At 40.9% G+C, this 144,179-nt stretch overlaps 2 protein-coding genes across 4 annotated transcripts; one reads left to right on the top strand and one right to left on the bottom strand.

Moving 5' to 3' along the window:
• Window positions 1-35,095: 35,095 nt before the first annotated feature.
• Window positions 35,096-111,991, top strand: USP7 (ubiquitin specific peptidase 7). Of its 3 annotated transcripts, none has more exons than XM_080618936.1 (31): window positions 35,096-35,969; window positions 68,736-68,840; window positions 74,575-74,773; window positions 76,657-76,795; window positions 77,491-77,579; window positions 78,306-78,414; window positions 84,344-84,474; window positions 87,231-87,285; window positions 87,787-87,867; window positions 87,965-88,055; window positions 88,804-88,886; window positions 89,843-89,952; window positions 90,826-90,982; window positions 92,080-92,224; window positions 92,824-92,954; window positions 94,045-94,179; window positions 94,371-94,472; window positions 95,149-95,254; window positions 95,532-95,624; window positions 96,296-96,363; window positions 97,600-97,700; window positions 99,114-99,267; window positions 99,639-99,706; window positions 100,795-100,903; window positions 101,000-101,077; window positions 101,446-101,546; window positions 102,161-102,260; window positions 103,108-103,227; window positions 104,590-104,661; window positions 105,564-105,654; window positions 111,503-111,991. In XM_080618936.1, exons 1-31 carry the CDS (start codon window positions 35,888-35,890, stop codon window positions 111,508-111,510), a joined length of 3,213 nt encoding a protein of 1,070 aa, XP_080475062.1. In that variant the 5' UTR covers window positions 35,096-35,887; the 3' UTR covers window positions 111,511-111,991. The 3 variants fall into 3 exon arrangements, with proteins under 3 accessions (XP_080475062.1, XP_080475063.1, XP_080475061.1); XM_080618935.1 differs by having other exon boundaries at window positions 35,099-35,969; window positions 108,455-111,991; XM_080618937.1 differs by lacking the exon at window positions 103,108-103,227 and having other exon boundaries at window positions 108,455-111,991.
• Window positions 111,992-115,024: 3,033 nt separating this feature from the next.
• On the bottom strand, window positions 115,025-119,245 carry LOC308221187 (lipopolysaccharide-induced tumor necrosis factor-alpha factor homolog; the record flags this gene model as incomplete). Its single annotated transcript, XM_080618149.1, has 4 exons — window positions 115,025-115,133; window positions 115,568-115,727; window positions 116,871-116,936; window positions 119,140-119,245. 4 exons carry the CDS (start codon window positions 119,243-119,245, stop codon window positions 115,025-115,027), a joined length of 441 nt encoding a protein of 146 aa, XP_080474275.1.
• Between the last annotated feature and the right edge of the window lie 24,934 nt (window positions 119,246-144,179).

Raw genomic sequence — 144,179 nt, 5'->3', positions numbered from 1 at the left:
CTTGACTGGAGCAGGCTGAATGTCTTGGTTCACAATGAGCCACAGCTAGCAGCCCTAGGGATGTTGGGAATGAGGATGCTGGAGGAGAAGATACACATGTACATGTCCCAGTACACAGATACTGAAATACTGGGGGGAGAAAGCTAGTTAACCTGTTCTAAATAGTAATATATTCCTCTAAATATAGCCTAGAAGCATCACATAGAGTTGAGAAGGGAAGACATGTACTCCTGGTGTTCATTTTGAGGGCTTAATATTGCACGTAGGATTTTTTTCATGAATTCATGACAGTTAGATTATCCCTTGGCTTTATTGCAGTGCATAATACTTTTAATATTCAGAGAATCGTAGTTCAGCGACTGTAATCAAATAATTACAGATGCCATTAGCTGAGTTATTGCACCAATCTGGGCATATTTCAATAGGTAATAAATTAATAAAATTAGCACTTAACTTCTGGAGTCTTCCACACAGAAACGAAAATGAAATGAAAGTGCTACTCAGAACTTCCTTCATTAAGAAACTGTGGCCTTGATTAATAGGATCTGAAAATCCAAACATTTAGAATTCATTTTCCTAAATTTCTACCCCCAATGGCATTCACAAGAGGACATCTCATTAAAAATAGAACAGAAACCCCACATTTACACAAACCATGTGTAGGAGGGGAGATGGGAGCAGCGATGCCACCTCCTCTGGCTGCACTCCTGGAGCAGGGAACATGCTGAGCAGTTATCTGTGTCAGACGTTTGGATAGCAGGCATGGTTGTACAAGTAGGAGGTAAAAGGAGTAAGGTCTCTGTAAGGAGTTTCTCTCCACCCTTAAAGCTTGTTTGTGAAAGAGGTGGCTCATGAGAAGTGTCAGGAAGACAGGGTGTCAAAAACGTTGGGAAAGAACCACAAAGGGAAAGAAGGAAATGGATGCCCTAGTGCCTGCTAGTGTTCCCCTCCTGTGTCTCAAACACTGAGACAGAAGACTTGATGATGGTTACCCCTCATGATGACCTTTGTTCTTTAAGATCCAGTGTCTTTGCTTCCCATGGTGTAAATCATACAGTTTACAATGAATGACTCCTTAATGTGTAGTCACTGACAGTGGGAATTTGTGCTGCACTGTATTTCAACCAGCTTTAAACTCATATTTCTCAAATAGATTTGAGAACAATGGTATAATGGGAACCTGGTCTAGTGGAAGGTGTTCCTGCCTGTGGCAGGGGGTTGGAACTGGATGAGCTTTAAGGTCCTTTCCAACCCAAACCACTTTATAAACTCAATGCAAGCCCCTCAGCTGCAGAGCAGCGGAATCTCTTTTAAGTGCTCCCACCAGAAACTGCTGAGGCAGCCTGAGATGTTGTGTCTCATCTTATCTCAGTGTATCCTTCGTCCGTACACACCATAAAGAGGCAGAGTGTGGCATCCACAGGGATCATGAGCTGGGACATGACCGTGGTGCTGGCACAGATCAGGATCATCTTCTCCATCCATTCCTGCAATGCTGCTGCGGGGCTGCCGTTCTCTGCCTAGAGCCTGCTGCAGCCATTCCGGCAGGGAATGTTTGCACATGAGAAAAAACACACCTGAGCACTCAAAGGAGGCTGAAACAGCAAAGAATCTCACTCTCGTGAATACAAGAGAACCGAAATAAAAGAGTTAAAGTAACTAGGGGATTCACTGGCAGCACTGCAGTGGTCTGAATGCTTTTGGCTGAGGAATTCCCTAAGTTCCCACTACAAAGCCTGCATGAGTAGGGCAAAGGAGGCTGATAGCTGTCTCAAGCAGCGAGGCGAGTACTGAGTACGTCTTCCCTGATGCACACACACAGAGCAGTGGCTTATGGACTTCCTGAGTCCAAGGTTTCATCCATTTCCAGTAATAACTGTCTGTCAATTAATACTGTCCCTTTATAAATAAAACCAAAGCTCTTGGGAAATTACATACTGTGGGATCATTTTCAGCAAACCAGACTGTAAATAGCATTTTAACTTCTGTGTGGCCCAGGAATGGGGGGCTCTGGCTATCCAGAAGGTTACTGTGGTACTGAGGCATAAGTTGCAGTACACTCGACACTCCCCAGTATAAAACTTTGCAGCTGAAATTCTCTGCCCTGTGAGAAGCAGAAAATAAGGCAGATTTTCATAATAGCATTTCAAGTAAGCAGGGGAAAATAAATTGGAATTCTAGATAAAGGCTTTTGTTGAAGCACTACCCTATTTCTGGGTTTAAACCCTTTCTCATTCTTGGCCCCATCCTTGGATACGGTTCCTCACTTTCTATGCTGTGTATTCTGTGTGCTATTAAGGGAATGTTATGTTCCACTTGAGAGGTGGTAAAATGAAAATCATATAAATACTCAGGGAAGAGCTCCTTGAGATGCTTCAAGACTTAAAGGGCTATGAATTTGCAAGCTCTACTAGCGTGATCTCCTTTTATGGCATACACTTGTATCAAAATATGGTATTCTCACACTCAGATTTGACACATGGCTTCCTTCCAACAGGAATAGAGAGATGCCATCAGTCATCTGTATTTAAAATCCAAACAGAGGAAGTTGCATACAGCAACTGACATTAGGTGATGAGAGCGAAGATGCCAGTGATCCCTGTTGATATCCTCAAAGTGTGACCCTGAGTGAGTCCCTGAACCTTTCTGTGCCTCAGCCTGTGATGCTGAGACCCAATTAGCATGTGGACTTTATCAGCAAGGATGTTGTGCAAGTTATTTAATGAATGCTTGCAAAATTATTTGTGGCACTTGAATGAAAGAAAGCAGCCAAGCGCTGCTGCATTGTATAACTGTATATGTTGCGGGAAGTATATGGCAAACCACTTGCTGAATAGCCCATGAACAAATGATCTTTTTAGCCTGTTACAATGAAGCCTAAGTATGGATCCTCTGCTTTTCTGAGCTTCCTTGTGCAAAACTTGGTAGAAGTCCGCTACTGGGTGCGAAGGAGATTTCCATAGTGGTGTCTTCTGACTTGGAATTATTATTTAGAAGCAGAGAAAAATCTGTCAAAGTCAGTAACTTCCATCTCAACAGCAGGGAGAAAATACCATGCTTCAAGCATGTTTCCATCAGGATTGAGACCTTGCCACTGAAGGTATCTTTGTCCCAGAGAAGGAGTGCAATCCTTGCATGTATATGGTCAGTCCCCTGTGCTGCTCACATGTACGCTGGGAGGTCAGACCTGTGGATGTCTCTTATCACACAGTACTGAGCCCTTCTGAATGAACATGTATGACAGTGATGAGACTGGGTGCTGGATCTCACTCATCCCATATCACTTGCCTCTCTCTGCCACCTCTGACTTCAGGGCTGATGCCGTCCCTGATTTCCTGACCCCTGACATACACCGCACACAGCTCCAGCCAGTGCTTTGTCCAGAGAAGCTGTGGCTGCCCCATGCCTGGCAGTGTTCAAGGCCAGGTTGGACAGGGCTTGGAGCAACCAAGGTTTCCAGGCAAGGTGTCCCTGCCTGTGGCAGGGGGTTGGAACGGGATGAGCCTTAAGGTCCCTTCCAACCCAAACCAATCTGGGATTCTGTGATAATCTATAGATAGTTACTATTTGTACCACTGCAGTTTAAAACAACCGTGACTCCAGCATGACTGTTTTGAGCTGTGTGTTAGAGAATATGCTGTCAAAAATCAAGTCTTTGACTTTTTGTGTGAGTAAATGTGTGTCTTGGGCAGTTTGCAGTCCACTTAGTGGGCTCAGAAGCAGGTCCCAGGGAAGTGCCAAACAATTTGATGTGCTTTGCAGGTGATGGAGCTGAGACCTGGAGGAAAACTTGGCAAACATGAGAAGACTCAGGACTACACAAGGACTAACCTGAGAACAAGGAGTAACCTGAGCCGTGGCTCTTCCAGACACAAGGGCAGCAGTTCCCTGCTTGTGATCCAGCACTGGGGTTTCAACACATGCTCCGGAATGACCCAGCCAAAAAACTGCTTTGTGTGCAGTAAGGCATGTGCACGGGCTCTGCAGGACAAGAGCTACTTGTGAACAAGAAGCCCTGGACCAAGATGTGAAAGCCCTGAGGTGTGAGTATCCCAATTGGCACGGGGTCCAGTATCACCACATTGTACTGTGTGAGACAAACCCAAAGTTACTAAAGACCAGAAAGCTAGTTAGCTGGGAAAAATCATCCACTTAAATGGGCTAAATTTTTGATATCTTCCAAGAGGAAAGCTATCTGGGAAAGCATTTCAGATTCCTTCCTTTTGAATACACATCTCATTTTTCAGGCCAACTGAACAAAATGTCTGTCTGGAGAGCAACAGAAAGAGGAACAAAACTATAAATATTCAGCTCTTGACTTCAGGTTTTAATAAATGATGAGCTCTGGGAGAAGCATTTTTTCTTGCAAATATCAAATGACTTGATTCATTTTATAATTTGGTTATATAGTGCTTGTCACTTTCTCTCTGGATACAATACAGCAGTCTCTGGCAATGCTTTAAGATGACACATCCCAAAGGAAATTGGGTCCAAGGGTCTAATGAGGAACAACCAGCTGAAGTTTGTATCTTTGTATCTGTGTCTACATCTATAAATAAAATCTCCTGCACTGGAAGATCTGATACAAGACATGATGTTCAAAGATTATTGACCTAAATATATATCTAAGTGACTGAGCCCCCAGGGCAGGGTGATGGGTAGAGGCTAACTCTGCTGCTGCTTGCCCACAGACCTAAGCTCTGCTTGCAGCGCTGGCACTGAGCAGGGCTCTGCCTCTCAGATCTGTGCCTCTCAGATCTCTGCCAGCCAGCTTTGCATGGACAGAAACCCGCCGTCCGTGTTTCCAAAGCACATCTGGCACACCTGGATGCTCATGCTTCTTGAAGATGGGTCCTGCGGCCCATCCAGTATCACCGTTTTTTATTGAAAACCTTGACATGTAGATGCCTTCTGCTCTAAGGGACGTTATTTTGAAGCCAAAGCAGACTAAGGCCCATGTAAATTGTTAACGTTATACTTGCTTATATGCTATACGTATTGCTGTTTACCAAGAAGTACACATGGCTGCTCACTGCAGTGTATTGGCACCACCTGGGCATGCCTGATTTCAGTAGTGACAAAATAGGTATGGTGTGTTGCTGGCTGCTTCCATCCGCTGCTGTCCACTGCTTCTGCCCACTACTGCCCACTGCTGCCCACTGCTGCCTGCTTCTGCCCCCTGCTGCCTGCTTCTGCCCACTGCTGCCACTACTGCCCACTGCTGCCTGCTTCTGCCCCCTGCTGCCCACTACTGTCCACTGCTGCCCACTGCTGCCTGCTTCTGCCCACTGCTGCCTGCTTCTGCCTCCTGCTGCCCACTACTGTCCACTGCTGCCCACTGCTGCCTGCTTCTGCCCACTGCTGCCTTCTTCTGCCCACTACTGCCTGCTGCTCCCTGCTGCTGCCCGCTGCTGCCCACTACTTCCCACTGCTGCCCACTGCTACCAGCCTCTGCACTGTACTGCCCACTGCCCAGTGCTGCTGCCCACTACTGCCCACTGCTGCCCACTGCTCCGTGCTGCTGCCCACTACTGCCCACTGCTGCCTACTGCTGTCTGTTTCTGCCTCCTGCTGTTTGCTTCTGTCCACTCCTGCCCACTGCTGCGTGCTTCTGTCCGCTGCTGCCCACTACTGCCCATGCTGCCCCCTGCTGCGTGCTTCTGCCCACTGCTGCCCACTGCCCAGTGCTGCTGCCCACTACTGCCCACTGCTGCTCACTGCTCTGTGCTGCTGCCCATTGCTCCGTGTTGCTGCCCACTACTGCCCACTGCTGCCCACTGCTGCCTGCTTCTGCCCACTGCTGCCTTCTTCTGCCCACTACTGCCTGCTACTCCCTGCTGCTGCCCACTGCTGCCCACTACTTCCCACTGCTGCCCACTGCTACCAGCCTCTGCATTGTACTGCCCACTGCTGCCTACTGCTGCCCACTGCTGCCTGCTTCTGTCCACTGCTGCCTGCTCCCTCTCCCTGCTGCCTGCTCCCGCTCCCTGCTGCCTGCTCCTGCTCCCTGCTGCTCGCTGCTGCCCCCGCCTCAGTGTCTAAATCAGGCACCAGCGCCGGGAATCCTGGGCTTCCCCAGTTTACACAAAGCATTTGCAGATGGTGTGTATCCCTTGAGTCAAGCGCTGTGTGTGACGAGTATCCCTCTGGTGATCTTGAAACGATTTCTTGTAACTTGAGGCTAAGAGAGATTTTCTCGTTAGTTTAATGCCCACCTCTAGGGAAGGAGAAGTGTGGCCACCCTTCCCCTCGGGCTGTCAGGCACTGACCTTCCAGGGATTTTTATGATTATTTTAAAATCGACACAACAATATATTTAGGAAGTTCAAGGAATAACTTTTCCTCCCAAAGAAATCCTGCCCCGCACTGCGTGGGCTACCACACATCACGACAGCCACTTCAAAGTAAGAAAATGAATAATTAACCCTAAGTGGGATTGCACTGCACACACAGCAAAACTTCAGAGGGAGCATCTTTCAACAGTAGAAACCACCGGTTTAAATTCTACCTGCTGTTTTAAGCGGGAAATTTCAATTTACCCTAAGAGATTGCTAAACACTAACGCAACCCTGACTTTGGGAATCTGTTTAAAAGTGTTTGCTTCCATGAACAAAAAGCCTTTGGGAAATGAAAATAGCATGAGTTATGTAAGGAGTGACTTAGAGAGCCATACTACAGAGAGAAAGCCTGAATTACGGATGAGTGTCGGCAGGGCTGCTCCAGGCTCCTCCAAAAGCTGCCTGGCCACTGGCACACAAGCTCAGTTCCCCATCCCCTCAGAGGCCAAGCACCTGCAGTCAGCTCACCTCGCGTGCAATGGGTGAGGAGGGTACACGTCTGCCCAAACACACCTCTGGGGAGAGGCTGGTGAAGGGAACGCAAAGATCCGGAGAATTAGGGAGAGGTTTGTTACTGGACTGAACCTTCTGGTTGGCTGCCCCTGTGCAAAGTGGCTGCTGTGCTTGAAAAGAGAGACATGCAGTGTATGGGAACCTCTGGACGAGCAGGTCTGTCCCTGAAGTTCCCCTGGGATGCTGCATCCCTGCAGCCAGAGTGGTCCTTACCGGCTCAGCCTCTCCACCACATCACCTCTGCAAGGGGAGCAGTGTATTTATTTTCCTCTTCCTGCTTTCAAACACTGTATGGCGCTGTGTGTGTCCACTTCACCCCTCAGCCTCCCAGGGAGGGAACCAGTTTTTGGGGAAGCTGCTCATTGTGCTGGTGGGTCTCATCCTGAGAGCAATTCCCCAGCTCAGCCCGAGATGAGAAGGAGTGCTTTTGCCCAAGCACTGCCTCTAAAATCACAAAGCTTCACTTTCCCCTCCTCTGAAAGAGCAAGTTGTGGGTTAGGAAAAAAAAAATCATGTGAAATCTGGGCTGAAATTCTCACATATTGACAAGATTCGGGCATGTGGAGCTATAAAAAAATCAAATCCCCCAAACACACCAAATACTGTGAAATGCCTCCTATAGTAATTAGGAATTGGCGGCGCTGCAGGAGCTTGTACACCTGAAAGGCCTTTCTGGCCTGGCAGCCTGCTTCAGGTACAAATGGTTGGCTGTTGTTACCCTCAAGATCTCAAGATAAGGGCAGAGCCCAGGAATGTGGGATGTTAATGAGGCATCTCCCACCCTCTGACACAAGGGTCTGGGCGGCAGCTGCCCTCCCCCCGGCTGGTCGTCACCTTGTCAGCACAAGAGCTCCCCTTCCCACTTCCAAGCTTTTCTTTACTGCCTTCGCTCTGCAAATCCCAACGTGCACTATTTTTAGCTTCCGCAAAGACGGACCATGGTTTACTTTGTTCTTGAGATTGATGTCCTTGTGCAGCATCCTCCTGCCTTCTGCTCTGACTGGCAGCATTCACTCACTTGGCATAAAGTCTCATTTTTTTGGCTAGAATCCTTATGTAGCAAAGGGGACTTGCATACACTATGTGGTATGGGCTCCTTGCAGGCTCACTCTCTGTCAGTAACTCTTATTAAGGCAAGACTGCAAAGGTTTAAACACAACCTCCTGTTCCCGCTGAGCACTCAGATGCGTTTAAATCCCTCTTGGTGACTCCTGAAGTATGAATGTGCTAAGATACAGAGTATTTGTCATTGTGCGCACTAAATGTTTGAACCTGTGCCATCGCCCGTGGCCAAAACAATGAAACTTCTTTTATCCAGAAGTGGAGCAGAGATGGCCCTTGCAAAGCTTGGCTCTGTCTAACATCAAAGTGGGTTTCACAAATCGAAGATGAATTCAGCAGCTGTGAGTAGGTCCCCCTTCCTGGCCTCACCTTAGGAAACCTCTGTGAGGAGCTGAAGCCTTTCAGACAGGGATTCAGGTAGGGGGGACTCGGGGAGCTTGGCCTGGCAGCCAAGAGTCTGGGGAGAGGCTGTGCCTGGTGCTTGGCAGCTCAGCACTAGCACCCTTTGCTTTGGGGGAAGGAGGGAGCTGGTCCTCTCGCAAACATGTCAAATGAAGGGGAAAAGAGCAGCAGACTGTCTCTGGGGACCAAACTGTGTCAAAGGGGCTGTATCCCACATGCTGGGTGCTTTGTGGGAGTGGAGGAACATGGAGACCATCCATCATTATCCCCTGGTGCTGTTGCTCAGCAGTAATTCAGAGCAGGTTTAAGGTAACAGAGTTATTGCAGTGTTTTGGTGAAAGCCACTTCCTTATGGTCACAGCATCCCAGGAAATCCCTGCACATCCCTGTTGCTGCCTGTCAGGGAGGTGCACTGCAGACTGCAACAGGCAGTTGAGCACAGGCTCTGTTCCAGGGCCAGCTGCAGGCTGCTCCACTCTCCAACCGGGACCTGCAGGAGCACAGGGCTGTTTGGTTACAACAGACAAGATCCCTTTTCTTATAAAGGAGTGTGAAAGGTCTCAATAATGAGCACTTCCTCACCAGAAATATTTATCTCCAATGTATTTGTCTTTTGCTGCATAATCCTTGGCTCAGGTTCTTGGTGCCTTGGTCCCTAAATGATTTCTCTAGAGCAATATTCAAAATCCAAGTGGATTAAGAACTTATGTTCTTAAATTAGGTTTGGTTTTTGCTTTGTTTTGTTTTTTTCCACTGTGCAGCTGTACAACTATGTCTTTCTAAAGAAATAAGAAAACCAAACTATGATCCAGAATGCTTTAGAGCAGATGTTCCTGGGATAACCAGTGAATACGTTTCGCTTTCTGGGAAGAAATCATTTCCACAGACCTTAATGCTGATCTTTCAAACCTGTTAGAGGGAGCAGAATCGTTGGACCCATTTCAGTTACACTTAACCTTTTGACTTCCAATACCTTTAGGTTATCCTGACGCATATTAAGAGTTTGCGTTTCACCTGAAAACATCCATCATACCATCTAGTTTCCTTGCTAAAGGTGCTTCACAGACTCATGTAAGACAGACGCTACTGCCAGCTCCATTTCACTGACTGAAAAACCGAGGCAGGGAGGGATGGGATGATAAGAGCAAGACGGGAGACTGGCGGGGCTGAGCCTGGCCCTTCCCGGTTTTGTCTTCTTACAAAGACTCGGGCAAGGCTCCCTTTTAACCCGGGCTGGTTTCCTGGACCGCTTCAGGGACTGTGATTAGCCAGGTGAACAAATGTAAAACACAGCATGTGTATTTAAGAGAGAAAGAAGATCGAAAAGGTACACACAATAACGCTGAGTGCTTTGGAAATCACGGCCATTAGGTCTGATTATCATTAAATCACAGCTTTGAGCAGAGCCCTGGGGCTCAGCTCTGCTCAGCCCTGGTGTCATCCCTGGTGCTGCTAGGTTATTCCCGCTGAAGGGCTTCAGCAGTCACAGAGGTGTCAGCTCCTTTCTTGGAGCACTCAAACCTGCCTTCAACTCGCTATTCAAGTACTAAACCTGCACAAAATAAGTAAATAAATATCTATTGGGTACTGAGAGCTGAGACATGAAACACGAAATGAAGCAGTTGGTAACGTACATTTATCTTTTGGCATTTTTAGAAGATTACAGCCGCTAAAGGAGTGCAGTGATCTCCCATAAATTTCCCATTGCACTGAAGTCTGTGCCATGCTGAACTGTGGGGTTGGCAAGGCAAGAAGCCAGCTTACATAGGAGTATGACATCACTGTCCCTCACATCATCCCATCGTTAGTCTTAAAGTACAACACATAAATGCCACTAAACCAAAACTAACCCAAGTAATTTCTTGCACCAACATGCCTATGTTCTGTGGGTTCTGTGCTCTTCGTTTTCATGTATTTCAGATGCTGTATTAGGTACATCTAACTTACTGCAGGACCTGCTGCCTGGATTGGGGGCTCAGGGATGGCTGGCCACGGGGATGCAAGCACTCCATCTGTAAGCTTCCACCTGAGATGAGTGTCTGGTCAAGGCAGAGGGGGGTCCCCAGGGAGCTATGCTTCACACTCCATAAAGGGGTGCTGCTGGGAGAGACAGCAGACTCTGCCTGAATCCTTGGCGAGTAGTTTGTGAGCAGGCAGACATATGGGCCTAGCTGGCCAGCTCTGTACTCATTTGGACCGTCTTTAAGCACGTGTGTGTAGCCTGTGTATCAGCTCACACACAGCCCGTTCAGAGGTGCTGGATGAGGAGACCTGGAGGGGACTCTGCTGCTAACCTCAGGAATTATCTGATGCCCAAGCACTGGCTGGAAACAGACCATTTAGTTCCAGCTTTTTAGAAGTCAGTTCTCCAGAGTCACATAATGACTAAACTCTACAGGGAGGAAAACAGCAAAAGAAATTAATCTTCTCCAAGGTGAGCAGATGTTCCAGTAATATTATTCATTTGGTCAAATAACTGGCATAAAAGCAATATTTCCTAAACCTCTTGAGAGATGGTTTGCTTTAAGCACAGACCTGACAATTAGGAGACCTCAAGGGGTGATGGAGACCTCAAAGGATTCAGACCTACACAGGGACAGAAATACCAGGACCAGGATTCCCATGAAAGGAGACAATTCTATTAGACATCAGTGCTCATCTCCAGTAAATCTGCGTCAGTCCACCCACACTAACACTATCCGTTTTGGAAGTGAGAATCACTCACTAGCTCCAGCCAAAGTACATGAAGATTTTTTTTCTGTTGGACAAGAAGATGTCAGAAATCATCAGTGTTGCCTTGTGAATTCTCAGTGCCAGGATGATTTTGCACTGAATCTGGAGTGTTGACCACATGGGGCCAGCGGGGCTTTGTGCTTCTCACTTCACGTTTGAGTAATACAGGAAAGGTGACTGAAGGTGAGGATGGAGCGCATCTCGCTACTTCTTATCAAACCTCTGTGTGCTGGTACAGGTTGCAAAAACACATTAAACCATAGCTACAGTTAGAACAAGGTTTAGGAGGCACAAGTAGCTTGACTTTAGAAAATTGAAGAAGTGCCTCCTTGGGAATAGGCCTGTGTTAGCAGGGCATTTTGGCCAACTGAGAGAATTTGCATGCAGATTTTGCTGCCTCAACAAAGCAAAAGAAGAGATTTTTCATCCTTTTGGCTGTTAATTCTTCCAAAATTTGCTTGCCAGGGTAATTGGGATGGTGAGTGATTAAGATCTGCTTGCAAACAGAAGTATAATGAGGTTTTAATATCTGGCATTTCCACAGCAATACCCTAGAATCCCCACAAGATAAAATACACAGTCAGGAAGAACAACAGACATCTCTTGGGTTGTCACCAAGTAGTCTCTGGCTTCAGTGCCTTTGTGTGGTTTTTAAAAGAAAAAGGAATTGAGATGTGAGATTATAATTATCCATGATGGCAACACAATGCTCACAATGAGAAAACAATGCTCCTTGGACTTCAAGCCAGGGCAGCATCCGTCCATTCCTCTCTCCCTCCCAATGACTAGCTGCATTAGAACTAAAACATGACCCGGAAGGGCAGGCGCGGTGCCCATCGGCAGAGGGAGCACTCCCTGCCCTGCCCTGCCCTGCCCTGCCCTGCTGTGCCAGCACAACTCTGCCATGAGCCATCCGAAGGCCCCCATGCTGCAATAAAGTGCATTTGGGGCCCGTGCAGGAGGATACTGGATTGTTTTTTGCTTTGAAACAGGAAGTCTGAGACAAGGCATTTCCCATTCTTGTTCCAGCATTATATGAATGGCCTTTAAAAGTGTTGTGGAGAACTAAACACAAAGGAATGTCCCACAGAGGAATGGGTTTTGACAAAGCCCCTGTTTTCTTCATGTCCAGCTCCTTGGCTGAGCACGATCCTTCATAGGTCAGTGTAATTCTGCTCACTTCATGGTGTGGTGAGCTTCTTCCTTGCCCCCCTTCTCTTGATGTCATGAACCATGAGACCTCTTGCACTTCAAAAATGGCCCTTCCTCTGGGGCTTTAGGACTAATGATCATGTTTCCAACAGTGGGGGGGGAGCTTAGATCCAGACCCACTTTTCCAGGTGCTGCCCAAATCAAATGTTGAATGCTTACTCCAGTCATGCAGGAAGCATCCCTTCCATGCTCAAGTCTCACTGCTGAGGTCCCACCACCTCCTAGATGTGGTTGAACAGGTTTCTACTGTCCTTGATGTGTAGGTGGAGCCTCTTCCAACTGTGCCTCTGCTTTCTGACCCTTCCTGGTTCCTTTCCACTTCCACAATCTCTCTTTCACCATCTCACCCTCTTCTGCAAACTGCGTTTCTTCCCACATCTCTCTCCCCACCTTAACCTCTTCTTCCACTGTGCCTCTAAAATAAGATCAGTACCACATAAAATACCACAAAATAAGTTCAGTACCACAATTTACAGCACATCTTGGACTCATTCCAATCATTGTGTCAACAACTGGATGTACAAAAGTATAGTTGATGCCTTCACCATTCCATTTCGTGCTCTTCTTCACCCATCAGCTACTGAGCAGGAAAGATGTTGGCCCTGCACCTCAGGAAAGGAGGATCTGTTCTGAGACTGACCCAAGGAGCGATAAGGACAGGGTTTGCACAGGTTAGTGCTGGACTGTCTTGTTGGTAGAAACCTGGTCTTGAAGCAGCTGCTGAGGCTATTTTCAGGTGGAATCCTCTCCTGAGGAGGTCTCAGGTCTTCCAGGTGCTGTTCTGAGCAGACAGGGTGAGTCCCATCTTTCTGAATATTCTTACAATAAGAATAAAATCCATGTCAGAAACAGTGAGTGGTAACTTCTTTGGGTTTGTTTGTTTGTTTATTTGTTAATGATGACTAATGATAAAGCTCAAAGGTTTTAGCTAACTTGTGATTACAGTCCTGATTATGGCTTATGGTCTATGTTAGATCCCCTGTTCACACCTGTCACTACAAATCCATTGCTGTGTGTTAAAAGGGAATTCAAAGTGATGGATTATGAGATGGAAATTGAGTTCCCTGTCCCACAGAGACTCTCAAGTTGCGCTGCTCTCAGCTTAGCAGCTTCTGAGGAGTATATCTCCAAAATGTCATGTTGACATACCTCATACTGGTGGCTGATGCAAGGAAACAGCAAGCAGTCCGGATGGCTGGTAGAGCTGCAGGATGGCCTCCTGATAGTTCCTTTCTTTTTATTATCTTGAATATTGTTCACAATGTTTCTGCATTTTTACAGTATAAAACTGCAGACATGCCTCCTGGCTGCCTCTGTACACTGTCCGTTAATCAACACTTAGCTAATTCATAAATACTCCCTTTAAACTCGTCTTCCAGCCTTTGGGCTGCTCTGTAAACTTTTCTATGGTGCATTTTGGAACGAACTTGTAAATGATTCAAATCTCTGGCAGTGTTCAAGGCCAGGTTGGACAGAGCCTTGGGTGGCATGGTTTAGTGGGAGGTGTCCCTGCCCATGGCAGGGGGGTTGGAACTAGATGATCTTAAGGTCCTTTCCAGCCCTAACTATTCTATGATTCTATGATTCTAAATGTTGCCTGAATTTTTCATGAGTCCTCTGCAGAGAGGTGACATTCATCTGAACAATCCATCTTTAATTTGCACCAAATGGGACAAAGAAAAGTTAATCTGTCTCCTCAAGGTCATGCAACAGTCCAGTTAGAGAGGTTCGTTTAGTAGTTTCTTGACTCTAGTCAAGACCTGGCCTCAAACCATGTGGCAGGTTTAGCTGCAGATCTGCCACTAACAGCAGCGGTGTCTACATTCACCAGGCCAGTCTCACCTTAACAATACAGCCATCAGTGGGGATGGTTTGTGACCTGTGTCACCTCACCAGGAGAGAAGTGTTTTGTGACTGATTCATATTTTGATAGTGCTGCATTTTATGTGCTGTATGTCAGGCTTTGGCACCATCAGAAAAAGTTCTAGTGAAACCTTTTTTGTGAGAGGCAGAATGGGAGGGGGACAGGAAGATGGCTCTCCCCTGTCTTGGTGAATGGAATGAAAAATATCTCACATAAAAAAAGAGAAACTGCCAGTTCACAGGAATGTTATGCAGTCTGCCTGTGGCTCCGCCATGTACCAAGTTCAGAAACTCTAAAAAAAACAGCTTTTTTGTTTCTTTTGGAGTCAAGAGAAGCTGTATAATGTTCACATCTTTCTTTAACAGACCAAGGGGGTGAGTCATCTTGCTTATCTCACACTGTGGTTTCTGACAGCATCACCTAAGGCACTGAGCAGCATCACGTTATTCAGGGTAGGACTGGAAGAGTCAGCACAAGGGCTGGCACTGGGGACCAGATCCACATCTGGCGGCTGAGTAGTGATGATACACACACAAGAAATCCTGCCATAGCTGAGGTTATACTCCTTATACTTAAACTGGGGCATATTATTAAAAGATCTGAGAACTCGGTGCAGGCAAAACCCAAACAACTTAAACTTGGTGAGTCAGTGTTTCTTTCAAGCTTTTCACTCCACTTGTAACCTGCTTGGTGCCAAATTATACTTGAAAGACAATTTTCATCTGATGCTTTATGTTATTCCACTGGATCAATGTAATATTAGTCACCAGACAGAGCAGAACGAGCTGAAATACAGCACTGAAACTGCATTGCTCTAGTCTGGTGTACTCAGACATAGCTCAGCACCCAATTCTGTCACCTTAAATTGACCTTTTGTTCCTAATTCTACCTTCTCTGGAGATAATATCCAGTGAAATTACTGTAACTTTATCTGGGGAAATCTAATGTCAATCAAAGAACAGGGTACTTCAACATACAGAACATTATGAGACAAATACCAGTCTTAGAAACAGAGAGGATGCAGAGCATGCTACATCCTTTCATAATGAGCTGTGACAGGGAAATAAAGTTATTCATCTAATAGCTCTGAATTTAGGAGGACTGAAGACATTTCAAATAGGTCCTTGCGTTACAACAGTTGCATTATTTTGTCACTTTTTTTATATCCTTTTGAATACTAATAGTGACATTTCTACTTCAACATTTGCAATCTTTTGTCTTTCCTGCCACTGTGCTCCAAATATCCATTTCTCCACCGAGAGCCTTCCAACACTGAGCCATGTCATCACTGTCAACCAAGCACCTTAATGTTTGAGTATTGTATCATAGTTGCCTGTATCATGAACTGCAAACTTCTTGGGGCAGACAGTGCAATGCACTTTGAGAGAGAACATGACACAACGGAGAGAAGATGAAAGTTGGTCTTGCTATAGAGCCTTCTCATGACCTCCTGCAAGCCCTTCAAACCTCTTCTGCTACTGAGCTTTGTTTCTTTCATTAGAGCACTGTAGATCCTTACAGTCTCTCAATAAAGTAGGGCAGCGCATTTTGCTCTCCCCCCTTAAAGGTATCTTGTGCTTTGGGATGAGAGGCAAGAGGTAGGCAAGTTGTTTTCAAAGGGCCTTACAGTCTGACACTATGCCAGAGCTTATGGAAGTTTAAACAAAAATGTAAAGCAAATTACATTAACTGAAGGTTAATGGGATGGGAGAGGGAAATGAACATTTTGGGAACTGCCAAATATTTTTTGATCCACTGTCAACCTACAGGCTTCGCTTTCCATTGACTTATCACTTTATTGCTCTTTCAGCGCTTGCTTAGTTTCAGAATGACACAGATTCTCCCAGGCATCTGGTAACCAGGGAGAATCCTTTTCTTCTGTAGTCTCGCATGCACTGCATACCTCATACTGGTGGCCTTGCAAGCTGTGATAATGTCCTTCCTGCAATATATCTCAAGAGTGAAATAACAACTGAATGTTGTACAGAAACTTTGGTAACATCTATGTGCATTGCTTAGAAGTTTGCAACATTTAGCATGTTAGGGGCTTGCCACTGCCATACTCTGGGCTTTACACCGGGCTCTAATTCTGGATCTATGACAAGTTCCTTTTGCCTGGACAGTATGTCTCAAAGTTTGCCTTTATATCCCCCACCTTACTCGTGACTTGGAGTGCAGTGCAGCTCTTAACAATGCAGACCACATGGGAGACCTTATAGAATCATAGAATAGCTAGGGTTGGAAAGGACCTTAAGATCATCCAGTTCCAACCCCCCTGCTATGGGAGGGACACCTCACCCTAGACTGCGTCACCCAAGGCTCTGTCCAACCAGGCTTTGAACACTGCCAGGGATGGAGCATTCACAACTTCATTGGGCAACCTGTTCCATTGCCTCAGCAACCTCACAGTAAAGAACTTCTTCCTTATATCTAATTTGAACTTCCCCTGTTGAAGTTTAAACCCTTTACCCCTTGTCCTATCACTCCTTATCTTGGGAAACTTACTGCAGCCAACCATTAAGACAAGCTTTTATCTTCAAAGATGAGTTAAAAATCTTCAAAATCTGACATGAGAATCCCTCAACAGATTTGAAATTTCTCCCTACAAGAAAGACCCAGAGCTCTTCCTGGCTGTGAAGCAGTGAAGTATTTTCACATGTCTCATAAGAAAGCCAGGCTTTCACAAGATAGAAAGTGCTTAAATCCTTCTTCTGTAATGGCTCCATCTTCTGGGATGCAATCAGCGAGCTTTCTAGGTACATTATCAGTTTGATGCCCAAAATTTTCACTGCTCCCTAAGCCCTATAAGCTTGGTAATAATGTCCATTGAAGTCTTCAAACCTGCTGAGGCTGCTCTCCAGTAGGAATTTACTAGTCCTGCTGCCTCTCTAGTACCAAGTCCAAACTTGTGAGCAAATGACTCTTCTTTCAGGAGTCCTACATGCTGGAAAGCAGAGATAGTTTCATTATAATCTCCTATGACAGCAGGATGACTCTTAGCCCTGGGAAGAAGTAGGTCGTATTAGGGAGACTAACAGGATTATGAGCAGTTCAGTAGGACACTCAGAGGCTACAGATCTCTCCCCTGCTGCAGCTGATAAGCACTATGCAGCACATCCAAAAGTGCTGAATGCCCCTGACAAAGGAAAGACTTAAATTCTTTTTTCTTCAAGTACACACCTATTTTTACCCTGAATAAAGACAAGAACAGACAGCCTCATAATAGGGTCCAGGGAGCCATTGGGAAGATGATGCAAAATGATTCCCATTTTACTCTTGAATCATCTCCTCAAAATTCCCACTGTCAGAGTGGGAGCTGTGAGTATGTGCAGGATGCAAGGCTGGGCACAGACCGAAGTCCCTACTCTAAATCTCCATCCACTGTCATAACAGTAGCAATTATATCCTCTCCACTGCCTCTAGAGGGTAGAGCAATCACGAATGTCTAACAGTGGGCAGGTTGAACAGGGCCATTTCAGGCTCCTAAAAGCTTCACAATTTCCTTGGCAACCCTGCACAAAAATCGCCAGTCAGTGCAGCCAGCTGGCAGCCCTGAGACTGGTGATACAGCAGTTTTGCAGCGCTCTGCCAGATTTATCCCGCTCCAAACATATTCATAGCAGTCTCATGGAAGTCCCAGGACTGCTTTGGCAGCAATTGTGCAGGATAAATAAAGCTCCCATTGTTGCAGATGGCTCTGCTTTCAATCGCATGGGAATCCAGGACAGCAGAGACTTCTGACTGATAAAGGTTAGCACATTTGTACTACTTTTCTAGTAACACAGGGCTTCAACAGCAGCACTGAATTGCACCTTTTGGAGTTTGGGTTTGGGCAGCTGTTTCCTAATTCCTTGCAGTATTTTTCTAAGCAGCTAAGACTCCAATACAATGTTTAATTCTTGTGTCCCCAGCCTTGCTTCACTGCTGTTTGAACAGACATGTAAATATATTCTCAACCATAGGCATGTCTGGCTCCTCACATAAATACAGAAGAACTTCTACCTTAAAAATCTTCAAGGGAGGAGGGGTTTATATCATGTGAGCAGAACACAAATCTATAATTGAGGGCTTGTGTGATTTTGGAATTGTTGAGTGGAAGAAATAGTGCTCTTTTTATGATATGCTTTGATAGAAAGTATTTTTATAGTTAAGTATAAGCTGAGCAGGTTCACCTAAAGCAGCCCTGATCATGACCTCTGAACATATTCCTGAAAACTCTTTGGATTTCACTAGCTGTAAATATTCCTTCCATAAAAAAAATTAAAAAATCTCAAGCAGTTCTTTGCATGAAACCTTAACATTACAATACATTTATTTGTCCCTCCAGCAATTTACCAAACTGAAGGTACTGCTCCTGAATATACAGCATGTATAGAATAGAGATACAACCTCTTCAAAGACAGAAAGCGTTCCACCTTCATTTGCATAACTACCTTCCTCCTAAAACACTTGAGAAACTGCATGCAACTTCCCTGAACCAGAAATTTCCCACTAGTAGGCACCTGAATAATTGGAGGTGTTATTCAAAGTTGTATCCCATAAATCTGGTTTGCCTATACAGCATGTGGGGTTTTTTGAGCCTAATCAGAGCTTAGAAGGCAGTTTATATAAATCAGCCTCGGGATGGTAATATGATAGCAGCCGCGCTGATTTATAATGCAGCCTTCTACAGGGTGCAAAGTCTGAGTTTGATTCCTGTTTATAGCAGGCAATGAAAGGCATACCTCTGCCTTGCCCTTTGATTTCTCACCTGATCTGAACCATTAAAAGCTGCAAAAAAACGTTGGCAGCCTTTTCTTCTAGATTTAATTCACTATGTAGCAGCCTGTAGAATAGAAAAAACAAATGTAGTGAAGGCAGATGGTTTTTCTGAAGTCTAACCATCCTCACATGGGGCAGGATGAGACTGTAAACATGTGTGTCGCTCCATACCAGCATACGAACAAAATTGACCATTTCAACGCTGCAGCGACAGCCATGTGCCTGGAGCCCAGCAGTGCAACAGCGCATTGCCTGCTTGCTGGCAGCCAGCACGCTCAGCCAAGCTGGTCCCAAAGAGAAGGCAAAAAGTGGCATTGGGACTGGGAGAGAGTTGTTTGTTTTCCCACTTCTCTGGATGCCAGATGTCTCAATCTGCCTGTAATTTGGGGAGGGATGGATCCCCAGGGGAGAAGGAGGGAAGGGAATGGAGGAGGCTGCTTCCTTTGGTCTCTCAGAGTGGCAACTCATTGAGAATAAGGGAAGACAGACAAAAATCTTGTTAAAATATAGTCAATTAGTGCTATACAGGGCCATACAAAAGGAAGTAATGTTGCTTATAAACAATGCTCTGCGAACAGAAGAAATGATGAGACTTGCTGTCCGCATGCTATCCTGTGCAGACTCTCTGATGTCTGATAGCACAGTTGTGCTTTTCTTGCAGCTTTTATACTTGGGGAGACATGGTGGGTTTCTCCCCTGTGCAGCACTCTAACAGAGTGACACATGGAGCACTCTGGATTTATTGTTTTGGGAACTTATCTCCTTGCTTCTTTTGTGAAAAAGAAAAATGTGAAGGGCACAGCCTGACTCCAACACAGCCACACAGGGCCAACACAGAGAGCACTTCCTCACCATTAAAAACAGGTTGGCACACCTGGGCTTTGTCGCTGGCAATCAAAAGTAATGTCATTTGTCTGACTGGGGGATCATCTTCGCTTTTATAAGCTAAATGGCAATCTTTTTCCTAATGGACTTCCCACGGCCCTCATGCAGCTGTGCAGACCATGTGTGGTTGGCCAGAGAGGGCAGACAGCCCTTCCCCGCACTCCTGGTTCACCCCAAGCACTGCACACACAGGGAGCCCCTGTCCTCAAACCACCCAAAGTTGGAGCTGGGTCTCCATCAGCCCTAGCATAACTTGCCCTTCTAAAGCTCTCAGAGAACAGATCATTTGGCAGTACGTAAAATACAATGGAAACACGAGTGGCCAGGACTTGCTTTGCAGTGATGACCTTCGAGCACATGGCACGGGCAGCAGTGCAGGCCTGGTTTATGGCCATTGTAAAGCCTACGTGGAAAGTCACCTGATGCTGGTGGCTTAAGACAACTGTGGTTTATGGCACATTGTTTTTCCTTTTATTGTGCTTCTCCAGGAACGTGGGGCTACCTGAGATTTGCAAGATGCATATTCTGCGGTGCCCAACAGCCCTGCAGTGGGCTGAACTGACACACATGTATTGACCCCATGGAACTGTTCAATTTTACAGCAGCTGAGGATTTAGCTTGCAAAGCCTGTAGCATGTTAACTATGTTATCCTTGTAACTTTGTTGTCAGATGATCCTGTAGCTCCCTGGGAAGGGGACTGTGTTCACCCAGTGCTGTCCTGTGTTCTCCCCGCAGGATGAGCTGGTGGTGGTGAATGAGCTCCTCTTTGGGAAGCTGTACCAGGCTGTGCTCACTGTGAAAGACCAGGATATTCACAGCATACACACAGGTAAGGTTTTTTTGTTCTCTTTTTATTTTTTAGTATCTTCCTTTAACCTTAATTTTATACTTTTGGTACATAATGCCTTTCCTTCTTACTCTGAACATTGCTGACAGTAATAGCGTAGCTATACAGATGCATTGCCCTGGTTGGTATACGACAATGATTTTAAACCCATAAAGAAAAATCAGAAGTGTTGTTTTGGTGATGAGCTCTTTTATTAGGGTAGAATACAAATCACAGAACTCTTAATTTTCTTTACCTTGCTGCCCAGTCCCCTCTCTTCTTGAATTAGCTGTCATTTTTTCCAGTTTATCACCAACATGCAAAGATTGAGATAAACTTCACAGCAAATTATTTTGGGAGTGGGAATAGGCAGTCTGAATTTGGGAACTCTGAATTCCAGATATATTGCAGAATCATTTTACCTCTCTGTTACGAAATTCCTCTGGGACAAACTGAGATTGCCTACAGGTTACTTTTATCCTTTTGTCCTTTTATCCTTCTCTCACCTACTTAACCTATTTTTCTGCTTCTTGGATTCAACCATTAAGGTTATCCAGTCCTTCAAGGAAAGATTCAAGTTTCCTAACAGAGATGCCATTGATATTTGAAGCCTCTTATTTCTTGAGAGCAGTTCCTTTGGGACCTCTGCAATAGCTGAACACATGTTGGTTATTTTCAGTGTAAGGGTTAAGGAACTGTCCCAAGAAGCAGAGGCAACACCAGGCAGCTAGCTGCAAACCACCACACAAACCTTTCATTTGTAACATCCCTATTCAAGTGTCTTTTGCATAGTAAAAGCATTCAAAAACAAAAACAGGCCACAAGGAGTTTACTTGTGTCATTGTTTGATACAAGAAATGCCATACATGAGCATCTAAGCTGCAGATATGTTTTTAAATGTCACCAAATGTGTGGTTTGAAAAAGAATCTCTGTCTGTGACTGCAAAGCAAGATGACAGATCTATATGGGAAGATGATCTACTCTGTTCCTGTTCTAATAGCCAGTCTTCCTCTGTTTCACTGAGATGAGCCTCTTTCATATAATTTCTATGGTAATTTTTCTGTACACAAACTCCCAATTACTACAATATGTGTGTAATTGGTTGTTGTGTTAGTTAATCATATAGCCAAATAATCTCTCCATAAATAAAGCAGGAAGAATCACACCCCATCAATCTAGGAAAACAAATGAAAGAAGATTTTCTACATAAAGATTTGTAAAAACACTTCATTCCCTTAGTCTCAAGAAAAGAGAGAGTGTGCTCTGCCAGCGATGCTGCTGCTGGGCCTGGCTGTCTCCTGCTCTCCTTGGGTGACAGCCAGTGTTCCCAGAGGGATCCTTCTTCCTGGGGATCATCAGGTAGGCTCAGGGAGTATTTGCTAGGCATTAGGAAATACGAGATTTGTTATTTCATTGATCAATCGACTTCACATTTTGTCTTTTGGAAATGGAAAGAGGTGGATTCAAAAATAACAGGGAAAGAATGAGGAAGCTCCTCTGGGCAGGAACCAGCAGAGAGCTGATGAAGCCAGAAGAACAGGAAAAGCAACAACACGAGAGCCAATAGGCCTCTCTCCTTCACACAGGTTATTGCTATTTTGTCTTCTTCGAAGTCTCATATCCCCAGAAATTACTTCTGAACCAGCCTTGGCTCCCTCCAGTTCCTTCATATGATGTTTTCTGATAGGAATTTTCAAAGTGCTGAAGACTTAAGCTCTGAAATGTTCTGGCTTCCCTGACAACTATAAAATAGTGCGCATTTTTATTTATTTAATTCCACACACACACACACCAGTCATTTTATTTCAAAATAATGGGGAAGGAAAAGTATTGAACCTGAGTTGGATGTGGCAGAGAAAGACAAGAGGGTGAGTGAGCGCTGCACAAGGAGCATGAGTTTGTACATCTGCCTGTGAAACAGCAGTTTTCCTGCAGTGCTCCATACCTCACTATCAGGCAGAAACCCACAAGCAGGTATGCACTTTTGCGCTGCAATATGCTGTACATGTCAAGTGACTGTATCGCTCTCCAGAGCTGCACCCTGCCACAGGCTGTAGGTGCGCGCTGGCTTCCCTGCACACAGCAGCATTCACCTGCACTATTTCACCCTTCCTACCAGGACTTCTACCCTTGGAAATTTCCTTCCGTTCAGGTAGTGGGTAAGCCTGGGCTTCCACTCCTGCCTCCTTCCAACAACATACCCTCTGCTCAGCCACTGTTTCCCAAAATCAGTGTCCATTCTTACAACCCCTCAAACACCAGGTAGAGTCCTTCCAACTGTGGATCCTTGACATATTTCCCTGCTGTCCTGCTGCTGTGTGTGTAAGGTAACTACTTCACTTTTCTGCTTCAGTTGCTGGGGCAGAAGAGGACTGAGAATGTCCCATGAATTTCTAGACAGCCAGTCGTCAAGCTTTTGCCTGGCATGATTCAAAAATAGCTTATCAGTATGTCCAAACTCTCCACAGCCAGCAGAATCAGACCAACAATCTACCTGGCCTCTAGTACCTGTCACATAGCCCAGAACCTCTCCCTCACGGCCACTATCTAGTGCTTAACCAAGCACCAGCTCATTTGGGACAGCAGATTAAAATCAGCAGTCTGAGGTTACACTGCCTTCAGCCTTACTCCTCTCCAAGGCAGAGACATCTGATCCTCCAGGGAATCAGGTCCCAGATTGCCACTGTCAGCCCAATATACTAAAGGAAAGTAACTCTAGCTTGGGTTGGCCTTAATACAGAACTGCAGCAGTCCCAGCTCTAAATGATAAAAAGTTGTCCTTGCTTTTGGGGGCAGTGACACCTGACAAAAGGATAGGAAAGGTGACTGACAGTAGTGACATCTTTAAGCATCCTGATCTTTGCAATGTAGTATTTCTGGGACTGTCTGACATTGCTATTAATTATTGTTCAGAACATAAGAAATGAGGACATTGGACTGGAAAAAGTTTCCTACTTCTTTGAAAGTAGAGCCTAGCTGTTGTATTGAGAGATGATCAGTAACAAGTTGGAAATACCCTTAAAGAACAACCTATTTAAACATCAAATTACCTTCATGTATGAACAACACTCCCTCCACTATAAATAATTTTCAGCCCTCAAATTATAGGTTATAAAGAGGAAGAAATCTATTGCATTAGATTTGCAGGTCTGCAAATGTGTATGTGTAAAGTTATGCACAGGAGTATCCCCATTGAAAAGCTGTGCCTGTGCCTGAGGGTGTCATGGCTCATTCTCTTCCAGCTGTAGCCATGCTGGCCAAGGCAATTACTGCCTTCCTCAAGTCCCAAGAGTCTGTGTAACCAGTACTTCAGCCTGTCCTATCTGTTAATACAGGATTGCTTCCTACAATTTTAAACCCTTTAAGGGACATGCTTTGACCTTTTTCCTGGAAAGATATGTCTATGATTTAGTAAGTAGCACTAATAAGACAGTTTTCACATACGCAGCCCGAAGTTTTGGAAAAATATTCTGTCCTCTCACTCAAATTCCCAGAACAAATAATGGTGCCTTTTTTTTTTTTTTTTTTTTGTACCCGTGTAAATCTGAACTATCTCTTAGAATAATCTGTTTCTGCATCAATGTGTGCATTGTTTTGCCTAGTTGATGCTTTGTTCCCTAGTTTCAGTTAAGCTTTAATGCTATGAATGCCTAATGACATCTTATACTATACTAGCAACACCCAAACAGTATTGATTGCAAAATACCAACAGCCTAAACCAAAGAAAGTTACTGACCTGTAATTTTTGCATTTTAAAAGAACATTCAGGTTCTCATTTCAGTGAAGATTCTCAGTCTTACATCTTGACTACTCAGAATTAGATAAACACAAGCCTGAGAAGTTTGGGTTCATACAGTGGTTGCTTGGTACTAGTGCAAAGTTACAAAATCAGTATCTTATTAGAGACTCTCCAACAATAGCACAGAGGTGAACAGTCTCTTCAGGGAAGTCAGTTCTCATGAGTGGCTGGCCGTCTACGCAGGTCTGTCTAGATTCTTACCCCTGGAGTAACAGGAGGTGACAAAAAGAAGCTATCACAATGAGAAAAGACATGCAATGATGGAATTGGTAGGAGAAATGGATGGATACAGAAGCCAACACATATTTAAAACAAAAAATAAGGCAACTCTTCAAAAGATACATGTGAGACTACAGCAAAAGAAACTCAGAGCTAAGTAATGCTATCCTGCAACAGATGAAGTTTCTGCTGGGTTGAACAGCTTGATTCCTATAACACTGGAAACTATTTCCACAGCACAGGATGACTAAAATAGGATTTCTTGCTGTAGACTAAATCTAAAGCATAGTGGTTTTGTAAATGCATGGAGAAAGTCCACACAGATAGTTACCTTTGATGGAAATATCTCTGAGACAAACTGTAAGGGATAGAGGCTGCTTTGGTCAGACCAAATGAAGTTTGACATAACTTAAAACTTCAGGCCAGATAGGTGATAAAACCAAAAGGTATTGGAGTAGTTTAGCCATTAGACAAGGTATTGGTAATAGAGTTCCCCGTTGTGTTGATACAAAGTGAGACAATAAGTTAGATAAACCTTTCAAGGGAATAAATTTGCTCAAGTAGCACTTTACAACTGCTTTCTATAAAATAATTAGAACACAGCTTCATTATAAGATGCAGGGTAAAGTAACTCAAGTCTCCTCCTTGCAGTGATTTTCATCTGAGTTCTCTACCATGTAAAATCTAAGAGAAAGTAAGTGACTGATGCATGAAATTCACTTGATGTCATCAAGAAAGTATTTAAGAAACCAGACAATGACTGATTCCAAGGAAACGAGAAGGTCACACTCCATAAAGACCCTAGAACAGAGCTTTTTGTAGGAGGTTTCAAAAATACCCATTGCCATATGAACTCATAACAAGGTGTTGAGCGTTTACCTTGGAAAATTCAGTTTAGGTAAAACTTGTTGGCATTTTTATATCAAGTAGCCTGACTACTGGGATGTACTGCTTCCCATGTGAGTTGAGGAACGTCAATGCTTTAAACTTCAGGTTCTCATGGACTTAATCACCAAAGAATCATCAGAGAAAAGTGTCAGTTCTTCTTTACTTTCAGCTGTAGGTTTTCCCAGATATGAAACCCATCTGAACATCACTCAAAATCTTCTGCTTGTTCTGATCTGAGGTCAGAAGTGAAAGATTTGCCTTTGTTAGAAAGCTCCTGGCAAGATCTTTAAATATTCGATCCTCCTGGGGTTTGGTTTGTGTTGAAAGATGCTCCTTCAGCTTCTGCTGTAGAGGACTTCTGGGACTGATCTCCTTGAAGCTACTCAGAAGCACAAAATCTTATCCATAAAGGAGAATCCCTCTCCCCTGCCGTGACTGAAGCATTCAGCTGACACCATGAGTTAACCATTGGTAGAATCCTGCAGTTTGATGGTGACAGTGTACAGTGCCTGTGGATAGGAATATGAAAAAGACATCCCACTGAGCATGTTGAAACACCAACTTAACCCTTTTGTAGAAGATACTGTGTAGAAGATACTAGAAGATACTGTAGAAGATACTGTTAAAGAAAAACTTCTTGAAAGTATCAATGCAAGAAGTACAATGAATAGCAACAACAGTCTGCCAAAACACTGAAGTAGTCTCCAGAGAAGTCGAAGAAATCAAGTGTCAAAGCAGGTTCTTACATGCGTCATATTAACCCAGGCAACAGCCTTCAGCACTGGCAAAGCAGTGATGACTCTGCAAGGACTTCCTTTGTCAGGTACAGTCAGAAAGAAATGATGGGGGACATTAAATATGCATATACTTGGTGTAAAGGGTAAATGATGACCATAGGAATCCTGCTTTTTGCTTAATGCAACAACTGTAGACATCAAGGATCAAACAAAAAAGTTATTGAAAATTATCCTAAGGATCCCAGATCAAGAAGTGAATTCTGACCAGAGGCAATCTTTGAAAAAGATCAATTCAAGGGTTTTCAATGTGTAGCGTATCTGAAAAATTGAACTGATAATTCTCTTTCTTCCACATGCCCTACTGCTACCAACCACACCATGCATTGCAAATATTTCAAATACAATATATCTAAAACTGCCGAAAAGATCCCCCCCCGACTCCAATTTTCTCACAAGAATTACATGGTTTATTCTTACTAAAAACCAAGCTCATTCAAAATGTACCCTGAGTGAAAGGCCACTTCCGCTACAGTGGACATAGGAGGGGCTGCCTAGAAAGCAAGGCATGCTGAAATAATGACAGCTTGCTTTGAGCTGTGATGTTAGCACCAATTGAATGTTTAAGTAAGGTTTCTATTCAAATAACAAGACAGCTTGTACTAAATATAATTAATATTCATTACTAAATATTGAGATCAAATAAAGGTAGAGAGATGCCACATTTTGCTTTGACTTCACCATTGTGGAAATGTTAATTCATACTCGCATCTTACCTCCCACACTCTATTGTTAGTTCTCCTTCTATGCTTCTTAAAAGTCCAGCTTCCTGAACTCCTCTGAATGTAAACTACCTCTGAATGTAAACTGATAATAGGAAAAAGTGCAATTATGTGATTCCACCGGCAAACAACTTTACCAGTTTCAGTTCCATTTCAGGATCCTGGTTAAATTCATCCTTCCTATTTTTAAGTCTTCAAATGCAATTGCCCCAGGGAGCCTACCAGATGTTTATCTCTGTGCTCCCAGCCCTGCTCTTTCTATTACTCTAATTGGTATTTTCCTCCTCTCTGCAACATTCTGCACAATTCTCGCATTGCTGTGGTGAGAAACTCCACCTCCTCAAACCCCACATGTAAGAGCAGTTTTCTAGCATTTAGTTCTCAGTCTCTGCTTAAATGTCTGTAGCAATCATTCCTGTTTGTATATGCCTCTGAAAAATATCTTAAAGAGGAGGGGGAAAAACCCCAAAACCCCATCTCATTTGTTTCTTAAGGCTTTTATGACAAGAGGCTGAAGGTATCTTTTTTAATTCTGTCCTGGGTTTTTGGCTTCCTTGCACTTTGACTTCTCCAGCTTTACTAGCTGGCAGACGCATAGGAAAACCAGGAGGATGACAATGACAATAGGGCCGACATCTGAACAATCATATAGCAAGGGTTTCTAATCAAAATACTTCTTCCTCCTACTGAACTCAAATTCCTAATAATATTTAGGAGGCAACTTACTCTGGGAAAAATTCAGTAGTTCCATCTTTATCAAAAGTCAAAGGGCATTCACTTCAGCAGTTTCTTGTAGGAAAAATGAAGCTTCATTAAGTCTGATACTCCTTTCATTCACACACACAGGGAAAAATATTTTCGTGCATTTTACTGGGACTTTCTGAAATCAAAACTCAAAGCACTGAAGGACACTGCATTGGTTCCTGGATCTGCCTGCACATAGCTCCCTGCATGATCAGGGCTCTCATTTGAAAGCGATATAATGAGAATCATGTCTTCTAGGACCTAATTTATTCACTTCAAAGCAAAAGGTGTATCTTCTCAAGTTTATCTTTGAAAAGTTTCCGTTATTAGTTTCGCTTCTTTTAATTTATTTCCTCTCTAAGATCTTTTCTCTGTCACTTGAACCAAATGGATTAATTCAGCCAATGTTGTAACATTCATTTGAAGTAAAAATGCTAGCTTCAAATCTCAGTTCCCTTGTTTTATTTGGTCATTTTGTGACTACAGGTTTTGTGAGGTTTGCATGTAAAACAGCTTAAAAGAATAACCTGAGTACTGGAATCCAATCCACCTGTGCAGACTCCACTGACTTCATTGGGTTTACCTGGGCTGATCAAATTGTAGGATCAGTTCCTATATTTATACTAAGCTCTGCCAGATGTAAGTAACACATTGAAAAGAAATCAAATCTACCCCTTAATATACCACAGATTATCCTTATATCGTAGATAGAGATTCAATGTAGCCATAGCATCACCTATGCTTATGCTGTCCCTGCCTTTTTGTTAAACTGTCAGGATAAAGTGAAGACCAGGGTGAAGAGGAATCTGTGGCAGAGAGGAGGTAATCATTAATGTGGACCCTTGAAAGAAGGGAAGGATTTGTGGAGGCAGGTTTTTCCTCTGAAGAAGAAGGTAGAGGAAGGTGATGAGGAAACTGCAGTGGATAGATGGCACTGTAGGTCTCAGGCTGATGCCTGTGCTGCCATTAGCTTCATGGTACACAAAAGCTAAACTCAGCATCCAGGTGGGGATCTGATGCACAGCCAGGCAAATGGAGGTGCTTTCATGGAGGAGAAACAGCTCAAATTTTGAAGTACTCAGTTTTTCCATGTTATATTCTATATTTATTTTCACTTGAACATAATAGTTTGCATACTGGTTTGTTTGCTTAGCAGCACTAACACTTGGCAGACCTACTCAACATCAGGAAACACTTTATTTAGCAGAGACAGTACCTGCCCATCTTTGTGACCCTTTCCTGTGATCAGACAAGCACAGAACTACATTTGTGGATACACAACTACCTCCTCTAGTTAGCAAGACCCAACTTAAATGTGTGTTGTGTTCTAGATCAGTAACCAGGTGCTTTGTAGAGGAGATGTCACAGAAAAGGTCTGTGACAAAGCCAAGAACTGAAGTCCCATTTCCTAAATCTCAGCCTGGTACCTTAACTGGAAAGTTTCTTCCTGTCTTCAAGAACTCTCTTGGCAAAGAGAATAGAAATTCTTTAGTATCCTTAACAGCTGGATAGACAAGTGGCCAAATACCATTTCACATGATAGTTACTTTTGGTGTCAAAAGTCAAGAGACTTAAACAACAGCAACTTTGCAACAAGGTGACCAATTGCTATGCTGTGTCTGAAGAATTCACCGTATTTTCATTCCACTACTCTGTGCTACCTTTTCTTGTATGTATGATAGAGGGATGGCCAGAACATACAAACCATCATTTTTTTCTAAAAAAGACCACACAACTCACTTCTCTAATACATACACAGCTCACATCCTGGCACTGACAGCGAGTTAGCTGCTGTATGACCTGTGGTGCACAACAAGCTACTTCATCTTTTGCTGCCTGTTTGTAAATACAGTGATGTTAATCACCTCCCCTCCCTTACAGTGGAGATGTACAGATTATTCAAATTCACCACATGACAAGCATTTTGAGAATCTCTGCTGGTCAACTGCTTCAGCAGAACAACACACGCTGCATGAGAGGCATCAGTTTTCTTATTGTCAATACTTATTTTCCATTAATAACACATGTATTTTAAAAAGGGCTGTTGCAAGTATATTTAATTGCATAGGTACTTTCCAGCTTCACCTTCTGCCTTCTACTCAGAGACACCACTTTTACAGTTACCCTTAGTTGTACAGAAAAAGATAGACCAGTAAAGTACCTTCCATTCCCTTTTCTCTTTGAATGTGTATCACTGTAACATGTGGCTTCATAGTTTACTGTATCCAACAAAATTTTATAAGAAAAAGGAATCATTGGACTTTTCAAAGGTAGTAAACGGAAACTGAGTTACCACCTAGCAGCTTAGATGTAGACATACAACTTTTTAGCAAAATGGGCTTGGTTTTATTTTCAAAATGGAAGTTCAACAATTCTTCTCTTAAACAGCAATGAAATTATATGCCTTGACTCTGTGAAAGTTGTATGAAAGATGTCGCTTAGAATAACTGCTCAAAAATATATTTTAAAACATGTAAATGCATCATGGGATGCATTCAGTTCTAATGGATTTACCACCTTTGATTATTAAGGAATAATGATTTATGTCTCTCCTTCAAAGACGTTTGTTCAGTGAAAGAGAAATCATCAAACCAAAGATCTCTGAATTGAAAACATCCCTGAAAATTTTGTGATGATGTATTTTACCATAGTTTCTTGAGGAAACACAGCTTAGATATTGCACTGTCTGCCTGCCTGTCACCCTCAACATAAAAAGGTAAAGGGAGAAGACTGAAAGAAGACCGAACTAATATTCCTGCAAACTTTGTGGAAATTGTTGCCTCATTAAAGAAGCACAGAATTATTTCAGTTGGGAGTGACTTTCACAGGTCATTGGGTCCAGCCCCTGCTCAAAGACTGGGGTTATCTGGAGTTATTTGTCACTTTGTGGAAAGAAAAGCCATGAAGGTCTGGGTTTATTGCAGATGCTGAGGGTTAGAAAATGCTGAAAATACGTTTACAGGACATGAAACTTCATCCATCTCACTAACTGTGCAACAAGTTGTTATAGCTACATACATTGCAGCCAAACAAATTAATCTAGTTTTTCCACCCAATTTCATGCCTTTAACAACATTCTCTGCCTTTTAACTCACATGCTGCAGGAGCTTGTGATTATTTTCTTTCCAACACTCAGCTTGAAGATGTTTGCAAGAGCCACTGATCACTTGGTTGAATTGGAAGGTCTCTGATTTGCCATTTCATTCATCTAGAGCGTTCAGGACAATGGATTTGATTCTTTGGTTCCCTAAATAAGGTCCCTTTCACTCTTCAGGCACAAAGCAAGCCAAGGAGCATTAGCAATACGGTAAAGCATCAGAAGGACCACAAACAAGTGAAAAGAATGCTTCTGGCAACAATGAGGATATTTTACCTACTTTTATCCCTGTAGTACCAACCATCTCTGATCATGGATATGGAACAAAGGAGAAGAACTGTGACAAATGAGAAGAGGCTGCCTGAGTGGGGAAAGTAGCCTGGTGTAACTGTGGATATCGTCCCAGGAGCGCAAAATCAATGTCTTGAGGAAGCACGGTGCTGGCACAGAGGCACATTTGCATTAATGTATATTCCTCCAGAAACACAGCAGAGTAAGCTGCACAAACAGCAACCCCAGTTTTGCTGGTTTAGTGCATCTATATTACGTGTGCTGGTTTAATTGCTCTTCTGTCATTAAATGGCTATAAATTTTCTAAATTATAGACACAGCCACCTGCACATATTATGGGGCGCCGTAAGTGGTCCTGGAAGTAAGTGTAGAGACTGGCCAGGAGAGGACATCTCTGAAGCTGAAGCTAGGGCAGCAAATGAAGCCAAGAGAGAAGCAAGACTTTCTGAGGCAGCTGAGGAGCAGGGAGGAGAGCAGCAGACTGGCAGAAACACTCCTGATCTAGCTGACTCTGCCATGGGGCAGAGGGTGGGACAAACACCCTCCTCCTTTCCTTCAGCCCAGTTTTCTGTGGTTCCCTCCTATAGTTTTCCCTGCAGTAGCCATAAGGCCCTGCTGAAGACAGCGGAATCCCACTAACAGGGCAGGGTAAGCCTCCCCGGCTTCAACATGGCCAGAATCTCTCACCTTGAGGGCACAAACAGTGCAGACCCAGGACTCACTCTGGTTCCTGAAGGCTCAGCCTGCCACACACACAGAGGAACACAGGCTTGAGAGTGTTTTAAAAATAAACAGCCTGAGTTAGATTTATTTTTATATTTCAGGGAGGTTCGGGAGCAGGCCAGCCTCACAAAATGAAGCTCATTTCTTCAATGGCATTTTAAAGATGATAGCACCTCTTTAAATTCATCTCTCATTACAATGACTAATGTGGAGAGAATGCTGGGAGGCTGCAGCCAGTCTCACAGCCCTGTTGACCCCCAGAGCACACATTCAGGGATCTCCTTTGCCTACTAATCTACCACCTCACCTGGAGGATGAAATCCTCTGCTCAGGTGCAGCTTTCACCAGCATTTCATGTGGGCACAGGGGCCAAGAGGGACTGGATTAGTTGATAGGATAGAGGCCTAAATTTAGACCAGATTCAGTAAGTGGGTGTAGGAAATGGAAGAGTGGAAAAGGAAGGACAAGAATAAAAGCAATAGGAATGGATACATAGATTGTATTCATCATGTTCCCACTTACGATCTTTATTTTTTGAGTATCAATAACCCTTGCCAGAGGTTTGCCCAACTCTGCGCAAGGAATTTGCCATCAGAACTACAGTAGACAGGAATCACTTGCAGAGGGATGTGGCTGTTGAGGATGGGGTGTGCAGTGCAGAAACCCATTTATTAAGGAAATAGAAGGCATTTATGGAACAATTGGAGAAATAAGTGACTGGGTATCAATGCTGGAGTAGAGGCTGGGTGAAATGTGGGCAGCAATGGTGTGTCCAGGTGGTTATACAAAAGGTGACTGTCCTTTCCTTCAAAGAACAGAGTTTGTGTGTCTTGTACTGAAGAAAGGTGAACAACATAGTTTCAGGATGGAGTGGCAGGGGACCAGAAAAAAAAAATCAGCATAAGTATTTTTCATATAGTTGGGGTAAAACATTAGAATATGTTGAGACCTGCACTTCACCTTAGGCTTGGCAATTAATAAGATTTCTATTTCCTGTCTAGAAACAATCCAATCACAGTGCTACAATCACTGTCTGATGGTATAAAATGCCTACTAATTATTTCATAGATGCATCTGAGATTATTATATACACATACTTAAAATTTATTCCCTCTTAAAATAAGTACCTGAATCAATTCTCAATAGATTTTTTCCTTTTTACTCATGGCTATTTTCACACAGTATAAATGATATATTTTCACATGTCTTTTCAAAACATTATAAGGTAATTTAGTCTGGATTGTAGTTGAGAAGATAAAAGTTCAGTTAAATTAGGAATATACAATCAAGTGCTAGGCTGTGATATGCCATCTTCACAAAGTGATGACACATTGCTCCTGCATCCAGTTACTGACAAGAAAATTCCTGCCTCTCTCTTCCTTACTGGCCTTCCCACAGCAAAAGGTTTGCACAGTTACATTTTGCATGACTTCTACTCCTCTAAACCAGCATAAGAAGTCATCAGTTTTGGAAAATCAGTTACCTTAAAATGCACTGAAGCTCAAAGAAGTTTTTGTATATAATGGAATGTGTTTAACACTTACAATAACCTCAGCTTACGGTTGACTTTAGGGACTCACTCTTTGCAGCAGTGAAATTGTTTTCCTCAGTTGTTCTCTGCCCACAAACTCAGTGTCCATGGCTGAAGAATCAGGTAATAAGCTGTATCCACCTTGTTGTGACATACTGGTTCATCCTGTACTGGGGATGGCTCGTGGAAGGAGGATGGAGGGATGAGTTTAAACCTGTGTATGATTTAGGAGGTTGGAATGGAAGTCATTAGGAAAGAGCAATTGTTCTGGGAGGTAATTATAGGGGAAGACTGGCAGTCTTCAGACTCTTCAGAGTTTAGGCCATTAAGAAACTAAAGATACGTGCATCAATCTCTGTCTGAACCTCTGTCCTAATCCTCCTCTTTTGTCAAGATATTTTAAACCCAAGTCTAGCAGATTTGTTATGTTTTTGCTTGGGTCAATGGTAACAAACCATTTCCAGATTAGAAATCATTTTTCTTTAAACAGCTTTTGAAAATTCAGGGAAACAACATGGAAAGTCAGAATGTACTTTTTGGAAGGCAAAATATCAAATTTGCTGGTTTTAAAACCTGATCGTCCCACTAATATCTTCAACTTCCCTTACTTTTCCTCTTTCTAGAGTTTTACCACTTAAGGCAGAGCTTCAGACTTGGAAATTCTTTTCCTTTCTTGCCCACCCCTGCAGGCTCCATGAAGGGGCCAGCTGGAGCCCAGACAGGCTAGACTTGTCCCCCAGATCACTTTTGACTTGCTCATTTTATAAACTAGAAACAAAAATAAACTTTCAGTTCACTTATCCTCTTGCAGTCAGAGCAGCACTGTCTGCTTTGGGTACACTTTCAGTCCCTTCAAGAGGCCAAATTTTGCACGTCCCGAACCCTTCCCTTCACAAACTATTCAGCTGCCTTTTTTCCCGGCCCGTGAAGTAAATACTGGACTGTTAAATACAACTCTCCATTGCCTTCCACATACTCTTTTGTCCCTAAGTGAAGTTGCTTCATGCGTTACTCTAACCCCAAACAGGATCAAGTCAGATGTTATTTATTTACCTGCACCCCTCTTTTCTCCTTCCAGCACAGACAGGTCCCTGCCCATAGCAGGAGGTTGGAACTAGATGATCTTTAAGGTCCCTTCTGATCCAAACCATTCAGTAAGTTTATGATTCAATGACTATGCCCTCCACACAAGACACCCAGGTGACAAACAGTCTTTTTCACAGCACGTTCCTTTTTCCTCTCCCCACACATCACACAAACTCATCCTTTCTGCCTGCCCATGCCCTACACGTGTGGCCTAGGGCCGCGAGGCAGTGAGGTGCCCCTGCCAGGCTTATTTCAGACACAGCTGGGGCAGAGGTCTGGGAAGGGCCCGCCGTGAGCCCCGCACCCAGCTGCACATACGCGGGCCTGGGCACAAGGAGGAAAACATGCCCACAGAAGTCACAGAAGCCCAGCGGGGCCTGAGAAGCCGACACCGGGCCGCGATCCCTGGCAAGCCCTGGCGGGGGCCGCCGCCTCTGCAGCGAGACGGCTCGCGGTGGAGGTGGGGGCGCGGGCCCGGGCCTCCCTCAGGTGAGGCCGAAGCCCCCGCTCCTGGCCGACGGCAGAAGCGAGCCTCCGCTGCAGAGGTCGGGAGGGGCCCGGCGCCTCGGCCAGTGGGCAGCCGCGGCCGCCCTCCCCGGACTACGCGCAGGTGGCGGCGGCGGCCTTCGGCGAGGCCGCAGCGACGCCAGGACCCGGGCCCGGCCGCTGTAGCCCCGCCCCTCCGGCCTCCTGTGGCGGCGGCGGCTGCTGTTCCCGGGGCGGCCGCGGCGCTGCCTCCCCCTCCCCGGCTCGCTGGGCTGCCCCTCATGCGGATGTGACATTTCACGGCGTTTACCGCAGCCGCCATTTTGAGACAAGAGAGCGCTGTCGGCGGCGGAGCGGCACCAGCGAGCCGGGGCACAGGCAACGGGGGCGGCCCGCGGGCCGGGAGCAGTGAGCCAGGCGTCGGCCAGCGGCTGTGCCGGGGCGCTGGGGGGGGCGGGAGGGCAGAGGAGGGGCCCCGCGGCGCCTCCCCGACTTCGCAGCGCCGGGGACACCTCGCCGGGGGAGGGGGAAGCGCCGGGCGCCGCCGCCGGGCCCTGACTCCTGGTCTCCCGTCCCCCCCTCCCCTCCTCCCGGTCCCCTCCCCTCCGGCCCCCCGGGGAAGCCGCCACCCCCGGCCGGTCCCTCCTCCCCACCCCTTTCCCCCGACCGGGTGCTGCCGCCGAGATTGGGCGAATAGCGAGCAAATACGTGCGCGTCTCGCTGCCTCCGCCGGCTACCCGCTCCCTGTCCGCCGGAGCCCAGCCGCAGCCCCCCGAGGTGGGTGCTCAGTACCGGCCGCTGCCGAGGCCCCGCCGCTCCTCCGCCCCTTCCCTTCCCGACACAGGCCTGCAGCCCCCAGCGGGAAAGGCCCAGGCCGCCGCAACCGCTGATCCCGAGCCCCATCCCGACATGAACCACCATCAGCAGCAGCAGCAGCACCAGAAGCCCGGGGAGCAGCAGCTGAGCGAGCCCGAGGACATGGAGATGGAAGGTAAAGCCCGGCCCGGGCAGGGCCCGCGCCCTCAACTCTGAGGAGAGTTTCCCCGCTCTCGCCCATCTCTTGCTGGTTCCCGGGGCTCCCTCGCCTGGCGCCGCGTCCCCCGCGGGGAGCTCTCGTCTTCCCTCCGCAGTAAACACGCACCCAGCCCTTCCCTCCTTTGCGAACGGACTGGCCGCCCGTCGCCGTCCCGCGGCCAGCTGGGGATCCTTCTCCCTGGGCGCGGGGAGCTCCGCGCGGCGGCACTTCGGCCAGGGAAAGTTGCGGCTGTGAGGAGCAGTGCGGGGCCGCGGGAGGCGGCTCGGGGTGGGGGGGCTCCGCAGGAATTTGCATCGCGGGAGGGGGAGGATGCGGGGGAAGCGCTGCTACAAAAGGAGCCCCGCGCCCCCGGGGCGAGGCGTGCGGCCGTGAGCCCGGACCTTCGGCCTGGCCGGGCTGGAAGCCTCCCCGTCGGGATGAACCCGGGAGGGGGGCGGTGGGGACAGGCAGCCGCGCCCCGAGGGGTCCCGGCGGCCGGGATGAGGGGCTTTTGGGGTTCGTCTCAAAGTAGTTGTGATTTCGGGGGAGGGTTTTGCCTTCTGCGGGGGAAGGGGGCGCGGCTGTCCCGAGGGCTGCCGGGCGGTGAAGGGTGGGCAGCGGGGCCTAGCCCGACGCGGCCCGGTGTCCCCGCTCCCGCCGGCGGTGGGCTTGAGTCCTGCCCTGCTTGGAGCCGTGCGGGGCGGCGCGGCCCGACCGCGCATTGTATGCAGGCAGCCACGCTGCTCGCCATTTTTAATTAACCCTCCTCTGAGGGTTATTTACAGGAACGGCTGCGGGCGGGCCTAGCGCGGGGTCGGCGGGCAGCGCTGGCCATGTGTAGCGCCTGCATAGCTCTCGGCTCGGATCCTGCACCGTCATGCAGTTGCGCTGGTTTCATAAAGGAGGCACTACATTTTCAGGCTTGTTCTCTTTCCCGTCCGGTGTGGTCTCCGCTGGTGCCTTTTGCATTTTATTTTGCATTGTGTTGTTATTTTTACGCACCCTCCCTCCCCCCTTTGAACAATACCTTCCGCTTGGATTCAGCGATGTGAAAATTATTTCGGGCAAATGTATGGTAGGATTTTGTTCCCTAAGGAAGGGCAGCCACAGCATGCTGCTCATACCGATGGAATTTGACTTGGAGGTCAAAAACGCCCAACTACCTAAATATCGTTTAGAATGCCTGGCTGCGACGATGCCAGTTCTGTTACAACCGTTCTAATCAACAGTGACATAAATATTTGCTAACACAAGATATTTTACTTGGAAACAATGACAATCGACTTAGTAAATGTATCTTTCTGCTAAATAATTGCCATTGATATCAGGAGGAGCGAAGGTGTTTCAGTGGAAGTTTGTCACGGTGACTGTGAGATTACATTTCAAGATTAGAAGGTCATTACATAAAGCTTTGCTTTCTTGAGCATAAATCTCTATTTCATGAAATAATAGCTAAAACTTATTTACTATCAGAGTGACTGTTTCTGTTTTTGTTTTGGAAAAATCTCCAAACTGGGGTTTATATACTGTGTGACAAATACATTAAAGGAGGTGATTTTAAGTATACCTAATATTTGTTTGTATGCATACAAATATTAACATGTCATGGGTTATATTTTCCAGCAGATTGTTTGATAGCCCTTAGCAAACTGCTTTTTCTGAATACCCTTTATACCCTTTCTGAATACCAAGTCCTTTAGAATATTGGCTGTATTTAATGTTTTTAGTTTGATTTTTATGGGCTTGATGCCCTACAATGCTGGGCACACTGTGAAACGCTAAACACTTTTATGCATTTTAAAGGTTTTCTGAATATCTCTGTATTGCATCTTCTCTGTGAGTAGAGATACAGGAGTCCAAAATGCAGGCAGAAGTCCCTTTGGTTGTGGAAGTCTTACACAGGTCACCACCTCCATTGGAGGGGTGAGGAAGGAGTCTCTGCATATATCAACATAGCAACACGGAGAATAAATACAGTGTTATCTTGGAAATCTAGTTGAGATGTATTAGGCCACACACAGCTGAGTCTCAGTGATATTACAAACTTGCTAATTGATGAGAGTTTACAGAACTGTCCATTTATGCAGAAACAAAACTAAGAAAGTTTAGTCTTTGAAGATTTTTTCCTGCAATACTTGATTTTTCTTGAGAAATGTGTTAAGTTTACAAGATAGCAGAGATCAGATTATTGCTGAGTTTTAATGAAAGTTGACATCGTGGGTGTATGTTCATTTAGTGTGTAAAACAATGCTCATTTTAGTTTATGGCTGTGCTTTCTTGAGAGAGATGGTTTCAAGCAGTGAGGAAAACACTTAATAACATGTAGTTAACTTAATTTTAACATGCACAGAACACTGTTGGATGCCATTCTTCAGTGAGTGATCACGTTAGATTTAGGAGGTATGTGAAGAATGCTCAGTGGAAAATTGCACATCTTGATTTTGAGTTAGGTGCAGGTTCACTTATTCTGTGTACAGCTATAGCAGATTTTTGATAAGCGAGATAACCATTTCAGATGTAGTAAAAGAAGTGTGGAATTAAACTCTGTAGGATTAAATCAGATGTGGTATTTTGAGTGTCTGCTCTCACATCTCTGTTTTTCTCCCTTCCCTTTCCCTTATGACTAATTTACTCTTCCTTAATGACATTATGGACACTGTGTATAAATAATAGTAGTACTAGACAGGGCCATAAGACTTAAAGAGGAAGGAAGAGATTCACTTTAGAAGGAAAAATTGATCTCTGTATCATGAAGGAAAGAAGCAATGGCAGCCTTGGTAAGGGCAGGTCACCACTCACTAGGTGTGATGCAGGCTCACCTCCTTACAATGCTCAGAATGCAGTGGTGTTACAATCACCTCTGTGTGTTTAGTCTTCTGTTACCTGTGGATGTTGTTTGTAATCAGCTTTAGCCTTACTGAGGCTAAGCAGCAGTGATACATAGACAGAGAAACTTTAAGGGATGTGTCGAAGGAGGTTGTGTTTCCTAGTACAATTGGGCAAACAGCGTTTGCTGCTGCTTACTTTCATCTTGTGTGCCACACCAGCTGCTGGGTTGGTGCACCTCCCTGTGGAGGTGAAGTCCTCAAGATTAAAAACAAGAAGTGGGGTTTAGGGTTTTAATTTGGTTCACCCTGCAGCCCCATTTAGCGTTGTATGGTTGTGGTGAAGGTTTGGCATTGGGGTGGGAAGGAGCAAGAAGGGCTGCTTGAGGCAGCGCAGATGCTGGCAGTTATTTGGCCAAATTCTGTTGCTGGTTATGGATTTTGTATGCAGCCCTGATCCACTGTCATATAAAAGCTTGTGATTCTGGCTGCTGTTGCTGCCTTTGGACTGAAACCACCCAGTGGGAGTGTGCAGGTGAGCCGCTGGTGCCTGAGTTTTAGATAAATAAACAGTTTGTGGTGGTGATTAGTAAATTATCCTGTAGAAATTTTGAGGAGTTTATGCCAAATAAATTTAGTGCAAGAAATAATAGTTTTTATGTACCGTAAGTAGAGTATATAGGTTGCTTTATCAGGCAAAGAATTACGGCTGTTTAGTTGCTAGTGAGTTGCTCTATAAAGTGTAATTGAATCCAAATCCCAATACTTTTATATGCTGCTCCTGTAACGTGTTTTCACAAATGTGTCTGAACTTCAAATGACTTGGTTTAATACAAACCTACAGTTACATATTTCATAAAGTTTTTTCATGGAAAGTCTCTTTTGTGCTTACTAACTTTAAGTTTCCCTTGTTTATGGTTTGAATCTGCTTTTTTGGTAGGTCCAGCCTCTGGTCATAGTTATGTATGTACATGTGTTTCACATTATGGAAGCTTATTTTCCAAAGTAGCCAGCGCAGACTTACTGAGACACTGTCACAGTCCGTGAATATGTGGTGACTGGTAGTTCAGGTTGCACGCTGGTGTTCTCCTTGTGTCACCTCTGCAGCCTCTCAGGCAGTGCTGTCTTCCAAGTTTTATCCTAGTTAGGGCAATTTAAGGTTCAGGTTTGAATGCCAGGTGAAATTATGCAAGGTATTTACAAAGAACGATAAAAAAAAAAAAGTAATTGACATGGCTCTGTGTGTGCATGTATGTGAAGAGTGTAAAATTGCACTTTTCTGCAGTTCCTGTGTAATTGGAAGTCTGTGTTGCTTGCTTTTCATTCCTGTTTCGCTCACTATTAGATTTTACTAGATTTCTGACCCACTGTGTGATACTGGTCTCAAGTACAGAAGTGGTTGGGGGTTTTTTTGCCTCTCTTCTGAATGCTTACTTCTCTCTCATGTTTTATCCTCATTAATATTCTCAATTCCTGGCAATTTAATATCATTTGCATATATAAGTGTTCATTTCTTTTTTGCCTGCTTCCACGCCTTTCTCCTGAAGGCCTGTGTCTCTCTTTTTTAACCTGAGCTCCTTTGCTGTTTTCTGTGTTGCTGCTAGCTAAGCAGTGATAAAGTGAGGCTGTGTGTTTGCGAGAATATGCAGACAAATTCATCGTTTTTCCTGCCCCTTCCCCTCTCCAGCCTTAACATTTTTCCATTAAATGGATGATGCTCAAGCAAGGGGAGATAAAAATGCTGATGCAGCAGACAGCAAGCAAAATTAAGTTAATTCCGATGTTATACCTAGAGAGAAGGACCAGGCCTGGACTCTTATTCCCGGTAATGATCATGTTTACTACCTCTGGAAACAGCATGTTTGGCCTTGGGAAAAGATGTGTATTGCATTATTCTGATGTAGCTGCTTCACACCAATTGAGAAAGCAGCATTTGTGACTTTTAAAGAGTGTTAACGGTGTCCAGAGTTTCTTCTGCAAGTTCTTTATAAACTTGGTGCTCAATAGGTTGTCAGATTTAGTAAACTTTCTATGAAGGAGAAATGGAAAATTCAGAGGGGAATTAAGATGGCACACTATCGAGGATGAACTATACAAAACAGATTTCCTTACTCCACTTCAGTATTCAGAAGAGAAGTTAAACTGCTCCCTGTCATTACTGTGCAGCTGTACTACATAAGTAGCAAGGGGTGTGTGTGTAAAAGAAATATAGGCCCAAACTTTCAAAAAGCAGATGGAGATAGTTGTTTGAGACTAGCTGAATCAATTTCATTGCTGCAGAATTAATTTATCACAAGAAAATCTCAACACTGCATCCAGCCTGTAGCAGTTAAACCAGTTTAACCAGTACATCTTGCATGACATCATTTGATATTTGGGGTAAGGGTGAAAATGAACTGGTTTAAAGCTTGCGAAGCGTCCAATTTTTCTTAAATGATAATAAAGTTAAAATAGAGCATTGTCTGCTTTAGTTTGTGCTTTCAGGTGTTCAGATCAGTTGCTTTAATTTAACTTTGTATTTTGTAGCTGGAGAATGCTGGCTGTGAAGGAGTAAAATATTGAGTAGTTTGCAACACAAAGCATTAGTAATAGCAAGCGTGCTTTTCCCTCTCAAATCATACGTATATAAATATATATATTAGCAATTATTACAAAGTGTCTTGGCAAGTAGAGTGGGGGCTGGAGACTGGCTGCCTTACCTGTCAAGTCATCAAATATGCAGTGCTGTTTTCTGAAACTTTTTTTCATTGGTCACTTAAAATAGAATGTATTTTGCTCCAATAGTTTCAATGTTTTAATTTGATACACTAACAAAAACAGGAAGAGTGCACCTAGCGTAATGTATCTGTGTGTATTGTTGCAGGCTTCGACTTAACACATCTTAATATTTCTGCTAAACCGTTTTTTCTCTTCAGCCTGACTTACTGCTTGTAGTAAAACAAGATCTGTAAGTTTAGAAACTGAATGGAGTTTGAACGACTTGCCAGCAAAATGAAGAATGGTCAGCTTGGAAGTAGTGTTTTATTCTGACTTGTATTTGTGTAGTTTCCCTAGAAAGCTGTTATTTTGTTAACTAGAAGTAATTAAGCTTCTGGAAATTAGTAGATGGATTTTTGAAAATACTGAAACTGTACTGAGTATTTGCAGTTTGGGGAAGACACTGTTAGTTTTTCGCTGTAGTGCCTAGGAATCTTTGGGACTCTTTTCAGAATATAAAGCCATATTTGCAGACTGTTTTATGTTGGACTTATTATGCATCTGGAATACCACAGCTTGATTATTCAGCATAGCAGCATTTGCAGATTTGTTAAAAGATCTTAAAAATACGGAGATTAAAACTAAATGGCAAATTTTGCTATAACTGAAGTTCTATTATATAATCAAGATAGCAAATCTCAGTTTGTGTTTTTAATTTGCTGGTTTATATGTTACAGAAATAAGTAATTCCTGACACATTTAATAGTGAAGATTTAAACAAAACCATTGTGCTTTGTAGCATCAAACATCTTGGGAGAACAGGATGTTTGGTGCCTGCAAACCTGCAGTTCTTTCTGGCTGTAGCTGTAAAGCAACCTCTGGAGTAATGCTACTCAGAGAAGATGTATCAGGAGCATCCTGTTTAAATTGGGGAAGAGAAAACACTGGTACCTCAGCTTATTCTTGCGTATGTGATGAAGGTTTTTTTAGTAGTCACGCCTCTTTGATATGAAACATCATAAAAGTGCTGGAAAACAGAACTTGGAGCTTTATATTTTGTATATTAAGGGATTGAATTCACTCCAGTAGAATTTTTTGTTTAAAAGCAGAAATCTGTGAAAATTCTTACAGTGATTTTCATAATTTCTCTTTTCCTAGTGTGAGTAGGAAAGGATGTGTAGGAGTATCATTGGTGTTCACCGTATCTCTAAGTTTGATCATTTGGTGCTTTCACATAGTGCAACTCTAAGGATGTTCTTGAAAGCTACGGCATCTCCAGCTGTGCATGTGTGTTTTTGTTAAGATCTAAGGAAGATTCTGGTTTAGGGCTCTAAATCTGATGATGTACAATCACTGGACGAATTTCTGTTGAGCTGTGTTTGAAAAAGGGAATGGTTGTGTGTTTCCACAATAGAGATTTTTTCCCTGCCATATGTTTCGTATGTTCTGGTGAGTTATTTTCTAACATCACTGATACTGTTTGACAGAACTTTGATGGAGATTTTGATAAAGGTATGAGGGTGCAAACACCTATTAAAACTTGGCAAAGGTTTTAAATTCCAAATCCATTTGGGTTAATATGCTTACTGTTAAATGGATCAGGGTGTAAACTTATTTCATAAAATGGCTAATCTGTGAATTATGAATGTACAGACTGTATCTGCAGTAAATAAGTTAATAAATAAGTTCATAGAAACAGTATTTAAGAAAAGTGAAATTGAATTTTTAAGAATAGAAACTTTCCCAGTATAAATGGACACATTCTGTGACTAGGTAGGAAATGTTTGGTGTAAAACTTGCTTCTGAGCCATGAAGGTACAGGATAAATCGTGGATGTCAGTTTCAAGCCTGGGCCATGTGGTACCTGTATGCACTCTGGAGCATCTCATGTGTGATTGCCCTTGCTTGCAGTGGGACCCAGCAGCAGCTTGGGGATGCTCTGTGGGCTGGGGACCCCCAGCTGAGGAAGAAGCCACCCTGCATGTGTTGGAGCAGGTATGCCACCCCCTTCTGTTTCATTGTGCAGATCAGCCCTTATCTCGCAGTAGATTAGGACTTTTGGGTAGGTGTTCTAAACTTGCATGTATTCTGTGGTTCTGCTGTGCTAGACATGGTGGTGGCAGCAACAGCAGGGTTGTGGCTTGTGGTGATACAAGTGTTCTGGTTTGCAGGTCTTAAGATCAGAAAGGATGGCCACTCTATGTCTGGGCTCCGTATTTTCGTTCATAATTATTTTATCCATCAGCTGTGAAGGGACTATTACTGATCTGGTCCTGCTAGGCTGCCCCAGCCCCTATATGACTAGAGGAGTGTCTGTGTTAAATTGTGTTTATTTAGCACTGTACAGTTTTTGGACAGTAACCTGATGCCTTTTTTTTTTTTTAATCTTGATAATCTCTGGCTACTGGAAAAGAATGAAGACATTAAAAGGTGTTTGGGGAGCAGTTTCAGGTTTTGCCTTCCCCCTTCCCACCCCCACCCCGTGCATTTTGTTTTAGGCAATCAAGGTGGAATTGACAATCCTAGTACTGGAGCATGGTGGTTTCTGCATCATCTTTGGGTTTTTTTCAGTAACAGAGATCACTTCATTTAGAGGTGGGGAAGAACTTCTTCCCTTCCTGCTTGTAAAGCCAGGCAGCTCTCCTGATGCGGCCAACCCATTGCTGTTGCTTTACAGTAGTTGTGAAATACTTCAAACTTCTGTATCACCAGAATATTTCTGGTAACCATAATGAGGTACAATTTTTAGACACAAGTTTACCTTCACAGTATGTTTTAGCTATTCCATTTAGATAAATGGTTGGTTTGCTTCTGTTACAGATGTTACTGCTGACTGAACACTCAGAAGCTGTTGCATGGGTTTACAGACTTCAAGTCCTAAGACAGTGAGGTGTACTTTTGTTTTAAAAAAGGAAATCTACTTAAGCAGAGGCTGTGTGAACCCTCTTTTATTGTTCATTAAGTGAAGTTAAGGGTAGTTAGATTTTCTTTTTCATTGGGAATAGCAAGGAACTGACCTAAAGAATTTTTCACCTGGTTATGTATTGGTTGCTTAATAATATTGAGAGGTGAACCTGATTTCTGGAGAACAGTAGATATTATTAGAAGTTTGGACACAAGTGTGTCTGTAAATTATATGAATTAAACAGTGGGTCACAAGCCACGGGCAAACTCCTCCTTGTTAGTAGCAACTACAGTAGTGATGTTTCACAATTTTGTTCTGCTTTCCTTTCCCTTGTCACATTCTTCCTCTGTGGTTTTTATCTCCTCTGTTTCAGTCTGACTGTTTCAGATACTTCTTGGACTTCAGCCATGCATCAGAAAAACACTCTTCTTAAAAACTAGTGTAATGGTGTGCAATATCTCCATCATGCCATGAAGGTAGTAACCATAAACATGAGTTCCGTTGTTCAGGGTTGGTTTGTTTGTTTTTCCTTCTTGAAGTATCCTTACAGATGAGGAATTAAAAATAAGCAGCAGCAAAATCAAACTAAAATGTGCCAGAAATCAAAACTTGCTAATAATTTTTGAAGTAGTTTACTCTAAAAATTTAACACAGGAACTGATAATTGATTCTTCAGGTGTATTGCTTCTGTTCTATATTGATTTCAAGATATTCTCAGCAGATTTGTCTTGGTTTTTTTAACCCATTTTGTTCCTTGGGCTCATGCTTTGGCTCGTAACCTGTGCCCTGAAGTGTGTCGTCCAAAGTAAGAGAGGGTTGGTGTGGAAGGGATAGAGACCTTACTGGAAAGGATCCTTGGGGCTTCCCTCTAAAGGAGGGAAAGCTGTGCAGCTGCTTTGCTTACCAGTGGAGCTCTTTGGGGGAAACACTCTCTCGCTCTTGATAATAGCACAGATTAAGTGGAAAACTAATCAGAAAGTTGCACAAAATGGATCTCATTTCACCTGTGCCACTTGCCCATTCATAAGCAGCCTGGTCAGCCATGACTTTGTTCTGTCCCCTCAGCTTTGCTGGAGTTCTGTAGTGTAACCAGTGGGTTCTCCAGTCCCTGCAGTTGAACAAAGAGCTGAGCTGGCTCTAGCAAAGAGGAGGTTTTTAGAGGTGTGAATGAGCCTGGGGACTGGGTGTGTTGGCATTGCCATGAAGAAATGTGTGTGAAATTGCAGTATCAGTCTCCAGACTTTTAAACTTGGGATAAAAACACTTCAGCTTTATTGGTTGGTGACCTCCCTTGCTGGATTAAGAAAACATTCCAACTAATTCTTTAAGACCTTTTAGTAGCCTTCAGTATAATGAACTGAGAGGTGTTAACATTAATGCAGCGAGAGACCACTGCCTCAGGTGGCTCTCTTCAGTACATTTATGTGTTAGCTGCCTTAAAAATTATGAATGCCTCAGAAATGTTTGTATAAATTCATACTGTAGACTAATAATAAAGAATGAATCAAAATCTAGATACTTTGTGCCACCTTAGAAGAACAAAACTGAAGTCAAATCCAAGAAAAGTTCTTGGTTGCTTGAAATACAGCATAGTCAGGGTCTGAATCATAGAATCATAGAATAGTTAGGGTTGGAAAGGACCTTAAGATCATCTAGTTCCAACCCCCCTGCCATGGGCAGGGACACCTCACACTAAACCGTGTCACCCAGGGCTCTGTACAACCTGGCCTTGAACACCACCAGGATGGAGCATTCACAGCTTCCTTGAGCAACCCATTCCAGTGCCTCACCACCCTCACAGGAAAGAATTTCTTCTCATACCCAATCTAAACTTTCCCTGTTTAAGTTTTAACCTTGTCCTATCACTACAGTCCCTAATGAAGAGTCGCTCCCCAGCATCCCTACAGGCCCCCTTCAGATACTGGAAGGCTGCTATGAGGTCTCCACGCAGCCTTCTCTTCTCCAGGCTCAACAGCCCCAACTTTCTCAGCCTGTCTTCATATGGGAGGTGCTTCAGTCCCCTGATCATCCTCGTGGCCTCCTCTGGACTTGCTCCAACAGCTCCGTGTCCTTCTAATGCACAGGACACCAGAACTGCACACAGTACTCCAAGTGAGGTCTCACAACAGCAGAGTAGAGGGGCAGGATCACCTTCAACCTGCTGGTCACGCTCCTTTTGATGCTGCCCAGGATTGGCTTTCTGGGCTGCGAGCGCACACTGAAGCCGGCTCATGTTCATTTTCTCATCGACCAGCACCCCCAAGTCCTTCTCCGCAGGGCTGCTCTGAATCTCTTCTCTGCCCAACCTGTAGCTGTGCCTGAGATTGCTCCGACCCAGGTGCAGGAGCTTGCACTTGGCATGGCTAAACTTCATAAGGTTGGCATCAGCCCATCTCACAAGCATGTCAAGGTCCCTCTGGATGGCACCCCTTCCCTCTGGCACATCAACTGAACCACACAGCTTGGTGTCATCGGCAAACTTGCTGAGGGCGCACTCAATCCCACTGTCCATGTCACCGACAAAGATGTTGAACAAGACCGGTCCCAACACTGATCCCTGAGGGACACCACTCGTTACTGGTCTGCAGGTGGACATTGAGCCATTGACCACAACTCTTTGTGTGCAGCCATAGAGCCAGTTCTTTATCCACCGAGTGGTCCATCTATCAAATTAATGTCTCTCCAATTTAGAGACAAAGATATCGTGTGGGACAGTGTTGAACGTTTTGCACTAATCCAGGTAGATGACATCAACTGCTTTGCCCCCGTCCATCAGTTCCGTAGCCCCATCATAGAAGGCCACCCAATTGGTCAGGCAGGATTTCCCCTTAGTGAAGCCATGCTGGCTGTCACCAACCACCTCCTTGTTTTTCATGGGCCTTAGCATGCATTCCAGAAGAATCTGCCAGGCACAGAGGTGAGACTGACTGGTCTGTAATTCCCTGGGTCATCCATTTTCCCCTTCTTGAAAATGGGGGTTATATTTCCCTTTTTTTAGTCATTGGGAACTTCACCTGACTGCCATGATTTTTCAAATATGATGGCCAGTGGCTTAGCAACTTCATTTGCCAGCTCCTTCAGGACCCGTGGATGGATTTCATCAGGTCCCATGGACTTGTGTACGTTCAGGTTCTTAAGATGGTCTCAAACCAGATCCTCTTCTACAGTGGGCCTAGGGTCTTCATTCTCACAGTCCCTGCGTCTGCCTTCCAAGACTTGGGTGGTGTGGTCAGAGCATTTGCCAGTGAAGACTGAGGCAAAGAAGTCATTCAGAACCTCAGCCTTCTCCAAATCCAGGGTAGCCAGTTCCCCAGATATCTTCTGGAGGGGGCCCACATTGTCCCTAGTCTGTCTTTTATTCACAATGTAGCTATAGAATCCCTTCCTGCTATCCTTCTATCCTGCTATCCCTAGCCAAGTTTAATTCTAACTGGGCCTTAGCTTTCCTAACCTGGTCCCTAGCTTCCTGGACAACATCCCTGTATTCTTCCCAGGCCACCAGTCCTTGCTTCCACCTTTTATAAGCCTGAAACATGAGCGAGCATAAGAGCCTTCCTAATACCTTATGTGTCCAAATGTGTGAACACATGCTTTTGCTATTGAAGTTATACTAGTAGCACTGAATGCAACACAAAGCACATCTTCACAACCCATTTTATTAAATAATAATATTATTGTTACCTGGTTTTTGCTTAAATTTGTATAGTGGAAGCCCACCTGCATTTAGCAGGGTGCATCCTGGAGCTCTGGAGTAAGGGGCATCAAATGTCTCCCACATCCAAGGAGTGACTCTGGACTGGTGTAGTGCCAGGTGGCTGTGCTGTGCAGCAGTCAGCTGAGAATAGTGCCTGCAGAAGAGAGTCTGACCCAAAGTTGAGCACAAGCTGCAGGGAAGGTCCTGGATTTTGGTCTGGGCACCAGACTTCATTATATCATATGACTTTTATATGCTTCTGGGAGCCAGGAGTAGAGTTTGTGTCTATTTGACTCTTAACACTGCCACAGAGAAGAGGTATCTTCTAGAGCAGGGTTTTTTTGACCTCTACACCTCTCTATTGCCTCCTCACTTGCACTGACACCATTGCGTGGGAGCACGTGGTAAACAAGATGAATGAAGATATCTGAATTTAAAGTAACTTCCTTATTTTGAGTTTATTTTTAACCTAACTCAGTTCACTGGTCTGCTTTATTGTTTGGCCCTGCGAACACGTGGGTCAGCGTAGCTGCGGAGGCAGGAGGGAGAAGAACCTCTTAAGCCATTAATAACTTCTCTAACTTCTTAACGTTTTTTAAACTTTCCCAAGACCCTTTATTTGACACTTGGGTCTGTCTCCTCCAAGAGCTGCATTAGAGGACAGGGCTATAGCAGAGTTCCAAGGATGAATATCAAATCCAAGCTTGCAGAGGACTAGGTTTTACCGTTGTAAAAACTGAATGCTGTTCAGCTGCAAACCACTTCTGGGGATGAACTTGTTGCCATTGCAGGTCTCCCTCTGAATGTCTTCACTTCTGTTGCTTTTTTTTTTTAACCACAAGGGTATTCCTTGTAGCTGAAAATGTAGTCTCGTGCATTTTTCCAACTTGAAGATACATCTGAAGCTTTCCTGCTTTCTCACCTGCAATAAGTGGGTTACTATTTTCTGATTTATGTACCTATTAAAATCTCAGACAGTTACCTCAAATCATAATCTAAATGTGTTTGTGAGAGGTTTAACCTCCTGTCCAAACTAGCTTTTCTTCTGATATTTTCAGCACAGTGATAAAAATTTCCAGGTCACATTCAGACCTGGAGTTAATGCTTACTGCAGCTGTTCTGTCAGCCAACCGCTCTTGCCAGTGTCATGGTCCTAATTTAACAGGAGCCACTGGTTTCTGGAATGTGGTTGGATCATACAAGGTTTTAGCAGGTCTGTTAAAAGCATTTTCTGAGTTAATCTGCCTCCCAATCTGGGAAATTTGCAGGAGATGATGCATGAAATTTTGGTAATTTTAAATTCAACAGAAAGTATGCATATTGCTGTTAGCATCATGTTCACAGATGAGACTGAAGAATATAAAACTGGCTCAGTACTGACTGGCTTAATGCTAGACAGGATCTAGTTAGTGTAGCTAGAGGAGAATACTGGCAGAGATTAACTGGGCTAATGTTAATTTTTGATCTTTCATTTTTAATATACCCTGACATGCACAGTAACCACCTCAGATGCATGCTTTGTTAAATCAAAGGAAAGGTGTACAGTAAAAGTATTTGAAATTTTGGCAGGATGCAGGTTTGTAAATAGAGATATTTGTGTTTTCTGAAGTAAGAATTCCTTTTTAAGTAAGTGGAATTCTTGACTGATTTATAGGTCGTTTCTACCCTAAATATGGACAGCTGCATGCTATGAGAAGCTCATTCAACTCTCAGTATTATAAACCCATTCTTGGTGGTAGTGTTGCGTTTTTGATTTCTACATCATGCTCTCAAATTTGGGGAGGGGTTATTAATTAATTTAGCAGGATGGAAACCTGCTTCTCCAGTGGAGATGCGTCTTGTTACTGGCAGCACTCTTTCCTTGGGAGCAACCTCCTAGTGGGTGACTTGGGGGGATGGCAGGAGCTAGCTGGTATGCCCCTGTGTTTCCTAGGTGAGGGTGCACCAGAGGTAGGAGGAGGAGTGCCATGGGAGAATAAGCTTTGAAAATAGGTTACTACTTCCAAAAGAATAATCTTGCCCTACCTACTGGTACGGTTCAGCAGGGCACCTGAAGAAGTGGGCAGCTGAGAAGGCTTTGGTTGCCTTTGGACTTGAACAGAGAAGGGGCTGGAGAGGAGTATCTGTTACTTTTCCCCTGCAGCCAGGGAGAAGGTGGTATGTTAACTGCCTGCCAGGCAAGGAGTGGTGGGTGGATAACATAGGGTTTCTACTGGTGTATGTTAACTTCAGAAGTTCAGCTTACATTCAAGAGATAGCTGTATAGCTGATGGAGATGGGCATGAATTTTCTGAGAGCTGGAATGCTTTCCTCACCCTACCATATTTCTCTCCCATATAAAGTCACTCACTGAACTCTGTAACTTGTGTCATGGTTGAATGTATGCAGCTGCCTCCTGGGTCTGCAGAGAAATTTGGACTGTCCTTGTGATATTCATCAGTAGCAATATTTTAAAATGATATTTTAATGGTAGTTCGATACCTGGGCATGCCTGAATAATGTGGGGTTTGGCCTACCCAGATTGTTTTACTACTTGCTGTGTTGTACGATTTAGGAGAAAATACAAATATCTCTAGATGTGCCAACTGTAGTGGTGAGAAATACCTTCTCCTTTCCACCAGTTCTTTCAAATGTGTTTTTCAAGCAACAATAATTAAATATAAGGATCAGAGTTAAATTGCTGGAGCCGTATTGGAATGCATGTTATCACTGCAAAAAGTTTAAAGAGCACCAGTGTACTGTGCACCCCAGCATGCTTTTTTAATGCTCAAAATGCCATTCTTCTAAAAAATACTTAATATTTGTCCATTAAAAAAATAAATAGGTAAAATATAAATAAATAAAGATATGAAAAATATAAATACAATAAAATACAAAACTATAAAACTATCTCAGGAGCAGTAGTTGTAACATGTAATTAGTGCAACACAGGCAATGCCATAATGTAACAGGAGTTTGTAACTTAGTGCAGGTTCTTAACTTCAGCTGTGGAGGGTTGTCATAATCCTGATGGAGCACTGTGGTCACTAGTGTCTTGAGTTTTAGTTTACATGTGTGCAGATGGATAGGGGGTCCATTTGCTGGTGGATCTGGAATAACCTTTCCTTTTTCCCACTAGCTGGAGCTTGGCATTCAAGTGGGTGTTCCGTGTACAGTTCAGAACTGCTGTGCTGGAGAGTGAAGGTTGCAGAGACTTGAAGTGCGCTCAGACATCAAGAATGCTGGATTATACTAAGTGATAAGGAATAAGCACTGTTGGCATAAATTCTTACATTTATAGCCTTTCTGTTAGCTTGTGGAATTGATTGAGTTGGTTGCTAATAGCATTTGCAGAAAATAATGGAAATAATTCCTCTCCCCCGCCCCAGCTTTATGAACACTGCATCAATTAGGCAAGTATGATGGCAGAATCATAGTAAAAGCCAGAACTGGGTGCCTGTAAGATACATTTGGAGGTGTTTCTCTTTGTTCTGAGATCATTTATTCTGTCTCAACACTTTGAAGCAAATACTTTAATTTTCAAAGAAGAGAGGGTACCATTTGCAGTGGTTTGTACAGTGAAGGAACATGGGTTTTGGCTTGGTTTGTGCAACCCAGCAGCAGTGGGTGTGATACTTGTGCTGTGTGTGCAGTTCGGTCCCTACAATGGGCTTCCTCTCTCTTGCCATGCACATGGGTTAAGTCCCAGGGCATTGCCTTGAGAAGGGGAGTATGGGGAGATCCTACAGCCTGATAGAAGTTCTCCAATAAAATCCCAGAGATCTCTAGCATCCCACAGATTATCATCTGGATGTTTAGTGGAGTCTCTTGTTTACCCATACTGTCCAAGCCAAAGTGAGACAAACATTTGCTTACCCTACTCCTTCTCTCTCTCAATCTCTTTAGTCTTGTGGGGTTTCTTTGATCTTAAAAAGTGTGCTGAAAATGCATCAAGAGTAAAACATCCACAGGGACATTAAAATACCTGGATTTGGCCATATGAATTAGAGCAAATCAAAACATGTGTACGTTTATTTCTTTATTTTAACATTTTTATGGTCAAAGGATGTAATGGGGGCATAGAATATCTGCTAGGTAAAAATCTAGACAGTGTATTGTGTCTGATGGGGCTTGTGAACAAGCTTAAACAGGTAAAGACTCTCCTGTTACATGTGCACAGATAAATTTCCTTTCGTATAGCTTAGCTGTTAGAAGTGTGCCAGTGTTGTGTTACCACCCTGGTAAATGTAACACATTGCCATTTACTTGTAGGCACCTGGGTTTTGTAGGTGAAATAACTGAATATTGTATCTAAGGGTTGCGTCTTTTTCTAGTCTGAGTGCTGTGTCCCAGACTGCAGCTTCTCCTCTCTGCTAACCATCAGCAAAATAACTATTCTCTTTTCAGTCCCAGTCTGTTTTGTCTTTGGGTTTGTTGGCTTTTATATCTCTCATTATTCTTTATTGTAAAGGTATGGCATGTTTCTTCCTTCTTTTCTGAAAGAAAGTTTTCCCCTTTCAGAAGGGGAAAGGTATTCTTGCATGAGTAACAGTTGCACTTAAATTATTACTGTCTCTAGTAATTCTTAAATTCTAGTCTTATTCTGACTTTGACCAGTTAACATCTGGAGTTCATTTCAGGATTGGGTCAGACCTGACTATAATCACAGTTAAATTGGAGCTCTACTTCAATTCTGTCAGTTTTAGGTTTTAAAAAACCAGGGACTTTTAGATGAGAAACCTTCAAATAGTGCACTCTGGTAGCAGATGCTTATAATTATTTGTTTGTTTGTTTGTTTATACTTTTATTTCTTAAACAAGATTTTTGGTGGGAAAGGTCTGGAGCTGAGGAAGCACGAAGGAATTGCATAGTAGTAAGACAGCTTGTGGTGTACCTCTATGTTTGCATGTTTCTTTCTCCTCTGTGATCCACTGCCATGCACTGTCTCATGCTCATCCCCTCTGAGAACTGTTAGCATGGAAAAGTAGTAGAAGAAAAAGACAGGAAATGAGATGAGGATCCAGTAGTGGGGAGGACTGACAAAAAAATCTGCTTTTTTGTGCTCCAGGAATATGCACTCTCATACACTGAGAGTATGTAAGTGGACTAGCTAGAGCAAAAGAAGTATTGAGTAATAAGGGTTTCTGTCCCAGCTGTGTATGTGTGTAGTGGCTGATGATGACACAGTCCACAAATGCTGCATTATTGAAGAGAAAAATAAAGGGTGGGGAGAAAACTTAATGGACTTAAGGTTTTCCTGAGACAAAGGAAGAATCATTCATCATCAATAGAGTAAGGAATCAGAGATACAGCTTAATTCGGTGGTGATGTTTATACCAGCTGCCAGCCAGAGGCAAAACAGGAAGGCAGTAATTAATTTTGGAAGTCCTCAAAATTTGCTTCAGATGAGTGGTGCTAGCAATGGAGCGAAAATGGAAGTAGTTGGGAAGATTTACCAGAAAGAATAGGGTATTAAGATTGGGTATGTATTTGTAGAATGAGGGTCTTCTGCAGAGCATAAGATGGAATTCACTGAGTAATACACAGTAGCCAGCTGTTGTAAAACACATTTTCAAGTCTAGTTTGTTGCTTTTATCCTCTAAGAATAGTCTACCAAAAACCTATTGAAATACTGTCTGAAGATTTGGCTTATGAAACAAAAAAATAAAATGTGATATATAATAAGAAAGTACAAGTCCATACACAACAAACATGTGAGTAGTGAAGTACAACTTTCCTCTTCAGAATGTATGTTTGCACAGAAATACACTAGTTATAACTGCTGCCACGTGTGAGGTGACTGCCTTTCTGAAGAAGAAAGAAGAATTTTGGACAACTTTGGTCTCCCTTTTCATGGAAGAAGTAATTTGGATGGTTACTTGGGGTGGTGACACATCAGGGCATTAGTGAGAGTACTGAAATATGTGACAGCCCCAGCATCTAAAACAAACTTCACTGGGAGTGTCATCGCTCCACCCTTCAGCCACTTGGTTGCACTGCAAGACAAAATCCAAATTATATACATGCAGGGTCTTATTTCTTGAATATGTATCTCAATTCATGTTTCTAAAATAGTTGTTTGTGTAATTTGCATAAACCACATAGTTTTGAAGTTTGCAGCTGCAGATCTTACTGTATGATGTACATGGCTCAAGAAGCTCTGTCTGTGATAAAGAACAATTGTAAAAATGATTGCTGCTTTACAGGTGTTCCAGTATTTATCAGTAGGTTGTATTTTTTCTTATTAGTCTTGTTTGTATTCCAAGTAGCTTCATTTTGGAGATCTGAATTTAACTGAACTCAACTGATGTGGAAAAGGATGCAGTAGTTGCTTTGCCTCATTGATTTCAGTGCATTTGTATTCGGATTTAGGCTCAAAGTGTGGGTATGGTTGTGCCCTTTTTTTGGATGTATATTGTTTTCTTTCGTGAAGGGTCCGGAGCACAAGTCTGATGAGGAATGGCTGAGGGAACTGGGGTTGTTTAGACTGGAGAAGAGGTTTAGTGGTGGAGTTGGCAGTGCTGGGGTAATGGTTGGACTTGATGGTTTTAAAGGTCTTTTCCAACCTGGTTGATTCTGTGATTTTTCTGATTGCATTTTCTTAGCCAATATGTGGACTTGGCTGTATAGTTTCGTGGCTGTATGGCAGCCTTTTTGGCACCAGAACAACTGGTTGGCTATTTAACAGTGAATAATAGTTAAACAGGAAAAGGTTGGTGGGTTTTGTTTTTTGTTTTTTGTGGGTTTTTTTTTTTTGGTGTTTTTTTTTTTTTGGGGGGGGGGGGGTTGAGGTTTTTTTTTTGTTTTAGTTTGGGGTTGTTTTTTTTTTTTTGGTCACTTAGAAGTTTTTTTTGTTTTCATTAAAAAAAAAAAAGGGACTTAAAATTGCTGACTGAAAAGTGATAAAATTGTCAGTGGAGCTTAACTGAGGATTACAAAATTCCCATTCTGCATTCTTTTAAGAATTCCTTGGTAAATGATGGAAGCTAAAGCCTGAGATTCTGTGTTTTCTATATAAAACCGTTTTTCAGCTGTGCTATTTGTTTGAAAAAAGTTGTTCTCCATGTAGACAGTATTAAATAATTAACACAGTTTAGTGCTAATTTCGGCATCTGCTCACATTTGGATGTTTTCAGTGCAGAAACTTATGTCTTCAAAGCAGTAGAGAAGCTGATCTTCAGAACATTTTACAACAATAGTAAGCTGTTCCTCAGAGCCTAGGTTGTTATTCTTGCATTAGCATCTGGGGGTAGAAAGGTTGCTGTCAGAGTGGGAAGGGAAATAAAAGTTAAATCTGATCTGAAGGTGAAGGCTGAAGAAAGCCTGAACTGCTTTGGGACCTAATGGTTCTGTTGTAAAGGCTGAGGAAGTCTCTTGGTGCATTCCTTTGTTGAGACTTTGTAAATGATGTCAATGATCGGTAGTGCTTGTGCTGCAAAGTAGAAAGCAGAGTAGCCACCTGGCAGATGATTCAGGGAATTAAGGCTGGCCAGTAACTTAATGGCTGTGGTTTCTTGGGAGTGTCCAGGCCCCAAAATCTTTGTGGAGACTGGTCAAAATGGGGACACTTGTAGGGAAGGGGCATCCTGTGCTAAATGAGAGCAGGATGGGGTAAATCACCTCACAGCCCCTGCTCCCTGGGGCATCATCATGGAGCTCACTGTCCTGGCTGAACACTGCTCCCAGGTACAGTCCTTCTCTGCTTGTCCTCTTTGGCTCAGTGAGGTGTTTGTGCAGCATGGAACAATGCTAACAGGTGGGACTGGAGAATTGAACTTAGGAGGTAACAACCTCAAAAACTCCTTGGACAGTTTTTTTTCAGGAGTTTGGGAAACTGATGAAGAACAGAAAGCTCTGTCTTAGAGAACGAAAAAGCAGCTTTTTGTCCAGCTCATTGTAAAACATCCCATTTGAAACAGGAATATTTTTGGTTTGCTCATTCCACAGTTCGTTTTAGATGAAAGCTGAATTACTTCTTGTTACTTACACTGAAAACAAATGGTAAAATTAACCCAAAGTGTATAATTTTGGGTGGGGTTTTTTTGTACTAGGAATCTCTTAAAATCATAGTTTACCATTACACTTGAAATGTATGTGTTAATAAACATAGCGATTTCTGTAGAAAAGAATGATTTTACCAACAGTGTTCCTGGTATCACTGGGAGGAAACAGCCAATGTTCTCTGTTACCAGGATCTGCACGTGTGCATTAGTACACATTAGACTTAACAAAAACACCCCAAACCACCAGTCTCTGAAGGGTTTAATTGTTGCTGTAGTTCTCCCCAGAGCTAATCTAAACGTGTAAAAGTGACCCTGTCTTGAGGTTAGGACTTATCGGTACTGAGCAGACCCATGCTGATTAGTTGAGCTCTGCGCTGCAGTACTGTTTCCACTGACGTGCCGTGCAGTGGCTGTTCCTCTGGCACGGAGGAAAGTGTCAGGAGCACCAGTGCTGGGCTGGGAGGTGAAGCCAGGGCTGACGCTGTGGGTGTAGGGCTGGAGGGGAGCCTGGGGCTGTTCCCACTCCCTAGCCCACATCACCTGCATGCTTCTCACCAACTGGGTCTGTCTTCAACTTGAAGCGTGGCTTGGGTGCACTCTTGTTTTAAATATGAAGTGCTATACATTTCTGTGATAGGTGTGTGGTGTTTCTGCAGTGAAGTTTATAGCACAAAACTGTGTTATCAGGAATCTTGGATTATTTTTTTAAAGTCTTTTTAACGTTAGCTGGTAAGAGGTTTTCCAGTGTGAATGTTAAAAAGCTGCTTATGGAAAAACCCTGTATATTTGCATGAGGTTAGCCATCCTGAATTGAGCAAAAATCGTTTAATCTGGTGTGTTGCCTCTTGAGGTCTGTCTACAGCACGTGCTTATGTTAAATGTTAGGGCAGGGGGGATATGATGAGTTCCCCTCCCCACTCTGCTCCCCCTAAGGGTGTCTGGGCCTGGCCAGGCTTCCTCCTTGCCTTTTCACTGCTCCTGATGGATTCTTCTTTCTTTCATTGCTTTGCCTTCAGAAGCAAACGGGGAATAATGCATGCTTTGCGTAAGTTCATTGTGTGACTGTGCTTCTGCGTCTCGAACACTGAGTGCAGCCTGGCTAACAGCCTTGCTTTCCTCCTCCATTTTAAAAAAAGGTATAGGAGAAGTAAAGAAGTTACAACAAGGAAAATAAAGATCGTAAAAGGTATCAAAGGGGCACTGTAGGAGTAACGACTGCATAGGCTAGGAGGTGTCCATCTGGATAAGGGAGGGAAGGTGTGCTGAAGTCTGGAAAGCACAAGTGGCAGAAAAAAGTGAAACAGAAGCAATGTAAGACCTGGAGAATATGGAGTGTAACATCAGAGGGCAGGTTGAAAACAAAGAGTTATTTTGTATAACATAGTTAGACTGTGGCACTCCTGTCCGAGATGTTGTAAATACTAGTGGTGTCTGGTGATTTGAAAAGTGGGGGCATTTTGAAATGCAGAGACACCATCCATGAATCAGGCAATCCCAAAGCCATGAGGTGGGGACTGGGAGGATGCCCTGCAGCAGTGTCCCTGCCCATTCCTGTTCCCTTCAGCCTGCCAGGTCTTCCTTTGTTGGCTGCTGTCAGGCCTGCGTACTGTGCTTTGTGGATGGACCTCCTGTTTTGCATCAGTGATGCTGCCTTTAAGCCAGAGGGAGCTGGGGAGGTGTCTTGTCCTGCACCCTTAGACACAATGTTTTCATAGCTTTCAGAAGTTTCAGGTGCAGCATGAAAAAGCATTTTGTGTCCTTTAAATTCACATTCTGGCAATTTCATGTAATGCCTTGTGTATTTGAAGTAGTAATGTTGTTCTCTGGTGGGGTTTTTATTTATTGGTTGGTTGTTTTCCCCGTCTTCCACCTCCATGTTATTCAGGATATTTGTCTGGTGTATCCTGTAACCCCCACCCCTTTTAGTTACCTTTTCTCAGAAGTGAATATATCTGGTCTGTTTTCTCTGTCCTCATTCTTAACCTGTTTCTGTGTTATATGAAGCCAAACCAGCATACATGGCAGGCTTTATTGACAGTTCTGCTTTATAAATAGTATGTTTCTGCTTCCATGTTAATTATCCAGCGTGCTGTGCTAGTTTAGAGCCCATAGTAGTTCTTTATAGAAGCACTCCTTCAAGAACAATTTAGTCAGACACTGCTTTGGAAGTGCCAAGATCTTCCAGCTGTGCATCCCAGCTGACCAGTGTGTGCATCATGTGGCATAGCATGGCACGGGTCACCACTGTCTGTGTACCTACAGCCAGTTTTACATTGCTGTGGATTTGCCATAGGTCTACCAGATCCAATTTGCAGATGATTTGGCTTGTGTTTTCATGCTGCTTTGCTATAATAGTCACCTTTAAAACAGGTTTTGTAGTTGCATAGTTAGCCTAAAATGAATAATTTCTTGTGAGTATATTTGGACTCTTTTACTGTTCAGCAAAGAAGCCTGGATTCAAGCTTGTTTGTATTGTCAAATGAGAAGGAAATATTAACTCTGCTTGCTTGCTTTATCACAATGGTGTAACAGTGTTTAAAGTTACTCTGCTGAATCTGATCTGGTTGCTTTTTCTTCTCACAAAAGCCTAGCCTTAGAACTACTAGCTACCTGTAACCACCAAGTCAGATTCCTGTGAACCTACTTTACGGATCTGTCCATTTCTCTGCACAGCAGAAAGCATAAGGAAAACAAGATCAGTGTTAGCAAATCTCCAGTGATAAAGGAAGACATTGAAGATAACTGGAAGAAATGTTGAAGGTGTTAGAGGTTAGGTATGAGGTCTCTGATGTTCCCATTGCAGTTTCTCTAGCTCAGTAACTGAATGCTTGTTACATACTTAGGCAGCAAAAGGTTTTGCACCTTTGACAGCAATATAAAACGTTGCCTTACGTAGGTGTGTATAATTACATATGCCAGCTGTCCTGTTTAAGGTATAAGCCTAAAAGATGTTTTGGTTGGTTTTTACCTGCTCATGTCTAAAATCTATTGCAGTGCGAAATCCGTATCATTATCCATTGTTGTTCTCTGGTAGGAAATTATTTTTGCATTCAAACTCTAACTTGGACAGATCAACAGTGTTTCAACAGTTAAAAAAAATCCTATCAGGATTAGGAAAAAAATATTTTAATGCGTTCCTGCTAGCTTTCTGTGCTGCTGCTAGCATGAGCTGAGCTCAGCATGAGTTTAGACTGAGTTTAGGAGTGAGCCATTAGCATCAATCTATTCTCAAACAGAATTCAGAATCTGAAATAATGGCAAATAAGATTTTAACTTTATAACAAAGTACTTAGAATCAGTTTGCCTTCATAGCTAGTTTGGGCAAGTGGTGTATGTGATCATACAAAACCATGTAAGGCAACATTTTATATTGCTGTCAAAGGTGCAAAACCTTTTGCTGCCTAAGTATGTAACAAGCATTCAGTTACTGTATTTACTTTGAGACATACCCCAAAACTTTCTGACACAGTGGTCTGACTTACTCATCCAAAGTGATACAGAAAGTAGTTCTGAAAATGTACGTAGCTGACAGACCACTAAAAGTTATGCTGGTCCAGGTGGTGAAAGGTGTTCTGCTTTTCCATACTTTAACAAGGAAAGGAGCATAATCATTGATCCTATAAGGTGCTCATATTACTATCCAAATAAACTCAATTGCTATGTAGCTGTCTTTTTTAAAAAATGCCAAGTGCTATCCCATGCCGAGTGTAGTACCATGTACAAACAGAAATGCTCTGTGATGCTCGGAACGCCCTGGCTCCCGTTGCAAGTATATCCTTTTTGTCCCTGTGTCAGAAGTTCATTTTAATTTGAGTAGTTTTTCATCCTTTCTAGTGATGATTGCCGAAGAGCTTAGCGTTTGTTGTTGCAAGAGATAAGTCCATTACTCAGTAAAGCAGTAAAATATAAAGAGGGGTGTGATACTGGAAAAGGGCATTGTTTAGGGTGTGTTCGGTAGGTTGGGACTGAGTGCCTTGTCTTCAGCAAAGACGTAATCATACTACCATCTCTGGAATGCGCAGAGACAAGATGTGACGAGTTAGGGTAGTTGCTTCTGTAGCCTTGCTGCTCTAGATACAGCGAAGAGAAGGTAGTGCATGTCCCGTAGCTGTTGCCATAATAAGTCATGACACTTCTGATGTTTCAGCCTTTCCTTATTGTGGAAGGAAATAATTTGTCTTGTCAGCTGTTCTAGTTACTGGGCTTTGGGTGTTACATGGGAACCAGAAGCAGTCTTTCTTCCTTTCCTCCTGGTCTGATAGTTTTCTAGAACTGCAACCTAAGCTAAGAAGGCTCATCAGTCTAAGAAAAGGACCTATGAAGGGTTTTTCAGCAGACCTTCTCTTTCCCTGATGACTGCAAAGGGGGGGTTGTGGCACTGAAGAATGAGTAAAAGCCAGGTTAGTGTCTGAGGCAGGCAGGTTGGAGTCTTTCTAGTAAATAACAACACTGTACTGAAGAAAAACTCATGCTAGTGCTGCTGTCTAGCCCAACTTACTAAACACCTGAAGCTTAAAAAGTGTATGAAAAAGTTCTTAAAGGCCGTACAAACTCCTTCAGCAAGAGCATGAAGTTGTAAATGTGCTGGATAATTATAGGTGCGTTGTTAGTGTCCAAACTGAACTCTGGTTCATGCAGTCTTTCATTTGTCACTGAATTATTCATAAAGCAACGAGTTAAACTGCTGAAAGGAGGCAATAATGTAGTCACTGTTTGTTTTAGTAAATTCTTCAGGGTGTCTTCTTAAATAGCAGTTTTTTGTCCACTGAGTAGTTGCACTGATAATACCTTAAGCACTTTATGCATGTCTATAAGAAGTTAATCGCTTTTTTTAATACTTAACATTTTGTTTTGTAAAGTGCCATCAGATGCAGATAAGCAGATAAATGAGTTGTTGCAGCAAATTGCCTAGTTTCTAGAGCAGTATCTATTTCTGTGTGGGTTACTTGTTCTCAGCTGGTTTTCTATCAACAAAGTTACATTGTACCTCCCTTTTATTTTCACGTAAAGATAACTCAGTAGGATGATGTTTCAGATACGATTTGCCTTACAGACTGGTATCTTTCATGTATGGTGTTCAGTGTTCAGGAGCTTATTAGAGTAATAACTTCTTTGTTTTATCCAAGAATAGTCATGTAACCTATTAATAACTTTATTTTCAATTACTCATTAGGTAAGCAGGCACAATTTAAAACCAGTCAGGCCATCCTGTGTTTTGTCGACATGTTCTCTTTGGACAGGCAGACATAATGATAGGAAAACAAGGCAACAGCAGTATAATGATTGATCTCTATAATAAGTGGTGGCTGCAGCGTTACTGTCTGTCCAGTCATTGCTACATGTTTTGTAGACATGGCAGAGATGATGAGTCTGCTTGCGGGAAGTCATCCCATCCCAGCAATGTTTCCTTCTTTATTTACTGTCTTGTGTAGCATCATCTCTTCCTGGGGGGGATTTGCAATTCACAGTCAATAATGCAGTAATTCTTTCAGGTGGCAATTAGAGGGCAAAATAAAGTATAAATATAAAAAATTATATAAAATATAATATAAATATATATTTATATATTATATATTTTTATATAATATATTTTTATATATTTATATAATATAATATAAAAATAAAGTATAATACTATTTTCTGGCTTTTGCATTTTTCTTTTTTCTTTTGGGTTTTTTTTTTTTTTAAGACGTGATGTTGAATACTTGCTCTCTTAGTAAATAAATGTCATTTCTACATTATTTTTTTTCTTCCTTCCTAAATTTGCTAAGGAAAATTTTGAAAGCATTTAAAACTTTTAAATCTTATCTCCTTAGCTACAAATCATCTCACTTCCCGTGCTCATAACACCTTTTTCCCTTTATCTGTAAACTTGCCTTTTGCCTCCTGATGCTTCTCTAGAAGCCTTTTCCCCTTAAGACTTAGTCATTGCCCTTCGTAGCTTTCTTGTCTAGAGGTTTACATTGCGAGATACACCTTTTGACACTAGATCAAGTTATGAAAGCGTAATGAACTGTGAAAGAAGAAAAATAATAAATGAAAAAAAAGCAAATTACCCACCCTTTTGCTGATCTGAGAATTAACTTCTATCTGTAAAGGTATATTATATGATTTTTTTATAAGCCGTGGAAACATCTGTGGCAGAGGTTACTTACACCTTGACATCAGTACTTCCCTTTTCCCTCCTCCCATCCTACTGGCCAAATGAAATCCCTGTTTCTGTTACTGTTTCATCCTTTAAAAATGTTTTAGATGGATTACTTTACTTTTGGATGTCTTTTGAAAGGCAGCCACAGTACAGAAATCAGTTCAGAATTTCATTACAGCAACCTAGGACTGTCTTGACAAAATGAAACTGTGTAGGATACTTCTAATTTGATTCCTTTTCTCCTGAGTCCCTTTGTGCGTAAGTGGTGCTTGTACTGTAACTGCAGGTAGGGATCACAGGCCAAGTAGTTTCTCTTACTTTTGAAAGGCCGAATTCTTCCAGAGCAAGTGGAAGTGCTTTGGTTTGAGGTTGGTTGGTTTTCGTTTGGTTTTGGGCTCTTTTGGGTTTTTTTGGAGTTCTGTCTTGTTTTTGTTTTGGGGTTTATTATTATTATTATTTATTTTATTTATTATTTATTTCTTTATTGTATTTATTTTATCAGGAGACCCTGTCTCCTGAGAGTAATGCTTATTAATCTGGCTTTTCTAGCAATGGTTTCCAGACATCTGCAGAAGCAAGTTCCTGGAGCCCACAGGTTTTCTTGTGAGCTGCTAAAAAGCACTGCCACTGGTTCAATAGAGTAACTAGATCACTTACATGGTTTGGGGAGTCTGCTACAGGGAGTTGTGAAGTTATCTGTTCTCATTGCCTTTCCCAGTTAAAGGCGGGTGTTTATTCTTCACCTTCATGTTATTCTAAGTTTTCTGTTTGCTTTCAAGAAGTAATATTATTGCTTTTAGGCTTTCTGAACGAGTCTCATCAGTGTCCTCTGCACCGCCACAGTTCAGTAGCTGCTTCAGAAAGCACTGAATTTACTACTTCAGGAATTTTTCAAGTACATATTTTTATATGCTGCCCAATAATTAAAATAGCAAAGGTCAATTTGGTGGAAAAAGAGGTTATATTTAATATAATGCTTGAAATTAGAGTGTTTTTTCATTATAATTTCTAGCAATGTTGGAGTTTAATTTTTTTTTTCCAATTGTGTGGTGTTATCCATGCAAGACTGACATCCTGAAACGTGCACTGAAGTAGTAAAACTTCTAGATGTTTACTTGATGTATTTAAAATACTGATGTACTTGAAAATGTCTAGGTTTAAAACTCCTTTTAAGAAACTGTAAACTTTTAGAGGCTTGTTTGATGTCTTTAAGATACTGATGCTTTTAAAAATACCTGATTTTTAAACTCTTTAAGATGTGATAGTATGTTTCACAGCTGAAGAGAAGTTAGGCAGTTAGAGAGCTGCAGATCAGCGGCTCAGTGGGGCTGCCTGTGGATCCTTACAGGTTCCTCCTTTCTCAAGTGATCCAGGGGGTTCTTACACTGAGGTGCAGAGCTGGACCTGGACTACATGTTAAGCGTGCAGTTGATATCTTTTGATGCTGATGTAATTTGACTGCTACAAGACTGACTACTCATTTTTCAGTGAGATTTATATTGCCAGACTTCATTCTTATCTCCTACCATCTTATATTTTTGCTCAGTGAGTCCCTTTTCTTAGTGTTTACTGCAGCTTCACTTATCCATCATAATTCACGCCTGCCCAATTTATCATATCTGTACATACTGTTCTATTTATATTTAAACAAAAAGTATTAAAATGCCCTTTAATATCTTTTATAAAGGCTTTGGTTTTGAATATACATTTAGTCCAGCAGCAGAGGAGAAACTTGTGTTTTCAGCTTTCCTCCTCCAAACGCAGAGTCCTGGATATGAAGTTTGGTTCATCAAAGTCTTCACGCTGCAGGCAGCAGTGAATGACTGACTTCTCTTCAGCCTGATAATGCCTGCCAATCTTTAGTGCAACTCCCTCGCTGTTTCTGGGATTGCTGTGGCAGCTGTGCATGGAGGCCTGTGGAAACCGTCTGTAGTGACATGTAAAAAGTCCTCAGGACTAGTGATTACCATTGTGAAGCAGTTGTACATGGTAATTGTAAGCAGGTTTTTGGTATCACTATTGCTCCTCCATTGTGGTCTCCTTAACCTCAAAATGAAAGAGAGATGTTTCATAACCAACTAGAGAGGCTGCTTCAGTTTCTCCGCTGTGGCTGCCAGATCCGAAAGCTAATGGCAAACATAATGTTTCAGAATTTGAATGCTTGGTGTGATACGAGGCATGACTGAAACCTTTGAAGTCAGGAGCTGTTGTCATCATTGTTAAAGTAGTAGTAGCGTTCTGTAATTTAACTGCTGCGATAGTGGAGTCATTCTGTTGCTTTTGTCCATATGTGACTGCAAGCACGTGTTTACTGCTGAGCAGTGTAGCCTACAGCTTGGGAAGAGATGAAATTCTGTGGTACTCCTGTTTTGTAACAGGACTTACGTTGTGTCAAAAGCCACATGATCTTGACAAAAATCTGTTCTGCTTTCTCATTAACAGGAAAAATAAAAATAGCAAACTTTCTGAGATTCCTTCCCTGTATATTTAACTTACTGTAAACAGAACAGTAAAGCACTAGGTCTTTCAGTGACATTCAGTTCATCTTATTAAACTAGCTGAATCTATCTGAACACCTTTTCTTTGAGTACAGTCACTTTTAATTATTGGTGCTGATTTTGCTCTGATTACTTAACAGTGTGAGTATTTGAGTATGATAATGTTGAGGTCATAGTCTGTAACAAGGAGATTTTTATTTTAGCATTTTCTGTAAGGTCATGGCAAGATTGTAGTTCCAGAGAATTTTGTCGTGTCTTTTTTTTCTTTCTCCCTTCACATCAGTTGCAATAACCATTTTGCCTTCAAGCTTTCATCTCAACACCTCAGCAACAGACTTAGTTGATGAGCAATGTGAAGTGTGCACTAGCAGAGTTATTTATATGTGAGCCAGTGCTTTTTCTGTGTAAGGTTACTGACACCTCGTACTAACTTTCCCAAATCTATTGCCATGCTTCAGTTTCTTTCCTATTACACATGCCAAGTTTTAGACTTGATTTCATCTCAGCATTCATGATCTTTCAATAAATAAGTGAAAGCTCTCACTTTGTTCAAACCATTAATATCTTAAAAGCCTGTTCTTGGAAGGCTTAGCCTCCAAATGGCAGAGACCCCCTTTAAACACTTCAAGCCATATTGCTTTTTTTCTAATTCAGTGGAATAGGTAGATGGAAAACTATATATAATAATAAATTTTAAATGTTTTGGAGGAAATTGTCATCACTTCATGTTGCCTTGCGTTACTTTTTGTAATGGAGGAGTATCTACGAAATTGTATGTGTTGCGTTTTGGGGAGGTAGAAAACAACTTTAGTGCTCTTCTCCAAACACTGACAGTGTCTAAAATTCTGCATTTGAAAGCTATTTTTTAGTTAATATTTTGCAGTACTGTATTTAAAGAGTTAAAAATATTCCTTATTCATAAGGTCACTTCATGCTTTGTTGTAATACTTTCTTAATTTATGTGATTTATGTTAACTTTTGTTTGATTAATACACTGCATCTTTATACCAGGGATACGATTAAAACTGGGTATTCTGGTCTAGGAACTGACAGCTGACATGACTGGGATGATGTTGACACATGGTGGTTTAAGCTGTATTAAAGACAGTGCTGTACGAAGTGATATGCTTGGTAGGAAGGTTTTTCTGGCTAGTGTGGACAGGTTTTGGTTTTTTTTTGTTTTCTTAATCCTGTATTGTATAATTTGAATAAGTCTTAGGCATCATTCTGCTTGAGGCAGAGGAAAACAGGTTTCTTAATTAACTCTTGGTAGGATTTGACAGATCTTTCTTATGAGCTGTGAAGGACCAGAGAAGAAAACATAAATTGCTGGTTGTCAGTGCTAAAGTTGAAAATAAATTTTGCCATCCTGCTTGCTAAGAAATGTTAAACAAGAACTGTTTTGCTCGTGCAATTTATTTACTGTAATAGCTGAATTCTATTAGAAGTTAAAAATGTTCCTTATTCACAGAAGCCACCGTACTCACTAATGTTATCTGGGTTCCATATCTGAAAGCTGTGTTACAAAATGTGTCAGTACATGTATGCCACTGCTGCTTTTTCTGACATCATGATTAAGTTTATCTTATCATTAAATAGTATCTCTCAGAAGCTGCCTCTGTTTGTTTTTAAAGTTGACTGCTTTTGCTGTGATCTCTGTCATTTTCTCCCTCTCTAACACCATTCATACTTTTGGTGAATGTAGAGCAGTATCTCATAGAAAGCTCTTCATTTTCTTAGTTAAGGACAGTGCTTTCCCCATAAAATATGGTATCAGTGTTTAAATCCTCTGTTAAAAGGAGTATTTTGGATGAGCTCTTAGTGAAGAACTGACACTCAGGTGTTTGCTTCATTTTGTTTCTAGATACTAAGTTGCCTTGATGATAACTTTACAATTAATTAAAAAAAAAATCCTAGTATTAATTTTGTGTAAGCAATTGTTGGATTGCTGTAGGCATGCTGTATGCTCCCAGACAGGAGTGACGCAGGGGACAGCTTCCTTGTTAAAGAGTATCACCGTGCTGTTCAAAGATAACAGGGGAAAAGGCAAGCTGTGGAAATCCACAGGGATCTTTCTGTGGAAATCCACAGGGATCTTTCCTTCATACTCTTCTTTTTGTCACTTTTCCTGTTCTTTAGTTGCAGCAGTTCAGATCTGTTCAACCACCCACCCTTAATTTTGTTGTAATTCAGTTCTGTTTGGTTTATTAAAGTTGCTGTTCTACTGGTGCTGTGACAGCTGCTGGTGGGGGCTTCTGCAGCTGCATCGCTCAGGAGCCTATCTTCTGCAAAATTTCTGATTAGAAAATCAAAACTTTAAATCATTCTTTGTTTTACTTTTGTACTCATAATAAGAAGGGTGCACAATTTGTTGCAGGTGATACATACTGTGTTTCAGCATGCACATTTCACTGGTGCCTTAGCGGGATCTGCTGCATCCTGGGAAGCTTTTGAAAAGTTGTGTTTGAGTGTTAAGTGCGTGATCTCTTGTAGCTCTAATCTAGAAGTAAATCTCTAACCTGATCTGTTTCTGTTCACGCTCAGGGCAGTGGTTATTATTTCTGTGGTTTTACTCGAAGAGTAAATAATCAGAATAGGAATGCTGGTTGTGAAAGTATCTTGTGTGCTCTGAATTGGAATGAGGCTGCAGAAGCTTGTTGCACACACCTCAGCGTGGCTGTGAGGAGAGGGCGGTCTGTGAAGCAAATGCAACTGATCCTGCTTTGCTTCTTGGGTGGTTTACAATGGCTTTGGCCTTAGTTCCCTAGCTTTGGAAAGGGATCGGTGCCGGTCACTGATGGCCCGCAGGCGGGAGCATGGGCACGGGGGGGGGGGGGGGGGGGGGGGGGGAGGGGGGTCGGCGCTGTCCTTGGTGCTGACAGGCAGGGGCAGCACCGTGACCAGGCTCCCGTTGGCAGAACTCGTGGTTTTTCCTCAGGAGCAGTTAACTTCTGAAGGAGAAGGTTACCTGCGGCCCTGATGACCCACACAGCCAGTAACTTGTGTGTGGCTTTTGTGTATAAAATCGTTCTTAGTTACAGACACCAGTGACTGGATGTGGGGTGGGGTTGGTGTGGTGTGGTGTAGCGGAATATACAAGTTAATAGCAGGACTGGTATAGTTAAGAGAAACTTCTCAGAGAGTGTCTTTTAAGGTATGCTTGTCCTTGGGGTGGTTGCAAGAGATTGTAGGTTTTACAATTTGATTACGAAAACCAGTTTATTCAAGAATATGTCCCTTTCCTGCAATTACACTGAAATGATCCATCAGCTTTTGGTGCGCAGCAATAGGAGGTGGTGTTCTTCAGTTGTTGGATAAATTGGGAAGATGCTTGTTCAGTCGAAGCAATGTATCTTTAAAATCATGGGGGCTTATTTCATGGAGTTGTTTTGTATCTCTTCAGTGGTGTTTACATATGTTTTAAACAGTTATTGGAGCAAAACTTCATAGTAGTGATGGCTAGAAACTGGAAAACGTTACCTCTGAAATGTTCCTGATAGTAAAGGATTTCCTTTCCAATTTTGCCCAAGTAAAATTTAAATCTTATTGTTACATTTGATTCAATGTTTAGGTTGCTTGTTTGTTTTTAAAGTAACACCAAAGACATCTTAAAATAAATAGTCAATTTAGAAAGTCTCCTATTTGAAATTTGTTCCTGCATAAAAATGTGGAACTCCAGAAAAAGTACTTTAAAAGTTTGTTTTTATTTAACGAGACTTGATGATAAGATGCTGACTGTAAGACAATTTGGAAACTTCAGAATAAGTTTCTGTTCTTTGTATTTGTATTCCACATTAATGTGGACTTTTTGCTTCATCCATAATTACTTACCTATTTGAGGAATTTTACAGTTAGACGGATATCAGTACCATTGTTTTTTGTATGCTGTTTTGCACTAAAATATGCCATCTGCATGTCTGATAAGCACTACCTGAAACAGAAATGTTAGTGTAGCTGATTAATTGTTACTTTTGGGGTTTTTTTCTCTGTTAGCTGGAGATACAGATGATCCTCCAAGAATTACGCAAAATCCTGTCATTAATGGGAATGTAGCAATGGCGGATGGACATAACAACACTGAAGAAGACATGGAAGATGGTAAGTAAATATTTGCTAAAAACTTGTGGTTTGTTGGCTTATTTCTATGATTTTTGAGGATGAAATAGTCCCAGTCTTACATGTCCTCTGAGCTGCAGCTCATTAAAAAAATAAAACCTTCTGTAGTAATGGCTTCTGGTTTTCTGTGTAGGCATCCTTTTAGCATAGCTATACAATAGGATTAAGCATCTGAGGGCTTGGGATTTTTTTTCCTCTTACTTCTTCTAGGCAATTTTAAAATTGCTGGAAGTGATACTGTCCATTGTTACATTTTGTGATAAATGTCCCTTTAAACAGCCTGCAGCTGGTGCTTGGCTCAATGGTAATTGTATCAGTTATGCAGTTCCTTCAGGACATTTAGAATCCTTACCTGTTGCACTCTCTTGTCAATGGCAGCTGTGATCAGTGTTTTTGTTGGTATGGTAAGTCAATGGTAACTGTTCTGTTGAGGAACATTCCCCCGCCCCAAGTCTTATGCCCTTTTACTTGCAAATGCAAATGAAGAAGTATGTACTAATATCCAGTTAACAAATGGGGATGTGTTTGTGAAACTTTTTTGTTGGTCTGTTCAATGAAAATAGGGGTGTACAGGGTTTTTTCTTTTGCAGAAGATCAAATAATTTTAAAGTGGATGTGTCTGAGCTTATTTAAAGAGGGATGATAAGTTTAATTCACTTAAGTCTGTTGTTTAGTGAGGAAAATGTACAATGATATTTCTTCTTATAGGAGAGGATATGGGGGGGACTGCTTTTTTTTAAGAATTACATGAAATTTGAGTTCGAGAAAGGAAACAAAGTATGAGTTGGATTTCTTCGCCTTTGATTCTGTATTTCTGCTGTCTTATGAAAGGATAGTACATTCAGGACTAGGCTTCAACTTTTAGTCAGATTTGTGCAAAATGTTGATCAGTTTTGGTTAGGAAAAATCAGAGTGTGTGGGTAAAGGTCAAAAATGTGCTTACTTTCATGTATTCAGGAAACATATAATAGAATACTGATAGAAAATAGTAATGTTCCATGAAGAGAATATGGTTTAAATTCAGGACAAAAGCATCTCATGGTTGAATTTCCTCCATATCATTGTCAAAGTTTCCTATGATCATATTCTCACAATAAAGTAAAAATGAGGTCTGCTGAGTCTATGGAATTTTTTCATGTCTGATTGCCTGATCTCATTCAGAGGGCTTTGATTTCTTGCTCAGAGTAACTAGCTGAGGCTGAAATAGGGAATTCTGTTTTTATCAGAATCAAATTACTTGTTACGAAAGAAGCTAAATGTCATTGTCAGGCCATGGTGTTTGAAGAGCAGATCACATGGGTGGACAGTGACTGACAAGGACGCTTCTGTTGAAGCTCTATTCTCAGTTATGTTTATAGGTAGAAAGCCTGGTAAGTGTGTGCTGTCAATACACCTAGTAGATAACACACCTGCCAATTAGCACAAAAAATTGTCCAGAAGTTGGCCTGTATGTACTTGCATAAATGAAGCAAAAGGGACTTAAGCTACAGAAACAGCTGATGAAACCCAGGCAATGTCCAGGGTGGCATGTACCCCTCTTCATTGAGAGTAACAGTGACTTTTTAACCAAAGAGCTAATGTCAGCCAGTTTTCTGTCATGTATCAAATACTTGGCTCAGCTCAGAGAACTGGATATGAAGGAGTCACAGTAGGTAGGAGGGAGTATGTGAAGGTAGTCGGCAAAAGGCTTGTGGAAGGTTCTGCGTTTACAGTGGTACTCATATGTTTGTGGACTTTCTGTAGGGTCAGGAGCTTTGATGCACTCTGCTGTGGGATATCTCTTGGGGTTAAAATGTGTTTATTAAGCAATCCTTGTAGTTCCTCATTATCATCTTTTGCATAAGGAGTGTCTGGCTACATCTTGGTGCTGTTAAAGTTTGCATTGACACATGGAAAATAGTGTTATTGCAAAATGTTATAAATGCAAAAACATTCCTGAAGACTTGCATCATGGAAGTGGATGATGCCTCTTTTCCAAATCTTATAAATCAGATTAGTTGCCTGCTGTTGCATTATTTGCACGAGTGCAATTGCTCTCTTGCTGTTTGTTCTCTTGCTGTCCTGGTTTGCAGCATGATGTACACAACTAATGGACAGGTTGGAGATTCTCAAGATAGGAAAAAATGAAGGGAGATGTTTGATAAACATGTTGTGTTTCCACTGCTGTTATTCATAGCAAGTGGGATCAATCTGAGCTGATAAAGAATGCATGAAGAGAACTTAGGTACCTCTTCAGTGAAAGTCTTAATGAGTTTAATGGTTCCTGTGAAAGAAGTGAAGAGTAGGATAAAAGGTTGAAGCTTCCAACCGGATCATAGAAACCAGCTTTCTGGTAAATTTCTGAGTTCAAGAGACTTCTGAGGTTATTTTGTTCTTTCTGCTTAGCATAAAAAGAAACTACTGGTAAGATGAGGGGAAGTGCAGCTCTCGCCTCCTTTGCTAGGCATTAACCACAGGCATTGTGAACATGTAATGGGAGCAGCAGTGGAGCACCCAACAGGACCTTCAGATAAGGCTGTGTTCTCTCAAGGGGTTTGACTAGAACCTGTTATGCTATGTATGATGTCTTGCCAGTTAAAAAGAACCAGCTGAAGGAATGTGTTATGCTTTGTATAGGGAATGACTGAATGACCCAGGCTTTGTGATCTGGAATAGCAGCTTCTGCAAGTGAAGTAAAAAATAATAAAAACAAGGTTCTGATAAAATTTTGTTTGCAAGTGCATCAGTATTCAAAACAGCACATAGAATAAATTATCGTTGAAGTTAAAGTTCAAACATAAGGTCCCTAGCTAAACATAAACTCACAGCTCTGCAATTACCTACTGAAGTCTCATTTCTGTGAAGAACTGCAGGGGCTAGAAGGCTTTCAGAAGCATCAGTCTTAGCCATTTGCTAGTATTGCATGCTTTATGTGGATCATTATTAAAATATTCATAGAATATTCAGCCAGCTTCTTCAGGTTCAGAATATTTTCATAACCTCAGTGTACTTTAAAGGTAGCCACATTTACTAAGAGAATAAAGAAACCTGCTTAAGTAGTGTACTTCAGTCTTAAAATGGATCACGTTCTGTAGATGGATCTCTAATTTGAAGGAACTTTGTCACATCAAAGTGCTAAACATGACATTCACCTCATCACCGAAAAAATGTTTCCCATATAGCAGATATAATCCATTGCATGTAACTTCACCAAGCATGGTCACTTGGGTCTGTTCTTTTTACCTTGTGTTCAGGACCGTGTGTCGTATGTCATATGTTTGTAGTTCAGGGATTTATAGAAGCCTTACTTATCAACTGCTACTGTATCATCCTGGTGCCAGTTGCAGTCTTTTATGGAAACTAGTGGACATGTTTGTGAAAATAGTGAGAAAGTTTTGTTTATGTGCTCAGTATACTCATCAAATGTTTTAATCAATTACACTTGCTGAAATACGGGCTTTCTGGAAGAAAAGGGAGGTTGTTATTTTGGGGGATTGTGTTTTGTATTTTTAAAGAAACTTCTATTTTAGGGTTGACTTACATTATGAGGCTGCATTTCTGTGGGGTGGTTACTAGTCACTGCTCAAATATTTTACAGAGAAGAGTACCTTTTCCTCGTGAGCTCTCATGCATAGGCTTTCCTGAAAAGAAATCAAGAAATAAGGCAAACTTTCTCTGAAGCCTCTGCAGATGCTGCGTGGGCTGCTGTTTTTAGCTAACACCATGGCAGCACTGCTGCATCCTTGTACTGAAGTGCTCTGAAAGCTGCATCAAAGGAGGCAGAAAGCAAACTTGGTTGGCTCATTTTTCGGAAGCTTAGACTATGCCCAGAAGTACTGATCTTGATCGTGAGCAGGGAGGCGTTCTCGAGCTGGTTTGAGATACGAGTGATGTAGGATTGATCTCTAACCATTGCCAGTCAAGTGTGAGAGTGTACAGCTCCTTTGGGTGCAACCTGTCTGTCTTTTGGATGTAGGATACCAGCTGTCTACTCTGTCAACAGGCAGTGAGTAGGTAAAATGGGCAGGGAGCAGTTTTTGGGTAGGTGGTAGACTACTGGTTAGCTACACTTACATGCAGGGGAAAAGAGGAGAAAATAATCCTTTGAACTCTTCTGTTACTGAGGAAGCTGGTAACGCACAGTAGTGTGAAGGTCGTTGCAGGTGTAGAGAGGAGAGGAAGCTGGTTTCTGCTGTAGTACTATTACTTTCAAGAGATAAGTGGGAATGCTTAGTGTTGTCAGGCCATACACAAATAAGATCAACTGTGTTGCCAAGATCAAGATAAGAAGTAGGACAACAGCTTGAAAAGAAAACCGGTTTGCAAGGGAGAGGAATCTGCCAAAGCTCCCCAGCAGCTGTGGGCAAAACTTGTTAATTTTTTATATTGAAGTGTATAGTCTTTACACTGTTGCATGTGGTAATCAAGAGAGTTTAATTTTTTAAGTAAGGGCTTGCCTGTTCTTTAATAAAAATCACTCAACAGTGTCTGGTGCCATGCAAAGCTTGGAGTGAGGGATTGCTTCAAGTGTAGGGAAATAATCCATGTTTGGATTCTGCACGCCTTGTCACATCCTTTTGTGATCTGATTTTCGGGATCTTGGTGGTGGTGTACATCAGTGCTTTTGGTTTCAGATGTCACTGTGACATATCTGCTTGAGTTCTGCGTCTCCCATGGGTGGTGCAAGGATAGTGGTCTTACCATGGGTGCTTGTTTGCTGCCCTATATGATACTCGCACCTCTGTACACACAGTAGCAAATCTTTCCATGTTACATGGGTGTGAAGTTGGAACCATGGAAAAGGAGGAAGTGTCTTGTGGGTACTCTGGTTTATCCCTGCCCTGTAAAATCCTTGGGATAAGTTGCAGGTTTTTCCTCCCTGTACGTCAATGAGGCATGTCACAATAAAGAGAGCCCAGCTTTGTGCCTTCCTGAAGCTGTCGCAGTCTCCAGCACCCTGTTATAGCTGTGTACAACAGAAGCAGAACAGATTGTAGTATATGAAGAACTGGGGATGTGGGAAGAAGGCAAAATTAGTTTAATTGTGTGTGTAAAATTAAGCCATTTTAAAAAGAAGTGTCTCATTTAACTTTGTTTTAGACCACTAAAAATCTTTAAAATGCTCACATGCCACAGTGAAGACCCTACTCTTGAGCTATTCTGCAGCAAACTGGTATGAGATATAAAAAGAAAAAAAAAAAACCCTCAACAATTGGGGTTCATCTACTTGAAAAGATACTATTGCAAGAAATAACTAAATAGTGCCTTGGTATCGATAGGGCAGTTGAAGAGATTGTGAAAATCGTTTGCACATCTTGGTTCATGCAAAGAGCTAACTTAAATTTGGCTGGGAAGAAACAAGAAGAGTTAGAGTGGGCTGTGATTTGAGTTGTAAAGTGCTTGGCTGTTCCCACTGCTTTAGAAGAAACTAGAGTGGTATTAAGTGCCGAAGAATTACTTAAGAAAATGGTGTACAAAAGCAATGCTCTTCCAGTGCTCTGTTTTCCTGAAGATGTTGCAGTGTTTTTCAGAATTAAAAAATCAAAACTTCAGTTGCTCCGTGCCTGTCAGGGTTTGGGGTTTTATTTGGTTGCTTCCAATATCCCACTACATAAAACATGTTTGTGTTGCATGATTTTTGAAAATGACATTTTGGAGTGAAGAACATCTCAGTTTTGGTGTTTGGTTTTTGGTGTGTTTTTTTCTTTTCAAATAATTGTGTATGTGTTTGTTCCAGACACAAGTTGGCGATCAGAAGCAACATTTCAGTTCACAGTGGAACGCTTCAACAGATTGAGCGAATCAGTTCTCAGTCCTCCCTGCTTTGTACGGAATTTGCCATGGAAGATCATGGTTATGCCACGACTCTACCCGGACAGACCACACCAAAAAAGCGTAGGATTCTTCCTTCAATGCAATGCTGAATCTGATTCCACGTAAGACCCTTTTAATTACTGTATAGGTCCTCATGTGCTACTAGCTAATCTGCATTGCAAGAAATACAAACATCTAAAAAGAATATTTTACCTCTCTGCAAGAGGAAAGAATTCTCACAGGGATTTGATTCCCCCTTTTCCCCCTGACCTTTCTAAATCCCAAAGCATAAGAGTAATCCTCTCTTTAGGAGCTAAAAGTAGCTTGTGTAGCCTCAAGTTTGTGGTAGAATTTCGATACATTTGTTTGATTGCTGGGGGCATGGAGAAGTCTTTGACTGACAGTTTTTTTGGAATGGCAAAAGTTCTGGATTTATTTCAGATGGAAGTGGTATTGGAGCTTCTCTAACCCTGAAGAGTGAAAATCCTGCCCTGTAAAGTGTGTGAGCAAGTAACTGCTTACAAGTGAAACAGAGCAGTGTATGAGGTAGTCATCTCTTGTTTAAGGAGTTCATTGCCTGTCACGCAAGATGTGAATATATGCATGTTAGAATTGTAAATAGAATGGTTTGGGTTGGAAGGGACCTTAAATCTCATCCAGTTCCAACCCCCCCTGACATGAGCAGGGACACCTTCCACTAGACCAGGTTGCTCCAAGCCCTGTCCAACCTGGCCTTGAACACTGCCAGGGATCGGGAAGCCACAGCTTCTCTGGGCACCCTGTGCCAGCGCCTCACCACCCTCACAGGGAAGAACTTCTGCCTAAGATCTAACCTTAGTCTCCCCTCTGGCAGTTTAAAGCCATTCCCCCTTCTCCTGTCACTACAGGCTCTTGTCAAAAGCCCCTCTCCAGACTTTTTGTTAGCCCTTTAGGCACTGGATCTGCTCTAAGGTCTTCCTGGAACCTTCTCTTTTCCAGGCTGAACAAGCCCAGCTCTCTCAGCCTGTCTCCAGAGCAGAGGTGCTCCAGCCCTCAGAGTATCTTCAGGTTCTTGGAGTCTTCCATGCTATCTGTGTAAATAATATAGAAATTTAAAAGATAAATGCAGACTTCTGGGACATTACTGCAGCTTATCCAGCTGGAGTGCAAAACCCTCATAGGTATCCTTTCCGATAGGGTAGCTCCATTCTATCGCCAAATTTCACACAACTTGTAGTTCACACTGAATAGTAAGTTGCTGTTTTCCATCAGTTTTGTAATCTAAAAGGTGAATGCTTGGTGCAGGCAGAAAGGAAGAAAGTTGTAAGTGTCACAACTAGTGAACCGCTAGTCGCAGAAGTGGTTCACATGCAGGTAGTCGCAGAACAAGGCTGATGTGATCTTCAGTTGTATCAACTAAGGTGCAGCTGGAGGAGCTAAGCAGTAATGCCCCTGCATCAGGCAGTGACAAGACCACGTGTGATCTGATACTCAGTCTGATTATCTTGCACAAGTGGGATGAATTTGAACAAGAATGGTCATAAAGGAGTGCTTCTGAGAAAATAAGTTTTGGGAGTTTATCTTGTTGGAGGGAGGGTAGAATCGCATCCTCCTTCCTTATTGAAAGGCTGAGTTAACCACACGCTGTAGACAGACACCAAGACTACTTGGTGACTACTACTGAGAAGGCCTATCCATCTGTATTGAAGTAGATCAGAATTAGCTCACCTCAGACAGCACTTAGGTTAAATCACTGTTACCTGCAGTTGCCTGACAGTATTTTCTCAATATTGTTGCCCTCAGAAAATCTGCATTTTGGATTCATATTCATAATGTGCCTTCAGAAAGCCCCAGGGATTCATGTCCTCGATAACAGTTAACCAAATCTTAACTTCTAATAAGGGAAAAAAAATAAAATCCTGTATGTGAAAGTAATGTCACATAATCCCAAACAAAAAAAAAGAAAATCATCAATGACTATTCAAAGCTTGTTTCTGAGTTTCAGATGTTTCTTCTGTACTTATAGGTCATGGTCTTGTCATGCACAAGCAGTTCTCAAGATAATAAACTACAAGGATGATGAAAAATCATTCAGTCGTCGTATTAGTCACTTGTTTTTTCATAAGGAAAATGACTGGGGCTTTTCCAACTTCATGGCCTGGAGTGTAAGTAATTGGACATGTATTAACCTATTGCTAGATCGGAGCAGTTTTGAACTTGCACTTGTGGGTACTGAGATACCTATAGAAAAGGATTTTCTCTAAGCTGTGTTTTTTTCTGTCATTGCTGTAGATTCTTTTTCAGTTTCTCATGAGTTCCTGTACTTAATTGTTGGAGATGGCTTTTACTTATGTTGTGATTTAAATATTCCCTCATTACTATTTCCTGCATACCTCAGTGGTTTTTTTTGTTTTCACTGTGATAGGCAATGTCATTCCGAAACAACGTAGATTTTCTTGCATTCCCATGTATTTTTGTGTATGTGTACAGATACTTAATAACCTAGTAATAAATGCTGCTAAGGCTTATCTTGAATTGAGACAGCTTATTAAGCATTTTCATCTGTCTGAGATACTGGTGAGAAGCAGCAGAGCCTTTGATTACTGGCTCTTACTGTCCACAGAAAATTGAAATGGTACTGCAGAATATTAAAAGCCAGGAACAAGATTCCTGAAAAAAAGAATTAAAGTATATTGAGCTGAAGAGCAGTTTTATTGTTGTTCTTCAGTTTTTCTTCTTCATTTAATTATTGCTGATAGCTCAGGCCTGCACATTAGGAAGTGATGTCTAACTGGGTGCTTCACTACAGTCAATTTGCAAGTTCCAGTTTTTATGTTCGTGTGTTATTCCTGTTTTACAGGAAGTCACTGATCCTGAAAAAGGCTTTATAGAAGAGGACAAAGTTACTTTTGAAGTCTATGTTCAAGCAGATGCTCCACATGGAGTGGCGTAAGTATCTTTGTTTAAAAATAAAATTCTTAAGTCTAATATTTTTATGTTGCTCAAAATTGTTCAAGTATTTTGTGTTATTAACATTTGTAGCTCTCATTAGATGTTCTCACTTTATCTCCTTTAATTGATGAATTCTCACACGGCAGTATTTTTCATTAGTCACACAGATTTTTTGCATAGGTTAAACTTCAACTTGCATTAGTCAGCATAATGTTGTGGAACTTTAACTTCTCTATGAATTGATTTGTAGTTTAACAGCTGTAAATCTAGCCTCAATATTTCTGATCTTAGAGCTGGTAAGGGTTTTAGACATGTGTGGCTCTGCTGTCCAGCTTGTCTTGCTTTACAGTTGCTTTAGAGCTGCCTCATCTGAGTCGTTCTACTTAACGTCACTTGCAAACAGTAGTTGTACTGAAATGCAGACTTGCCATTGAAAGAACAGCTCTGGGTTCCAGTGCACTTTCAGTATACTTTCTCTTTTTTTTTTTTTGCCATATAGAACATCTTTGAAAAGAAAACCTCTTTGAAAAGAAAACCTAACAAAATCGCAAAGCATTTGATTTGCGAAGACTGTTGTTACTGGCAGACAGGAGTGTAGTTAATCGGAACCTGAAGTAGTAGTGAAGAGTAGCTGATACCTACCAGCAGTACTACCTTAGAACAAGTACTCTTTGTTATAGTTAATAAAGAACTATCTTGTTCTAACAACTAACTATTTTCTAGGTGGGATTCAAAGAAGCACACGGGATATGTTGGCCTAAAGAACCAGGGAGCAACTTGTTACATGAACAGTTTGTTACAGACTTTATTTTTCACAAATCAGCTACGAAAGGTAATTAATATGTGAACGAAAATGAGGTTGCTAATTGAAATATACAGTATAAATGCTTCAAAACAGAACTGTATGTTCATTTTGCCTCCTTCATCCTTTTGGAGAAGTGACTTAAATGGTGATACATGTTTTACTTAAGCCTGAGTGCAGGAAGCTCCTTTTTTAACTTCTACAGTTTGTTGAATGTAAACTTTAGGTTTTTGTGAAAGCAAATAGAGTACCTGGTGAAGACCTGACTTTAAGGAGTGTTTCTTAAACTGTATTATGGGTTAATATTGCTACAGATTGCTGGGGGGTGGGGAAGGATGACTACATCATGCAGGTCAGAGATGGAAGTAATTTTCTTGAAATAGTTAAAATAGAGAAATCAATTATGACTTCTTAGCCCATGAACAGTGAGTGTATAGAAAAGATAAACATGTACAACCTTTACAAGGTTTTTTTCTGCATTTTAATTTGTATTATGCAGTTGAATTTCCTGCTATTATGGTTAGCGTCTCTAGTTATGGAAAACCATATAGTTTTAGTAAACATAATTTTGTATTTGCTTCATTCATGTGTATTTTGCCTACTGTTATTTCTTTGCAGTGTAGTATCTCATTCAAACCCAGGATGAAATATTCTAGCTAATGTATCATTTTAGAATAGTGCAGTAGCCTTAATAGGATAAAAATGTAAATGATGACTTGGTACGGGGGGTGACTATCTGGAAGAGGGGATATACTTGTGAAGAAATGTAACTCTGCACCATTTAGTTCATATTGGAGTGTCCTTTTTATCCTGATTCAACCTTCTGCACATTCCTGTGCTTATTGTATTTCAGTGAAAATGAGCTGTTCTGACTTACACTTTTTTCTGTGTATACTAATTATTACATTTCCGTTTCACTTTTTTCTCCAAAATTTCCCTTTTTAATGTACTGACTTTCCACTGTCTTGGATTTTGAATCATCATTATTTAGATCACTGTGGCCTGTAAGTGTCCCAGTTGGGATTTCTTTTTTGTCTTTTGCAATGTGCTGCTTACTCTGAAGCATTGCAAAAAATAGCACATCAAGCTCCAGTAGACTGTAACTGAGATCTTACCAATTCCATGCACAAGGAATAAACACTTGTTTCACATGATGCACCTGTTTCTTCCTTGCAAGATCTATAACATACTCATTCAGCTTATCGTTAATTATAATGCCTGTTCCTTTTGTTCGGCACTCATAATGTTTGTGCATTTTATGTTTTTGGACAACTTCACTTGGCTCTTGAAAGAAAAATGTGTTCTTATAATAGCTACATCTAATCCAATTGAGTAGTTCCTTTCAAGACTGTCTTGTAGTCAGTAAATCAATGTGAACCATGAAATAATCTTGTTCTGTGAAGAAGAAATTCTTTTTGTGATACAGATTTGTTTCAACTGAGCTAATCTTTTCAGGCATTCCCCTGCACTTCTCCTCCAGCCCCCAAATAAATATCAGCTTCTAGGGAGTGTTAATATCTGAATAGTGAACATACGAGAAACCTTGATTTACTAGCTGGTAACTGCAGCTTCCTTTATGAAAACGTTACTGGACATCAGCTGAAATGCCTCATTCTTTGCTCATGCTTCAGGTTTTCAGATCCCCCACAAACAGAACAGACTTAGTGGTAGGTTTAGACAGTTTTGCTTCTTGTTTGCCATTATTACGGACAAGGGAAAATCGGTAGTTATCTTGTCTGATAAAATGAATTTCTACATTCTTCTTTTCACTTTGAGCGAAGTTGTTCCTCATAAAACAGGAAAACAAAAAGAAAATGTGTAGTATATTTAGTTTGCTTATCACCAATTCCATTATTTCTGTTACTCCATTATCTTCTGATTTAGAAGAAATAATGATTTCTATTGCTGTTATTTAGAGCTTTGTTAACAGAGAAGCTGCTGTCAGGAGTAGATCTGGAAAAGCAATGAACAAAAGCAAAGGCAAGCACATACCTATGGAAAGTCAGCTTCTGATGAAGCATAGGTGGGGATGGATGGAGAGGTCCTTCCTCCCTTTCTGTTTTCAGACAACAGGTGGAAGGTTCTTAGGTATTTGGAATGAGATCCTCCCTTTATTAGCCACCAGGTGGCTTCAGTGGTAGGGAACAAAGCAAAAGAAATTTCTCTTCAGAGAGTATCTTTATTTGTCTGCCTGTAACTGATAAATGCATGATTAAGTGTACTCCACCTAGGCTAGGGACAGTTGTAGCTTCCCAGATTGGGCCCTGTTTGATAATGGGCCATGTTTACATGACCCTTCCCGTGTCTATCAGTGATGCCTCCAGTCAGTACATGTGGCTGCTTCCAGTCCATCTTAAAACTCTCTGCTGTTTCTTTGGAAAATTCCTTACAAGTCATGAGAACATTGCAGAATGTTTGGATAACTACACTAAAATCATGAATACTGGTCCAGTACATTTCTTCCTGATGAGGCTCTCCTCAAGTTGTCCAGTGTGTTTTAAGTTATATTGGAATTTCATACATAGTATTTTCTTCCCTTCTTCAAGTAGTCATCTTGACTTTAAGCAGTATGTTCAAGCTTATCAGTAGTATTCTTTTACCATATCAATATCTAGAATTTTTCTCATATCTCTGTGCCTTTTGCTTATAGCCATTGCTTGTACATGTTCTTGTCATTCTTCTGTGTTTGTTTCCTGAGGGAACTTCTCAGGTGTTAAATTAGACATTCTGCTTTTTTCAAATGGATCACAATCTGCTCTCCTTGTTCTTGAGGTCAAGCTTTTAGAGTTTGGGAGGGTAAGGCATAAAAATAAAAGTTTGTAGAGCATTCTATTTGAAAAGTGTTTGGTTTAGATTGGAGAAACACTTGAGCTTTGAGAAATGGGTTTTGATACTGTTTATCTACACAAATAGAATGAAGTACCAAAGAAGGGCTATGTTTTAAATGTTTATTTTGTAGTAACATGTTTAGGATTTCAGAAGAAACAAACCTGGTGTTTTTATTCAGTGGTAGCTGGAATGCAGTAATTATAAGTAAATTGTAAATTATTACTTTAATATTTCTTGAGAGATTCAGGAAAGGAATTAATTGTCCAGATAGTATATGAAGAAAGCAAATAAGAACTAAATGCAAAGGATCTAATTTTTATTAACTGTCAGGGTAATCTGAACTTGCATTTAAATCTTTGTGATAAAAGAGTCAACAAGTAGGTTGACTTTGAGCCTGCTGTAATATCATCTTGGTTTGTTACAAAGAATATTTAGCATGTTAATATTTATGTTACGAGAATGCATCAGTACTGGCTGTATTTGTATTTTTTCATTATGTGACTTTTGTATCTTCCATTCATTTAAACATAACAGGTAGCTTACTATATATTTGGGATTTTAAAAGCATTGGTAAGGTGTCAAAAACAATTAATAGAGGCTGATTACAAAGATTTGGAAGATTTGAGGTTTGGTCATTCAACTAGTTCCTGTATTTACCTTTATCTGGTAAAGACCAGCTCATAAAAGGGTTCATAAACCAGGGGCAGCAAGAGGTTAAATTCACTCTGCAAGATGCCAACTTGATGTTCATATTTTAAAGCAAAAAATAACTTTTGGTTGTAAAATCAAAGGTATCGTTTTAGCTATTCATACTTGAATTGGAGTTTGTCCAGATCAACACGGTTAACTGTAACTCTGTATTTGGGTGATAAAAACAGAGAAGCAATTGAAAAGAATTTTCTTCATTAGTTTTATGTTCTGATCTTAGGAAAAGAATTTTCATAACATGGGTGGCCAAAATTTACAATAGGCTGTGTGGAGAGGTTGTGGGATCTCCATTCTGGGAGGTGTTCAGAGCTGAACTGAGTATGACCCTGAGCAACTGGACCCAGCTTTGAACTTGGCACCTTTACGTGCAGGAACAGAGTTCAGAACCTACGGAGTTCTCTTCCAGACTGAACTACTACAAACTCCAAACTCTTAGAGCAGTTCTTGGCTCATAAAAAAAAAAATTGCTGGTGCAGCTACATAAAAAAATACTATTTGTTTTTCTCTTAATTTTTCCAGACTAGGCAGATAGTTAGCCAGATGGGTTGGCAAAAATAATGCCATGAAGTTCAACAGTTCAACTTGTTGCTGGTGATAAAATTGAAGATGCTATTTACTTCAATTTATGAGATTTCAAAAAGCAGTTTAAGCAAATCTCAGAATTAAAGCAGAGCAAAAGAAGCCTTTTTTTGTTGCCATAAAGGTGAGGCTGGGCTGTTGTTCTTAAAATTATCTTAAGGAGGTAAGGTTGGCTATCCTTCAAGAAAAGTTGATGATAATTTTCAGCTAATTTCTATTTAAGTTTTCCCTCTCATGTACATAAGTACTTGCAAATATGTAGAAACATAAAATTTGGAAGTTAATAGTGTTCAGTCATGATTCTGCTTTAGATCATGTCTGTTAAATTTTGAGAGTTGCATATAAAACTTGAAAGATGAAAGTCTTGTGAACTATCATATTGCTTAATAGTTACATAATTAAACAGTGGTTTTCTGTCTGAATTATGAAACCTTTTGATATTTTAGTAAAATTATTGTACTTAATGCTGTAGCTATTCTGCTGATATTTTATAGTATTCCAAGTATTTATGTTGCTGTATTTTTGAAATTTTTTGTGGATATTCAGAACTGGAATAGGAAACTGGCCTGCCAACTGCTCAACAACTTTCTTTGCCTATTCTCTTTCTTCTTTCCTTTTTTGTCACTCCCTTGTGTTCTTTTTGCATCAGCTTTGTTTTTATCTAGTGGCTGTCTCATCTGGTTACCACCACCTCTGTACAGAGCTTTAATATAACAATGAATGTGTTTCCTCAGCAATTCAGCTGTGTGCTGGAAGTATTACCCTTGCTCTCTATATAGCAAGCTGAAGTGCAGGATAAGTTAGAGGTGCTGGACACCTCTTGAAATCTAGGCTGGTGCAGAAGCAGAGTGAGAACTACTGAGATCCATTCAAGCTCTTCACTTGTAGAAATGTATCATTCCCTGTTACTTCACAGACAAAAACTCAGGTGGCAATTTTTCTGTCGCTTAGCACATTATTTTCTCATATGCTACTTAATATTGGAGTCCTTATTTTTTGATGTGTTGTTACCTAATCTCCTTCCAGAGTTGTCAGTTTCCTTTTTACACTTATGCTTTCAAAATGAGCATCTCCCTGTAAATACCTTTTCTTTGCTGTTGCTTTTGCCTAGATATATTGGTGTACACTTCTTAAAAGTAAATCTCATTTCAGTGCCTGTTGGACTCTCCTAATCCCCGTTGGGTCTGTTTGTGTAATTTCTTTGTTCTCAATCCCTCCCAGATAAGTATAATCAGAGAAGTGAATTGTTAAGCTGTTTATTTGCTGGCCAGTGATGACGTTAAGTAGAAGTGGATGTATCGGGGAATCTCAAAAGCTTCCTCTGACATCCTTCTCCTTTCTCTGGATCATTTCTGTTTTCAGTTGCCTGCTGCCCTTTATTGTTTCATGTGTTTTTCTGCGTTTTTTCCCCACATGCACTATAGGTGACAGTATTCATAGATAGCCTCAGCTTTGTGCTGTAGCTTGACTATTTTCAAAAGCCTATAGTACTGATCCATACATCTGGTTTCTACTGTGATGATTGTGTAGACATGCCAGGAGTGGTATGTTGTTTGAAGGTGTTAATGCTTTAGTGCATTTACTTTTCTAGGGTGGAATAAGAGAACTGTTTAGATAAAATAGCCATGGATGGAATCTGTTCTTTGCATCTGTCTAACCATTGTGTGCTAAGAAAAGTCATTCCAGACAATATTTTTACACTACAGGATAAGATTTTTTGTAGTCTCTTGGAGCAATGATTAAATGGAGTGATAGTGGAAGTCACTGAAGAGGAAAGAATGCATTAAACAGTATGAGCACTAAACTTTTCCTTAAATACTAATGGAGCTAAATGCTTTTCCAGGCTGTGTACATGATGCCCACAGAAGGAGATGATTCATCCAAAAGTGTTCCTTTAGCATTGCAAAGAGTGTTTTATGAGCTGCAACATAGTGACAAACCAGTTGGAACGAAAAAGTTAACAAAATCTTTTGGGTAAGTTGCAGAAATTTGAACTATTTATTGGGATATTACAGACTTCACAAAGCTTTTCTTTTAAAGGATTTTATTTAAATCAGGCTGGTTTTAGAGAGGTGCAGAGAAGTGTTACTATGTTTATGTTAATGGCTGACTTTCCTTAGTAGCAATGACAGCTGATCTGAAAGTCAGAATTTTTTTAGGGGGAAAGGGAAAGGTACATGAGTAGTAGCAGGGTTATAATTTACCTGCTACCTGAAAATTGCATTACACATTTGACTTTCATAAAATCCAGGACAAAATACGTTGTTGAACCATTGTAGTTCATGTGTTGTTGTTTGGAGTTTTTGTAATTTAAATCCATTTTAAATTTAGAGAAATGGCAGGAATTTGCATTCCTCTATTGTTCTGCGTTGATGACAGTTGTAAGATTTTCTTATAGCACATCCAAGATGCATGTATTTTTGCCTATGCGCAATTTCTGCATTTAGTGCTGTATTCTGCTTTGTGATTTAAAGCTTAAGAGGAGTATCTGTTGCATGAAGTAAAGGTGTTTGAGCACACACACAAAAGTAATTCTTCACATTTTCCTCATTCTAACACCCTCTTTCCTTCATAAAACAATATGCAAAGGCTTGCATTATATTTTAATTTTTGCCTAGTATCCAGTTCACTGGCTGGTTTGTTTTTTTTTCCGGTCTGGTGGCACTTCTTGTGATACTCCTTGTGAGATGGTGTAATTTTAAAATTACAGGGTGTAATTTTACACCTGGAGCATCTAGACATGGAATTCTAGAATTATGCAATATAGCTGCACTGAGGATGTTGACTTTTTTTTCTTTACTAGCTCGATGTTTAAGCTGAGCACAAGTTAGAACAGAAGATTAAGGTTAGCATAACCTCTGCAAGCCTTCTTTTTGCATGTCGTGTAACAAGGAGTAGGATTTTATCAAAGACTGGTCTGAAAGATTCTATTTTCATTACTTTGCCCAGTATATGTAGACTTTTGTATTAATATTGACAAGCATTTTTTATTTAAAAACAAGGTAGGAAGTTGGTACTGTCTTTTTCACATAGTGTCCATCCTGCATCTTCTGCTAAAGCTTGTAGTAGTGCTCTATCCTGATAAGACTCTTTGTAACCTTGCATCTTTATAACCTTTACTTTTCACCTTTTGGAGAATTTTAAAATGAGACGACCTCAGCCACCTCATTGTTGTGTGTTTATCTGGTCATACCCTCTTCCTGCTAGCACACTGTATATTTAGTTTATTTAGTTTATTTTTGCTGTCCTGTTACACTGGAAGGACTTGCTGATGCTGTAAATATTTCATCTTGAGTTAAGATCCCAACTGTGCCATCTTTAGTAGCATGAAAAGGTATTTTCCAAGCGTGTGTTGCAGATGCTTGATTTTGTATCCAAGAGCAAGGTTTTAAAGGTGTGTTCATGCCTGCCTTCATTCTTGGGAAGGAAGTTGAGATTATGCTTGAAGATTTGGTCTTTCTCACCATATTAAATCAGGGAGGGGTTTCTGGCCTTGTGAGATTTATCTACATGCTGGGCATTGAGAGTTTTTAGGTAAGTTTGGCTGCTTTCAGTAGGAAGCAAATCCATTGTCTGAAGGAACCCCATTTTATCCTAATAGGTGTAACCTTTAAGCTGGCTAGTATTTAAAGCCTGGGGAGTCAGAAGATTATTTTCCATTCTTCATTTTTAATTATCCAACAGGTCCCTTCCTTCAGCTTGTTTAAGTGTGAGCCACTACACAGTTGTTTTGGCATACTTTTGGGAGTAGTACACTGCCCTGTGAGTCAGTGAGAAGAAAGTGGGAGGGGAAGGTAAAGTTGGTATTGCTCCTGATCACCCTTGTGATTGTGGCTTCAAGGGCTGCTGTTGAACCTCATGCTAAAGCTAGAACCTACAGTAAACATAGGTTATCTCATATGGCTAGGAATGGTGACTTGAAAATTAGTTGTCAGAGACTTAAAAAGTATTCTTGAGTTTAGGTTACAGAGTTCATAGGATAAAGTGTTTCATGTGGAAACTAAAACCACTTTATGCTGCTTTTTTCATTCAAGGCAGTAGTGTTGAATCCCCTTGATGCAGTGTTCCAGGCTGTTGCTCTCACCCCTCCTTTGACATGACTGTTTTTGCATACAGACAGTTTGGGAAACCGGATGTCTCCTTAGATCCTTGAGGCACTGTGCGTTCAGGATTAACTGTTTAGATGAGCACAAAGGAGCCAGTATTTCCTATAAATCCGTTTACTACTTTTCATGTGCTGCAGTAATCCCTGAACACTACTTGACTGCACCTGAAGGGCCCTCAGAAGAGAGGCAGCTAAAAGCAAGCTGCTGCGGAATCTATTCTGACAGCCTTGGATTGGTCCCAAACCTTTTCTTCAGAGGTTTTTGACGTGAACTGAGACTAGGTTGTGGATGGGAAGAGAAGAATTCTGTTAGCAGCAGCCTGCCCCTCTGTCCTCTGGCTGGCTTTGGCTGCCTTCCCAGTGCTTGTCCCAAGATCCACAAAGAGAGAAGGCAGAGAGGGCATGATCTGCTGCCGGAATGTCCTACAAGTTTGCTGCCCCTTCTTCCTGCTGAGTAAATGCTACAGGGCTAAAAAAACCTGTGCATCAGCCAGTACTAAATCTCATAGTCTTTACATCTTGCTGAGTATTAAATTCTTGATCTACAGAGAAATCACGAAAAGGTCTTTTGAGCTATAAGTTTTCTGCATAATATACTAATTTTGTATTAATTTGCCTTACAAAGGTGGGAAACTTTAGACAGCTTCATGCAACACGATGTCCAGGAATTATGTCGAGTGGTATGTTTTTACTATTTCTTTCTAAACTGTGATGCATAAATTTGTCTCTTGATATTGTGTATACATAATACAATGTAGTAACAGTCCTAGTAGTACTGGCATGTACTGATTAATTTAAGCTAAGTCTCCAAGACAGAGAGGTTTTGCTTTGGTTTATTTCTCTTTTTTAAGAATGGGATTGATTGTGGCTTTTTGTGGGTGAGGAATTCATAAAGGATAGAGAAGGCTGAAAGTAAAAGGATTGTATGCTTGTGATCCTTGTATAGCCATGGAGCGATGCAGTTTTGAAGACACAAATACATCATTACATTTGTGAGTTTTTCCAGACTCAAAGGAATGTAGCAGTGTAGTTTTTAGGGAGAAGACAACGATTTGAAGGATTATAAAGGAGATGCCAATAAGAGTAGACTAATATTTCATTTTTATGCAGATTACTTAACCAGTGAAGTAGTCACCAAAACCTGTAAGTTTATCCTATGTAAAAGCTAATTTTTCTTTCAGCTGCTTGACAACGTGGAAAATAAAATGAAAGGCACATGTGTAGAAGGCACTATTCCTAAGCTGTTCAGAGGGAAGATGGTGGTATGTATTTAATCCTTTAGGGGTTTTTTATTTAAATAATTTAAATTAGCTGTTACTTGCGTACATTGAAACTATATATTTCTCTTTTTATTTACAGTCTTACATCCAATGCAAACACGTAGACTATCGGTCTGAACGAATAGAAGATTATTATGACATCCAGCTAAGTATAAAGGGAAAGAAAAATAGTAAGTGATATACATCAGTCAAATACTTCAATGTCTTGGACATCTTTAGTGCCTGTTGATTTCAAATGGTTTTCCTGGTGCTCAGCACTTTGAAATCATTGTTTTAAGATGCTTCTCTGCAGAAAATGTTTTTTGCTTAGATTACCTTTTTTCCCTTCTCCCCTTTCCCTTCCTCTCTAATTCTCTCACTTACCTGTTTTCATAAAACTATGAATTTTAGGAGTTTTCCTGGTGCTTACTGTGCAGTGGTAGTAACAGTAGTGTCACCATAGGTTATCATTTATATATGAAGTTGAACTTTTAGGTAATAGATTCTCCTTTAGACCTGACCAATAAGCAGATAAAAAGAATGAACTAATTAGAGCAGCATAACAGTGGTCCCTATCATCACTTTACCAAGTACTTGGCAAACAAGACACGAAAAAGGCTAAGTAAGAGTCTAGCAAATGGAATTATCTAGCCTTGATACTTAACAGTTGCAAAGTGAGAACAGGAGATTTGGCAGACAGCTGTAACTGTGTGATTTTGAAATCTGTTGGTATTCTCATTTGCAGTGAGAGTTCCTACAGTTTGGTGCATTTTGTGACATTATTAAGCAATATGTATTCTTTAATTTCAATAAAGACAAATATTCAAACATGAACTCATGTTTTAATATTATTAATACATTGTGAAGCCCTCAGGCTTAGAGTACACTTACATTTTTCTTCCTGATTCCCTACAATTCCCTCATCTTGTGTTCTTTTAGTTTTTGAGTCCTTCATTGACTACGTTGCAGTGGAGCAGTTGGATGGTGATAACAAGTATGATGCAGGAGAACATGGCTTGCAGGTATTTTTGAAGGTTTTTTTTAAATTTTATTTCTCTGTCCTTGATAAAATGAGAAAGCTACGGTAGCCAAAAAGTGTTGCAAAACCCATTCTAGGTTGTATCAACTGATTTTGGTGGTGCTTCTCCTTAGACAACCTTGTATGTAGCTCCTCTCAATATCTGTTAGATTTCTTAAAAGGGAGCTTGGATTTTAAAACAATCTAATTAGCAATGAGTTTTATTCTTATATGTGTGTTGTAGTGACTAGAATGCTGAACTTCTCTGCTGATCTCAGGACTGAGAAGTTTTTCCTCTAAGAGAAGTCTGGTTTTCTGTGTATCTTGTAAAATAGTGGCATATCTCTTAAAGTAATGTTAGGGAGGTCATTTTTGTATCCTCAACAAGAACACCAAATGAACCCCTGGAATGTTACACATTTATTTGTGTGCACACGTTTCTGAGCTTTTCAGCTGCACTTTGCTGTGCCCACTGCAGGAAGCTGAAGTCCCTTATAAAAATATGTTTTGCTAAAGCTTATTTCTCCAGCTTCCATATACCAGGCTTTGTCAGTAATATAGTATGTATTCGTCAGCTGTTCTTAGGAAGGTGCAGCATGGTACTTGTTTGCAGGGTACAATGAATGTGAAAATGTTAATTGATCAAAATAAAGTTTTTGCCTTTGTATTCTCTTTTATTTATACGGATGACTTGCCCTTATTGTAGTGAGGTATTCCCATATACTCGTATGAATGGCCTAAATTTAAATGAGTTCTAAGTGTTGCTGGAATAGCTCTTGGGAAGGCTGGTGCCGTGTTATGATAGTTAACTTCCCCCCCAGGGTTTGAAACGTTCTTCGCGCATGGTGTTGTCAGGCCTATAAAATAAAAGCCCTGAAGAAAAGTGTCTGTAGCAAACAAGTATTGAGAGTTGCTAAAAATGTTGCAATTTCAAATCTCTGTTTCCTTTAAAATGTCTAGGAGGCAGAGAAGGGTGTGAAATTCTTAACATTGCCACCAGTATTACACCTACAGCTTATGAGATTTATGTATGATCCTCAGACTGACCAAAACATCAAGATAAATGACAGGTAACTTTTGGTTGTGTGTTTGTTATGCTTTGGGTGTGGGGAGGTTGGTGTTCATTGTAGGATTTGGGCCTGTGAATGTATTTTACCAAAAAAACACTTTGCCAAAATCCTATTTTGGATTCAACTCTGAGGAAGGTGTGTGCAGTCACATATGGTGGAGATCCCCAGAAACTGCACTGATTGTATGTTCAGGTTCTGAATAACAAATTCAGTACTTAAACAGTTATTTGTAGCTGTTGTTTTGAATATGAAACAAGTGAATGCATCTTTTAACACTGGAACATTCTTTGGCACGTGTGGGAAGTTGCTACATTCCCATTGGCTGTCACAAGGGTAAATACGATGAATGGGTAGTCCTCTGCTTTTCCTATCTTATTTCCAAGCCTACTTACTGTAAGTAGAGGCTGATAATTTCTCAAGGAGGTGCGTTGTTGGTTGTAAACTAAATCTGTATTGCAACAGTTTCAGTCTCACCAAGAAAGGTTGACTGCAACAGCTGAAAAACATCTCAAAATCAGGTTCCAGTCCAGTGTTACCTGTGCTAGAAAAGCTGTATTTATGTACTAGAAAATAACAGGTTCTGAGCTTGTTCCTTTGACACAGTCTAAACCAGTGCTATTTCAGTTCAAGTGCTCTTACCCTTGTAACTGAGGGCATACTTTTTGAGAGGTGCTTGCAAAGGTTATTCTTATTCCATATTAAACCAGTATAAAATCTGCCACTGTAAGCAGTATATCCTGGATAGAAATGGCATTGTAGCAGTAACTTGTTCGGTTTTGTAGCATGTTTTAGGAGTAACTACTGATGTCCTACGTAATAACATGCATCTGTCTTAACTATGAATATAACCATCTTAATTCTTTTCAAAACTAGGTTTGAGTTTCCTGAACAGTTGCCACTAGATGAATTTTTGCAAAAAACAGATCCCAAGGATCCCGCAAATTACATTCTCCATGCAGTTCTGGTACACAGTGGAGATAACCATGGTGGACATTATGTTGTTTACTTAAATCCAAAGGGGGATGGCAAAGTGAGTATTGAAAAGTGCCTGAACATATTTATGCTTTGAGAATATTTGCAGTTTTTGTAATGGACAAATCTTTGTTCTTTGAATATTTGTTCCCTAAAAGGGGAGTGTGCTGGCACACTCACCTCATCACACAGGGGATTGACTTCATTTAGTTCTTAGCTTGGTACTCTTTCATTTGGTGCCTGTTCAAATGTATTTGGAAAACTTCCTTCTTATTTACAAAAAAGAAAAGCCAACAGCCCACTTGTCTAGTTTTTGCTCCTCAGGGAGGAGCCTGCATTTGAAGGCAGTAAAGCAGTCAGTTGCCTTCTTAAGAGGAGCAGCTTCATCTTTGCTATTACAGATTTTTGGCAAAACTTTTAAGTAAAGGAATCCCTTCAGTTGTGTGTATATGCATTGAAGTTGTTTTGCAATCAAATTTTATCCAGCATTCTTCCTTAGGCTGACTTCATGCTGAAGCAAATACGAATATTTCAGATGTTGCCATGACTCAGAAGTTCAGTATCTTTGCATGTCCCACTGTTACAAGTTTAGGTGAATTAATTGAATCTGTTTATAGCTGAGATGCCTCTTCACTTGACTGTGTTTGTGTGTATATTACTGTCCACAGTAAAAGTAGAAGTCAGATTTTGCTGTGAATTTCTTACTGTTTGTCTTTGTTTCTTAATTGGCTTTATTTTAATCAAAAATTTGCTGTAAATTACTGTCAATGTACAAATAATTACTAGATACCTTGTGCGTCACTGCTTTATATATTATTTTACATCAAATAAGATCAATTTTCTAATTCATATAGAAATGTTTGATATTTGAATAGCCGTTTTAAGATAAAATTCGTTGAATAATTATTGGGGTTTTGATATTCAGTGTAAAATGTTGAACTATTTCAGTAAAGATTTGATATTTACAGCCTGCCTTATGCTGAGCACCAGTAGCAGGTAGCACAAATTATACTGAACTAAGAGTGTTCTTAAACTCATGCTGCTTGAAGAGCTGTTTTAATTACTCCAAGGAGGCCTGTCAGAAATAGGAGTAATTTACCATTCAAGAACGTGGTTTTGTGTGGTGTGTAAAATTATATAAATTTTTTTCTCTAGTGGTGTAAATTTGACGATGATGTTGTATCACGATGTACAAAGGAAGAAGCAATTGAACACAACTATGGAGGTCATGACGATGACTTATCCGTACGGCACTGTACGAATGCCTACATGTTGGTTTACATCAGGGAATCCAAATTAAGTATGTATACTCTGTGTGTGTTCCAAGTTAGCTTTTACATAAAGGGATTTAGGGGTATATTTTACATACGAATTCTTAACAGTCTTCCTATACAAAAGGACTTTATTAGTTACAGTTACAATTTATAGATTCCGTGGGATCAACTGGCCTTTCTGTCTTTTGACAAGCATGTGCTAATCTACATGTCTTGTCTTAGCACAGTAAGGCAAGACTGTATATCTGCAGGGTGCCCAGCCTTGTTTGTTTTATAGGATGGGAAAATTAGTGAGCTACCTTCAGTGATGGAAACTGAATCAAATTAATTACAAATAGTAAAACAAAACAAAATAAAAAGAAGAAATTGAGTGGCAGTATTTTTTTAAACCCTGAAATGAATATTTAATTCAGAAGTCTATGATAGATACTTCATGGAAGTACTACGTTTTGGCTTGGAATAGAAAAGGCTTCTTTTGCCAAAACGTGATGATATCAAACCATGTTTTTAAATAAAAGATGAAAAAAGCTGGTTTTGACTTCAAATCAGAGGAAAGCCAAGTGTGTCTGAAGAAAACCCTGTTTGATATAGATCTTGAAATGACATCTTAAAATCTGTTTTGTAGGTGAAGTTTTGCAGCCTGTCACGGACCATGATATTCCTCAACAACTTGTAGAAAGGCTACAAGAAGAGAAAAGGATAGAAGCACAGAAGAGGAAGGAGAGGCAGGAAGCTCACCTCTACATGCAAGTGCAGGTCAGCTTTTGGAACAGATCAAGTTGCAACTATCTTACTATTAAAATTCAGAATGTTGAGCCACCAAAGACAAACCTTGATTATAATTTTTTTCATTTGTGTTTGGAAGTAGTGTTTGAAATGAAATTATTATTTTGGTGCTTGTAAGTATATTTACATAGGCAATTAATCCTAATGGAGCAAACAGTACTCTATGTTATAGACGTGTCTGTTTCCTCTAGAAGTTTAGTGGTTGCAGGTAAAAGTGGTAAGTTCAGGTGAGAGAAGGAGGACCAGGTTATTTTAAATGGCTCCCTGCCACTGCAGTTTTATCTCCTTCAGGAGTTATTTTCTAAAATTAGAATGTATGTGCCCATAGGCTGCAGGCCTGGACTACTGCCAACCTGAGCTCATCAAGTAGAAGCAGAAGGAGAGAGTGCTTATATTTGCAATTACCTTTTTGGAAAAGCCAGATGGACTAGATTGTTATGAATTGCCTTAAGGAATCCTGTTTATGGCTCTTCTCAGAGCCCACCTGGCACAAGAAAATAGAACCCATTTTCCATTTGCCTCCATGTTTCCTTCCATCTTCTTTCTGGTGCTCATAAGTACAGATATCAGTGACGCTTTGCTTGTTCTACACTGCAGTTACACTAGAGCTATTTTCAGTGGAGAGACTGGCAGAGTTGCACAGTTTGTCTTTCTGTTAACCGAGAATGCATGGGAGCTGTGGAATATCTAGGAGGCATTTTAGGCCAGCCTCCTTGCATAACAAGAGTAGAATAATTATGTAGCTTTTTTTTTAAGTGCCAAGATTGTTAGAGCACATGTTTTCAAGATTGGGATCTAAGCACAACTGGTTTTAATTGTGTGGGATTTGTAAGATTTACTGTATTTTAATTACTTACACTGATTTGACTATCAATCACAATTTTAAATAATTCATTAGAGTCTGTAGTCTTGCATATTTTCTTCATAAGAACATAAATATTGTTAGCACTGTGCCACTACGCAGAGGGGCAATGATGTTGCGTAGTAAAGCATCATAAGAAGCTACTACATTGTGCAGTTAAGTTAACATGAATAGTAACCTTTAAATGTAATTTTCCAGATAGTGGCAGAGGATCAGTTCTGTGGTCACCAAGGCAATGACATGTATGATGAAGAAAAAGTAAAATACACTGTTTTCAAAGTATTAAAAAACTCCACACTTACAGAATTTGTTCAAAATCTCTCTCAAACAATGGTAAGTTTTCTGCAGCTGAATATCTGTGTATATTTTATTACCTTAGGATTACTTTGTGGTCTTTATCTTCTCTAAGTATTGGCAGCAGTAATAATACAGACCTTTTAACATAGAAGAACTGTTTGGGTTTAATAAAAGTATCGTTGTCTGTTTGTTTGTTTGTTTCCTGTCACTATTTCTGTTTATTTTAGGGATTTCCCCAGGATCAAATCAGATTATGGCCAATGCAAGCTAGAAGTAATGGAACAAAAAGACCTGCAATGTTAGATAATGAAGCAGATGGCAGTAAAACGGTAAATATTCACTGACTGAGGACATTATTTCTGTAAATGACCCATGATTTTTAGTCCTCTAAGAATGTGTACATTTGGGGCATCAGAATTTTCAGGGGTTTAATTTAACCTGTATCTGGTAAAGCTTAATATTTAAGAAGACTTGAGATTTAATGGATTGACTTGGATGGGAGGCAGGAATGTGGTCTGTGATTAATCTTCCATGAAGAAAAAAAAAAAGATCATGAATTTTTACATCCGATTTCAAACGAAAGTGTCTTTTTGAGTCCTCCATTATTTGGGCAGTTGACCTCTGGATTAATGAAATGTGTTGCTTAAATTGTAAAACGTTGTGTCAAAGTATCACAGAAAACTGATTGGTTTCACTGTCCTGTTACTTCTCAGAAGTAATTTTCTTGCCATAATGAAAACAGCTGTAGGTGTATTATTTAAATGACAAAAGAAATAGGTCAGTTCTAAATAAAACCTATCATTTGTGCTTCATTGAAACTTTTTGGGTGTTTTTATCTCTGTCGTCATTTCTCTTAATAAACTTCGTAGAACTCCTGTCATTATTGCAACTACAGATCTCCCACTCATAGAATGTCAGAAAGTATCTGATGAAAACGCAGATATCCAGTTATATATTATATTCTCCAGAGACTTTTTTTTCCTTCTTCCATATCTTTCTGTATAGATGATTGAGCTCAGTGACAATGAAAATCCATGGACAATATTTTTGGAAACAGTAGATCCAGAGATGGCTGCTACTGGAGCAACATTACCCAAGTTTGATAAAGATCGTAAGCATATATGCTGACACTTGAGAAAATACATAATACTTTCATGTTGGGTATATCTCAGAAAAGTCACATGTTTTTGGAATCACTGAAAAGATTTATATGTATAAAGTTGGCTTATAAAAAAATCAGCATTTAAGAATATTCTTAAGAATGCTGATAAAATTAATAGATCATGCATACCTTTCTTACTGTTCAAAGAAAATACTGAGGTCATATCCCCACCTTCACTCTCCAAATAAGCCTTACTTAATTTTAAGTCTTGTTTCTTAATTTGTAGATGATGTAATGTTGTTTCTGAAGATGTATGATCCGAAGACTCGGAGTTTGAATTATTGTGGACATATCTACACACCTATATCCTGTAAAATACGTGAGTACTAAAATTCAATCTCATGGCTACAATTGAAACTTTTTAAAGACAATGGATTGCATATATTTTTTAGGATTTTTTTTAGTATTTGTTTGAATTTTATTAGTTTTAACATCACTGTCCAGGTTTTTTTCTATTTCAAGTGGTTTTGGTTGTGGAATTTCCTCCTGCAATAGCTTTTAAAATAACTCTTCTACAATTTTTCACTATGGTCACCTGAGAGCAGCTGCTCAGACTGAGTTGGTATGAGCCTTGGGTTTTATATGGGTCCATGTAAAGAATTTAGCAAATGTCCACGGAGTAAAAATACTTCTGTTTGTCATTTGGAATGTCTCATTTTGTTGAGTTGTACATGCTTTCTGATTTTTGTATTTTAGCATGCTCATAAGAGATTAAGTATTTTCTCTGGGGAAGGAGCAGTGCTATTTCATCTCTTTGATCTTGGATGACCTTGCACATTTTTTTTTTTTTTGTTGTTCAGATTAAGTGGAAGGAAAACTTAAAGTCTGTCTTTGGGTTGAATGTCAATAAGGGAAGCTTTAACCTGGAAGGCTCTCAGGCATTTTTAAACTATTTATCCAGGGTAAAAAAGTATGTCCTCTCCTTTTTGCTGGAGGTCTCAGTAGCAGTTAAAATGCAACACATTTCATGTTCCTTTTCTTTTCCTATAGGTGACTTGCTTCCAGTTATGTGTGAGAGAGCAGGATTTCCACAAGAAACTAACCTTATCCTCTATGAGGTTTGGACTGATAGATTTTTTTTTTGTAACATTTTTGTCTTTTACATGGTATAACTAGAGGGGAAAAAAGCTTTATTGGTTAAAAAAAAGATTTTTCGTAACAGTGGTAATGTATAAATCATAAGCACTCTGTAACATGTAGCTATGAAGTCTGCAATGCTGCAAGAGAATAGCAGCACACAGTTAACTTCAGAACAGATTTCAAATTAAACAACCAGAATTGTGAGGCTTTAAAACCAAAAAACTTCTACATGAAGTCCTGCATCAGTAGCTTTGATGTGCTGAATCTGTGCATATCCTCTGAGTCACAGAGTTAGACAAACTCATACTGCTAACATTGGTGGCCATCATATTTTCAATGCCCCCCTTAGGCAGTAGGCATGAGAAAATGTTGCATCTTCTCCTTCCTTCCCCAAGTCAGAAGTCGGCAAACAAAGTACTTAGTCTGCTAACATGTTTCTGCCCAACTACAGAAATAACTTTATAACTGCTGTATTTAACGAATGCTGAAAATGCAGATCTTGCTAAGGCGAAGTCCTTGCTATAGTAAGAACAAGCAATTGTTGGGTGGTTTTAATTGTGAGTTTTGTTAGTAGTTACACTACTCTCTCTGGTTCCAGCGCAGCACGTAACGCTTCCATCCTAAAAAGCAGAACTGTCAGGTACTATACTGTGTGCCAGTCAGGGCTGTAGATTGACTTCAGTTTGTTTAGGCAGGTGTTTTTATCCCAGGAGGTCAACTTACAAGTATGAATATGGAATATGCATACAGGTATTTTATAGTATACACATTTTTAGTATGGCTTTGTTTTGATTTCTTATCTTTTTTTTTTTATTAAAAAATACAAGTGATTTGCTATACAGAAGTATTGCACTATGAAAATAAGTGAGCATAATCAGTGTTCTCCAGCTTCCTGGAAGCTGCATCAGTAGAAAATGAATCTCTGAATTTTGGAAAGATTTTAGTGGTAACAAGATAATGCTGGATAAGAAAATACTTCTGAAAATTGCAGTAAATTGAAGGAGACTCCAAAAGTAAAAATGAGCAGCCAGCTTTATCAGTAACAATTAGATGTATCTGGACCTTAGCTAAGATTACATTTGATTTTGTGTGTGTGTGTTTGTTTCAATTGAAAGAAGACACAGGTTACTTTAATGATATCTTCACTATTGTGACCTTTACTTGTGTGTTTTATTTTTATTCTGGGATCAACAGGTTTTTTCTCTTTATTGCAGGAAGTTAAACCCAATTTAACAGAAAGGATTCAAGACTATGATGTATCTCTTGATAAAGCTCTTGATGAACTCATGGATGGTGACATCATAGTGTTTCAGAAGTATGTATTTTAAGGGGCTGGCTTATCGTTGCAGTTAAATCACCTGGTTCACTTTGAAAGCAGAACTTCTTTAACTTAGCTTTCTTAACAAAGCAAAGTAGTTTTCCAACAGTAGACATGTTCTCAGCAGTTCTCGTTTGTTTATTCAAAGGGGAAACAAAAATAAAAAATTCTACCAATACTTTAATTATCACATGCCACATTATTTAAGCAAAATAAGATTTTGTCCCAGTTCAGAAAACTAGTAACTGTATAAATAGGTCTGAATATTACCAAAGAGTGTGGTTCAGCAATGTGTCTGAGTTCAGCAGCTTTTTACTGGGAGCCACTGTAATTCAGACCCTGAATGAAGAGCCTACCAGCATTTCAGCTCTCAGGCTCACTACCATTGCCACTATACAAAGCTCTTGGCTTGGAGCTCCTTTCAGCCTAGAACTAAACTAAACTGCTTTCCCTTTTTTTCCTTTTACTCATGCTCACAGTAGGGTCCTTAGTCTGCGGTGATGAAATGCTCCCGGTTTGCCTGAGCATATGCAAATCATAGGTGTACTGATGCTTCAACTGGAGCTTTCTCCAAGGCAAAAGGAGAACTCCTGCATCTTGTATCCGTTAAAGGGATCTTTCATAAGCTTGTCAGGGCTATAAATCAGCATTTCTATGCTCTCACTCCTGATGGTCACACCCAACTGTGTTGCTCTGTTTCTCTCCATGGGCTGACAGTGGGTGGAAGCCAGCTAGTCTATCTTCAGCACTCTTACCCCAGATTATGTGAGATGAATGTATTTCTCATGTCATGCCTTGGAACTCGCATTCCCTGTTGACCCAGTTGGTGTTATGCACCTTTGGCTGGCTGCTGACTCCTGGGTAAGTGCACAGCTTGTACCCTGGTGCTATTTCTCTGCTGAGAAGATAGGGGTACCAGTCAGTAGTGACCCAAACCAGTGTCTGTGTCAACTCTTGCTTCTGTGGTTCAAGGAGTGCTATTGTACATCTGGCCTCTGTGCACAGCACTTAATGCAGGAGTACCTTAATACAGGAGTACCTGGAAAGCTGTGGCAGCATTAGTACAGACGCGCAGTGACGTGCCAGGGTGGGAGGGAGGGACAATAACTGCTAGAATGCTGCTGCAAAATGACTGCATCCAGGGTGTTGCCAGATTGCCCAACAAGTGAGCACAGCGTGCAAGTGTGTTTGCCCTTGCACCACACAGAACTACTCAGGGGTTTGGGTCACTACTGACTGTATTAGTCCTACTGTGTACAAGTGGTGGCTCTTTACAGAGGTTTCTAAACTTTATTTCTGTATATCTCAACTGTTGCTGACTTACCATAGGATATTTTTTTAAAAGCCCTATCTGCTTGTGTATATAACAGTGTGATATGTAATGGTATTATTGTTTGTTTCCTCTTGTAGGGATGACCCAGAAAATGATAACAGTGAACTACCAACAGCTAAAGAATACTTCCGAGACCTCTATCATCGTGTGGATGTCATTTTCTGTGATAAAACCATCCCAAATGACCCAGGCTTTGTTGTTACTTTATCCAATAGGATGAATTACTTTCAGGCACGTGTCCTGTTTCTCTGCTTTTGTTTCCTTGTTCTGAAAGTAACTTCTGCACTAGTTCACAGGTGCATTGCATTATGCATACTTTAGAAAAGAGTAGATCTGTTCTTATACAATAGTTTTTGGATTGTGGTAAAGAAAAATTTAAGGAAGCCACTAATGCTTGTGAGAAGCGAACGCTCCAGAACCTCCTAGTTTTATTAATAATGACTTATTTGAAAATAGTATTCTTTCTTGATAGGCCACTCTGCTCTTGTCAGGTAATTTCAGTAGCATAATGTATTGGTGTGTAATGGATGACTCTGTGATTGTAGAGCAATGTCACAACTGCCTGTAGTAATTCAGAATGTACCAAAAACTTTCATCTGCAGGTTGCAAAGACAGTTGCACAAAGGCTTAATACGGATCCAATGCTATTACAGTTTTTCAAGTCCCAAGGGTAAGATGAATTTTCTGTGTCTAAACTATTCTTTTAAAATGTTTATTATAGTATTTTATAGATAGGTGGCAGTTACTTTGTAGCTTTTCCAGGTAGTTAACTAACTCTTGACCAGTGAAGCATTAGTGTTCTGGCATGCACAGCAAGTTACACAGTTTTAAGTGCTGCAGTGAATGGCTTTAGATCCTTAAAGAGTTGCACGTTTTAGAAGAGATCTGAGTGTCACTGAAAAAAGCTGGACTAATTGTTTAAATTTATGAAATCATTAATTGCTTCAAAACTTTACTGTATGGGATCAGTTATTATATTAATGTACTTGCTGTTTCAGTGAATGCAGATTTCCAGAATGGGGGAGAGCAGTGCACATCAAAGCAGGGTTTTTGCTGATTTTACAGGTTTAAATACAGAAGTTACTCCACTGATTATTTCCCCTCCTCCCCCAGTGTCTGCAAATGAGATTTTATGAAAACGACGATGATCTAAAGAGTTCACAGCTGCTTAAAGGGACATTTCTGGTTGAAGTAGTGTTCTCAGGCACAGTTGTGTAAAATTGGATTTGAGTCTGCATACAATTATAGCAGAAAAGAGTATATTTCTAGTTACATGTATATGCTGCAGGAATAATGCTCACACAAAAATGACATCATCTTTTTGTATTCATGTAGATTGCTCTCTATTAAGCTGTAGGTATCTATCACCAGTGAGTCCGTCGTAATTTGAATAGCTCTTTATAGTTGACAGTGCTGTGGTCACTCTGGAATTTGCTGGGTCATATGGCTCTAGAAATTAACCTTTCACAGGCTAAAGCATGTGCTGCTGTACTGTAGTTTTGGAGAAATGTAGGTCTGCCACCCTGCAGCATTAAAAGTGAGCTTGTAAATGTCCAAGAGGGTTAACATGCACAGTAAGTTGTATTTATGTTCCCCTATGCTCACCTGTTTAGAAATGACTAAAGCACTGAATAGAATGCTGCTTAGGCTGTGCTCGCAATTATGTGAAACTGGAAGCCAGGAAAAAAAATGTACTTGATTTACTGAGCAGTGGTGGACTGGAAAGAGATACTAGTGTTTTTCTTTTTCCTTCTGTAGTTATAGGGATGGCCCTGGTAATCCTCTTAGACATAATTATGAAGGTACTTTAAGAGATCTTCTGCAGTTCTTCAAGCCTAGGCAACCTAAGAAACTTTACTATCAACAGGTAAGAGTCTTCTGTTTTTATTGATGTGAATTAAAAAAAAAGATAATTCTACCCTGTACAAAGTATGCCTAAAGTGTTTTTCTTTTCTTCCTTCAGCTCAAAATGAAAATAACAGATTTTGAAAACAGAAGAAGTTTTAAATGCATATGGCTAAATAGCCAGTTTAGGGAAGAGGTGAGTGAGGCTGGTTGTTACACACATGCTGTCATTTCTGTGTCAAAGCTGGTATGGCTGTGATTATGGTTTACACACTGGTGTCCCTCAACAACACAAAATTAGAACAAAGTTGTAGCTTATGCAAAGAAAAAAAAAGGCCCAACAACAAAAAAATCTCCCACAACCAAAACACCAAAACCCAATAACAAATAACTGTTTAAAAGTTGGGTCAGTTCCTAAAAATTAAGATAACACAGGTGTTCACTTTAATAATTATTATATTTTGAAGATGAATTTTTGATGAAGAATCTTCTGTATTCGGTGTTTTAATATGGTTGTTTGCATTTCCAGATTTACTAACAATTTTCCTGTTTCAAATTCCCTAGGAAATAACAGTATATCCAGATAAGCATGGGTGTGTGCGGGACCTGTTAGAAGAATGTAAAAAAGTTGTAGAACTCTCTGAAAAAGGTTCAGGGAAATTAAGGTAAAGCTGGAAGAATGTGATTTCTTGATCATGTGGATTTTACACAGAAAAGTATCCATTGAATTTAAAATATTGTGGAAAACATTATTAGCAAATAGTAGTCTGATACTGTGTTAAAAAGCTTATGGGTTCACATTGTTAAGGGAGTTCTTACTAACTAAGAATACAAATCTTATTGTTTTGTATTTCATAAGGTTATATCCTTGAGATGCATGACTTCGTCAATTGCATTTGTTACCTCACAATGTAATAACTGTTTCCAATTCCAGCATTTCTTGCTGTTGTTCACTTTTCAGATGCTAAAAGTGGGGCCATTTAAAGAGAGTTTTAAAAATAATTAAATTTTAAAAACCCCTTTGTTTTGTAGTTGCACGCAATGGGTCTTTGTTTCACCATGAGCCAGTAATTCCTTTAACTTTAACTTCCTTTAACTTTACATCTTAATTTTTATTAAAGACTGAATTTAAAGTTTCACAAATATGGTTGTAGCATCTTTTTACATCCTGACTACACTAATCCTCAACATTTAAGAAATGTTGCATTGATTGGGTTTTTTATTTTAATTTGATTTTTTTTTCCTGCTTTAATGCTTTTCCTATTTGTTCGTTTTTAAGGCTGCTAGAAATTGTAAGTTACAAAATAATTGGTGTCCATCAAGAAGATGAGCTGTTAGAGTGTTTGTCACCTGCAACAAGTCGAACGTTTCGAATAGAGGTAAATACTACTTTCTTACAGAAACTTGAAAACTTGACTCTGAGAGAAGAAACTCTCTGAAGTGGTTATTCTCCTTTGCTGGATTCTGATTTTTAAATAGTGTGATACATGCAGCAAGCTAGATTACGTTATAATATGGATGTGTTTTTAAAGATAATAACTTCTAAAACTTTTCCTTTGTTCCATCTGCTTCTCTGTAATGATTTCATTCTTGAATTTTTTTTATGTATGTTTATTATTGCATGAAAACTTAGCAAGGGCCTGTGCATAGGCTGTTTGCTGCCTTACCAATAATTCCAGTTTGAGGACTTATGATATAAATGGTTATGCTTAGAACCTGCTTTCATACTCTAAAGTTAAGTGTTTAAGAATACTTCATTTCCTTTTCTGTTAAGTTTGAGCTTCTTGAGCCAAATTTGAGCCTTACAATGTGATTTATTTTTTTCTTTTAAACATTTCATCATTCAAATCTGTTAACTTGCCTTGAAGATCAGAAATTTAAAAAAAACCAAAAAGTTTCCAGTGTAAACTTTATGAGGAGATGTCAAGAGGGCTTGAGATATGGCTATCAGCTACTACTACGGCTGACAGATGATTGTATGTCCCAAATACCAATGGGGAAAGCCAGGAGAGTATTTACTGAGTAAGGGAAGCTGAAATGCTGTCCTGCCAGGGGTGAAAGACTCCTGTAAAAAGGCTCTGTCAGACAGCATGGTTCTTTGGATTGCTTTCAAATAGGCTTGTTTACATCAGTAACAGTGCATGAGTTATGCTGTTAGTTACTTGATAAGTTACTTTTTAGGGAAGTTTTAGCTGATTGCAGTTATAACTTTATGTCTGGATCTAGGAAATTCCTCTGGACCAGGTAGATATAGATAAAGAAAATGAGATGCTAATCACAGTGGCACATTTCCACAAAGAGGTTTTTGGGACATTTGGAATTCCATTCTTGCTGAGGATACACCAGGTACAGTATGCCTTCCTTTTTCGCCCCGTGGGATTATACTGATCATGTTTTCTTAAAGTACTGTCTAAGAAATTATAACAAGTGTATAGAAAAATATTGCTCTGGTATAAAAGGTTCTGCCTCATATATGCCTTTTTACACTTAAAATGTTTACCATCTCAGTTCTCTTTTACATATACAGACTGTTTCGTGTTTCAGTGAGCATATGCAATATCTAGAAATTATTCATTGCATTGGCCGAGGACTTGAAATGCTATTAAAACAGTACTGCCCTTGACCCCCCTTGGAACTTTCCTTCCCCTGTCCAACAAAACAGAATCCTGTTTCTAGTACCACTTTAATAACTGTGGTGCAAACTTATTGGCAAAAGTAGCTAGGCAATGTTTGCTTGGTTTCTTACTGAGACACGTGATGATGAAAAATAAGTTTGCTTCCTTCAACGTTTTCTAAGATGACTTTGCATTTCCTAGCTTCTGTGATTTGATGTGCTTTGTCTTCTAGGGCTAGAGGCGAATACAAACGTGAAAGCTCATTTTGAAAGCTTTATTTAAATTCTTAAGGTTTTTTTATGTGGTGCTGCTCCAGATGAATGTTACAGGGATTCTTTGAATATCAGAGTGTGTATTTCTGGGGAAGTTAGCAATTTGCTTCTAGTCTAACTTTAATTAGTTTGTATGAAGATTACCTACTTTTCCTAAAAGTTTAGGAATGAGAAATATGTCCACATCTCTGCATCTCATAGAATTTTACTGTATTTCTTTTTTTTTTTTTTATCAATATGAAGTAAAACCTACATGTTGATTTCTGGTGGAAACCATTTGCAGTGCTTCTACAACAGTGTGTGTATATATATGTATTATATATATAATATATATATTATACATGTATATTACTGATTTTTAAGTTGATGGTATCCATCACTTTTTTTGGCAGCTTACGTATACAGCATGCAGAAACACACAACAGGTTATTGATTTGAGTGGGAGCATCACAGGTGTAGAGGTTTCTAAAAAGTGATGTGCTTAGAAAGGATATGTACATTTTATTTTTCCAAATTCTGATTTTGCTGCTAATATTCTAACTTTGTTTCTTAACTTTAACCTGACTTGCATGTATCATTAGCAGTGCTTGGTTGATCTATGGGACAGTTACTGATTCATGATTATGCAAAGACTCAAAGCGGATGAGTTTACAGCCAGTTTTATGTTGTTGTTCCACATTTTAGAGGATGATGTTCACACTTGTGTGGTTTTGTAAATAACTGAGAGATTAAGGCAGTGTATTTCAATGAAGTTTGAAGCAGGAAATACTAACAATATCCCTGTATTTTTCTGATACTGAAAATTTCGTTGAAATTTTTAGGGTGAACACTTCAGAGAGGTTATGAAGCGGATTCAAACAATGCTGGACATACAAGAAAAAGAATTTGAAAAGGTAATGGCAAGTTGTGAGAGTTTAATTGCTGATTATAGACCCTAAAGAAGTTTATTTTAAGAAGTTGAAACACCACAGGATTGGGATAAGTGTAAATTTTGATCAATTGAACAGTTGTTTGACATACTAATGCTTTTTTGTGAGAATTATTAGGTAGGATGTGTAGAAGTATTTCTGTCCTGCATCAAAAGAGAAGTACCTAGCAAAACATTAAAGTAACCTACGAAAGTTTAGATGGTGCAGAACCCCTAGAAGCCACTTACTTCAGGTTCCTGCTTTGGAGCAGAACTAGCTTAAAGTTAACTGAGGTTGCTCAGGGTCTTACCTCATTGCAATTTGAAAACTGCCAGGAATGGGAATTGTGTCATGTTCTGGACGCTGTATGCTAGAGCATTACCACAGTCATTGTGAAGACTTTGGTTTTCCTTATATGTAATCAGAATTTTTCATTTTGCAACTTGTTGTGATGGTTGCCTGTTGTCTTTTTGCTGTAGAGCTCTTTGAGAAAAGTCTGTTTCTGTGTAACATCCCACAGTTGGTGGAAGACTGGATGCCCCTGTTAGCCTTTTCTTTGGGCTGAACAGATCCATTTCCCTTAACTTCTTGTACGTTCCAGTCCCCAGCTGCTTGCTGGACTTGCTGTAGTTTGTTGCCATCTGTTTTTCCCTGGAGGCCCTGAACCTGGACGCAGTACTCCAGAAGCAGGTTCATGATTTCCTGAGCATTCATTTTCTCCCATTATGCAGGTTGTTGATGAGCATTTTAAACAGGATTGGCTTTTATCAACCCCTGAAGAATACTACTTACAGTGAGCTGCGAGTTAGGCTGTGAAATTAGACCTGAAGGCTTTGTTTTAATGTGGTATCTTACCAACTGGCTTTTTTTTTTTTCCCTTTTCGTAGTTTAAATTTGCAATTGTAATGATGGGCCGACACCAATATCTCAATGAAGATGAGTATGAAGTGAACTTGAAAGACTTTGAGCCCCAACCTGGTAAGTTGTTAGATAACCTCGCTATTCTTTTGACCTGCTGAAGTTGCTCTGCCAGTCGTTATAATGTAATTATCCTTAACTCAGAATGCAGAAATAGTTTGTTCTTTGTATATAAAATATATGTAGTAAATAAGCAAATATATATATACACTTGTTCACACACTTAAGTGTATATGTTAGTCTGAGAATTTGTATTTTATAGGCATACAAATAACTAAATCTGTTTCCTTCAAAGTTGAAAGTTTGCATTTTTTGCATTAGAGTGACTAAATGGGTCAATATCAACATACTTTAGAGAAGAGAGTAACAACATCAGTTGTACCTTATCTGTACTGTCCATCTGCTCTCTTGTATGTTTGATTCTCACATTGTTACTGAAGTATATGCTCATTTAATTGCATTAAGGTGCCTTACCATAAGATCCTTATTTTGAATGTGCTGCAAAGAGGTATTTGAATTGTCATATTCACTGAAGATACTTCCTTATTCTTGATATCTTCAATGAATCTGGAGAATCTAACAAGAATATTGTGAATGTGAATAGGGGGCTGTTTAGATTAGTTTCCTAAGAGCTGGTGTACCAAGCTACAAATGCAGGTATGTTCTGAATTTGTGGATGGTCTCCCGTCTTGCTTACTTGGCTGATATTTAAAGCTCTGTTCTTGGAGGGATTTACACATGGAAGAAACTAGGCTAATAATTCAAAAATTCCAGCACAGTGGAATTTGAGAGTTTCAGTTGGGAATGGCACCATTGAATCTCCAGTCAGTGCGCTGTTGAAAGCCGTGAATTCATTGGGGTATTTTCCCCCCCAGTTTACCTGAGTGTTCCTTTTTGTGAGCTGCTCTGTCTGGTAGAAATGAGATTGAGGACATCTTGCTCTGTAGTTCTGTTTTTCTGACAGTTATGATCTCTGGTTTTTGTTGGCAAGTTATGCTAGGGCCAAACTTTCACTCAGTTTTTTTTCAAGCTGTGTTCTGGATTTATGTGACAGTTGTAAAGAAATCGTGTAACTGTCCCTGAATTTCAAAACCCACAAAGAGGGAGGCCTATACTATTATTGAGTACTTTGCAGGAACCTAGCAAAACATTCTCTGGTTGTGGTATGTTACACAGCCTGGTTTATGGCTGTGAATACAAGAGGACTTGCCAAAGCTTTGAATGCCTGCATCTATCTGCACAAGTCATCTGTGAGCAGAGGCACATGTCACTGGAGAGATCTCTTTTTCTGCACTAGCTGTGAGGAGTCTCTGGATGATGAACTCGGGGAGTGGACAGTTCTCCTTGGGCATTTAAACTCTCTCTTGTGTGCTCAGAGCAGGCAGAGTCCTGATTTTATTCTGTGAGTCATCTTCCATAGGGCAAGGCAATAGTCTGAAACTGTTGGACATTCTGAACAACGTAGAGCCAGTATTGCCAAAACAGCGTGAAAGGCTAACCAGGTAACTAGGTCAAGCGTACAGAACATGGCAGAAATTGGAAAAGGGAAAGCTTGAACTGTTTGTAGGAGTTGTAGGGAATGAGATATTAAAGGGCTTTAATTTAAGAGCTCATGGGAAGTTTCCCCTTTGACAGAATTCATCCCACCACCCCTGGAATTACTGTATGGTGATATGATGCTCTAATGCCTTTTAATCTAAGTAGTATTTCAAGGAGTGGTGCTCACATGTTTCTACAAATACCAAATTCGAACACATGCTGGACTGATTAAACCAAAGCTTTGGCATTCTCTAATTTGATTGATATAGCTGATGTCAGTAGTTTCCATCTGCTTTTACAAAGATGCACTCTAGCAACAATTGTGCTGGCACTAAGTGTAGGACTTAATTTCTTTCTTTAAAAGACATTCAGGTGATCTCAGCAAGATTGGCAGTTCTGGTTTATGTTTGGCTTTGACTATTATGTCAAACAAAATGACAAATACTTTTGACTGAAGAAAACATACCCAAAAATGCAGATGCAGGCAACCAGAAAGGTCAAGTGTTTTATGCTTTGGTGGTTGCAGTTGATGGCTTTGAATGTAGGAGTGTGCTTTTCTTGCTGGGAGGCTATTTAGTTTCTGCCTTTATCATTTCACTTCAAAGCACATTTGATGCTCTGCGTTGAGGACATCTTAAAAGAGAATTTTTGCCATTTGCAAGAAGTATGTGGACTGTGGATTTTCGTGAAAAAAAATGGTTGTAGATAAAACCCTATTGGGTTGAATAAGAGAAAAAATATGTATGCTTTCTGTACAGCCTAAATATGATTAAATTTTTTTCCTTGGAAGATAAAGAGGAGGTCAGTTACATGACTTATTAATGGATTATTTGCATTTTACATGAATTTAACAAATATTCCCACTTAAACCAGGTGATGAGAATAAATTAATATAGGAGAGAGAACTTCTGGTATGGCAAAGACTATATGTTGTCATATTTGGATGCTGGATGCCTTCCTGTTTCAGAGGTTCAGCACTTTGGTGGAAGCTGGTACTTTGATGTGCCTGTGGCCATAAATTATAACAATAGTTCTCTTTAGCGCCCACTTCACTGCCTGTAAACTCCTGTAACTGATTGAAGAGGAGAGAAGTCAGCTACCTGATCCAGAAATGGCTGTCAGATGTGTTACTGGAAGAAAAGCAGTGATCAGGAATGCTGCCCTGTTGGCTGTGGACTATAGGGTTGTTCTACAGTCCTCTTCTATACATTGGGATTCCTTGCAAACTGTGAACAGGGCACACAGCAGTAGCTTGTGTAAAGGAAACTTTCCAATTTAGTCTTAAAACTTAATATTTTTTTTTCTCTCTTTTCTTTTTTAGGCAACATGTCTCATCCAAGGCCATGGCTAGGGCTTGACCATTTCAATAAAGCCCCAAAGAGAAGTCGCTACACTTACCTTGAAAAAGCTATTAAAATCCATAACTGACTTACTTAACCAGATTGTCAAGGCAAGGGACAAAAATAAGTGTGTGTGTGCACCTTTTTAACAACTGTAGAACTTTGGTACACGTGCACTATATCTGAAGTCTTCAGCAAGAGGATTTGCTGCTGATGTTAATTTTATTTTGTTGAGGCTGTTCAGTTTGGCTTCTCTGTATCTATTGACTGCCCTTTTGAGCAAAATGAAGGTGTTTTTATAAAGCTTGGATGCCAATGAGAGTTATTTTATGGTAAACATAATGCAAGGCAATTGTCAGCATAATGAGGGAAGAGTTTAGTAGAACAGTTGACATTGGCAAAATATTTGTCTGTAGTACGTTTATAGATGGCATAAGCTGGCTGGCTGCCCATCCCAGTATGGTGTTCACCATCACTGCAGCTAGTAAGTCTTATGTTTAGACTCACATCAGATTTATTTCCTTCAGTTATACTTTAAATGACATTTTTGTGCATTTGTAAATGCAAAAAACTCACATCATCAATAAATAGCAATCTCTACTTCATTGTGTACATTGTTGGCACTTATTCGGGATTTTTGTCTCCTCCAGCTGCATAGAATCTTTTTTAATAAACTAGTTTTCGTTTAATTTAGTCACTACTTTGCGTCCCGTTTTGCCAAGTGGATGCCCTGAGTCCTAAAAAGAAAGATATTTGGGTCTTTTTATTAAATTTTCAACCATTGATAAACACTGTTGCGATTTGTTATGCCATCTTCCGGCAAATAGAATGACACTCAAAAGTTGGCAAAAGCAAGTGAAGAAATTATAAATACCATTAATTTAGTTACCATAGGAAGAGACGGGGAAAACACAGGAACTAGCCTTTTAGCACAGAGGGCATGCTCACTAGTGTTTAGTAAGCTGTTGACTTTGTATAAAAAAGGAGGAATAAAGAAAAAAAAAAAGAAAAAGAAGAAAAAAACAAAAGATGAAATTGTATATTTAATGACTGAACATGTACAATTTAACACTTGGAGGTTAATTTTATTGGGTGAGTCTGCAAGTGAATTTCACTGATGTTGATATTCATTGTGTGTAGTTTTATTTCAGTCCCCAGACTGCTTCCTTTTCTTTTGGAGCTAATGCCAGCTGCGTGTCTAGTTTTGAGTGCAGTAAAGATAGAATCAGCAATTCACACTTAATTTTACATTCTTTTCCAGTATTTTATTTTGTTTCTGTAGCCGCAGTGTACAACAACTCTTCCTGTATATTGCCTTTTTTTGCTGGAAAATGTTGTATGTTGAATAAAATTTTCTATAAAATTTTTTTCGGTGAGTGATGACATGGACGTTGAAGAAGATTTTTCCTGTCCTTGGAAATAGAGTTTTGGGAACTGTTTTCATTTATGAGGTTTTGCTAAAGGTGTGGTGTTTTGTTTTTGTTTTGTTTTCTTAAGTGTTAACAATAGTGTAACCCTCGTGTTTGTGTTGGGGAAGATTTGTGGGATTTTGTTTCATTGTTTTGGGTTTGGAGGGGTTTTTTTGTTTTGCTTTTGTTTTGTACCTCCTAACTAGTCAAATTTGAGCTTAATCAATAAAAGGTTTTCCAGGGAGGAGCCATGTACAAATAAGACAAATGGAAGAACTTATTTTACTAGTTTGTTTGTAAAGCTTGTAGTAGAGTTTTTGTGGTAGACTTGACTCTGCCTGCCTGTACAAAATTTTGTGGTCCAGATTCTAAAGTCTAATACTATAAATGCTGTAAAGTGAAATCTGGAGTCTCTAAAGGTAAGCTCCCTTAATAGAGTAATAGATTCCCACTGTAATGTGTTCTCTGTATTCATAACCAAAACAGAAAATGCTTAGAAGCTTCCCTTTCTCAGACCTGTCAGTAAACATTTAGTAGGGGTTGAGCACATGTGATGGCCTTTATATCTTTTTCTGAGATGGATTCTGGTGATTACTGAAAACACCAGCAAGGATTTTTGAATTTAATTTTAAGATCTAATTCATTCTTTTAGCTTTAGAATGAATTAATTGCTCAAGTTTTAGGCATGTTTGTGTGTTTGTTTGTTTGTTTAATTTATATCTTTCAGTGCTTTTAACTGTCTCTGATTTCTAGTCAAGGCTTTTCTTTTTTGTTACCTGAGTGCAGAGCTTCCAGGTAGAGAGAAGTGCTTCAATGACTTGCCTTAAGTGGATAAAGTTTTCTTTTAATTTGTGTTTGCATGGAAGTGATGAGAATTGCAACCCCATCCAAGTGGTGTTCTTACTAGTACTTGGATTGTCTCTGCAGGCTTTCAGCAAACGTCAGGATTTGTATTCAAAACATTTCAGTCGGAGACTCTGGTCAGCAGTAGTAAGCCCTAATTATGTTTTGTGACTTTAATGTTACAGTAACTGATCTAAAATTGAGCTTGGAGCCAAATGTCACTGATTTTTCACGTTCGTGTATAGGATATTGGAAGCTTTCAGGAAATACCTTAAGGAATCACAATACTTCCTATTTCAGAAGAGAATACCACTAACGAAGTAAATTTTTGGTGCCTTTTGATTTTTAGATGACAAGTTTTAACATGCTCAGTGTTTGTGCTATTCCCTCACTAGTTCTGAAGAGATGATACATTCAGGCATTCCAGATGCAGTTCTCAATAACTGAAGGTTTTTAATGAAAAAATAAAGTAAATTTTTTTTTTTGGAGCACAAGTAACTTGTTGTTCAAAAGTGGAAACACCTACGAAGAGAAGAGGAAGACAGGAGGTTTCTCAGGTGCAGTATATTTAGTTCATTCTAAAAAAATTTACAAGAATACAGTCCTCAAAATTACTGTTCTTTCAAACTTTTTATTCAGATTTTGGAATTATCTGGATAATAAGCAGTGAATGCATTAAATGAAGTTAATATAAGTGTTAAGCAATAAGGATGTAATTTCATGGTACAGATCATCAGAACAAAATGATGTTAAATGGCCCATCTGAATTCTCCCTAGGAAAATAGCAAGCATTGTTCCTGTAGATGGACATAGTGCCTTTTATCCTAAAGGAGTCCAAAGCATTCTGTGAGATCTAAGCAAATCACACCAGTGACATATTAGAGAGTGACAGCCAACCAAACAACACCCTGTATACAAGAAGGCCTACTGAGCGACACCTGAACAAACCTGTGCTGCCGCAGGATGCATTGGAGGGATCGGGCCAGTGTCGTGCCGCAGGATGTGCCGAACGTGCAGTGCCTCCTGCGTACTGGATCTACCTCAGCTGCTGCCCCTCCAGAGCTGGCACGCCAGCATTCTGCCCACATCCCATCCAGCATCCCACTGGAGCTCGGACCCCCTGCCCTGTGGGCTCTGTGCTGGCTGCAGGTGTCAGGGCCCAAATACAAGCTATGCCATGGTTTTGCTGGTGAATATCCTTTGTGGGAAATCATTTTCTGTAGGAACTGTATATATTGTAAATAAAGTAGACTAGGGTAAACATTGGATTGGTGTCCTGTCTGTTCATTTTACAGAAGATTGGGTGTGAAAGCTAATGAGTCGCTCAGAAGTCAGGGTGATTTTGGTTAAACCAAAGAGAGAAATACTGCAAAATTCAGCTGATCTGTGTGTTAAGAATGACATTCACAGTGTAGGGAGAGCTGGCCACAAGGCTAACATTGACTTCTGTGGCAGTTTCCAGTTTTTGAACTCTTGTTTTTTCTTGGAGGAACTAAACTGAGGCATAGAGCATCAGTGTTTGGTGTGTGAATGCTGTGGTGTCATTTATTGTTGGCTTTTAAGCCAGCCTGGTCTTTAGGGTCAGAAAAAGGGGAAATACCTGTGCTATGCCCAAATCTGGTTTCAGATCTCTGCTCAACATATTTCTGTCCCAGGTGATGTTGAAGTTAGCCATGTACCAAACACAGCAGCAGTAAATTACATTTGCCAACCACCAGGCTGTGCCTGCAAGCGTGCATTTTGTTATTAAATACTTGTGTAAACTGTTGTTTAAACACCTCCAACTATTGGTGTAAAAATGATCCAACTACTTCTGTTAAATGATTCCTGCACATCTTAAATCATATAAATCATTTCTTATGTATATATTCATGTGGGTTTTTGCTCTGTCACCTTTTCTCCTAACCGTTACTGATTCGATGCATACTTTACCACTACTTAACAGCAAAGCTTGCTGTTTCACAGCCAGATTTTAAAATGGAGAAAAATCTTAACATTTAAAAATAATGTGTGAAATGGCATGAAACCTGTTGGGCCGACATCTCCGTGACTGCTTGTGGATTTAATCTGTGTGCTATTATTTCACCCTGGGTTCAAGTAGGTTGGGCCCCCAGTGGGCGGGGCATTACTGACCTGGTACAACAGAAGGCGCTTACAATTGTACCACTGGGCTGGGAGGTGGAGTGTGTCAGCCTCGACAGAAATGCCTCCCTTGAGGAACTGCACTGCGGAGCCTGTGCTTCTCTTGGAGGTTGTGAGTTTCTAAGCGTGCGTACACACCAGTAACTCACACAGGTGATGGGCAGTGTGTTTCCAGATGGCTTGCTTTGGCTGCTGCTGTGCTGAGGTCCTAAGGAGGGCCAGGTCTGCTCCAGGTGCTATTTCTTGCTCCGTGACGCTCACCAGCACGGGTTGGCCCATAGAGCTGCAGATGTGGGGCATGCTGAATCATGCTGTGCTTGCTCTACAGGGTTTGTGCTTGGCTAGTAGCCACGGTTTCCTTCAGCAGCGTCCCTCAGTGCTGCTGTTCTCACCTTCAGCAGGTCACCATGCCTGTTTGTGATGCCTGCCATGCTGCCTGAGCTGGCCCCAGCCTGATCTCCCTCTCTTTGGTTTGAACTGCTTGGAAAACGCTCGCTTTACGTTATCGCTGGCGTTGATCCAATGTTCTTGTTTCGCTCAGGACCCGGGCTTGTGCCGTCCGAGGCCTGGAGCTCGGGTCAGTCCCCATCCATCCACCCTGCTGCAGCGAGGGGCCCCGCAAGGGGGCGCAGGGTGGCGGGAAGGGAGCTGCCTCAGACGCTCGGCACGGCCGCGCTGCCCGCTCGGTGTGTGCCGCCGCTGGCCGTGCCGGCTGGGCACGGTGCGGTGTCAGAGGGGAATGCCATGCTGCTGCCGGAGGACAGCCAGCGAGGGCTGCGAGCTGCTCCCCGGAGCGGCCTGCGCCGCCGGGGGAGGCTGTCGGGCTCTCCGGTGTTCCCCCGGGGTGTCCTGAGGTGAGGAGGGTCCTGTGCGTGCTGGTGGCGGCAAACCCCTCCTACGGCGAGTCCCGGCCTTGAGGCGATCCCCGCAGTGCTGGAGCCAATGTGGCTAAATGGCTGTTGAGGGACACACTCTTCTTTTTTGCGGCTTAAGCGGACTAAATAGCTGCAACAAATAACTCGATCAAACAATGTCAGAAGAACTGCAAAGTTTAAAGGTGTTTTTAACTACAAGGTGGCTACGGATCCTTCGGAGCGCAGGCAGGGTACCTCATCCATAGTCAGACAATGTCAGGGGGTCAGCCTGAGTGCTGCCAGACACGCACCCCAGTTGCCACTGAAGTTACAGTACTAACAGGAAAACGCTTGTGATAAAACATTGAAATCAAGGGTTTCTTACATTCTTCTGTTGACTTTTCCAGCCAGCAATAAACAGCAGCTGGTCCTGTCAGTGTTGAGCAGGTTCTTGGCACCTTCTGGGCATGTAACTGCAGAAATTTGGTTTTACAAGATACGTCTTTGGATGAGAACTGTTGAAAGCTCTCTGCAAAGTGTAAAGCCCAGTAAGTCCTTGTTTGGGAGGTGGTGCACTGCAGTGGTAAGGCAGAGAGATAAAATGGAGGCCGTGTGTTGTGGTACTGGTGGCTTTTTTCTGTTTGCCTGTTGGTCTTGGTTTGTAAATGGGGTGTCCCAGGCTGACCGGTGTCTCCGCTCTGCCATGCAGTGGGTCATGGAAGCGATGCAGACAGGAGATGTTTTGCCAGTATTGTTAACAATAACAAGTTTATTTTCTTACCTTGTGTGTAATACAGTAAAGACAGTTTCATAACTTAGTGTTTCGTTAATAAATAATCAGCCCTGCAGGGGTAGTACTATGAAGAAGAGCAGAGAGAGGTGAAATCCCAGCCAGTCAGTTCCAGTGCATAGAAGGTAAGTGCTTCTCTAAAATATGCATATCCAAACCTCTTGGTTAGTGATGGGTTGAAAAGTCCAGAAGAGTCTGTGTCCCAGCTGGGTTGGAGATTTGAGAGCAGTAATAGTAGCACTGAAGTTAAGTACTCATGAGCTGGTCACTTCACAGCTCAGGACAATGAATCAAATAGAGCATAAATACAAGTGACACTAAATTAGTCTTCAAGGCTTTTTGTTTTAAAGTAAGTCCAACTATGTGATGGTAAACTCGAGGCGAATTCACCAGCAAGGGAGCTGCAGAACCTAAGCCTACTCCTATATATTTCATACCAGTAGTTTTATGTGTAGAATCTTACGCAGTTAGGAAACAGAGACTTGATGCCATCTGGTTGCATAAACTTTGTTTCTATAGTCTTTTGTATCTATAAATATGAAAACGGCAGCATGGGCAGTAGTGGTCTGCGTCCTTGAAGATCCTCACAAAGAAAGGTACGAAGCAGCATCCAAAACAGCACCTACAGCCAAAGAGGAGATGGACATGCACAAATGATTTACTGACTTTGCTTTCTGCTTGGCTACATCTGTGGTTTTCTTCTGCCTTATTCTGTCTGCCCTTTCATTGCATAAATCTCAAGCCTCCTAATGTTTGAAGTATCTTCCAAAAAATCGTCTTCACAGTTAACACCTTATGCATTAGTCTGATTCTGAGCCTGATCCTGAATTGTACTGGGGCAGTAGACAGTGTTGTACCAATTTTTGCTTGTCAGTTAAATTTAGCAAGTTTGCATCCCCTGTAGCCATGATGACTGTATCTAGAATGGACAGAATAACTAATTTCAAAGTAGAGAAGGGTAAACCATCTATACAAGCACTAGCTAGAACTTTGGTTTTCTAATACTTTTTTAACCTTCTGCTATGAAGAATCTTCAAAGCATGCATGAAAGCTTACCCAACCATGCACAAGCTGGTGCACAGAAGGTAGGACAGTTTGCCCAGTCTGTAGGTGACCTGTGTGGTGATGTGCTGGCGGCAAGAAGGGCATATTGTGGATGTTGGTTTGCTTGAGAAGATTCCTGCTACGATGATTGGAGGCTGAGACACCATGTAAACTGAGAGCAAGAGGAAATGAGAAGGAGCAGTATTAGAAGTAAAAGAAATCTTTCACAAGTTATAAAGTCTTAATTGGAGAACATAGATTCTTTACATGGCTGATCTAGAAGCACGTATGTTCCTACTGCTGACTTCAAGTATATTCATAAGAACCACAGTACTGCTTGTTTTGTGTATCCCAGTATGTTGCTTCTACCCACAGGGAGTATTTACCCGGATAAGGACATACGCCTATGCGATGAATTGCCTATGCGATAACCCCCATTGTCAGGCAGTCTCCAGTAGCCACTCTGTCATTGAGAATTTATCTTCTGATTACCTAAAATATGAAAAAGCATGTTCTCCCTGAAGAAGAGATTTGAAGGGTACAGAAAAACTTTCTGGATCAACTTTTCAGTAGTTACAAGAAATTCATCGGGATAGTTATTCTAACATACAAATGTCACTACTTATATGCTGGTGCTGTGCTTAGTCAGTGAAGTCTATAGCTTCCCTCATGTTTTTTCAGTTTGGACCTGACTGTCATGTTTCTTGAAGGGCATGGCTCTTTAGGTACATGAAGACTATTTTTTCAGAAATGTTTTCAGTGAAAACAATGATTTTAAACATCCTAAACCAAATTTAGGGTACATTCATATTGTAGCCTGAAGCAAAACTTTAAGAGTGGGAAGGTATTGTCTGTTAGATAGATAGGATATAGTATATCTGAGTTTAATTGCCTTCTGGTCTTAGTGATTTTTAACAATGTTATGTGTCTCCTTCTGTAAGAGATGTTATTCGACTGTTCTTTGAAGCCTTTCCTCCTTTGAGCTTCTCCACTCCATAAAAGTGACTAGAACAGGGACAACAAAATAAACTGGACTTAAAATTATTTGTTCTGAAAGTCCTGGTTCCTAGCTGGTTAAAAAAAAAAAAATTGGGGAGCTTCTGTAGATTATCTAATGCTGGAAAACCAAGTCCAAATCTCTCATCTTAGTTTATCTTCCAACATTTCTAGGGAAATTTTCCAGCCTCTTCTAAGAGAGGGGTGGTGGTGTCAGAAAACTCCATCTTCTGTGTTGATTTTAAAACTAAAAACATTTCACTTTTGTTAGCATGTAGAACCATGAAAATTATCAAAAACACAGTCCCCTGGCACTTACCTGGTTGTTCAATGGTGGCCGTTTCTCCATAGGAATAAGGTGGGGGAGCAGGATACTCATAACCCCCTGTGCAGAGAAAAACAAGGAAAACCATAAAAATGTGTACAGCTTAATGCTTCCTGAAAGCCGCATTCAGAGTCTGATAAGAAGCTGCATTAGGAGGTTCCTTGCAGGGGGAGCCTGGTGTAGCTCAGTGAAGTACAGGGCAAAAATGCTGAGTTGAATCATGGAATTTTAAAGGCAAAAGAGCCCACAGTGGCAAGCTGGCCTCATTTCCAATATAACATAAACTGAGAAACCGAATTGTTTTTTCAACACAAAGGCAGTAAATGCATCTATTCCAGCATAACGTTGGAATGATACTTGCTTTTAATTTAAGCATTCCATTGATCGAATATCCACTGTACCTCTAACTAGTTCAGGTGATACACTGAAATTCTATTAGTATTTAGAGCCTTTTTTCCAGCTTGAATTTTATCTGCCCTCAGCTTCCAAGTAATTTCATCATACCCTTTGTTCTAGAAAAAAAAGTTAAAGACCTTTTTACTTCTGTTGTGGAGAAAGGAAGCTGGTAACTAAGACACCTCGTGCTTTTCTAGCTCTTTAGTTCTAATCTCACAGATTAGGAGTGTAATCAGTTTACCTGAGTGTGAAATGAATGTGTAAAATATACATTCATGAATGCATTCAAAATAAATTAATGTATAAAACTTTACAGCCAGCTGGCATAGATGTGGTCTGCAGCAGGAGGACAGTTGCTGTGAGAAGTCTTGTTTGATCAAGCCTGCACAGCATCAGAGAAGCTTTCGCCCCCAGGCAGAGCAGCGTTGACGTGGCAGTCCAGCCTGCACAATTGAGCCTTGCAGAAACAGTGTGAGTTCAAACAGGGAATAAGCCCACAGGGATACAAAATGAGATAAAAAACTGGATTTTTCCAAAGTGAGATAAAAATATAGTGGCAAAGTTGAAAAAATGGTAGCAATGTTTCCTTGAATGGCTTGCCAGAAGTGGTAGAGATTTGCAACAGCATTTGGTTTTAATGATTGGGTGTTTATAGTTGCCAGGTTGTTTGTTGGTTTGTTGGGTTTTGTTGGCTTGGTTGGTTTTTTGGTTTTTTGGGGTTTATTTTGAGGGGGGGTTGTGGAAAAACAGATTTGTAAAGAAATTAAAAAGTAAAGGATTTCCTTCTGATTTAGAAGAGGAATATTAGCATAAGTGAGATATCACTTGATGTGTTTTTGTGAAGGATCTGCAAGGACAAGACACTGCAGCTCAGTGTTAACATGTGTTGAGTGCGGGTCCCTTGGTTGAATAGTTCACAAGTGACTTCTTCTCCTCAGCCTCTTGCAAGCTCTTCTGACTTTAGAAAGAGGCCAGAGAGGTCTTTGAAGACAAAAATACTTACTGAGGGAGCTCATGAGAAGAAAATGCTCTGACAATGAGTCAGGGTTAGAGGCACAGTACTGACACATCTAGCCTTATCAGTCACCTTCTGACCTCCTATTCCGGTTTTATGCTCCAGTCATGTCTGGTGAATGGCAATTTCCTCAACAGCAGGAAGGTAACAAAGGTAAAATCACTGATATCTCAGTGTGTCTTTTAATGAGTGTGGGCTCGAACAGGCACAAGGCAAAGAGGTGTTGTGAGGTAATTAAGTAGGTGTGACAGCAATGCCTAGTTTCAGAGCGAAAAGCCAGCCCAGAAGAGCAGCAGCTGTCCACACTTACAGTCATTGGGCTGAATTGTCACCACTCAGTCATGATGTTTTCTCCATGGTACAATAGTGGGGAGGGGTTGTTCATCCCCATAGAACCTGGCTGCAGAACTGACTCATGTAGGGAGGGCAGCTCTGGGCAGCAGGAGCATTTGGGAAAAGGCCAGTCCTCTGGAAAACTAGATTGCAATTCAAGCAAGACTTAGCCTATCCACATACAGTTTGCTGGCTGAACATTTGCTTGTTAGAGATATGAAATTATTGTAGAGATACAACTGCAATTCCTTTTCCAATAAAGCATATGTTGTTTCAAAAATTATTAACTAAACCAACAAAAATGTTGTTTTGCCATTTTAAGTGACGTTTCTGTTAGGAGATCCTATCAGCTTGCCTACCCCAACCCTGGTTTTATATGCTGGCATAGGTACTTTCTAAACTCATCATGTCCTGGCTAAGCTGGGCCCTTTAGAGCTGGCTCAGCTACACTATCAATGTTTGCCACACAACCACGAAGAGGGTGCTCTTTCCAAAGCCCTCCCAGTGAAGCCTGCTTACCTGCTTGGCTGCAGTACTCCGGTGCAGAGGGTTCTTGTGTGTAGGACTCATGACGCGGTTCATACATAATCATAGGAATTTCCGCATGTGCCTTCTCACTGGGCATCTCTGCAGTTCACCTGCCAAAAGCAGTGCAAACTAAAATCTACTGTGACTTCCAGTGCCCTGTAATGTCTGCTTCTGTAATTCTTAGTTCTCACACTCAGATTTTACTTAGAGGAATACCAGCAGTTCTCATATTCTGGCTTTTTTATAGACTGAAATGCAGTCAGTTCCTGTTATACTTCATGAGGAGGGAGATGGGAAGGGAGAAGAGAAAATACCATTTTTACCTATTTCTTTGTGCTGTAAAGCTAAAAATGTTCCTCCAGAAAACACACTAGTCAAAGTGTGTAAACTCGTGACTGGAAGTGTTACCTTTGCAGAAAAGTTAACCTGATTTTTTTCTATGGTTTGTCAAAGCAATCAAGAAGGGGTAGAGCACATCTGAAAAACCTTCATGTGTCATTAAGTCAGAGCCGGCAGCAACGCAACCGGTGGCAATCTGGATCTGTCTTTCCTTGAGTTGTTGTGTAACCTTATCATCATCATTATCACGGCCAATTTTGTACTGTGAAACTGTTGTCTCATCACTAATGTGACAGGCTTTTGTTGTGCAAGACCATTATTAAATATGTCTGGCCTGCTTGAGGCTCTGAACAGGATCAGGCTACAAAATATGTGTGTTTTGCAGGTGTTAGCAGGAACTGCTCCTCACAATAAAGGAGAGTGGGAGGAAGAGGACACAGATTACTGCAAGTGGAATGGTGTTAATTATTTCTAGCTGTCCCTTAAACCAGTATTAGCCTGTTGATTTCCTACTAACGTTAACTGTAGGAGTCCTTTGCAGAAGAAACTTACAGCCTTTTGCACAGGTCAGCAAGGAATGGCAATTTTGTTTGAAAAAAGAAGGAAAGATCTTTGTGAGAAGCTTCTAAATTAGCCTGATGCAGGTTTAGTGGCTGCTCAGGTAACTCCATTTAACTCCTTGCATTCCAACTAAATGTCCTGTGTTGCTGTGCAGACACCTTCCCTGGTTCAGATCAGGAGTGTGCCCATCTCACTTGCTCAGTGGTGATGCAAAAGTGAGGGGTTCTATTGTTAAAAGACACTTGGATAAGCAAGTAGGGTCTACAAAATGTAACCTTTGGCAAGTCAGCACAAGCTGGCTGAATATGAGATCAAACTGGTGTAGGATAGAAAATGCTGAACAAGACAAGATGGTCTTAACAGATATGTTTTCAAGGAGCACTGGAGGGAAATATGGATGGGGGAGGCCAAAAGAGGGGGCAGTTAGTGCTGAGATAAAGCATCAGTCCTTTTAGGGAGGAAGAAAAGGAGGAATTTGAAAATACCACTAGGGAAGAAGTGATGTAATTTTCACAAATCTGTATGAATTGAAAGTGATACTGGAAAATGGTAGCAGAATTAATACTAAAGGGAATAGGTAGAATGGTGGCAAGAAAAAAATCAGAAATGCAGCACTGGCCATGTTAAAGCCAAAGATGCTGAAGAAAGTTGCTAATATCTGGACTGAAGAGGAGGGATGGGTATACTTGTTATAAAGAATCTAAAATACGTGATTGGGAATGCCAGAGGTATTAATAGGCTGTTGCTGAAGCTTCATGAGGATCCCACTGAGAACAAAAAAGAAATGCTGAGAATCAGGAGAACTTGGGTAACACAAAGCTATTTGAGCCAAAGGAGAGTAATGATTACAGAGAAGAAAGACAGTGTGTCAATAGTTACTGTGGGTTCAGGAGTGTGCTGATAGACAATATTGCATTAGCCATTGTTAACCAAGGGTTGTTTACCTGGAACAGGGATCAGTGGGCAAAATTACAGGGAGTTTCTAAGTTTTTGGCTTACTGTTATCTTGGTACTTAAACACCATACGCTAAATACTGGGTGGTGTCGATTTGGGTGACATTTCTGCTGAATTCATCTCATTCACTGTGAAGCAGGAAAAAAAGAAAAGGGTTTTTGGATTTCATCCAGTGACTATAGGCCCAGGCAAAAGGCCTGTTGTAAGGCACAATGTAAGAGGGAATAATAATGGTTAACATAGTGAGAGTGTTGCATATTAACAGGTGACTGCAAGCAAACACTGACTAATCCTTGCTCCACCCAGTGAGGTATTAGTATAATATCACCAGTTAAATGTATATGACAAGAGATACAGAAGTGAATCAGCAGCAGAGCCAGGAGTAGTGTGAGAGTCCCACTGGATGCTAGGTTTGTGCTTGATCTATTGAGGCGTCAAGCACAGAAGCTGTGGGCCATAAGCTGTTGATAAAGTTGGTGCCCTGAATTCGCTCACTTACAGTGTCTTGATATGATGCTTCTAATAGTGCTGTCAGTAGCTCTGTGTATTGTGGTAGAGGACCTGCCTTAGAGCAGATGAGCTGTGAGAACTGGATGAGCAGCTGGGCCTCAGCTTCTGCAGAAGCTTCTTCAGCCTACCTGGGAGAAAGTACCAGGGTGATACCCTCTGGGCCTGAATGCTGCAAGTCCAGAGGTCCACGAAAGGCATTCTGTAGGATGTTTTATGCAACAAAGCAGATCCTTTCATTTGTTATATAAGTGGTTACTCTCAGTTCGTGGTTGCAACAATGTCTGTGGTACCCAAGAGCTCTCTGGGGCTCTCCTCCCCAAGCCTGTAAGTGTTATTGCCATAGATTAGAGCTAGAGACTTTCATCTCGTTTATGATCATCTGCTGGGTATATCTGATGGGTATGGGCAAGAACATGCAGTGTTAGTAGTCCTGTAGGAAAAAGATGTAAGGAGAAATATTGGTCAGCAGCTCCTGAAGAACAGGAAAATGGCCTATAAACTCCACTCCAGAAACCAGTAACATCTAAAAGGCCAATACTTAATAGCTAGGGAAGTGATCTAAATTGCCTCCTCTGCAGTCACACTGAGCAAAGGGAGCTCTCTGCAAGGACACAGCAGAGGCTTAAGCATTCCTGAAGTAGGGGCTTTTTTATCTGAAGCACTCAAGATTGACTCAAACAACTGCAAACTGCTTGATTTGCAGGCAGGAATATGAAGTCCCAGTGGCACCAAGACAAGTCTGTGCCTCCTGTCCTCTGAAGTTTCAGTGTCCTCTACATATAAGTAGAATCTCAGTAGGTTTGCACTGGAAAATAAAGCTCACTTGAGTCCTGTGGAAATTACTATTAAAAAAAAAAAAAGGAAAATCACACCCAGGAGCATAGTCACAAAAAGCCAGTTCAGGGAAAGGGAGTTGGAAACGGCAAAGCCCTTGTGTTTCAGGAAGGACATATCCTAGGGGAGGATGGGCAACAGTAGGTTCCATCATCTTCCTCTGGATTTGCCCCAGGCACTTGTGTTCTGGTGTGAAGAGCAGTGTCATGCAGCCAAGGAAAGCTCCTGAACTGCCAAATTTCACGGCAGGGCCCAACTCTCACCTGAGCCTCTGCACATTCCCTCCCAATGTCCCTGATGGCTACATAATACCACAGATGAGCATAGTTTGATGTGTGCCTGCAAATAGGCACAGGTGCTGTCATTTGTGCTTGGTAAAGGGCACACAGAGGACAGTCTTATCAGGAGTCCTGACAGAGTTGTCATTTGGCCTCCCCTGTGTGGTTCAAATAATTGGAAAGAAGAACCATGGCTTTCCTCCTCCCTGTGGTATTCTTCAGAAAGGTTTTTCAGGTGCTGCATGTTTGCAGGGGTGGGTAGAAAGAAGGTGCCATCAATGCAAATCATTTGTCACCTTTCAGAAATACTTTTTTCAGTTTGATTTCAAGTTTGTTGGAAATATGCTTTTCCCACAAACACTTCTTCAAAGGTGACATTGTGGTGTTTGAAATGGAAGCATTCATGAGCCTCAAGAGTCCCATGGGATTCGTGCCTGGTTTGACCTAGGTATAGCTCAGCAAAACACAAACTGGGAGCTATTTGACAGTCATCTCAGAAATCTCATTATTTGAGTGCTGATGCATCTTTGTTTAGTCTTACAAATGTGCCAATGAAGTAAGATTGCATTTGAAAACTGAAGTTCACTGCAGTACTAATCCTTCTCCATTTAGATTCAGAAATTACAGTCTGAGAAGGAGAGGAGGCAGATGGGATTTGGCAGGTGCATGTGTGTCAGTCTAGGTAACATTCCCCTGGAATTTTGTTCTCTTGAAGAAGTGATGTGGTACTTCTGTGAAAGCTGATAAAGATTTACTGATCTATTACTACTACTATTATTATTAATAATCATATTAATTTATTATTTTACTGGGGTTTGTTTTAGCAAGATTAATTGTTGGTCTCATACTGCAGACTCCAAATGAAGTTTCAAAACAGTTTCCTAAAGTGCTTGGCACTGGCCTATCTCTATTCCAGTTGAAGCAGTGGAGCTGCTTCCAGGACCCAGACCTGGATGTAACCTCACAAAGTACCTCACGCTTCTGGGACTGGAGGGGAAAATGTAGGGACAACTTGGATGTGTGAGAGGGGGACTAAAGCTGCAAAGAGCTGTTTCTGTGCCCCTCCTATACTACAGCTGGCTGTAAGGGCTGGATCAGTATCATGTCACCTGGCAGGTGGTTTTCCTATTTGGCTATCACATCATGTACCAGGATACCATCCAGAATCTTAGGCAGGACAAGAAGCAGACACTTTATAAGTGTTTAATCTGCATTCCAGCTCCAGCTGATTTTAGTGTGAGATTTGCCATTGACTTCAGTAAGAGCAGATTCAGAGATGGAAGAAAGGGAACATAGAATTTGGGAGGAAGCATTAAGTGATTCATGGATTTGAAGCAGATAGAATAATGCACTCAGAATTTCTGTGTTTCATAAGATTAATGTTAAAATATTATAGTAAGTGATCTTCAGATTTCATGGATATAGATTTCACCTATACCTCATGTGGAGGTATAGATGTTTTCACCAGTGATCTGTTGGCTTGCAGGATACTAGTCCAAAGGCTTTCACTTTGCTCTAGTGTGTTCTTATTCTCCTGTCATTACTAGTTTAATGCTTTCTTGGGCATTTAGCCCTTCCAGCTGCATTTATGAGACAATTTAAGTTTCTGCTATTTTAAAGAGTGACCATAAAATTCCATTGCTGGCATGCCATTGCAGCTAAGACTTGAACAATATCGAGTGCCTGTGTTTTACTTTATTGAAGCAGTTAATTCTAGTTTTCAGCTAGCAACAAAACACTGAATTCCTCAGTGGAGAGATCTTTTCCCCTTAGCTCTGAGTTTATTGTTTATCGTAACATTCACAATGTGCTGAGGCTTTTCAGATGTTCAGGAAGGAAGATTTCCAGCTCTAACACAGCTAAACAAAGATTTGGGGGGAACAGCATTCAGTATTTGTTTATTCTTATTCTTAAAATAGAAGCTAAAAGAGATTACTGCTGGCAGCAAAGTAAAAATTGGGCATTAAAAGGCATTCAGGATGTCTGACATAGACAACCTTTTCAATGAGATGAAGGATGCTCTGCCAATTCCCTGTTCTTTACTCCCAAATTTCATTTTAAATTCTATTATTATTCTGGCTTTTAAGCCTGTATCAGGCTACCAGCTTCATTTCTCAGAGAGGATGTAGCTATGGGGGATTCAGCTGAGTATGAACTGTATTTCTCTTTGCAACCTCTTCACCTGTTTCCTTTGGCTTGTCTGTTGAGTGCATTGACTCACTAGCCATCATGTAAGGTCACTGCTTTAAAGTGGTCAGTGGAACAACTTGGTGGTTCTCTGTTGAAGTCATCAGGATGATTTTGTTATTGAGCCAGGGAGCCTGAGTAGAACCTAGAAAGTCACTGTGTAGATACGACTTCTCCTCCCCTTGTGTGGAAAGGGAGATATTTATATGTAATCCAAGTCCCTATGGCTCAAATGGAAGTTTAGACTAAAATGAGCATAACCATTGTTCATAAAATCAGGAGGAAGCATATAGTGAGCAGTGATATGTTGGTGAACTAAACTTTACTGAGAAAGAAATAGCTTTTTGCTTCTTCCGTTTTGGAGAAAATCTTCTCTATCTGTGGTATTGTAAATGGTAACACAGAGGCAAAGAGATTTGGAAGGTTTGGGGGTTTGTTCTGGTTTGGTTTTGTTTGCTGTGATGTGTGCCCAGAGGGCTGGTTGGTTGGTTACTGGGCTTATGCAAGCAGCTGCAGCACTTGCGCATGCAGATCAGCAGCCTGGCCCTGTCTATGTGGACTCATAGTCCCTTGCTGGGTAGGGAAGGACTCCCTGGAATTTCCAGGCCTGGCCCAGAGCATATGTTTATGTTAGGTTATTCCTTCATGAAGGAAGCTCTTGTCTATAATTCAGTACATTTACTGCTCCTCTTGCTCTCACCTTAAAGCCGTTCAAAATACTGTGATCTTTCAGAAACCACCTAGCCTAAAATCATTCCTGGTAGTTTATCCCTGTTTGTTACTGTGCCAGCATCACGTGTCTATAGAAAAACCTTCTCCCCTTAAGACAGCCCAGAGAACATTCCTGGCTCTCTGCAGCCTTTCCTTCACAGGGCTAAGCAAGCTTTAGAGTCCTTCTTGTTTCTGTACAGTGAATTCATCTTTAACTATGAGCAGCCAGTCAGCTCTGTCCTCAGCCTATATAATGGTATGAATGTAATCATATATTTAATGGAAATGCTAGTTTTAGAACAATCCAGTAGCACTTTTTCTTTTTCCAAAGCCATATCGGGCTGATAGTTTGTATTTATGCTATTATTGACCAGCAGTAGGTCTTTCTCCTCTAATGTCATTTTTTGCTAATGAACTCCCAGCTGAAATTCCTGGTACAATTTTCTAACTGCACTGCTTTGTAGCGTTATAACACATACGAATTCTGTCACAGCATTTCTCTAGGTTTTCTTATTCTGTGTAATAGATTTTCTGCTTCCATGCTTTATTTCTTCATTCATACATTTTATTAGCCACTCCTATGTTTCTGTCAAGGTTATAAATTAAATCACTGAGTAAGATCCATCACCTTTGATGCAAACCAGATGTATCTCTTAAATACTGTTCCTTCATTTACTCTTTGAGGTATAATCCCTTGCTTCCCTCAGATGAACAACTTTATTCAGATTTAAAGGGCCTTTGTTCTGAAGGATGAGCATGCCTGGGACCTGGGGTTGCATTAGAATTTGTCCCTCCCTAATTGCCATTACAAAAATAGAGTCCCAACCTCACCACTAAAAGGAAGTATTGTCCAGTGGTTTGTGTATTAACTGGAGTGTGTGTGTGGGAAAGATGGGCTCAGTTCCTGTTCTGCAACAGTGAGGATGAGCAAATTAATTAGTCTTGGTTTTGCTTAGCTCTGTTGTATACGGAAACCCTGTATTGGGGAGACACTGCGATCAGTCTACAGTGTCATGGTCCACATTTGGTTATGCCTTGTCTTAAAATCTGAGCAAACAACAGAAGGTAGGAAATGCTGAGTTGTCCTCTATTGACACTATTTTGTCTTTCACATTCTCTTCTAGCTGTTGGAATTGAGGGAAGCCTTATGTGCTTGTTTCCAGCAGTTCATCATTACCTTAAAATTTGATATTTGCCATTTAATTCTTTTATGGATTAACATTCCTTTAGCAACAGCATTGAATCATGGGTAGCCAGCATTTCATTTATACCCATATAAAAATAATGTCCATAACTTGTCCTTCAATTGAAAACTGACCGAACAGCTTAAGTAACATGTCATATAGCATCTGGACCTGGTTTAGCAACTTTTACATAGTTATTATGAATAAACATTTATTTGAAGAAAGCAGGTATGTGCCCTGCTCTTATGTGTAAGCTAAACCCATTCTTACAGAGGATTAGTTTGACTTTCCATTCTTATTACTCTTTTCATCTTAACCTTATCAGAAAGCTTGTTTTCCTCTTTTCCATCTCTGATCTGTTCTAGGAAAAAGTTAAAATATTCTGAGAAAAATCTTTGCCTTCAGATTTTAGGAACATGGGAGAGATCTTGCAGATTTCAATTCAATCATAAAGAGTTCACATTTACAGCAGAGAGCCACAGCTGTCATGCTCCTTGAGCTCACTGTCTGGTTTAATCCTTGCCACTTCCCTTCCTTTACTCCCTAAGGAGCAAACAATAGTATTGATCCCAAGTCACTTGAAAGCTCTTACCTTTAGGTAGCTCTGGCAAATCTTGGGAGAAAAACCGCTTCAGGAGTTGATCACTTCATCCATGCCTTTTCAATGTGTCTGTGTCTAGGAAGGGAAGCAGCACACATGACCTGCCGTCATGCCTCAGCAGCATATCCATTTGAAGATGCGAGTCAGGTTGGTACAGTGTGTAATTACCCCAGTTTGCCCACAGGCCCAGCCTACTGCTCACACCTGCTCTGCAGCAAAAGGAATGTTGTGTGACAGGCTTGCATGAGTTTGTTGGTTTGGGTTTTTTTAATAATAACCCAGAAATTTGACTTTGTGCTAACCTGAAAGCTAGACAAAGACAATTAGAAGAAGCACAGGAATAACTTGAGGACAATTGGGAGAACAGTATATGTCCTAACTCATAGTGCCTCTATACATACCATCATGGAGAATGTTGAAAAGCCACAGGTGCAGGTGTATATGAGGCTCTGATATTGTATTACTGAAGTCAGTGATCACTTTAACTTTCTGACCAATTAGGTGTTTGTGCTTAGGTTAGCAAAGATACCTGTGCAGGGTGGTAACCCTTGACATTATCTCTGAGATCTTTTTGGTAACTAGGTTTGTGGCTGAACTGAACTATTTGTTAAGTAAGTGCTTTATCTCTGTGGTGGGTTGACCTCAGCCAACTGCTAGACTTCCACCCAGATGCTCTGACTCTCCTCCTCAACAGGAAGGCAGGTAAAAATAATGGAAGTGTTCTTTGGTTGAGATAATGACAGGGAGATCACTTACCAGTGACCATCACAGGCAAAACAGACCTGACTTGGGGAAAATTGATTGAGTTTATTGCTCATGGCTGGTGAGAAACAAAGACAAAAATTGAAACAACTCCCCTAGATGCCACAGATTTGGCATCTCCAAGTATAACAGTGGCCACGTGAACTTCCAAGTAAGGATCATTCTTGCTTCATCCAAACCCACTGCAAAACTGTTTGGTGGAAAGACTGTTCTCCAAAGGAGGAGCCCATCCACAATGTACCAGACAGGGACAGAGAATGATGCATTGTGTTTTGCCTGTTCAAACCATGCTCTTTGCTTGGCTCTTGAGCAAACAAAGTCTTACTCAAGAAAGGGCCATAGCAGTGCAGGAAGCCCCTAACCTGGAGAGGTTAGGATTGCACAGTAATTAGCAAAATAATAAGGTATGGCTGGGGAGCTGCCAATGGGTAAAGGAAGAAGAGAGTGAACAGTTGACCATACCAAGTTTTCATGCTGCTTTTGTTACCATAACTTAGTAACTCTTTGAAAAAGAGATTGTTGTTAATGGATGGTTTGGTGTTACTGGTGAAAGCACATCACCTGCCTCTCACTCAGACTTGAAGGACCAGGTACAGAGTCCCTGCTCAAATTTGCCTCACTGGCAAGAATGGAGACTCAGCACTTTGTACACTATACACATGCTATGATTTACCTTTGACCACCATCAGAGTAGTTGTGAACTCCCCTGACAAGAGCCACACCTTCAGGCTGAACAAAAAATATGAAAGGATGGCTGAGAGTAACCATGGCTGGTCTGATTTTTGCATTTCAAATATTTGCTCTGTCACAGATTTCACAGATTTTCACAGATGTTGGGCAAGTTATTCACTCCTCTGTGTTTTCTCCGTGTAAAGGGGGAAATAGACTGATCATAATAGTTCATACTATGTTCATAGTATAATCATACTATGCAATTTAATTTTAATACAGAGGTTAAAATGCTGCTTCATTGAAACTGAAATGTTTTGGGCAGTATATTATTTTGACATTTTCTCAGTAAAGGTTTTATTTCTCAGGGTTCACTGGTCATTTCTGATGAGGGAGAATATCATTGCTGCCATGTGTATGTCTAAGTATGCTAGGGTTTGAAGGTATTTGATGAGGTTAAAAGCGAAGAGGTATAGCTATAATGCATAAATACAACAGGTAGTAATAGGGTATTGAAGAGGCTGAAATATGGAATAAGTAAAAGGAATGCTGATATACAAAAACATTAATAATTATGTATATTCTTCTTACGTTGTGAAGATGGTAGCCACTAGCACTGAATCCTTTCACTCCTTGCTTTTCAGTGACTGTAACATTGCAATCGGAGACACTAGAATTAAGCAGGAGGTAAATCTGTGGGAGAAAGGGCCCATTTTTTTGGGGGGAGAGCTGCCTTTATTTTTTCTTCCCCGAAGAGTAGAAGAAAGAAGGTGACGAAAACATGAGTGAATCCAGAAATGCTCATGCACAAGAAATTCTTACTGTGGTGTAGGGTGGCTTAAGTGCTTAAATATTTAGAACAGCTTTAATATGCTTAAGATGCTGCCAAGCTGATGCTCGTGAAAGATTCTGAAGTTGTTTAAGCTCTTACAAGTGTTTACAGGCATGCAGGACACAGGCAGTCACCATTTCACCTGTTCCAAGCAGCACTGGGCACACACGTTTTCACATCTTCAACCTTTATTATAGGTGAGGTGAGAGGATGCAAAGATCCTCTTGTCTCCTGCCATACACACTTTTCTCACTGCTGTGGTCACCCACCAATCTCACTGTGATTCTTCAGCTTAGGGGAGAATTGAGTGATTTTAAACCTCTATTTACATGCCTGCCACTGGCTTTCTTTTGCAATCCTAATTGTGCTGTTTGCTCTAAGAGGATTTGTGTGATACTTAGCAAAGAGAAAGATGATATCAGTCCCCGTGAATCATTATATCAGCCCCCTTGAATCATATATATATCAATCCCCTGAATATCACGTATGCTATCAGAGACAAACAATGGTGTAATAATTACTATAAATGAGTCCATCAAGGGCTGATTGTTTTTCCTATCATCACGAAAGATAGCCTCTTATTACATATAGGAGCTCCATTAACAATTATTTGGGGGCTTCTCTCCTGTTTTATCTTACAGTCTGTCATATGATAGGACAACTGGATTCAAGACTTTCTTCTGTGTGTACTTGATAGCCCTAGTTCTGACTGTGGATGTGGTAACCATGGAGTTAAGATCAGAAGGATCATTGTGTATAATAAAAGCTGTGAAACCTCACTTGGGGATTCCTGCATAGCTGCTGGTGGAGCCAAGAGTACTTCTAGATACTGAGCCTTACACAGACCCATGTGTAAGGCAGTATCATGGGGAAGCTGCTCCAGTGAAAGCTCTGGGAGGTTTGGAGCCTGGCCCAGGCCTAAGAGCATCCTGAGGATGCACACAGAAGAAAGCACACAGCAGTGCAGCAAGCCCCTGCTAAGGCAGGGCAGCTCTCCTCCTTGGCCAGGCCACATATGAAGGTGGAATGGAGCACACTGGAGTTCTCTATCCCTCCATTGACTTTAGGGGTCTTCAGCCAACTAGCTCATGATGTGCTCCTCACTTGTAGGTGGATGAAACTGTGATATGTGGCCCTCCCTTTGCTCCCTTTTAAATAGTTTGTATGCTCTTTGAAGCATGATTATCTCTTTGTTGCTGTTTGTGTTCAAGGTCTAGCACAGTTGACTGAAACCTTTGTTGAAGCATGACAGAATAAAGTTAAATCGAGATCTTATTACAGGTAATCCATTTTTTTATATAGCTTCTCTGCTACTGGAAAACTAACAATGAATAAAGGTCCTTTCCTAATAAAGCTTGGAGAAAAGCCTGAATATCTTTATGGTTACATAAAGCAGAGACCTTATGCACACTATTCACCTCCTGTTTACACCAGCAGTTATTTGTTTGCAGTCAATGGTATCTGGAGTTGGAAGTATTTTGTAATTCAAGAAATCAGCATCTGTGAATATCCCTGCAATTGTCTACCATAAATATAGTATGGGTAGAAAAAAACCCTCTCCCAATTAAAATGTCAGTTTGTCATATTTGAGGATTCATCCTATTGACTGGGAACTTGCCTATCCTGTTTGGTATCTGAATGCAACATATTTCTTGGAACACTGATTACACAAGAAGGATCAGAGTGACTCAACTATGAAACATCATTCTTTTCAGATAAGGTCTAGAGATGTGTTGCTTTAATATGCAAAGTAAATATGTAAGTGCCACATAGTACGTAGCTCAAAACAAAGCAGAAACCACTTCCACACAATGGTTTCCAAATAAAAAAAGGATCAGCAATATGAAAAAGTATACACAGGCTTTTTCCAGTAGTTCGACTGTTGAAATAAGACATAGACAAAAGCACCAGCCACATGCCATGCAGCAACCTGAAAAATGACTGTACACTCTGCAACTAATCTGCTCTGAAACCCGAGCCTGCTGCAACTGGACTGTGTGCCCAGCCAGGGACATTGCCCAGCTGAGCTAGTAGCACAAAAGTAATGATTTTCTTTACTTTTCCTCTTTTAATGTAACAGTTCTAAAAGCTCTAAGCCTGGTGTCAGAAAGATGTTTGCAGCTTTTTTCTAGACTGTGACTTTGCCAAAAAAGTTTGGACCAGATGATCCTTGAGGTGCCCTTCCAACCTGGTTTTCTGTGATTCACAGAGTCTTACTGATTGACAATCTAAGGCAGAGAAAAAGCTTAATTCAAAATTAATTGTTGAATCAAAGGAAAACTAGTAAACCTAGGCCTTTGTTTGCAAGGAATACCCTCATGGAAAATGTTTCATTGTTTTCTTTTTTATCTAGGTAATTTCTGAGAACTCAAGTCCTCACATTCACAACAAATTCTACTTTCATGCTAATACACCCCTGCCACCAATAGTAATATTTGTGCTTCCAACTTGGCACCACGCAGTTTGGCTTGGACAAGGAAGGCAAAGCTGTCAGCTGAGACCTGTGTGATTACTGCTGAGCTTTTCATGCCTTGGAGTAATAGACCACAGCATGAAACACTACAAATCCTGCTGTAAGAATGAAATTGCATCTACTGGTTATTATCCCACCTTAGCAACTGCTAGAGCCAGAACCATGAAGGAGTAGACTCACAGACTGGAAAAAATACAGAGTTGAGAAATTTCATGCAGAGATGACACAGCCCATTCTGCTGCATGACTGTGGTGCTGACACCAGTGATTATGTAGTTGGGCTGTGTTTGGCATGTCCAACAGTTGTAAAAGCTTCTGCTTAATTTAATGGACTTTCTGACTTTTCTAGACAATAGGAATTAATAGGATTCCTATCTATATGATGTATGTGACAAAACCACCTTAGAGAGCATCATAGTGATATCAGAAGGAAGAGGACTTGACCATTAACCCTCAGGAAGTAATTAACTTGAATGGTAAAGCCTAAGATGCTGGAAAGGTGATCACCAGAGCTGGCTTGCAAGCCAGAGATGTTTCTGATGTAAGAAAAAGTATGTGGTTGGATGACTGAATTATTGTCTAACTACAAACTTGATGCAGTCAGAAGAATAAGTATCTCAGTATTTCAGTTGTTCCTAGAATTCTACATTGCTTTAACTATAAAAGTGGACAATACGGAAAGGAAATCTGACATAGTTTATATAGGCCAAAAATACCTGTTCCTTTGCAAAGGCTGTGCTGACTTTGCACAGGCTTTGGAAAGACTACTTGCAAGTGCAATCAAAATACTTTAGAGGTTGCTTCCCCTCCAGGGCACCCTGCCATATGCAACAAGGTCAATGCACACCTATCTGGTTCTACAAGGAAAAGGGACATGAAATGCGCAAATATGCAGAATCTCATTGCTGCTATCGCTCATGAAGAGGGGCTTCAGGTCCCTGCAGCCAGGAGGAGTTCAAGGGTAAGGGAGGTGCTGTGTGGTCCGGTGCCTGCATGGGGGAGGTTCTCAGAGGCTATTAAATCATAGAATAGTGAGGATTGGAAAGGACTTTAAGATTATCCAGTTCCAACCCTGCCATGGGCAGGGACACCTCACACTAAGCTATGTCACCCAAGGCCTCATCCAACCTGGCCTTGAACACCGCCAGGGATGGAGCATTTATAACTTCTTTGGACAACCTGTTCCAGTGCCTCACCACCCTCTGACTAAATGGGCCATTAATTAACCTTAGTCACAGATTTTTGTTGTTTAGGTTATTTTGGGGTTTGTTTGTTTGAGCAGATATTCCATTTTACAGCATATGATCATATCTTTTTTAGCCGTTTCCCCTGATTGGGCTTCAAGAGCACTTAACAAAACTCCACCAGAAAAGAGGTTCCACTTAGGGAGAAGATTTCCTGTATCTCTGTCCTTAGCTTTTCTGTGTGTTGACTGTGTTCATGAAGATGGCGTTGCTGAAAGAGTAATTTATACAAGTTACTTGCAAAGTATGCAACTAGAGTTACATGAGAATGTGACAACAATACATAGACAGCAAAGTCATAAAGGTCAAGAACTAAAATACAGATTGATGACACATTGATTAGTAGAATAAGTATTGTATTAAACCAGACAATTCAGACTCTGAAATTGTACAGATACTATTGCACTTGCAGTGTAGGTTTTGGATTCAAACCCAACAAACCTCGAATTAACTTTCCTCTGGGCTCAGCTCACCCTGCAGCTGGGTTGCTGGATGCTGCCACCTACAGTCCGCATTGGCCCAGATCTCTGTTTCAGCCACTGACAAGACAAATACAACCTGTCATGTCTCTTTCTCACTTTTAGAAGCCTCGGGTTTTGTCGTGGTTTAAACCCTTTTTAATGCAGTCATTATTCTGCAGGCAACATGACATGAAAAAGCAGTCACATACCCTGGAGAGGTTGCTAGCTGTGATCACTATGGTCAAGTGAAAACCAGACTGATCCACTTTCTTTTTTTTTGGCATGAAGAGACAAGCATTCTGCCTGTACATTGTTGGTACCTAGCTGGCTGGGCTACCGTGTCTTTCACTGGGACAGTAAACTGTTCTGGCTTTACTGAGAGAGCCATTAAACATCCCTTTCTTTGGTGATAGTAAAATAACTGAAAACCACCACCCAAAGACAGAAATTACACACCCATAAGAACTGATGAGGCGGGTTGGGCCAATAAGTGCAGGAACTAATTGGTCTGCATGAGGGTTGTTAGGAGGAACCATCAGAGAGATGGTGTCCTTGTACCAGCATAGGGTATCTCAAACATAAGCTGAGTATTCCACTTACGCAGTTGAGTTTTGAAGTCTCTGAAGCTCTCTAATGCCATTTTAAAGTGGTTTTGAGTTATGGTAGGCTGAAATAAAAAATATACAGAGAACTGCTTCAGCATGGCATGAGTCAGCTGCTGCAAGTTGTGCTGTATTGGAGGTTGAAGCTGTTACTCAGGAGTGATTTGAGTTGAGCAGGGTCCTGAGAAGTCCTCTGAGGCAAGATGTTGGCCTCAGGCAAGAAGGAAATGCTTTTGTGATGGTCCCAATATGCACACACATATGTCTCATACTGGGAAGTAAGTACTAAGTCACCACTTCAATATATTTTTACTTAAGGATCATTACAGAGAGCAGTATTTTCTATGCAGAAACTTAAGAATGTCTCTGCTGCCTGCTTTGCATCTGTGGGCAAATAAGGATCGTGAGCAGAGAGAAGTGGCAAAATCATTTCCTGGTAAAAGAGGTTTGTCATTTGTTTGCCTTTCACCAAAGACAACATGAAACAGCCATGAGCAGTCCTTCCTTCGAGGACTGAAATCATGAGCATTCAGCCACAGTGACACTGTGACACTGTGGCACCAAGCACATCATCATTAACAGAGCGGAGCCAGCCTCATTCATTCCTAGATCTTTCCTCTCTTTTAGTATGTACTGTTCTTAGGAGGATTTCACTGCTGTACATGAGGTGGTATATTTGCCTCTCAGATATTTCTCACAGGCAAGACGCGTAGTGATTAAGTACTGAAAGATCAAAAGACAGACTGGTGCACCTAACCAAATGGTTTCACTTTTGGAGTGTAAGGAATTCATGCACAGGACAGATCAGAGAGCAGGTTAAGTTTAACACAGCGTGCTACTTTTGAGCAGCCCTGCTTGGAGGGGAATTGTTTCTTCTCAAAAAATACTAATTGAACAAGAGTAAGTTAGATTATGTACCTCTGGAAATGCTTTGCACTGCTCTGTGTCTCATTAGCTCTTGCAAAATACTGGTCAGAGCAATATATTATAAGGCATCTTTTTCTTGGTGCCTCTATCAGTTAGGAATGTAACAAAGACAAAGCAAGAAATTAAAAGATAATAAAACCCTTTGTTGCTGAACCTGGTCTTTTTCCTTGTTACTGGCACCCAATTAATTTTATTTTTTCAGGAAACAGTCAAACGAATGATTAATAGATCAGCCAGTGCACTGTTGTGAAATACAGAGATTTTTCTGCAGAGCAAATTGAAGTATTCCTCTTGTTCTGCTGTTTGAGTGCTCTCTTGGTGGCTTATGGCACAATGGCTAATAGTTTCCTGTAGCGGTCAGACAGGCCAGTGTGTTGAGCAGCTCAGAAATACTATTTTTTCCCCGTATCTGTCAGCTGTGACACTTCCCCATCTGCCCCTGCAACCTGTCTCTGGATTGTTGTAACAGCATTAATCAGCAGAACCAACAAAACCTAGATTACATGAGTGACAGCAGAGAAAGGCCCAGATGTTACCTCATCAATGTTTTTGCATGGGCTGATCAGCCACATTCTGCCTGATCTTGTCAGCTCGCTACTCTGAGCAGTGTTATTGCACTGGGGCATAGTGTGGGGTTTTGCTAGGGTAGGACAGAGTGTGAAGAAGAGATTGAGAAAATGAAGAGTGGCTTTACAGATCCAAATAGCTTACTGTCAGATCTCCCTTTTTATGGTTTAGGGAAGGTGCTTCTGGGTATTTCAGCAGATCTGTGAAGAAGGAGACACCTAAGTGATCCAGAGTTGGAGAGTTCAGATTTAGATTCCCCCTCTCATGGTCTCATAAGGAAGGAGATCTGCTGGAAGGAGATGTGTCCGTAGCATATGTCAATCTCTGCAACATGCCTTTTGCAGAGGAAGCAGTGAAACTAAACTGGCATGTACTCAAGCACACACACAAGTGTGAAAAATTATACCCTTCCCTGTTAATCTGGAAGGATAGTTTATCAGTACCCTGTCCTACTGGCATCCTCTAAGAGCAAAAGTTGCTTTAAGGACAAAACCAGGAGATGTTGATTTAGGCCTTTTACACATACTCCTGACAAGTCACTCACCATGACCACAAAAACAAGGCTGATGTGGAAGGCAAATGCAAAGATGTTTTTTTTTTTTTTTAAGTTGGAAACTCAGTACCACCATCTTGTCCCCCTTCTGAGACAGCTTGGTGTGCCAGCTAAGTAGTACAGCCTTTCTTGCTTAACTTTAGAACAGGATTTAAAATCTTTTGGAGTATTTTTTGAGTAGTATCATTGCACTGTGATTTAGAGTCTATAGCATCTAATCCTGCCCACCACTTAAAAATGGTTTTAAAATGTAGAGCTGCAGCATCCTAATCACTTAGGGATGGTTTGTGTCTACAACAGACTACACCCGAAGACAAAGCTAAAAGCAAATGGCAGTTTCTAATGATGATATGCAGTAGATAATGTGTTTAGCCTTAATCGTATTTACGGTAAGTAGAGCCCTTGAGGGAAAACCAGTTTCTCTGTCAAAATGGAGCCACAAGATAGGCGTGTTGTTTAAATTCACCATCTGCTAGTGAGCTTTTAAATCTTTTAGAAGGTGGGAGCTGGTGTGTGATAGTTGCAGAGTAAATGTTCACCTGTTTTGGTGCTGCTGACTACAGAAGGCCCAACAATAGTGCACAGCATGGGCAGAAATGAAGACATCCTGGCCTGGCAGCTTCCCAGTTCTCCTGACCGGGAGATCACTGAGCTCTTGGCCCTAGGACAGTGAATTTGCACTAATTGACAATATTTTACTGTTCTGTGTTACCTTCAGGAATACTCCATAGTATCCCAAATATTCCATGTTCCAATATCCAAAATTAAGAGCTAGTCCATAGTACCTCTGCAGACCACAGACTGCAGAACACTGGTAACTGGTACAGACTAGACTTACGTAGCAACACAAGGAGCCCGAAAAATAATATCAAGGTTGCTCCAGTGCAAGTGTTTCTCAGGCTTTGTGGAAAGAGTAGGTATGTAGTTAATTCAAAAGAGGAAAGAAGGGAGAGGAAACATGAAAGCTGTGAAGCTGCCTTGTCAAAGGGATATTACTCCTGTGCTCACTCTTTTTACTCCACAGAAAACACACTGGTTCTTTTACTCTCTGTGCCAAACTGACTGCCCCCAGATGGTCTGCTCGAGAGACAACACAGTACTTAAAGAGCAGAGAAATGTGTATAGTTTGAGAAGATGGAAAAACTGCATCAGTCTGCCTGGTACACAGGGAGGGGGAGTTGTCTTGTATGTTCAGCACCACTGTCCCTCAGGTAATGAGCTGTGAGCTGGCCGATCCAACCCCCTATGCTATTTAAGCTGAAAGATCTACATTCTGAGTTCTCCCACATGATGGTCTGAAAAGCTGCTATACAGAGTGAATATCTTCACCAAATTAAGGAAAATTATGAGAGTGAATGCTGCTGCATCCATGATCATGCAGTGTTTCTGTTGATTACTAGTTTTAAAGAACAGGTCTTGCTGGGGTATCTGAACACTGTCAAGTTTAAATACCTTTGTCTGCAAGTCTGTTTCGTTAGCTCATTTTCTTTTGTTACAAAAGGAACCTGAGTTATTTATGTGAGTAAATAACTGTGAACTTGAAAATGTAATTAATATCTGTTTGGGGTTTGTTTGTTTTTTTTTTCTTCTTGACGGAAATGGATTGTAAATAACTTCAAAAGTGAGGCCTGAGAGCAACCAATTTCTTCAAAATTAAAACTGAGTCTGTAAGTCATCACTGAGCAATTTGGTACCTGGCAACAGATTGCTAAGGCTGAAGGGCTGTTTTTTCTATTGCATGGCCAAAGTGAAAAATTGAACACAATTTCACTTTGAATCAGCTCAAAACAAAACAGGAACTGAATTCAGAAACATAGATTGCATGAAATAGAACATTGTATTTGGCATAAAACGTCTTTAACATGAGGCAGAATTGAAGACATTCACAAACTGATAATAATAATTAAACTAAGCTGTTTAAACCTATTAGTGAGGTGGTATTGCCAGAGGCTGTTGAATGATAGCTTTGGTGGAATTGCAGCAGGTTTAACATCAGAGTGGGGAATCACCTCATTGCTGACTGTAATGACTCCAGTGAGCACTTGTTTCTGTGTCAGCCTGAAGACTGTTTTTTAATCTCATCCCACTGAAACATTTATGTGTCTTGGCTAAGTGTTGCACCACATACAAATATTTATATGATTAATAAAAGCATCCTTCATACAGCAAATTCTAGTCCGTCAGTGCGGAATTTGAAGCTGCAGGTGGAGCACAAGGCTACTGTCCTTAGCAGTAGAAAATTTTAAAAAGAGACAAAGAAGAGTGCTGCATTATTGATGTCACCTCTGGTACATAGAGAAACCCTAGAGATGAACAGAAGCCCTCTTCTTTCTTTGGTGCTTATTACGTGCGATGTTGATTCTCCTGGTGAGAACACTGCTGTTTAGGTCAGCTGAAACTGGAGTAAGTCTTGGGATCATTTTAATCTGTAACTGAACTGAATACAGTGTCATTCCGAAAAAAATTAGAGCTGGTGTTTCTGCTTCATAGGTGTTTTCTGTTTTCCACAGGCTTAAGGATGTAAAACACCTCTCAAAGCTGTCTTCATCATTAATACATCTAAAGCTGAGTATGTATGGCTGTGGGGTTACTGTTCTTCAGTGTTATCATGCAGGAGTGGCTATCTATAGACTTACTGTGAAATCTTTTCCAGAGTCAAAGCTATTTAGAGATTAATGGAAAGGAATTAAACACCTGAAGACAGCTATGGGGCTGTAAAATGAGAGACACGGTTGAGGTGGAAACTGACCTGATGAACTGGTAGGAATTGTTTAATTGATTTCCTTTTAAAAATATAATTTAATTTAAGCAATGTATCTGGGAATTTCTTATACTTTCCCACTGATTCTTTTTTCTCCTGAGGAAATATGACTGGTGGAAGGACAGAATAGTGTAGAAAATTCCCTGATCAGAGCACCCTTATCTTGGCCTTTTCCTTGTCAGCTGCCCTGATGTTGGCATTAAAAAAAAATGCAATATTCTCTCAGAAAACAGCAAAGATGTGACACTTCTGCACCACACCTTCCAGCTCCCTGAAGTTCTTTATAAACAGAAACCACAACCATTTTTAGGCTACCATCTCTGTGCAAGGATCCCATTCTTTTATTTTCCATTTCATACACTAGTGTGATACAAACCCAAAATCCTTCTATCCTTATATTTGACATACAAACAAGAATTATTTTTTTTTTATTATGTTGTATTAATGCCTCCAAGTTTTCTGAAAGCAGCAGGAAATTGTCGGACTGCATGAAATTCTTTGGGTTTTTTCAAACATACAGAGCCAGGGGTTAACTTTCCTCAAATAGCTGATGGAATCTGACACTTGGAATTGTTAGTATAAAGAGTACAAAAAATGCCTGCTCCTGCATGCCCAGCTCCTACTGTCAAAGAATTCCAGACTGTCACTACAGAGGGAATATTCATGAACCATTTCTCTGGGCTATGAAAAGTAGCCCTTAGTTGAAGCAACGTCAGTAGCTGAAAGAAGCTTATGCTGTGAACACACTCCTGTTTCAATCCTCCTTTTGCTCCTGCTCTTTTGCCCACCATGAAGGTAGAAGTAGGCAGTGAGATACTGAGGGCTCAAGCTGCCTGCATAAGTGAAACCTGAACTTTTGAAGAAGCAGTTTTCTTAAACAGCTCTGTCCCAAAATAGACATAGGAAGTAGTAACATGGATGGCAAAAGACTGGGAGCAAGGTAGCTGAGTATTTCCTGTTTGCTTTATCTGTTTGGAACAAAAGGGTTGGAAGGTATTTCCTCTTGATGATAAGAACATGGTCATTGCTGGGAAATGGGGTATGTTTAACATCATTACAAAGGGCCTTTGTGGCTAATCAGAGCCACAAATAACTGTAACCAGCCCACCCTGCTGCAGTGTTCTGGTAGCTCATTGGTGTTGTAAAGGCTTCTGCAGAAGCAAGGTCAGGCTAAAACAGTGAAACTTTGTGAGTACTGACCTTAGCAGGCACCAGTTCAAGTAACTGATTAGTTTCCTGGACAAGCTTTAGCATCCTCAGAGTCGTTCTAGATCCCTCCCCCAGTAACGACTGTGGGGTGGTCTCAATGCATTCATCAATGGAGATGGTGCTGCCTGAAAATTTTACATCTTATTTGCTTGTTTACTTAACGCAACATTTACTCCCTTTCTCCTTCAAATTTGTACAGGAGATTTTGACTTGCCCTTGACTCCCCCACCCCCATTTTAGAGCAGGTTTTCTAATATTTGACCTCCAGATGAAGATTCAAAATTTGATGAATGCTGTTTGTTCTGTTTTCTAATCGTCAAGTTCTTTGCCAGCACTTGGTCTTGTCTCGTACATAGACTTGCAGAAAGTACATTGGATTCTTTGCATTAAGGATTGTTTACATTTTCCTGTACCTTAAGTGAATGTTTCTGCTGATGCAAACCCCAGCACGTGAGCACATCTGTACCTATTTAGTGCAGTACTCCCACACATTCAACTAAATATTGACTTTCAAGCTTAAATTGTTCGTTGTATTGAGACTGTCTTTACAGTGATTAGAAGGATTTCCTCTGGGGTAGATGCAGCAGCAGTTTAAATGGAGAAGTATGCAGTTATACAAGAACATAACTGCTAATGTCCTCATGGATTTTCCATCCCAGTAAACTCATATCTGCTTTCTTATCAGGCATCTGATCTATAAAAGCACTCTCTGAGAATGGTACAATCATATTTAAGTATGTTCACCTTTATCAGGTGATGACATCAGTTGTCACTATCCTGGACTTAACCCAAAGGACTGTACAATAGTCTGTATTGTACAGCACTTTGAAATAAAGCACAGCTAAGTTTTTTTCCTAGTCTCTATTCTGTTGTGCAGTAGAGAAATATGAAGTGCCATGAGAGGGACCTATGAACATTGTGGAAAGCATAAACAAACTTCTTTCATAAGGACAAGCTGCTGTTCACTGGGTGGGTATAATAAGCCAGACCGATTCTGTTGCTCTGTAAGGAGATTTTTTTTAAAATTATCCTTATATACATCATTTTCCTTTTTATGCAAACCAGAATTCTTGCTGAATCTCTTTCAAACGACTTTTTGATGCCCTTTGCATCATCACAGAATAAATCCCTTCTATTGCTTACACATGGGTATTTGCATCATTATCTAAGTGTCAAATGCAGAGTGTAAAACTCTGGGCCCAAAGGAAAGCTGTGCTAGTGAATGATTACAGTTAAACTTAGATCCATGGGCCCATAAGAGAAATGCAAGGGTAGAGAGAGCACTATTATCTGTTAACATTGCCATCCTCACAATTTTTCTTCTCTAGCTGCTAAATGCTTTATGAGCCTTGCTTGAATGTCATTGATCTCATTGGGAGACAATAGACATTTTAGTATTAGCTTCAGTTAGAGCAAAATAATTTCCTAGGAGCTACTCTGTGCAATAAGACATGTCATAAAACTGAACACTTCACCAAAGATGTAGGAAGTGCGGTTTAGCCTATTTATTTGTCTGAGTTGCCTTGAGCCTACGTCTGGCATGTGAATCTCCTGTGGATCTATGTGGTCTTCAGTCTTGGAGCTCTTTGTTGATGCAATTCCTTTTGCTAAGAATAATCCAATATATATATTAATCCAGTTGTGAAGGAACTACTTTATCATCTGTTGATGATGGGAATCTTCTGGATGAGGAGAGTCCAGTACTGAAGACTCAATACAGGTGACTTATACAGTCCATTTGAGCCAACAGACCAGTTGAGAGACACTGAAGAAAAGTCTTACAGTATTGTCTTCTCTGGGAATTGCCTTAGTTGGAGCTTCTCATGTTCAGCTTGAGTGTCCTGTCCCTTCAGCTACTAAATAAGGAAAAAAGCATCAACCCTCTTCTGGCTATTGTTTTGCAGAAAGAAACAGGATAAATACTTGGCTACTGAAGGGAGGGAGAGTTAGGAACCCCAGTCAGAGAAGGAGGAGCATTTAGCCAAAGGAATCAAAGTTCTTTTCAGAAAGTGACTTGAGACAGACTTTCCTGACATTTTTGCTTACATTTCTTATATTACATCAGCTCCCAAAGCCTCCCTGTGGCTCCAAAGCAAATGGCACAACCTGCTGCTTTGCCAGACCCAAACCCCATGCCTGCTTTTGCATGCTCCCACTGCATGGTTCGTATGTGCTACATCTGTAAGCAGACATCTCTTAGATGTTCTCCATGAGTGGAACTTACCCCTGTCCACTGCCTTCCAAGGAAGAATTTTGCCTATTTCGACTCCTGAAAGTTTCCATTTCATTTAAGTTTAAGTAAAAAAAAAAAAAAAAAAAAGCTACCAACATGAAGGATATAAAGAAAAGGCTTTATAAAAGCCACTTGATTTCAAGGCAGTCTAGCTTTTGCATGGCTTCAATGTGCCTCTAATGGAACAGGACAGAGAATTCTGCCTCCCTTACTCATTTCCTAGCAAGTGTAGCTATCGACTGTTTGGTGTGAGAAGCCTCTGCAGGTCTCCAGCACTGCCTGATTGCACTTTCTGAGACTCTTCAGTCTGGTACCTAAAAAAAAGAATTGATTAGGAGGATGGATAGATATCATGTCTGATCATTAAATATTTAAACCTGGCAGGCTTTCAAGAGTGGCAGGCTTGCTAGCCTGTGATCACACCCTTGTTTCACCAGATCTAACTTGCCATTGTAGGTTTTCAGAAGATTTGAGATAATGTGTGCTTGAGATGCTACCTCCAGTGTTTTTTAAGAGAAAATGAGGACAGAGATGCAGACAAGGAGTTTGCCTTTAATCCCGTCTTGTAGATTGGAACAAGTAATCAGAATTAAGAAATGTAGCTGGGAGAATGCTTTTTTCTCTCCCTGGTGTGGGAGTGAAAATACTGCTGAGATTAATACCCAAAATGAAATAAACACAAACATTGTAGCCCATCTATCACATTGATTACCGACACAGGAATTATTATCTTGTTCCATGGACTGTGAATGCAGTTTCTATTACAAAACTTCTAGATACAGAAGTGCAGAGAATCCTCTAGATGCTTGGACATTGCAGCCTTGTACTCATCATAATCTTTTTCATCTCTGTGTTGTTTCACTTAATAGTTCTAGCACCATGGGGATTTTATCTAGTCCTTAAAAATCCAGTTGTTAACAGTTTTTTCTTGCTGAGCAGGATGTGCATTCACAAGCATTTGGAAGACTCTGTCTGTCCAGTCAGCTCATACTGCTAGTAAGAGCCAGCCTTTTTCCAAAAGAGGTAGTAATCTCACTACTAAGGATGTAAATATATTTGTACCAGTTTAATCACAGCTATCACAAACAATCAACTGATAATGAACATAGAACTTTGCAGGATGTCAATTTTAAGTACTAACGCAAGCTCTGTGTGCCACTGGGGATTTAAACAGAATACACAAAGTGGGAAGAGAATGATGCATATTCTGAAGATGGCCAGGTCATGAGAGAGTAAGAAACATCCTACCATAAGCTGTCTATGAAAATCACCAGCCTTTGTGTCTCACCTTCTAACAGCTGCAGCTGCAACACGTTCAAGTGATGCTGCTGTCTACACACTTTGTGGTTTTGCTCTGGGCAGTTACCATCTATCAAGGCAGGTCATAAAACAACCCAACCCACTTGTGTGGTAGGAGGTTTCATAGGTTCTTTTTCACAATGAAGCTTTTGCTGTGTGTTCATTTGGACAGAACATAGCTTCCATTTTGTCTGGGTTTTTTTTTTTTTTTGCTATAATTATCTATCAGCATGTCATCATTATGAATTATGTGATCATTATCATCATTTATTCATCATTG

The sequence above is a fragment of the Psittacula echo genome, assembly GCF_963264785.1.
Source record: "Psittacula echo genome assembly, chromosome: 5".
Classification (NCBI taxonomy): Eukaryota; Metazoa; Chordata; class Aves; order Psittaciformes; family Psittacidae; genus Psittacula; species Psittacula echo.
The sequence above is the reverse complement of the archived record's forward strand: the minus strand, read 5'-3'. Positions and strand labels throughout refer to the sequence as shown.

What these genes read in the sequence shown, in the direction of transcription:
- USP7 (XM_080618935.1), top strand. Translation starts at nt 35,888, where the DNA reads ATGAACCACCATCAGCAGCAGCAGCAGCACCAGAAGCCCGGGGAGCAG. An exon ending in CCAACTTCATGGCCTGGAGT is followed by an intron (nt 76,796 to 77,490) that starts GTAAGTAATTGG and finishes CCTGTTTTACAG; the next exon opens with GAAGTCACTGATCCTGAAAA. An exon ending in ATAGCCAGTTTAGGGAAGAG is followed by an intron (nt 101,078 to 101,445) that starts GTGAGTGAGGCT and finishes CAAATTCCCTAG; the next exon opens with GAAATAACAGTATATCCAGA.